The 144179-nt window shown below is 40.6% G+C and overlaps 2 protein-coding genes across 7 annotated transcripts; both read left to right on the forward strand.

Moving 5' to 3' along the window:
- The first annotated feature begins 18759 nt into the window (after positions 1 to 18759).
- carmil3 (capping protein regulator and myosin 1 linker 3) lies at positions 18760 to 119901 on the forward strand. Of its 6 annotated transcripts, none has more exons than XM_080292539.1 (40): positions 18762 to 19738; positions 23002 to 23096; positions 35017 to 35067; positions 37039 to 37098; positions 37180 to 37301; positions 40462 to 40556; positions 40983 to 41053; positions 41223 to 41296; positions 51920 to 51995; positions 55290 to 55378; positions 59760 to 59854; positions 63689 to 63775; positions 66107 to 66216; positions 67724 to 67801; positions 74107 to 74183; positions 78703 to 78807; positions 82982 to 83051; positions 83159 to 83240; positions 85267 to 85363; positions 85460 to 85514; positions 87745 to 87917; positions 88916 to 88984; positions 89372 to 89465; positions 94766 to 94864; positions 94955 to 95074; positions 101022 to 101135; positions 101748 to 101923; positions 102010 to 102103; positions 104257 to 104382; positions 107329 to 107395; positions 109353 to 109540; positions 110283 to 110362; positions 112795 to 112914; positions 113814 to 113979; positions 115164 to 115536; positions 116807 to 116913; positions 117013 to 117220; positions 117411 to 117482; positions 117806 to 117925; positions 119154 to 119901. In XM_080292539.1, exons 1-40 carry the CDS (start codon positions 19681 to 19683, stop codon positions 119192 to 119194), a joined length of 4254 nt encoding a protein of 1417 aa, XP_080148665.1. In that variant the 5' UTR covers positions 18762 to 19680; the 3' UTR covers positions 119195 to 119901. The 6 variants fall into 6 exon arrangements, with proteins under 6 accessions (XP_080148667.1, XP_080148665.1, XP_080148664.1 ...); XM_080292538.1 differs by having other exon boundaries at positions 18763 to 19738; positions 113811 to 113979; XM_026148433.2 differs by having other exon boundaries at positions 18765 to 19738; positions 102010 to 102097.
- Positions 119902 to 133375: 13474 nt separating this feature from the next.
- LOC145421919 (somatostatin receptor type 5) lies at positions 133376 to 137807 on the forward strand. Its single transcript, XM_080292911.1, is given in 4 exon segments — positions 133376 to 134623; positions 135049 to 135351; positions 135353 to 135376; positions 135439 to 137807. Coding segments are annotated over 4 exon segments (1116 nt in total). The 5' UTR covers positions 133376 to 134150; the 3' UTR covers positions 135755 to 137807.
- Positions 137808 to 144179: the final 6372 nt, after the last annotated feature.

The raw sequence follows: 144179 nt of genomic DNA on the forward strand, positions 1-144179 counted from the left end.
GGAAAATGATATTTCCCCAGCAGATGATTCTTAGTAACCTTTCATGTTTTAACACTATCAGGTGAAAAACTACCTCCACCCAAAGCTTTAGCCTGTAATGACATATGTCAACAGTTTCCCCCTCAAGAATGTTACACATTGATGCTCTAGGGAGTATCGTATTATACAATTGGATGGTCCCTAGAGGATAAACACATTTCTGTTTTAGACACCTCACGTTCATTCCTGCAGCCTTCAGGGCAACAAAATGCCACTTTATAAAAATGTCACTCAACACAGACAAAATTCTGGCATTTGCTGAAAAATAGTCATCGTGACTTCTGAGGGTCAAAAGCAAACACATTACAGCTGGAAGGAATCAGAAGCTGTATGACACTGTCAACCAGCTAGAGTCAATTCAAGGCATCTTGTTAGAAAACCTGCTGCAGACTCAGAATTTAATCTGTATTCTATATTTTTATTTTAAAAAGCAACAACTTTTTTTTACAATCATTTTCTTTACAAACTGCTGTGGTTATTTTTGGATTTTTGAGAAGTGTAACCATTTATTTAGGCTTTACCCTCCCTCAATAGATTCAGATGTTGTTAATAGAATCACATACTCTAATGCACTCTGTGTCCCCATTAGAAACAAATCTATTCCTCCATCCATCCATTCATTTTCTTCTGCTTATCTAATTCGGGGCTAGTGCCTACTCCAGCAAGATACACCCTGGAGAGGTCCCTAATCTATGACAGGGCTAACACAGAGAGACAGACAACAATTCACACTCACAATTATGGGCAATTTAGAGTCACCAGTTAAGCTAACCCCACTGACTGCAAGTCTCTGGGCTATGGAAAAAAGCCAGAGCACCCAGAGAGAACATGCAAACTCAAACACAGCAGATTGGGATTTGAACCCAGAACCTTCTTGCTGTGAGGTAACGCTGTGCTACCGTTCTACCTTCTGTAGGTCACTTTATGTTAAAAGGGAGTTGTTCCTTCCCACTGTCACCAAGTGCTTGTTTACAGGGGTCATCTGATTGTTGTTGTTTTTCTTTCTATTATTGCAGGGTCTTTACTTTACAATATGAGACTCCTTGAGGTGACTGTTGTTTTGACTTGGTGTCAATTCAATGGAACTATAATTCAAGGATGCAGGAATCCTATCATTTAATGATGAATTCTCTTTGCCACTCTTTCAGCTTCACCTTTTTCTTCTGCTGTCATATGCTATCTGTCATTTCTGAAATGTACTCCCTTTTGGTCTGACAATAAAGAAGACACGGTTCTGTTTTGATACCACTAGCAACACCTATAAGCGTTTTTGTATATTTGAGGACACTGACATAAATCATCCGATCTGGTACTCATCCATGCCCTCTAACTTGCAATTAGTACAGCATCCTATTTATGACTACAATTAAATAGAGGATTAGTCACAGGTACAGAGACACACAGATAACATATACAGATGCACACAATCCAGGAAGAATTAATTAGCTTATTTTTGTGTTTTTACATAAGTTCCAAGGTAAGAAGTAATTATCCTGATTCATTTCACAAAACCCTTGTGCTGAAAACATTTTGAATTAAGCTGAAATATGAACTCTTCCCTCAAAAGAGTGTCCTTGAGAAAGGCAATCTTTGAATAACTGAAAAAAAAAAAAGGTTATATAAAACTTTAGATAGATTTTGGTCTTTTGTTGTCATTGTTAAGACACTTCAGTGATTCTTTTTTTTCAAAATTCCTCTCTTTCTTCCCTCGCTTTCTAAAGTCAAAGACTTAAAATAAAAAGGAGAGGACATTTGTCACTTGCACAAAGCCTAAGAGAACAATTCCTCCTCTGTTTGTTGTGCTGCCCGCTGGTTATTGAAAAGTAATTTGACTTGGAGCCTGTGATCGATTAGTGACTCCACGTTCAACCCGTGCATTTACTACAAGATATCATAAGGTCCAGCTGTTTCGAACGACAAAACCCCACAAACAAACAAACAAACAAAAAAAGCTCAGGCAGAGTTTCGAGTACCCTGCTTATTTAAAAATAAAAAATATCCTGAAACAGGGGTGATATATTGTGTGCCAAACTACCAATCCTCTAACCTTTTGGCGTTCCTCAGAAAAGCTGGGAAGTGAGCTGCATATAAATCTTCACCTTCATAAATCATTAATCCTGATTAAAGCCTAAAACACCCCTGAGAAAAATGGTGAGAAAAATCCACTCTCAGTGTATACGAGCTTGTTCCGAGACCTTTATTTCCACTTGAGTGAAGTAATTTAGAAGTAGACAGTTGGGTCTTTGGTGCGATGAGCTCTGTTTGAACTTTTTTGTAAGCGAATGGCAGATTTCTGAACTCGTGAAAAGATTTGTAGACTAAAGTGATTTAAAATTCTGAAGAATGCACACAGCATACTTGCAGAATGGCAGCTCTGTTACACTGTTAGCCATTCTCTCTCAGCTTGGCCTGCAGAAAAAATAAGGGTTGCCACGACTTTGAACTTGTAAAGTGTTGCATGTTTCAGAAGCTAATTTTGTTAAATGGGCAAATGTGCTTCTATCATCTGTTCCACTGTGATGTACAAGGTTTCATTTTCATCAGCTTTTTTTTTCATAGCCAAAGATAAATAGCCTGTTTTAGCAGTAAAAGTGAAAAAACCACTGATTTTGTACATTTTAACATCTCCAGATGGCTCCCACAGCTGGCACTGCTATATGGATTTATTGTGTGTCATAGTTAGAGAAATCTACCGCCTGCAGATCTGAGGGGTGGAAAAAAAGGTTTGGTTCATTGTTTTCTATTATAAGTAAAACTCACACCTTACTGACCCCAGTAGGGACGTGGATATCCCCAAATATAGTGATAGCCATGATGGCGAGTATGTGCAAGCATTCCGTTTGTAACCTCCAGCTTTGTGGTGCACAGTGCTATTGTATCTGTAATGTTATTTCTTTTTGTTCCGGCTCATACAGGAATAGAGGACCGCAGGTTCATCTCTAATGGAGGATGAGGACCAAATTAGTGATGTGTCCAGCAGATTGCACCGAATACCATTTTCAAAAAAACATGTCACATTGGTATTATGGTGTAACCAGCGAGCCTGGCAAGGCTTCACTGAGCTTCTCTCTTAATAAAATGATCCAGTGCCATTCAGCTGACCTCAAAGATTTCTAATTCAAAAGCACCCCATCAACAAACCACACATATCTACAGGCTAGACATGAATATCCAGTTGAAGCATGCAGTGTATGTTGTTAATACTGATAATAAACTGCATATAGTGTGCTTGTAGAATAAAACTCAAAAATGATCACCAAAGTCTGCAGCTTTATCCCTCTGTTCTCTGTTTGTAGCACACTGATGCCATGATGTCTGCTTTGGATAACAGTGAAAATTCGTTTATTTTTTAGTTTCCTGTTTCATTTTGAACGTATTTCTTGGCGTGCATGTGATGTTCTGTGCCGTCTTTTGTATTGTCTTTGTCTACTCTGCTGCCTTTGAAGGTTTTGCATCTTCAGGGAATATTTCAGGGGTTTTTTTTTACTCTCAAACTACATAACATGAAAGTTTTTTCATCATCATTTTGATAGGTAAGTACAGCTCACATTCACCTATTGTTTTAATCATTACATTCATTTTAAGAGATTGCCTCTGCATCATCAATCAACAGGAATCATAACACAGCGTTTTTAAGAGCATTTTCCTAAAAGCATCTTTTCCAGGCATTTTAAGCGATCAGTATTTACCCATTTAAGACGACCAGAGTATTCAGAGTGGGGGCGAGGGTGTTTATGCACTAACCCACCTCTCAGATGAATCAGGTGCCCTTCATGTGTCACTTTGCTTTGGAGTAGTCCTGCCACCTAGTGGGCAAAAATCAGTGCATTTTAAAGACATGCACACTGTATTACAACGCCAGCAGACCATTCTTTTGTGACAAACTGTCCAGAGATATATTAGAGGCTGGACAGTCTAGACTACATGTTTAAGTAAAAAGGTAACTGAATCTCATTTGTTTTTATTGTTTGTTGTCTAATTTTTAAACCTTTAAACTCGAGTAATGACACAGAATGATCTTTTGCCACAACTTTATAATTGTAAGCATTTTACTTCACGTCTGTTTGTTCGTTTGTTTGCTCTTTTCAATTACTATCTTTAAAGATATTATTTGTAAAGGCACTCGCTGATTTAACCGAATTACTCAAACAGCAGTACAACAACAGTATTCAGCCGGTTTCTGTGCAGAAAGGCTACAGATGGCTACAGAGTACAGAAATATCACTCAGCATATTTTTGTGATACTCGTACTTGAGTATTTCCATTATAAAGGCGCATTATTCATAAAACTCTCCATGCTGTAAATGACAACATTTGCAAGTGTAAGCTGCCTTTGTGACAGCTGCTGTCTAGATCAAAAGTCTCACTGTGTCAAGAGACCCACTGCAGCTGCTCTGTTTAGTGAAATAGAGTAAATAGCTTTCATTTGGCATTTATACACCAAATTGAGTTTTCATCTCTGTGCTACTTAATTTCCATGCTCAGAATTCATCTCCAGATCCGCAGAGAGTCAAACTGCATTAACAAGGCTTCATTCATAATTTAATGTTTAGCCTGATGTGATAAGAATAATGTTTGTTCCCACAATCGAGTCAAAATGAACTGGCTGCTTTTTCTTAAGATTATTTTCTGCTAACAGGACTCTTTTCTGGTCATGCTTTCCTCCCAAGCTGGGGGAGATTCCAGCCCCCTCCCCACCAGCCCCAGAGAGGGAACAGATGGGCGAAGAAAATTAATGACTGAGTGAGTAAGGATCTGCAGGTATGCTTGACTAAGCTGCTCACTAGTAACCAGATTCTTAAGAATACTGGTTTTCTTTATGACTTTGTCTTTGATTAGATTCATTTCATTCAATCTCAGAATTTTTACAATTTAATAACTTCAAAATCTTCTATTCATTTGAGGTTGAAATTAGGGGTGGGTTTTTATAATCGATTCATCGATTAAAATCGATTCTGGCTTGGATAACGTAAAATCGATTCATTAAAATCCTGAATCGATTTTTTAATATAAATTTATTTTGTCCGAAATGCCAGAATCTCTGGTGACATCTCACAAAATTTCAAGAACCACCAAACAGTAAATGAGAGCAGGTACAGGGATTCTGCACATAGACTTAAACACACAGCGCGACCCGCGGATCAGAATCAGTTAGATGTCGCCTTTCTCACAGTCGGGGCTGAAAGCCGACAGCTCGCTGATCCGGGTCCGCGCTTTGTGTTCACGCCCTTTATGCGCTGATTCTAAAGCTGTTAGTTTGATCTCTCTCCAAACAATATTGACCGAACCAGCAGCAAAAGAAGATCCAAACGCTTCACATAAACATCGTCATGAATTCACTCTTTTACTGTTTTGCTTCCACTGCGATGCGCAGCTCTCTCTCTCCCTCTCTCCCCCCCCCTCTCTCTCGAACAGTTTCGCTTTCTTCATTATTCGCTTGCTTGTTACGCACAAGTCTACTGTTGTTTACAGGCTGTCGGCCGCTGTTTTTTTCCCTTTTACATTCTTCCGAAAAGAAAGCCTCATTTCTGCTGTTCAATACTGAACAAATTTAAACTTTTTAATATTATTCAAAATGCAAAATGCTTAGCCGTGTGTCTAATAAAACCGCTGTAACGTCAGAGGTAATGTTCATTAATTAATGGTTTTCTTTCGTTTTTGATGTACTGCAGAATATTTTTATAAAATCCCAGGCCAGGAAAATCACCTTCATGTTTTTCTGTGTTTTATCTTCAGCTACTTTGACACAAAGGCATCTGCTGTGATGCTCACACCTTGGATAAAGTCTTGCGAGTGTCAGCTTCCTTTTTATAGATACAAAAATATGTAAATGTTCTGATCTGAATTATACTTCTGACTGTCAAAATTTCCCAGATTTAAATCGAATCGAATCGAATTAAATCGAATCGTGGATCGAATCGATTTGGGACCTTGTGAATCGGAATAGAATCGATTCTAGAAATCAGTGACGATACCCAGACCTAGTTGAAATGTAGAGAGAATGATGTGCTCAGACTAATCATTTTAAATGTCTTTAGTATCAAATTTATTGGGTATGTCTTTGCCACATTAAAAAAAACAAGAATAATGTTGAATGTTTTAATTAGAAGTGGCTGTTCATTCATTTGTAATAATGAGGCTCATGCCAGTGGATATATGAGTATTCCTGGTCACTCACAGTGTCATTCACTGAAATATTTCATGCCTTATGCTATGCAGAGAATATTGATGATGGAACCAGCCAGCCTTTGCACTTCAGGTGTTAACAAATGTTATCCAAGAAAACAGAACTAACTAAATTTTTACTAATACTGCAAAAGTAGTAATCTCCCTTGTAAGGTAGAGGGCGATCATTAGAATGAGCAGCGAGTGCTGCGACGCCTCCTGCACACACAGCTATAGATTTAATGTGCAAACATTTGCCCACTCTTCCACTTCAGCTGTTTCAAAAGCATGCTGTTGAATCAAACAGACTGTGCTTGGGTTATGTAACCCTTAAGTTCTTAGCCTTAAACACGTGCATGCAGATCCTATGCTTTCGTCTCCCTGGCCATAAAGCTGATGCTTGAACACAGCCTGAATTGACTTTTTAAAACGATTACGGGCAGAGAGTACTTATTAACGTGTAACTTAAGTAGCTGAACCTGGATAAAGAGATGGTTGTCTTTTTATCCAGCCAGTTTGTGATGCTGGTGAAAATTGTATACATTTGTAATCTGCCATTGTGATTCAATTACAGGATTTTTGTTTTTTGTAGTGGAACTTTACAATATCTTTGTTAATGTAATTTATGTTGATAAATATTTTTCTCTCGTGTCCACAAATGTTTTTAATGATGATCTTAATCCGCACATTTTCATATATCCTGCTTTAATAATAACAGAATTTTATATGACTCTATTAGACACCATAGATGGTGTCTAATTAGACACATTGATTTTTTGTATGATGTAACTGCTGATGTAACTAATGTCTAATAGGTTTCACAGTTGGCCGTATGACTATGTTATCATACTAATATATTTAAGGGTACCCAGTGTGCAGCCTGGTGATGCTGACTCTGGGTGGGAGTGTGGATGTACACAACAGATTTCCTGCCAATGTGGCCGTTAACTTTCAGAATATGTTGATCTCCAAAAAAGACAACAAACACAGATGGAGAGAAGCGATGAAATGTCTCTGTAAGATAAATCATAAAGAAAAACCTTATTTTTGTATGGGCTGTATTTAATCTCAGATGGCAAGCTGTTTATCTGGTTTAACACCTGAATTATCCAATCAATAATAACAACTTCTATAAAAACAAGACTTTAACGTGTGACCATCTGCTGGCTCCTGAATACGGCCAATCGATCCACGGGACGGTAAATCTGCAGTCACTTGTGGTGTGGAGGCCGTTTCAGTCTGGCTGCTGTTTGGTCAAGTGAAAAAGCCTGCACTCCTTCTGTCGCTGAACTCAGCTGATATAAAACGCAAGGACTAGAGATTTACTCAGCAGTATTATTGAACCTCTTTGAGAGGATGCAGCTAATGTTTGCCCAAAAATCAATAGATTTGTCATTAGGTGGCTTTTTTGTGACATAAAGACTGAAAGGGGGCCTTGAGGGTTTGTGCATCCCATGACACTTTTTCTAATTTCGCAGTACTGCAGAGGTTTTCTGTGCCCTGCCTGTTGAATGTGTCACTTTGAACAATATATGTTATTAGCCTGTATGAAGACGTGTTACCTTGTTTTTCTGGGAGAGAACTTAATCGATTCAGTATTTCTTAACAAGAAAACCTTCATGAAAATACATTTGGACAATCATCAGCTCTGAAGGTGACCTATCATGTTCTCAGTGTATATCCATATACACGTGAAAGAAACGCTTTTAATCAGAGCACAGCATTAATCTGTTAAACTTGTGGGGCATTGAACTGGTCAGTTAAGTATCAGAGGGGGTTGTTTCAGTTTCAGCTGCTTTGGCGTTAATGGATTAACAACAGGTGCACCAGAGGGGCTGTTTTTCACTAGTTTTGCTTTTGGCTAGGGTCAGGGTGACCCCTGGTAGCATGAGGGGATACCTGAGCCCTACAGAGGTTGCACATGTAGTCCAACTCTTCCACGACGGCACATCAATACATTCCATCGCCAGAAGTTTTGCTGTGTCTCCTCCATCTCAATGGCATGGAAGAGATTTTAGAAGACAGGTAGTTACTCTAGGAGAACTTATCAGAACTGTAGAAGATCCTTAACCCATTAGCAGGACTGGTATCTGCTCCTTTGTGCAAGGAGGAACAGGATGAGCACTCCCAGTGCTACAAAATGACCTCCAGCAGGACACTAGTGTGAATGTCTCTGATCAAACAATCAGAAACAGACTTCATGACGGTGGCCCAAGGGCCCGACCTCCTCTAGTGGGCCCTGTGCTCACTCCTTAGCACTGTGGAGCCTGATTGGCATTTGCCATAGAATGCCAGAATTGTCAGGTCCACCACTGGTGCCCTGTGCTTTTCACAGATGTAAGCAGGTTCAGCCTGAGCACATGTGACAGACATGAAAGCGCCTGGAGAAGCCGTAGATAATATTATGCTGCCTGTAACATTGTTCAGCATGACTGGTTTGGTGGTGGGTCAGATATACCTCTACAGGCTAGGCAATGGCACCATTCCCACTATTAAGTATCGGGTTGAAACCCACTTTCAGATCCTACACTGGTGCAGTGGGTCCTGGTTACTGGCAATGCCCGGCCTTTGAGACAGGAACATGCAGGGAATTCCTGGAGGATGAAGGAAATGATACCAATGACTGGCCCCAAAGTTCATCTGACCTAAATCCAATAGAACACTTCTGGGACAATATGTTTTGTTCCATTCGACAACACCAGGTTTCATTTCAGACTTTCCAGGAGCTCAGTGATGCGCTGGTCCAGATCTAGGAGGAGCTCCCCTAGGAGACCATCTGTGGTCTCATTAGGAGCATGCCTGATGTATGTCAGGCATACAAGCAGATTACCATTTGGAGTTGCTCCAAGGAAATTTTGGAATAGTTTACTAGCCTGCTGCATCATCTTTTTCACTTTCATTTTCACTGTCTTTGAATTCAGCAAGCTGTTGGTTAATCATTTTAATTTCACTCAAATCATATGGCATCCTTTCATTTCTAACACACACAAAGTGAAAGAGCGGCTCCAGCAGATTCCAGGCACAGGTCTTTGTCCAGAAGAGTGCATGTAGGAACCTTCAAACACCCAGGCCTTCACGGTACCATTGTCTTCTTCAAGCTTTAGCTGTTGTGGCTGGACTGGACTGATAATCTGGTATGCCAGGCATTTGACAGTGACCCGATACACTTATGGGTAGATGTCACTTTTGTCAATGCATTTACATATCTGGGTTTATTGCAGTTTGACTGCCAAAATGTCTGCATTTATAGAGGTGGTCTCACTTGCTGATAACCAGTTAATCAACTGCACCTGACTTCTTAATGACTGACTTAATTCCTATGGAAAATTAAGAGTGTACTTTTTCACAGGACTAAATTCACATGACTGCATTTAATTAATACGGCCAGAAGAAGATGAAAAAGGGGACTGACCTAATAGCAAAGAGGCTAACAGATAAATAAATGGGGGCAGACAATAAGGATTAACAAAAATTAATAAAAAAATAAGGATTATTCGGTATGTTGAAAGCTAGCCTAAGAGAGATCTTCCCAAAAAATACCAAGTTGGAAATGAGCATAGCATGTCAACATTAAGTGACATAATGCTGGTCGAGTTGTAATCATTCAGAAAAAAAGGCAGCAGTTTAAGATTTGTGGATGAGCTTACAGCAAAAAACAAACAAACAGTAAATTTAAAAAAAAACAATAAAGTGCATTTTGTTTATTAAAATCACAATAAAAATAGTTGCTAATGTCAATATTTCCTTGTTATTTGCACTAAGAAAAAATACAATGTTACAAACGGGAAGGAACTAATCTTGCTGAGCACTTTGTGTACAGGCATATATGACCACAGCCTTCTGGTTAAAGTAATTTCCTCTGCACACACTCCTGGGCCATGCAGCTGTACCACCTGATACTCTCTTGTCCTGCATTAGCATTTAGATTCGTGTATGTATTTTTTCTAGGATGTATTTCCTCTGTCGATTCCTGTTCCTATGAATGCTTTGGGCTCAGCCCGAGGGGCTTTGAACTCAGAGAGGACCTTTTATAATTTGCTCCTGGAGAACATCAGGAGCAGAGCCAAAAAGAGTGATTGAGAGTGAGTTGCAATAAACGGTTAAACCCCAACGCGAGCATCCTGGCAGAAATTTATTCAAGTGAAGGTCTCACCTACCTCCTATTCTGGCATGGTGTCAAATCTTGGCTGTTTTAATACATCTAAGACCTCAAAGATGTCTGGAAAAAGGACGGTGGAGCCCTTTAGGCGTCCTGTCCAATCGATATTCTTTTCAGCTTTTTTGGCGTGTGACATTAACAGATCAGTAGAGCCATGAAACAGAAAGCCAAAGAGCTCAGCTCATGCTGTTATCCAATCTCTGGTCTTAAAAGTGATCCTCCATGTTCCTGCTAATAGTTCACTGGCTCACTGTCTATCCCCCCTTTTTTTGTTCCTCTTCAGGCGTAAACGCAAGAAAGACAGGAATCAGACAAAATGAAGTGTTGTAACAGCAGGAACCCTGACAAAGCAGAGTGTAGCCTCTGGTGGAATGACGCTGATGTTAAGCTGTCTCCATACAGCCAGCTGTTTAACACTCCCTCTCAATCTGTATGTGAGCCCATTTAGCAACTGGCTGCTGTGGAATCAGTTGTTTCAAGCAGAGTCATTGCTGTGAAGGTCAACTCAAATGTTTTCCTCTGGGAAACACTAAAAATAGATGAGAGTCAAACCGTAAAGTGCACTTGTAAAAACGCTGCGGTGATAGCAGGAGTGGACATAATCTAATTACTTAAATAGTGTCATTCAGGCAGTGTTTAGCTTATTTAAGTGACTACTTCTTCTCACCTACATTTCAGACAGGTAAGAAATCTTCTTACTTTAATGGAAGTTTGCTGCAGATCAACAAAATGCCAGACTTATTCACTCCTCTCTTCAAGCCTCTCCTCTTTCATCGTGTCTTCTTGTTCATGCCACTCACTGCATGTGCTCAGATCTTAGACCTCCTGTAATTTCTTCACCCTTTTTTGAAGAGGACTGCTAGCGAGAAGGTACTGTATGGATCCATTTACAGTACATGTAGCCATACTTTCAGTACTTGTCTAATATACACTTTATTGCCAAAAGTATTTGCTTGTCACATGTATATGAACTTGAGTTCCATCCCATTCTTAATCCATAGGTTTAAATATGATTAATATGAGCCTTTGCAGCTTTAACAGCTTGGACTTGTCTGGGAAGGCTTTCCACAAGGAGTGTTTCTGAAAATTTCTGACCATTCTTCCACTAGTACATGTTTGAGGTCAGACACTGAAGTTGGACAGAAGGCCTGGCTCATAGACCCCGCTCTAATTCATCTGAAAGGTGTTCTAACAGGATGAGGCTTCGACTCTGTGCAGGCCAGTCAAGTTGTTCCACACCAATAATACATGTTTTTATGGACCTAGCTTTGTGCACTGGTGTGCAGAACAGGAAGGGGCCATCCCCAAACTGTTCCCACAAAGTTGGGAGAATAAAATATCTTGGTATCGTAAACTAAGGAGCTGAGCCCAACTCCTGAAAAACAACCTTATTGCTCCATAATCCCCCCACCACCCAACTTTACACTTGGTGCAATGCAGTCAGACAAGTGCTGCTCTCCTGGCAACCACCAAACCGAGACCCTTCCAGATGGAGAAGTGTGATTAATCACTTTAGGAAACATCTGCATCGCTGTAGAGTCCGGTGGTGACTTGCTTTACATCACTGCATCTGAAGCTTTGCATTGCTCTTGATGATCTGAGAACTGAATGCAGCTGCTGGGATCGGTAACCCATCCCATAGCTCTCTACACACTGTTCTTCATCTAATCTGAAGGCCATATGAAGTTTGGAGGTCTGTAGCGATTGGCTCTGCAGAAAGTTGGTGACCTCTGTGCACTATGCATCTAGGCATACGCTGACCCCATGCCGTGATTTTACACAGCCTACAACTTTGCGGCAGAGCTGCTGTTGTTCCCAATCACTTGCACTTTGGTATACCACTAACAGTTGACTGTAGAATATTTAGCAGTGAGGAAATTTCACAACTAAACTTGTTGCACTAGAATTAACTGAGCCACCCATTCTTTCACAAATGTTTGTAGAAGCAGTCTGGATGCATAGGTGATTGATTTTATACACATGTGGCCATGGAAGTGATGGGAACACTTGAATTCAATCATTTGGATGACTGAGTGAATACTTGTGGATTGTGTCCCTGATCCACAGCTCTCCAGTGTACGTTTTATTTCATAAAAAATATTGGTGGATTTATTTATATTCAGAAATGTCTGCCCAGCCTTCTTTCCTTGTCTGGACGGTGAGCTGTTCGTGACATTTTATGTAACTGAGGCTTCACGAAAAGAAGGACAGATATCATTTTCTTTGAATAAGCTCCATTTTTCTTCCAGTTCCTCTATGGTTACGGTAATTACATTTACCACAAACCAGTATGAGTTTGTGTTTATATTTTGGAAGTAAAAAAAAAAAGACTTATTCCTATGAAGCAGTATTCATGATTTCCCCTGAAATCGACACCTACACTCACAGGCATCCTGCCATCTCATCTCCACAAATCAGAACTGGAACAGTACTAATGATTCACTTTGTCCTAATGTTGTTATCCAAAATCTGTACCAAAACACTCTAAATGAAATGGTGTCATGGCAAGTCTTTCCTATCTGAACCTCATGTGATTTTCAAATTCATATTTTATACAATAATACTACTTTAAAAACAAAAACAAAAAAAAAACGAGGGCCCTTTTGAGATGAGTTTTCCCTAACTGATATCTCCCAGTATGTTAAATTAAACATAAATTGACAGTTGCACCCTAGTCAGCGATTTTCTTCTCTTGAATAGTTTTAAGCACCCCCCCCCATCCTATGTTATTTACCAACCCAATTCCAAAAAGTGTAAAATGTAATTACTCATGTTTAAAGTCAGCCATTTTAATATTTTAAGAAAAGGTCATTTTGAATTTGATTCAAACAATGTGTCTCACAAAAGTTGGGACGAGGGCTACAAAAGGCAAGAAAAGTAAGTGTTACTGAAAAGAAACAGCTGCAGGCACATTTTGCAGATAATTAAGTTAACCTGTAACAGGTCGGCATCATGACTGGGTAAAAAAAGAGCGTCTTAGAGAGTCAAACCTCTTAGAAGTGAAAACAGGCGGAAGTTCACCAATCTTGAAAAGACTGCATTGAAACATTTTAACAATTTCAGAATAATGTTCCTCACCAAAGACTAAATAAATGTTCATCTAGGGCAGGGGTGCCCAATCCCGGTCCTCGAGAGCTACTATCCTGCAGCTTTTAGATGCATCCCTACTCCAACACAGCTGAATCAAATGGTTTGATCTCTTCAGCATGCCATCATGTTTGGCAAAGGCCTGATAACAAGCCATTCATTCGATTCAGGTGTGTGGGAACAAGGATGCATCTAAAAGCTGCAGGACGGTAGCTCTCGAGGACCGGGATTGGGCACCCCTGATCTAGGGTATAATGCGTGCAGAGAAATCTCTGTGTGCAAGGGACACGGCTCAGAATCAGTACTAGATGGCAAAGGGGAAAACTTCTGTGTTGTCCGACAAATCAAAATATGAAATTCCTTTTGGAAAACATGGACTGCACATCATTCACAGTGGGACCATCCAGCTTGTTATCAGGGCTCAGTTTAAAAGCCTGCATCTTTGATGGTCTGGCAGTACCTTAGTACATATGGAACTGGCAGCTTGCACATCTGGAAAGCCATCATCAATACTCAAAGAGAGCAACATATGCTCTCAGATAATAGCATTTTCAAGCAAGGTCTTGCATATTTCAGCAAGACGATGCCAATCTGCATACTGCAGCTACAAAGTGGAAGAGGCTGGGTGCTGAACTGACCCACTTGCGGTCCATACATTTCACCTACTGAACATTTGGCCCATCATAAAGCAAACAAATAAATTAATCATTTAAAATAAAAAATATATATATATACAACCAATAAGGCCCAGGACTGTTGAGTAGCTAGAATCTTATATCAGACAAACATTCCTCTCCCAAAAATCCAGAAAGTGGTCTCCTCAGTTCCCAGATGTTTAAGAAAAAACAGGAGAAGCTCCGCAGTGTAAACCAGGCCCTGTCCCAACTTTTCAGAGATGTGTTGTTCATTCAAAACGAGCTAATATTTTTCTGAAAAAGTTACATTTCCTCAATTTACTTTTGATACGTTTTATGTGTTCCATTGTGAGGAACGGGTTTATGAGATTTGCAAATCATTGCACTCTGTTTTTATTTACATGTTACAGATGTTTAGACAACCCGTTCTCACTCCCAAAGCGTAACATTTTACGCTAGGTGACAAATCGTCACCATATTACGTTTTCGGCTACCCACCACGTTCCTAAATGACGACCTCGGAAAAAGAGGAAATATGAGAACCGTCTGGACTGAACCTACACATGTTCGCTCTTTTTCTTCAAATCGCTTAGAAACACGCTATTTAACATCATTAAAGTCCTGGTTAAGGTCAGGAATAAGGTTATGGTCAGGGCTAGGGATAAGGTTAGGTTTAGGGCTGGAATACAGGGCTGGAACGTCTATTACCGCGGGAGCGTCATTGCACTGGATTCCAGCCATAACCCGCCGCGTACCATAAGAACGCCGAAGGTCTCCTTTCGCGTTTGTATTATGCGACCCAAGATAAGATCCCGATAGGCTGGGATATTACTGACAGATAAATGAAGAAGTGTTAGAATATTTTGAAAGTGACAGATTATCTTTGTCTTCTGTGTGTTTAACACCATCATTCTTGTCTGTTTGCTCTTTCTGTAAGGGTCACAGTGATACTGAACTCGACGTCACATGCTAAAATGTATACAGTGAACTATGGATTAGGGTCGGCTGATAGTGAAATGTCCTGGGTCAGAGGTACATATTTGGCTCTTTACGTTTGAGTATATTCAAATTTCAAAAACGAGTATCGGGTGTAATTTATTTATTTATCCTTTGTCCTTCAAGCCCTGATCTCAAACCACAGATAAGCGAAGCGTTTGTTTTTGTGTACGTGTGTGTGTCTTTAAGTGAGATTTAAAGGATTTGATTGAGATCCCTCTCCTAACCATAACTGACCCACATATTCTGTTTCATTTGGAAGCACAATGCAGAGAACGGTGATACTCCCATGCTTTCCTGTGACTTTAGAATTCCTTTTTGTTCACCTCCAGCAAAATTTCTCATCTGGCCTCGCTGCAGAATCCTATGACATGCTGCTGTTATGTGACCCTTTCAGTTAAGGATCTGTTCGATCCTTCCTCCGCTGTGATATAATATAAGTGTAAAGTTTATGACATGGCCTTGCAGTGGTAGAATATGCCAGTACGTGACACAGCAGTTTGCCCTCTGCTAACATGAAATGGAAATTCCCATTCATTGGGTGGGGAGGGGGTGGAGGGGTGGGCTAGGGCTGGATGTTTACTGCATCCAACCAGATGAGGGCAGTGTATCACAGCTCTGCTGCACAACCTCAGAGCTCTACCAGGGAATACTACACGCTGAGGACAACTCAGCCCGAGGTGGAGATTGGGAATGGATGGAAACCCTGCTTTAAAGCATCATTTTGACTCATCACTAACATGAGCAAAGACAGCAGGGACTACACTTTACATCTAGTCACTATTAGAGTGGATGCGGTTTCCAGTGTGTTACACACTTTCCTCCTCGCCTCGCTATTCCTCCAACTGCTGCTGTGATGTGTCTCACTTTTTCTCAGCACAGATGTTGTGCTGTATTCTGTTGTTATTCTCTGCCAAATGACAACCAAATGTCTGCATATAAACAGATGTCACTGAATGGGTGTCTTTTTTCCCCCTCACGACACTTGTCTGCTTGAAATACTCTGCTGCACCTTTGTAAAACCTTTTTTTTATTCCAGCATTGTTTTATGTCAGCAGATTCACGTACACACCGTACCTCGACAGACAAGTAATTGAGAGCATATTGAGCATCTCGACTTCTATCCACGAGATGCTGCATTGATGAATAAATAATGGATCGCCCTTTCAAGTGCATCTTTGAACAGTGCTGAAGTTTTTAACCCAATGAAACCTGGAGACAGCTACAGCCCCCAGATTTTAAACCTCTTATTCAAGCCCTACACACGCCACCTTTCTCCTTTAACGCCCCCACCAATTCCCTCTCTCCCTCTATTTCTCTCTCTCCAGCATAATGCCCCCCCATTGGGTCTTCTTTCATCAGAGAAGAGTATCCATGAGATGCAGACACAAAGGTCTCTCATACACAGCCCTGAATATACACCAAAGCATGTATGCATAAACCAGACTGCGCACTTTTGTTTTATGTCCCTGGAGGGCCAATTTTAGGAAATTCGGCGACAGCTGCACCCTCCACATCCCACTAATTTGTATCTTTATGAAACACATTTGTTATATTAAAAAGAGACAACGAGCTCAAAATTTGTGTCTAATTTAGGCTGCATCTAAGAAAAAAGCAGCCTAACTGCGTTGCATAAGCGATGACATTGACAAATAGCAGCCGTTCAGATGAGAGGGTGAATCATATGTCATTGTTACTTACAGCTTGAGCTGCAACCTGGCCTCACAATCCTCCTTCCCAAATCCTATCACAGCTGTGAGCGGTGGTCTCACAGCTCTGAGGAGAAAGCCACTGAATGAAACTGTTTGATATATGGCTCTATTCCCCCCGATGTCCTCACGTTGTTACAGACATATTGCCACGAAGACACATTTATCAGACGCATCATATCAGCTTTCTGCTCATGACATCACAAAACCGTTTCTTTTCTGAGAAGAGCTATAGTTTAAAAATTCTTCAAATAAATAATTACTTACTGTCGGACACAGGGGAATACAAGAGCCCATATGAATGGTTTGACACATGGAAGCCTTAAATCCTGCAGGAGGATTCAGGGTCCTCATGAGCAGGATCATCTACTAGAGCAGATGTTGTGACTTCCATTCAGTGATCACATTTAAACAAGTTTGAATGTGTTTCTTACTTTTTCATTTCTTATCTCATTTCAAACTCGTTTAGTTTATAATTTACAGTGCTATTGCTTCTGAGAGAAACAAAGGTTTTTCTTATCTGACTTTCATCTTAATGCTTTATTTCTTAAAAGGGATGTATAGTTTTAATCAGTTTTTTTAAATTAAATAGATGTTTATTGGAATCAAAAATACATACAATACAAATTGAGGGTATTAAACAGGGAGCAGCATATAAATACGTAATGTAAATATACTATAAAAATATTCAAATCCATATTGAAAAGTTTTCTAATTTGTATTTTCATAGCGACTATATGAAAGTTTTTTTCAAATATCACTTTTCATAACAATAGTAGAGTTTGCCTCACCTAACCAGTGGGCTTTCAAACTGCCAGAGAAATTAAATTAGCTAGGCTACTTGTAAGTAGCTAAGGAGCACATGAAGCAGCCAACCAAAGATCCTGGCACTCTTGAAAAGCACTGTGAGTTAAACTTGCATTAAGGTCAGACACAGATGCTCCAGACTTTTCCTCTATAGAGCTGTGTGTAACTAAATTATCCACCTAACATTAACTACTGATGCAGCTGAACATACCACCAGCTCTTAATTCAGTTCATACAAATGGTGTAACTAGCAGGCAACTTAGGAGCCTCATTAAGGAAAAGAAAAAAAAAAAGAGGTTGTTTTATTGTAGCTAAATGTGAATATAATGTACTTAGAGTATTAGCAACAGCAGCTAGCAAGGATGTTCAGAAATATATATATATAAAATTATTTTATTATTATTTATAGCTAAAGCTAGCTAGTTAATTTGATGAACATGCTAAGGAGCTTTTTGGAAACTATTGTATAGGCTAGTATTTATAGGCTTATATGAAAACAAAATCATGATTCATTAACAAGTGATTACCGTTTGCATGAATTAATAATCGGCAGATCAAAAATATATGAAACACTGTAGTTATTGCAGTGTAAAACATGTAAATTATTAGGCCAAAGTAGTGGCTAGGAAAAGTTCTGAATTATTATTTGTAGCTAAGGCTAGCTAGTTAATTTGGTGAGCATGCTAAGACGCTGATGAAAATTATGGCCGGAAACGTTTTGAAAAAGTTCAACTTTGAAAATATTTTTGATATATGTTAAAAAAAAAATGTTTTTAGTTTTTAGTAGAATGAAAACAAAGCTCCCTCCTCCCTCAACTACTGCCAATGGACTAGTTAATTTCACAGTAGCTTGCAGTTGCTAATATATGCTATTACCAATTACTGTAGACTGTTTTCTACAGTCATTGGCTATTACAAGAGCATATAGCTAGAAACGGTGGTTAAATGTATGCTAACATTTATTTAAGTACTTTACTGAAGTCAATTTTAAATGTACTTTGACTGTATTAGGCTACTTTCTTATGTATTCTTCTGAAGATTTTTATATTTACTTATATATTACACTGTATATAAATAACCAGTACTATAATTAAAATAATTTCCTGCTACAATATTTAACAGATAAGGTTTATACAATTCACAAATCCATACCTGACCCATTATTATAATACATATGATTCTGCACAATGAACACTTTAGCTTTAGATATTTTATGCATGATTTGATGCTAAAACAGGTTTTTTCTTTCACTATTAGGACTCCTCCTTATGTATAGAGTACATAGCAGTGCATACTTGTTTTGCCAAAACACATAGGAACTCCTGTACAGTGCCACTTTTCATGCGAGCTCAGGGTTGTATTTAAGCCTGAAAATCCACCCTGATTGTTTCCACACTTAGTTTTCTATATGGTATTTCTTTCCAATCAAATGATCAAATCTAAATTCCTGTTATAGTAATTTTGTCTAAATAGCACATCAAAGATTCTGTCGCTTAAAACAAGGTAAAACCGTCTCACTTTGTTTCCCAGCAAAGACATTTGAAGATTTGACTAGAAAGTGTTCTATTGTTATTGTTTTTAGCCAAAATCATGATTTATCAGCAAGTGATTACCTTTGAATGTAAGAATCAATCAATTAAAAATATATGAAAAGTGCAGTTATTACAGTTTAAAACATGTAAATTATTAGGACGCCTGGAAGCCTAGAATCTCTGCAATTTAACAATAGGACTCTTTCCTTTGTCTATTTTTTATGGTACATCTGCTATTTCAAACAAATGATGGTGACCTAAAGATGATGAAGAGTATCTCAAACCTCTCTCTCTCCCCCCTTTCTCTCTCTCTCTCTCTCTCTCTCTTGTCTGAGTGCTGAAGTCGGAGGCGCTCCTCGGGTTTGCCACTGCGCACCGCGGCATCGCTTCTCACCACACTGTGCGGACTGTTGCTGCGCCTGGAGCACCTGCAGGCGCTGAAAGAAGAAAAAGAAGAAGAAGGGGGGAAGAAGTGGACAGCGATTGCCTAAAGAGACATCTGAGAGAGGAGAGGAAGGAGAAGGGGGCCGGACAGGCGGGAGGAGCGCACCATGGCCTCAAAGGAGACTACAGCGGCGGGCTTTGCCAACGTCAACAGGGAAATCACAGGTGAGCTCCCGACCCGGGATGACTTTTTCGGGGAAAAGTGTGTTTTTAACACCGCTTCGAGCACTCCCGAGAACGCGAGAGGATGGATGAGAGCAGCTCTCGGGACGCGTACGGGTAGTTTTCTTTTACTCAGCTGCTCTTTAAACAACCTCTTTCCACTGCGTTTGATTTGAAAGGAGTTATCACCGCAGGGAAACGCAGGATATGCCTCCCCAAGGCAAAACCACAGTTAATGGCTGTTCGGGCTTGTGAGGACTGTAATCCTAGCGATCTCAGTGCAGGAGTCTTCACTTTGGGATTGATTTGTTATAAAGATCCGCGGTGAAATTTATCGTGCGCACGGGTCCAGTAGTGCTGTCAGAGTTATTTTCAAGTGCTGCGGTGCGTGTGAGCGCGTCATGGCTTTGTTGTGCATTCATTAGGAGTTTTTTTTTTTTTAATGGCTTTCTTTTCTCGCTGCACGTGTGTGCGTGGGAGTTATTGTGTGACTGCAAGCGCTTTTCGTGCAGCATGGGTACAGCTGGAAGCCTGAGCCTGTGTCTCCCGCTGAAGAGATCGGACAGCACAGGACACACGAACACACCATGTTTGGATGGTAGAGTGTTGATGAAGGGTGTCTCTCACCGCTAATTATCCTGATGGAGTTAAGTCCCGCTGTTTACCAGCTCAACCTGGTCAAGCACCTTCTGTGTGGCCTGGTTGTAAGAGGCAGGCGGTATTAGGCCATTAACACACCTGCTAGTGGAGGACCAGATGGGGAGGGGTGGGGGAGATGGGGTTCCTGAGGCTTGGGGAAGGTGAGTGAGCACATCCATCAAACTGCCAGAAAAGGCAGGGTGTATTAGAGGGAACTGACGGTGGAAAGGGGGACTGACCCATGCTGGTTTTTCATCTCCACCGCACCTTGCCCCTTTTTTAGGGAACAGATGCTGAGGTCACACCGGCAGGCCTTGGGGGGTTCTGGATAGTGCGTTAAAAGGTTTAAGCGATTGGGTCTTACCCAGCTTAATGTCAATAACTCTCTGGTTGTCTTCAGCTGATCCTTCTTTCGATCTACCTGAGTGTGCCCCCCCTCTCAATCCCATCCCTGTCTCATCCTGCTGGCATCTGCCGCTGCTCAGTCAAGCGTGAGAGCCAACTTCATGGTTGTTGCCGGATGGGGACTGTGAGAATTGTGTGTGCGTGTGTGTGTGTGTGGTTGATACAGTGGGAAAGTTGGGAGACTGTGAGTGGAGCGTCGTGACACAGCATGACTCGCTGTATCTCCATCTGCTGGGCTCCATGAGTGCATATTTAGCACGGATGGCCCCATTTGAGATGTGTGCTGTGAACATATCACAGCTTGTAGGCATATGTGCGTGGTTCCACACTGAGGCTATAGGCTGATGTTATTTTGATGTTGGTTGTTGTTTGGGGGGGGGGGATGTAATTGGCAGAGGCCTCTGGTGCGGTTCAGTGAGCTTCACAGGGTCGCCTGCCTGGCATGGTGGGGTAGAAGTCCCTAAAGACCGCAGCTCTGAATTGTGTGTTTGGTTCCGTTGAGAAGAGCCGGGCTGCTTTTTTCTTCTCTGAGGCTAAAAATAGTCCAGTTATGAGTCCTCTTCAGCTAGGAGTTGCATATGTGTCTGCCTGTCCTCATGTTGGCGTCTTTGAAGCTGTCTTCTTTTCTCTGTGACTGTTCGCCCCTGTGCGGCTGTCTTTTAAGGAATAATCCACCTCAGACACAAGACGTGATGGTCGTGGGGATTTAGCTGGGATGTGAACATATTTTTTGATTGATAACTACATCTTTAGAGCTTTTAAAAAGCTCTGAGACAGAAGAAGCACTGGGACTATTTCCAAAAATATGTCACCTGTTGGTGTCCTAAATCCAAAGTCTGTCATGTTCATCACCATACATCAAAATGATGACAAGAAAAACCCAAACAAGGTGTCATGTAAAGACTGCTTGTTTGTCTCATCAGTTGCTGAAAAATATCCAGTTTACCCTCTTCATAAATGCACAACTACTATGCACTTTACTTTTAGTTGTTGGACAAAATCACTTGAAGTGTTTTAGCTCTCACGTGATCTTCATCAGCCTCTTTTACTTATTTGCATAAAAACAAGACTTCAATCTTAACACGAGGCAAATGAGGCATTATCTGCTGATGATGACCACATATTTCAGCTGGTTTTTAGATTCTGAAACTTTTTATTTCAAGACTTGGCAAAGAAGAGAAACCTAAATACTTTAACCAACACATGAAAAAGGTTTTAACCCCCCACCACCTGATAGCTGGGGTGCTTGGACATCGAAGGGTTAATTAGGGATCAAGCTTTAATGTGCTGAATTGGCATCAGCACTGATACTGAACTTTATTAAGCGGGTTTAGCATGGAGCATGATTTAATCACATTCCAGCCAAGACCTCTGTAGTCAAAAGAAGATTATTGCCATCTGCAGTAATTTATATATGTATAGTGTGGCATGACTGTAGTTTGGGACCTCGCTGCTTTTCCATGTGCCTAAGAAAAGTAGGAGGCGGGAACAACAGCGGCAACACCTCTGCATAGAAGAGATTGAGTAATTGATTGACGCTGATCAAGACACATACAGCACAAAAAAAGGAGTTGGGCTTGTGGCGGGTTGCAAAGTGGCTCGCAGACTAAAGCAACTTAAATAACTGCTGGTTGATTATATACTTTAGTCTATATTTATTTTCTTCCAAAGATGTTCCTCAGTCTGATGCGCTGTATTAAGGAGGTGCTGTATTATCACAATTCACATTAAAAGTTGCCTTTGAGTCACTGCAGTTTAGTGATTCCACTTCCCTTCTGGGCTGGGTATGACAGCAGCCTCTTGTGCACAGTATTGTTTTATTTATCAGTTACTAGAAGTTAGTATTCACTCTAAACCTTTAGACAGCATTTTAACAGCTGAAGCCCTCTACTGACTTTTGTCACCCTCATGTTACTTTGATATGCAGGAGTGGCCCGATCAGTGCATTTCAGACAGTGAAGAACAAGAGCCCTTATATTGAATGGATACTCAGAATCAGTATTTGGAAAGAAAACTGGTGCATCTCATTCTTATTCCGTTTTTTTCTTTCCATTTTTCATCATGCTTTATGTTCTAATTTACCGATTTACCCTCTTGAAAGCCTTTCAAAGCATTTCTCAGAGCATCTCAGGACTGTAACCTTTTTTCTGTAATGTGTTTACATTATGTAATCAGTGCTCCTTTTTTTTATCCTTGTCTTTCCCTCTCTGCCTTCTTTCCAGAGAGCATCAGAAAGGTGCTGGACAAACAAGCCATTAAGTTTGTGCGAGCCGTCAAGCAGGACATGAGGAGCGGCAAGTCAGAGGACAGGATTCTGGTGAGAGACGCCGATACCCGCACTCCACCCCAGCACCTCCCCCCACTTCATTCTTGTGTTCACACCGGTGACCCGAGAGAGCTGCTAATAAAATGAAAGAATCTTTCCGTGCGAGGCTTTAAATGTGCGACAGAGTGACGCTGGCTCGTTAAAGTCAAAATGGAAATCAATAGAGCTTAATTGCAACAAATTGAAAGGGCCGTAAGAAGTCGCAGATTGTACTTCCTGAGCCACACAACAGACGCGTTGAAAATTAGGCTTAAGACAGATGCTGTCTAAGCAGAGCAAAGTGGACACCATGCCGTGTCCCACTGAATCCATCCTCAGAGTTTATTAGATGTGGCAGGATGGCCTTAATGCCGCAGGCGAGAGTGTGGTGTGTGCATGTGTGGAAGCCTGATGTTGTGTACATACAGGGTCCTGGTTTATTGCTTTGTTTTTGTTTTGTTTGTTATTGAAGGAGCCTCGTGTGTTTGTGTGGGACTGCATGCCAGAGGGAGTGTAGGTTGTCTGTGATGTGTTCAAGGAACCAAGGCCAGTGCTGTTATTGAGAGACTGTCAGTTAGTCAGGCACATTGGTGCCCGATCAGTTACTCATACTGTGTTGCCAAGAGCGAGCTTGTTTCCTCCTTTAAAGGCAACAAGAAAGGGATGAGCTGATGTGAGAATCCAAACTATTAACCAGGACTTCTCTCAGTTTTCCGTCCCTCCTATTATTTCTTTTCCCCCTGTCTCTGCCTTGCCTCCACCTATCTCCATCATTACCACACCCCCCTCTATTTTTGTCATCCTCTCTTTGTTTCCCATCCCTCCTCCCTCCCTCCTCCTTCCCTCCCTCCTTGTCTGTCCATCTTGATTATTCTCCTCCCTGTCATCACCCCCCCCCCCCCCCCCCACCGCCACGCTGATCGCCTCTCGCTTTCTCTCCATCTCTCCACTTTTATGCCCTTCCACTCGTCCCTCCATCTTTACTCAAACCTGTAAAAGGGTATTGAGCTTCTCTTTCCATCAGAAGCAATTCAATTAGGTCTTTGCCTTACGAGAGTTTTTTTTTTCTCTTACTATCCAAATGGGCTTTGGCTGCTGCTGCTGCCTCTGCAACTGCTCCAAATTCTTTCAAGGGAAAGGATGTTGGATGCAGCTATATATGTATTCGTTCTAGCTCGTTGTCAAGGTCTCCCCCCTTCCTAAAAGGCAATCTTTTCACTCTAATGGATACATTTGTTTGGATGTAAGAAGGGCGAATAGACAAGAGAGTTTGTAAATTGACTTTTTTCAGTCTCTCTGGGTATTATGCACATAATATTCATGCTTGAAAGTATCATACATGGAGGTCAGAAAGTGGCGCATTCTAGGATTGCTGTCAGATGCAGAGCTTGAATTTTGTCCTGGAGAAGAAAAGAAAACCACAGCTTCCATCTCGATTCCCCTGGTTTGTTCGGTTCACAGGAAGAGAGTTTAAAACATCAACTCTGTATTTACTTTTACATTCAAGTCTTTGTTCTACATTTGCTCTCTCTGTCTTTTTTTTTTCGTGCCCTTCTTTGCCTCCAGAGACTGCTGGTATCCAACTGTCTGTGTGTGTTGACTGTACCAGCCATCATGCTGTGACACACACTTACACACAGGCACACACAGGGTTGTCTCCCCCACCACCCATCTCAGACAGACACAGGCCCAGCGTGACATCTAAACAGCACCGAGGGCACTGCGTTGGGGAGCATCAACATGCACGATTCCATCATTGGCTATGCTCAGACACGCACATGCACATTTACCCATGTGTGTGCATTTTGCATACATGTGCAGGAGGTATTAATGCACACTCGCACTGCTCAGTGCATCCAAACTTGCTCGCATACACACACACACTCTTACAGCCATTATTAGATCACCCTATTTGAAGATTAGAGGCAACTCTGAAAACAAAGCATCTTCAAAGGCTGAGTGGGGGAGAGAGCGATATGGAAGGAGGGAAGGGAGGAGTGGGCGGGTGTTGCTGGAAGAGGAGGGGAGAGCATGCCAATGGAGCAAAGGGAATGAAGGAAGGAGAGAGGGGGGGAAGGAATCTCTGATGTGTTATGATGCCCCAGTTGCCGATTTGGTTCTTCCGCCACTTATTTACCCTGATCGGTCGCTCTGTTTTATCCTCTGTTGACTCTGCGGTTTCTTCACTCCCACCTAATAACGGGCCTATTACTGGCTGAAAGTGCCACTGTTTGACAGCCCTGAACACACTTGGGTGCTTATTCCCACTTAAGCTGCACGGTTGCGTGGAGGTCCCATTCATGGGGCTCTTGTAGAACTGAGGTTTGAGGTCAAGTTTAAGCTACTGCGTTTAATGATTCGATTGTGCCCGTGTGCTCTGTGGGTTTGCCGGTGTGGAGGATGTGCGCAGCAGGGCTGCTTGTGATGAAATTAGTAGAATATGTAATGATTTATGGTTAGCAATCACTTTCAAAGTAGCTTTATTGAACATAAATCATTCAGAACTGAAAATCATTTGCCCTTTAATGGACCCACACTGAACAAAGCAATTGCAAAAAAGCCCAAAAACCTAGCCACACGTGCCATTTCTTGCTCTTGGAGACTTCTAGTACCAAGTGAGTATTTATATTTATATTTCTAATTCTACTTTTTTGTTTTATTTATTTTATTTCTCTAACAAGCAGTAGAAATGCTAGTTTGCAGTAAAAGTGTACCTTCAGCAATATGGATGTAGCTGTGGTGCACAATATTTTTTTTTGGCATCATTGGGTGAAAATTCCATTTTAACCTTTCAGCATATTGTAGCTCAGGCAGTCTGTGAAGGCTTGTGCAAATCTTCTTGGCTTTGTTTTCAGTGCTTTTGATGATGTGATGGGTAAGGTTTGGCAAATCACGTCTTTTCATAGAGAGGGCAGTCTTACTTGTTTGTTTGTTAGATCGAACCCAAGCTGTGCGTAGCTAAAATTAGTTTTTTTTATTTATTGCACTTCATTCATGTTCTTATAGTGATGATGATGTGTTGTTTTGGGCAGCCCTTTCTTCAAGCGGTACAAAACTAAACTAAATTGACAGAGATGAAAAAAGTGAAAGACACAGTTCTTTAAAAAATTCTTGCAGTAATTCTTACAATATACAAACCCTATTCGTAGAACTATATAGAACTACAAACAGTTGCTGTTGGTCAGACAAATGGTTCATGTAATTTTCCTGTAATCAATAAGGTGTTTTGTGGTTGGGTGTGTAGGTGGATATGCCATTAAAAACAGAGGAAGAATTTAAACGTAGCTCGTGGGCTGTGGTGGTGCATTTGTGTCAGTTTTATCTTAATGCAGTGTATGAAACATGTGCACATACTCGGGTGCTTTGGGGGCTTTGACAGATTTGGTAAATTCTGTGTTTTCTATTTGTTCTAGATTTCTGCCTCCGTCACCTCTGAGAGTAGAGCCCATTCTTCTTCTTTTCCTGGACTACCAACAACATGCAAAAACTGAGAAATAACTAATCATGATTACCAAAACCGTGCCAGCATGGATTTTCCTGATTAGTTACTAATTACAAATTAGCAACTTGTAACTGATTAGTCATTTTTCAAAAAAAATTAATTAAAATGTCAAAAGATATAATTTTGATAAATGTACAACAGAAAATATTTGCCAAACTAGTGCATAACAATACTAATACATTGAAAAAAAATACATACATAATTATTTACAGTAGTAAATACTGATTATATTTATTTTAAAGAATTACAGACCTATTAATAATAACAGACATCTCCAGTAATTTGTAGATCCTGCTAAATCAGAGTAGTTGTTTGTGTTTGTGTGTGTGTGTGTGTGTGAGTGTGTGTGTGTATACTCCTTGAATAAGTAAACTTTACCACAAACTGGAGCCAAATACTGCGTCTACTGTATGGAACAGCAGCCAAGTAGTCGCTCTTCTGAAAGTGTTTGACTTTATATCCTATGATCAGTCCATGAAAATCTTTAAAGTAAAACCTTTAAGATAATCCTATAACAATAAGACAGCCAATGAAGCGTGATTGAAATTGGCATTGTGTTTATTGTTCTTGGTTTGGAGTCTAATAATTGATTTTTGATTTATACTGGTTTAGAGACCATCACAATAATCCAGCAGCGAGGGAAATAAAAGGATGAGTGATAGTTTGTGCCATCAAAAATCATTACTGAGCATATCTTGGCGACATTCCTCAGATGGTCGTAACATAACTGGATCATTAGCGTGTTTCTTGTAAGTGAAGCTAGCGTGACAGAGCATATCCAGCCTTCTGATATTTCCTTTTTAACAGTACTTTGTTAGGGACAAAGCAAAGACAGGATGCCATGATACAGCAGTTAAATTTTAAAAGAACTACTGGCGGCCATTTTTTAACCTCTGTTGGCTTTACGGGACGATACTGCTGCATGTCATTAGCAGTTGATTAAAATGGAAAGCAAGCCTCCCAGTCTGTTGTTGTATTTATTTTTTTCCTCCTTTAAGTTTTTATTTTTCGCATACTCCTATGGGTTTTTAACATCTTCATGAATAAGCGTTTTTGATAGTTTTGCTGTGTGCCTGTTAAATTATTAAATTTTATTACTTTGCAGTTGCACAATTGCTTCTGTTCCTCAGTGCCTAGACCGGTGAAGGCTCCATCATTGACTTGGGTTTTACTGACTTGTCCAGACCCATAAGGTAAATGAGGAGTTGCAAAACCAAGTCTGCATGTTTAGAATTCTTCTTGCGTCTTCTGTGGCTCCTTTAATGCCATTCAAGGTAATGTCATTGGGTCTTCTTACATTAAACAAAGACTTCATATTTTGCAAGCCTGCCTTACATTGACAGGAAGCATGAAAAATATGGGGATATCCAGAGATAGATTATCATATGGAGACAGACTGTTAGTAGCATTATAGTAAATGGAGGTGCTTTTTTTTTCTTAGTTTAATCCATTAGCCTAATATGCATTTATTCTGACAGCTTTTGTTCAGTGTGCCTTTTGTGAGTCCTGCCACGTTATGAGGCTGCAACATATTACAGGAGTATCCTTTTAAGGCTTTCATAGTGATTCCACTATGAAAGGTCAGCACACCTCTGTGAGGTCTCTTCTCAGGGTTGGGGACAAAATCTGTTGTTGTTGTTTTTTTCTTTAAGTAGCTGAACTTTTGTGCTTGCAGTGAGTATTTTGCTATACTGTGTTGAGATTAAATGGGTGCTCCTGGGCTGGGGATGTGTACCCATGACCTGGTTATATATGCTTCTGTAATCTTGAGACAGGTTATATGGATATGTAAGAGGAAGTGCTTTGACGTAGGGCTGGGCAATATGCCCTAAAATCCATATTGCGGTATAATTTGAAGCATGTGCGGTAACGATATATATTGTGATATATTCTTTTCTTCTGTACATATATATATAGATGTCAAAATGACTGAACAGTATAGAATGCCATTTTAATAACATTTATTGTGCAAAACTTTTCAAATAATTTTTAAGATGTAACAGATCTTTTTCCAAACAATGTAACACAAAATTCTTAAATAGCAAATAAAAATGAAGATAAGTCTGTAAACATTTTTGAATGAAAAAATGAAGTTGTTGAAGATAAAGTGCAAAATGTGCCTTTGGAAAAGATGAGTCTGCTAGTGTGTAGGGCCACCTTTTTTCTTTCCACTTGACTGACTGGGCGTTTGTGGAAGGCGCGTTCCTCATATTCAAAACGTGCTTCGTCTCTTCGCTATTACTGTCGCCCGGCATAATTTGCAGATGATATTTTCTGCTTAACATCTGAATGCTTAAACCCAAATCAGGTGCATATGACTAACGTCGCACCAGTGTTCTTTATGAGCACCTCCTCCTCCTCCTCTCCACGTGTAAGCTCCATGCTAGCTTGCAGCCGCTGCGATGATTTTGCGCAGCAACATGCGCTATTGCGGAAGAGCGGTATAGTCAAAATCTCTACCGTTGGCCAAATTCATATCGTTTATACCATATACCATTTATACCGCCCACCCCTGCTTTGACATGTTGCCTTTTTATTACTTGTGTACTAAAACCATTTTCACTGTCTTGTTTGAGTACCATTTTCTAGAACAGGGATGGGAAACTCCAGGCCTCAGGGATCGGTGTCCTGCAGGTTTTGGTTATCACCCTGGCTCAACACACCTGAATCAAATGATTAGTTCATTACCAGGCCTCTGGAGAACTTCAAGACATGTTGAGGAGGTCATTTAGCCATTTAAATAAGCTGTGTTGGATTAAACATCTAAAACCTGCAGGACACCGGCCCTTGAGCCCTGGAGTTCCCCGCCCCTGCTCTAGAATATCTTTGAAGGCCTTCCGAGAATGTGACTGTGGCATCTTTGACATGTAGGCGCAGAGAGTGAAAGTGCAGCAATCCAAGCAAAAAAATTAAAGAATCTCGTTTTTGGTATTTACAACTTCAAACCCGCTGTACGCTGAAAGCAGAACAAGGTCTCTTTTTATTTTTTAATTTCCCCCATTGTCTGTGGTTTGTGTTTTAGAGAAATGGAGCCCACAGGACGGTGTGTTTGTGGCCAGTGATGGTAAAACTGAGCCAATTCTGCAGCACTTGCTTTTGATGCTGCAAAAATTGCGTGCAGTGGTGAATAAAGTCAAAAGCGAGAGATGCTCAGCGAATTATGTAACTTGACGTGGTGAAACTGGGCCTGGAAGACGACTCTTTGTTGCACAGAAAATCTAACTGTGTGTTGGACTGTGAAAGAAAGCCGAGTACAAAGGAGGAAAAGAGACGGCCGGCGCTCGCAGCGTTGTTTCACTCTCGCCAACACACGATGTGCTTGTGTAATGGTAAACATTACCACTGCATCACCCGTCATTTTCCTTTCATGGCTTTTCCCCCTGTGAGATTGTCAGCGTGGAGTTTCTAGATTCGCCGTCTGACGGTGCGTGGCGAGCGCTCAGCTGTAATTAGGACTGAGTCTTCTTTCAATTATCATAAACACATGTTGGTACCCTGTGGCGGAGACGCTACGAAGTGTGACTGCTGACCTTCTCTCCTCCCACGAGAACGAGAGAAAGTGTGAATGAGTGTTTGCGCGCGCGTGAGTTATCAGGGCTGTAAGGGAACTCTGCCTCTATTTTTATCTCTCCGTTCTATTGAGTCGCTTTCTCTCTTTCGCTCCCTCGTTCTCATTGTCTCAGTCCTTACTGTACCCGCTGCTCCTCTCCTTTCCTCTCTTCTTTCCTCATCCATTTGGCCTTCCTTACCTGCGCTCATTTCTCGTCCCATCCGGCATCCCTGCATTTGCTTGCTTTAAGCTTTCACTATTTTCCCCTCCCTTTATTGCTTTTGACCCACTCGTCCAATCCCAGCCACTCTCCAGCCTCTATTTCTCCTCTCATCCTCTCATCTCCGTCACCCATCTACATTACAGTACTTCATCCCATTATCTGCCTCTTTTCCCCCAGTTTTTCTATCTCATTTTCAGAGTGCTATCTCTTTGATTTAGGACTCCATTTTTATCAGAGAATTTGGAACAAGATGTGTTTCGGAGCTCTGCATCTCTCCCTCCCTACCACTCTAAAGTTCACTTACGAAGCAGGACCTGGGGCATCTGTGCTTTCAGACCCTCCTCTCTCTCTCTCACACACACACATACGCACACACACATAAGCTGACAGATTGACTGATGGCAGGGTTGTGTTCTTATGATGCTGGGTTCACTTGAGTGATGGTGGCTGACTCTGTGTGACAGGATGGGAGAGAGAGAGAGGGGACGAGTGTAGTCCAAAGCCAGCTTAGCAAGCTATTGTGCATCATTATACGTGCGTGAGAGTCAAAAAGCAGTGTGTGCTGTAGGAGCACGCTGAACGTATGCAAATATTGGCGATAGAATGTTTCTGATTTTCACCCCGGTGTGTGTTTGTGTGCGAGTCTTTTGGTTTGTTTTTTTAATGCCCTTGTGGCCGAGCCAGAAATACCGCAGGCGGCCGAATCTGGCACTGATCCTCTTCTTGTTCCCTTCAGAGGCAATGCTGCAACACACACGCATACACATTTACACGTACAAGACCCAGAGACACACTTTGATTTGCGCCATCTCGTTTGAAGTGCAAGACCCAGAGCTTGACAGCTTATGATTAATATAAGCCCCCGCCCTCTGCCCTCTCTGCCTCGTGTGCACGCGAACACACAAAGCAGTGTAGAGATGCGTTTGTTGCTCTGTGCGTGTACTGTACACGCGGTCCTCCGCAGTGAGCTTCGGGGGCCAGCCTGCTGGCTAGATCTTTGAACTAGAGCTTTGACACCGTGCCATCACCGCAAGGGCACTTCTGGACTCCCCCAACCCCTCACCCCCCATCATCTTCGCCTTCTAGTCCTTCTCTCGCGTTACTTCCACATCACTTTTAGAGATTGTCGCCTGCTGTCTGCCTGGCTGACCAGATCAAAAAAAAAGAAAAAAGTTGACCATCTCATTTCAGAGGATTTCCTGGGTGGAAAACGAATCTTTCTGCAGCTTTTAGGATTTGTGATTGATCTGCGGAATAGAAGGTTTGCCAGAATGTCACCTTCTATTGTGGGAGGGGGTCAGGGCAAGGTGGGCAGGATTCTGCTTCTGGCTCATCATACTTGACATTAGCGTCACTGCTTGTGCCAGCTGATACTTATTATCTTTATGCTTCAGAAACTGCTTCAGAAACTATTGACTTTCTTTTTCTTTTTGGTTACTTAGGACAACCCATTTATTTATGTGATTGTCGAGGAAGAGGACGGACAGGACCAACAGTAATTTTCTCCATCCATGACTGACAGACGCTCATGTACGATGGTTGCAGTTGATGGATACATATATATATATATATAAAACATGTATTTTAAAGCCATGTTTTTATTTTGGGTGCTCAAATGCAACTGCATAATGATGAGATACAATTAATTCCCATTTTTGATTCATTTAAATTCACATACAGAGATCAAGCACAGCAGAGCAGCTTTTCTACCCAAAGCACAAAGTGCACCGCACCTGCTACTTAGCTAGAAACACATTCACTCATTCAAACTTCCTGAATCAATAACATTGTTCTTTACTTGCTTTGAGTTGTAAGACAAGTGCTCAGGGGCTGTCTGCGAAGTGAAACACTGAAAAAGATAATACACAAATATTGAATAATCTGACTTGCTGTAGAATACAGTGTCATCAGAAGCTGTTGAAGTATAACCTCCTGGCTTTGGTGCAATCAGCTGATAATTTCCTCGTTGCCTGTTATTTCCGGATAAGATGACATTCACGAGTGGCAGAGGTCGATATGTGTGCTGTGTCGGACTGTTTTAACAAATTTGAGCAAATTTAATGACTTTAGAAGGCTTTAAACATTATTTTTTGTATTATAAATGTCCCTTGTATACCAAGGAAGCAAACAAGACAAACAAGAAAGGAGAAACAACATTGGTATGGATATCTGTGCATCTCTACTTAACAGTGATTGATTTAAACAGCACCGTAACTCTATAAGATGGTCTCTTATTTGCTTCTATCTTCCACCAGTTATTTTCATTGTTAATCATTCTGCCACATTATCTTCTCCTTTCATTAGATCCCTCGCAGTACAATGAAAGCCCAAGGTGATTATCTTCCTTTTTATCCTTACCACCAAGCACAAACCCAGAGTTATCCACCTTACTACATAATATATTAAAAAAGGGGAAAAATTTGAATTTTCAGTTTCTACTTGACAATCAAAATATTTGCCTTTTCTCCCTTTTTTCTCCCACTGATTGACTTTTATTAATCGACAGCTGTTGCTACGGTACTGCTACACCACACAAATTACTAATATGTACACCTGTGAAAATGTCAGCCTCCCGCTAAGCCGTGTGTGACAATTACGGCAGAAGATATAAATTATCATTCAGATTGATATGGGTGACAGCTTTCGGGGCGGTGGGGAGACTGACAGGACTGGCTGCTGCTCAGCTCTGAACGTTGGGCCATTCTGATTAAGCTGTCTAAAATATTAAAGTGAAGCACTTTGAAGTATTACTCTGGAACTCTGACTATTGCTTACTACCGTCTACCACTCAGTTGCTATCTAGCTACAATATAGTGTGGGCTGTTAAATGATGCAGGAAGCTAACTGAAAGGCTTATTGAGACTGACAGGCTGTTGTCTCCGTTGCTTTTCGCAAACGGCAAAAAGACTTGAACCTCGCCGACTTTATAAACAATACAGCGTGCTTTTTGACTCTCTTTAAACGCAGTCGATGCGGCGCGCAGACAACAGCTCGTCCAAGTTACACAACACATAATTAGACGGCTCATAAAACCTCAAAACAACAGGGATTTTTTTTTTTTTTTTTGTAGAGGATTATTGGGTGCATTTTCCCTTCACTGCTGCACACGTCCCAGCCAAGTAAGCAAAAAATAACCAGAGTATTGATTTGTCTTTAATGATGCCTCGATAGCCTGTAAATGATATAACAAGAGAGGAGAAATCCTATGCAAGAGACTTGCTTCAGCATCGGGGGATCAAATCGGCGCCCATCAGTGAGCCTGCATTATTGATGCCTTTGTTTACATGATGAGACCTTCTGTCAGGTAGCAGGATTTTATAGTGGTGCATCTGTCGTCCACGTCTTCATTATATATACAGTATTTGCGTCTCAACTTTTGTCCTTTTTTCCCCCTCCTTCTGTGTGCTTTCCCTCTGGATTTATATGGGAAATTTGTGGAGGAGCTGTGATTGGACTCCTTCTACAAAGGCCTCTCATCAAGCTTAGTGCAGCCTCTCTTCTCTGTTGGAGCCTGTTATGGATGCCTATATATTTAAGACACAGGGTTGATCTGTGAGATGAGCTTTGCTGGGAGTTGGTGAAGTATGGTGGAGGAGAAGACTTAATTATTTGGAGGGAAAAGTGGTGTCTCTGCCCTTCTATCGCCTCCTCTATCTCTCCCCTCTCTCCCTGTATCTCTTTGTATGTTTCATTTTCTTTCTTCCTCTCACTGCCACTCAGCAGGGCGCCATTAGCCATTCAGCGCAGAGAGGCCTTGAGGAATTGAAAGTGACAGAGCAGAAAAAAGAATAGAAAAACTGAAACAGGAAAGGAGACAGGGGACTTGGGAGAAGGGGGGGGGGGGGGAGAGGGGTGAGGGCAAGAGGGGTTGGAGTGAGGTGTTAGGTGGGAGCAAACCAGGCAGGACACAGTGCCACATTGGGAGATGGGAGGGGGGGTTAGGGATTAAGCAAGAAAATGAACACATTTCCATGGAGATGAAGAGAGAAATCAGAGGAATGAAAGGATGCAAGGGAAGGAATTATGGACAAGACAATTTGAAAGCTGGCTGAAAAAGAGCATGGAGACAGTGGTCGAGAGTTAGAGACTCGGCTTGGAAGGGCTAGAGACGCGCAGTGCATGCATGCATGTATTGAGTATGCTAATTATGGAATTTCTGAATTATGAATGAGATTAATTGCATAGGCAGATGTGAATTTATTCACATTTTCTTTCTCTTAATTTACCCCAGACACTTTTAAATGGTAATGGCTTTTTTCTGACAAAAGCACAACTCTTTTTGCTTACTCTTCCTCTGTCTTTTTTTTGTCTTCTCCCTGTTATTTCACCAGTATTCTTGCCGGGGCGATGAGGCGTCTGTTGAATAAGTACTACTTAGTTCCATCACCACAACTTGGCACGATAAATTGGACTGTGAAATGACTTGCAGTCCCGCCATCATATGTCTTTGACACACATACGCACACGCACGCTCACGTGCTGTCGTCATTAGCTCACTAATGTCTAGGGTGCTTAGCATGACTTACGAGCCATTTGGATGAACTGCGGAGATGATTTGCTCTCTTTATGGGATGTTTGTGCTGTGCTATTTTTTGCTGCGATTTGCATTTTGCATTTCCTGCTGTCTGACAGAAATATAAATGTGTTCTCCCCTCAGGTCCTGGCAACATGGAGACTGTATCTCTTTGCTGTCAAAGTGCCCACCAAGGTAAATGTTCCCCCGCTCTCAGTGGAATTTTATGGCTTTCACTTGCCAGCCTTGATCTCATGGTAATTCGCAGAAAATGTGACAAAGAAAAAAAAATCAAAGGCTTTTCAGAGCAGGAGAAAAGAGATAACGATGATGACTGCAGTGATGATGTTATAGGATGATAGTAGTAATGATGACAATTACAATGTAGACGACGAGGGGCAGGTGGGATAAAACTAAAGCAGCAGTTTGAGGATGTAAATATAGTTTTTAGCTTGCAGCCAGTAGCTAAGATGCAGCTGGTCACCTTTGCTACTGGCTGTTTCAACAATACACTGTATATAAAAGATACAACAAACTTCTGGGTCACAAAAGTGAAGCCAGTAGTGCCTTAAACCTGTCTCCCTGAGGTGCCTCATTGGGTCAAAGTCTGTGGGGAAAACAGCCCCACTTCTCACTTTCTTAATGATCTCAGTAAACACTTTCCTTATGATTTCTTGATCTTTTAAGTGTCAATAGTCCCCACTGGAGTAAAGCGGAGAATAAAATGGAGTGTGCTTCAGGGTACACTCAACTTAACGCTTCAAGTTGGCACATTAATAACCAGTGGGTGATGTCCTGGTGGTGCTAATCATCTTTTATCTACAGTTTATGTTTTGAACACCTTGATTGGTTAAAGTAGGAGGACTGTAATGCCTTTTAATAGAGCCAGGTTAGCCATTTGTCCTTGCTTCCACTATTTGTGCAAAGCTAACCTAATGCATATTTTTTTCTTTTTGCTAATACACTTAAGGTGGATGCAGTCAAGATGGTGCCACCAATTAGTTCTAATTAAGCCCATAAATAGATTTTGATCAGCCATCTTTGTGGGTTTGAAAGTGGATGAATAAGAAATCGAGCTACATTACACAGCCATTCATCAGTGACTTATAGGAAACCCTAAAAGATAACCCAATTTATTATCTTTATTACTCTGAATGGGACCAAAATTTAATTTAAAATAAATGAGGTTGTGTTCAATAAGACTTGAAACTCATCTGGATAGTCTTTACTGATGTCATAAACTTAAAGAGAAATAGGGTTGTTTCTATACTATCATACTAATGTTTTGCCTCCTGGTGGTCATTATTAAGTAAAATAATTCAGTGGACTTATGGCTTCACTTTTTTACCCCAAAACGGCTTCCATCTTTAATATACAGTCTGTGATATCACTACAGACATAGGAGTAGTATCTCATCTAGCATGACTGCAAATACATTTCTTAAAATGTTTTTTTATTAGCCAGTACTAGTAGTGATCCCATTTCAAATTGTATTTGTTTGGCCATAATAATTTTCCATCATCACAGCACTGTGCTCACTAGAAATGATGAGCAGTGAATTGATCAGAAGGGTTGTAAGCAAGTCAGCAAATCATCAGGGCGATGATTCTCTCTCACATGCACAGCTGTAGTAAGAATCTGGGGCAGAGATTAGGCTGCTGACCAGCTGACTTGCAGCGGAAACACTTTTGTGCAGGACAAACATAACAGAAAATTCCAAAAGAAGGTATTTAGTCTGAATTTTAGAGTAGATCTATTGAATTGCCGCCAAAGTCGATCAAGATAACAGTTCAAGCTAGATTGGAAGGCATCCACTAGGTTGTCAATAATCCCTTTCTGCAAATTTGCACATCTAACCACTACTTATAGGTGGTGAGTGAGAGCAAACAGTTTCAGATGTAATTTTACTGGTCAGCCTGTGTTTTCTCTGAAGTTTAAGAAGCCTTGGTGTGTGTGTGTGTGTGTGTGTGTGTGTGTGTGTGTGTGTGTGTGTGTGTGTGTGTGTGTGTGCTTCCAGCTTCATTTGAGTTTTCCTTTTGAGCAAATTGGCATCATCAGAACTCGGAATCTTCTTTATTCTGTGCAATATTTTGTGAACAAAACAAGCTGAGATTAGGTAACATAAGGATTTTGTTTGAGCTTGTGATGCATCTCTGCTTCTCTCAGGTCGAGGTCACCTTCAATTTTTTGGAAATCAGAGCAATGAACACCTACCCAGAACACCAGGTGAGAGCGGCGCTTCCTGCCAACTGTACCGTCGTAGCAGCGTTGACTCTCATGGGATTAAAACTGTCATTGTCGATACAGGTAATCATCGATACAGACAAGACCACCTACTCGCTGAGGCTGCAGACCCAGGAACAGCTGGATCACATGGTCAGCCACATCAACTACGCCCTCTCCAGAGTCTTCAACAACTCAATTTATGCGTAAGCAATGTCAAGCGTCGCCATCCTCGAGCAAAGTGCCGAAGCTTTCTGTTTTTGTGCTTTATGTTGCTGAGCAGCAAAGGCAAGTTGTCCCACGTTAACAGACTTTGACAGTGTGTTGGCAAGTTGGCAGCTTCACTTTAGGATTGCTTTCCTCTTTAACAGCCAAAAATCATTCTTATCTTGCAGTAGTTTCCCTCCAACCCATTTCTGTGTCATTGTAGACTCTTACACCTAGCAATCACTGGGCTTAATTTGCCAGCTGACACTGAGTAGGCTGCTACCGCGAGGCACGGTTTCGTTTTCTTGCTGTTTACGTAGTACTTTCAGTCAGTAGATGCTGTCGCCTCAACCCTGAAGTCAAAAGAAACACATTCTTATGCCGATGAAAATCCTACAGCGGGCACTGAACGTCCTCTACGCTTTAATCTAAAGCGGTAAAGCGCAAAGGATGCACACAATGAAAAGCCCAGAAAGTTTTGTCCCGCAGTCATTAGAATGTATGAGGAGGAAAGGAAGGCACAGAGTTTGTTTCCCTCTCTCTTAGTTCTCATCTACAATTTCTGAGAGCACTGGGATTGACTGTGCTCCACTATTGACCTGCACAAGGCTATCTCTGCACTTTATCATCGTTCAGAATAGCTCTTTTCCATTAGGGCCGCGGCAGATGATTGCTTCCAGTGAGGACATTTAAAGAGAAATAAAGAAAGGGGAGAGAACACAGGGAGGAACCTTGTGTTGTGGATTTAATTGTGCGGCCCGGTAACTGATTGGTACACGATGCAGATAGTATCTAGAGAGCGTGCACGTATGCGGGCGGATGATGATGATTGCAGAGATAAGGCAGGGATTAAGGTCACGGATGTTGTTGGGTGTTGTGTGTGTGATTTTGTTGACAAATGCGATTAAGGATGGTGTGTGTTGAATTCCACAGTGTAACGGTGTAATCCTATCAAAAAGCCAAAGCAGGTACAGCCGCAGTACTATGTGTGAACACAGTATTTGCTTTCTGATCCATCCCTACACGCTCTGCTTACTTGTTGTTTCTTTCTGATGCAAATAAGGCAGAAAGGTAGAAAAGGTGGATGAGCTATGTTTTGCAGGAGTTCATTTGAGATCTCAATGTTTAAGTCAAATTTCCTTTTAATGTCCTAATTTCACTGGACGTTGTGTAAGGATGTATCATTATGATACCTACCAGGGTGTGAGCCTGCTGGGAATACGGGTTATACTCATTCATTCGAACCTTGGTGCATCCTTGTGTCTTTGTATAGTCTCTTGGGCACTACAGTACTCCGCTTAAGCCACTGGGAGTTCAATGTCTTGCTTAAGGACTCTTTAGCAACAGCACCAAAGGAAAGAAGTATAATATTTAGAATGTACTTTTCCCTAAACCTCTAACTGATACCAGAGGCCTTCTCATTACAAAAAATACTCATTAATAATCCAGCCGTGTGCCTCTCTCCATAAAATATAGATGACAAATATACTTATTAGGTATTGTTGCAGCAGGGTTCGTGGATTTATAGTGAACCATCTCAATGGGCCACATAGAGCCCACTTTGATCAAAGAAACTCTCATTTCACATCAGATTAAAAATAACTACTTAACTAACTATACTTTTAATGCTATAGGTGTTTAACTAAGAGGTTTACCTTAATTACTGTTGTGTAGTATGAATAGCAGGGAAGTTCTAAAACTTGTGAAAATACAGTTGAAAGTCTAAAACCTATGCCTGCCTTTAAATTTCCAAAGGTGTCAGGAGATTGGAGTCTTAGCTGGGCAGATACTGGCCCCTGGGCCTTATGTTTGACACCCTGCTCTAACTCTGTGGGAGGGTGGGGCTTATACCAGTTGACATGTTACCAGTCTATTACAGGAAGACAAATGATCATTCACGCTCACAATCACATTTATGGCCACTTAGCATCACCAATTAGCTAAATGTGCATGTCTCTGGACTGTGAGGGGAAGCCGGAGGACTGGGAGAGATGCATGCAAACAAACAGTACCCAGCCTGCTGATGGATTTAAACCCAACAATTCCACCACTGTTCTGCCCTATAATGAGGCAAATCTCATTTTTATCTGGGTGCCATTGTTGCTGGTTAATCTGACAGGGAGAAACCTGAACCAGCTCAATCTAATAAAAAGAAATCCTAGCTAAAATGAAAGGTTCGGCTATTTTCACTTTATGTGCGTTCTGCAGCAGGCGTCTTTATTTAGTCAGAGGTTGTTTGGTCGTAGTATTACACCACAGGATGCCTAACACATGGACTTATTGCCTTTAAGAGCTGAGTTTGTTGGCTGCACACTAGCTGAATGTCCTGTCCCTGCTCTTTCCACACATTTCCTGGCTTATCTCTACTGCATTATATGAATAAAGGCCAGACTAGACTATGGTTTAGAGCAGGGGTGTCAAACTCAAATACACAGTGGGCCAAAATTCAAAACTGGAACAAAGTCGCGGGCTAACGTTAATATTTATTGAAATATATTTATTCCTCCAGATATAAGAATGAATCTTTTCTTATGGACTCAAACACGTTTTGCTGAAAAACTGAATATGGAACAAGCAAAGCTTAATACTAAACAATATATATATTAGCTGTATAATACCAGTAGGCCAGCTCTAATAGTAATTTGGTATGGCTTCGCGGGCCAAATGTAAGTAGGCTGCGGGCCAAATTTGGCCCGCGGGCCAGAGTTTGACACCTATGGTTTAGAGGATTGCCATGAATGTAAGTATCCTGCTTAAATTATGATTCACATCAAATGAGCTTTTCAGTCAGATCAATTACAATTTTGTTTTAGTACAAATGTACAGTTGTTGATTGAATGCAGTACATACAATTACAATTATTAATTATTTAATAAGCATTTCACACATTAAGCTTCTTTTCTTATTGTCAGTTGAAATTGAAATTGTTTTTCACATCTTCCCCCACAAAGAGGATAGAATTTTAAATGCTGGATAACAGTTTAGTCAACTGCAATCAAAAATGTACATATTAAATGACTATAATTCCATTCAACTTCACATGTACCTTGTGTTTCATTCAAATCTGCACATGATGACCTGGGAAGCTCTAAGATGCACTTTGGCGTCATCATTGCCAGCACGAGCTAGCTCTGAATCTCCTTCCTCTCTTTGTTTCAGCCCTCCTATTTGTCGAGCAGAGGGAGAAATGCCCGATGGGAGTCACAAGTTTTCACCGAACTCTGAGTCATCATTAGATCCCCAGAAAACTTGTGGTGAGAGCCCTGCTACCTTTCTAACCACATCTCACACGCACATTCATACATGCAGCACTTCAGAGTCCATTCACACGCTGACTCAGTAGCTCACAGCAAACCATTTTGGAGACTTGTCCATAAGTGGGTCAGAAGACCAAAGTTACTGGATGCACTTGCTTTCTGCTAGTAATCCTATTAATCTACAAGAAGAGCTCCTTCATGGTTCTGTACTTTCATCTCACCTCAATATTTACAGCTAATCTCTCCCTCTCAGCTGACTATCTCTGTCTCACTCTTTTTGACTCCCTCTTTCATCTCTGGCCTGCACCCTCTCCCCTCTTCGTTTCTCCATGTCTTCTCCGCTACTTCATTCTGTCCTTGCCATTTCCGATCTGTCATGGTCTAGTTTGAATTGACTTGTTGTCCTCTCCTTCGTATTTTCAGGAGGTTTTTCTGAGACTTATGCAGCTCTCTGCGATTACAACGGTATTGGCTGCAAAGAAGAAGTGCAGTGGGTGAGGAAAGCATACTCGCAGAACAAATCCACTTGTGTTTGTTGTCTATATTACCTTTTGTAGATTGCTATTCTTTGTAGAGTGGAAAATATATTTTTCATGATACTGTCTCATATCTATCTCAAACTCTGTCTGTTATTGTTTGTTTCCCTCCTCCTCTCTGTTCCAGGATGTTGACACAATCTATCACTCTCAGGACAACAGGGAGTTCAACTTACTGGATTTCAGCCACCTCGACAGCAGGTGAGGTAGTTTACTGACATTGTGGCCATGCCTAGTCTTAGTACAGTGTGGGAGCTCGCACTGATTTGAACAGCTCAATTAACTAACAAAGTTAGTTGCAGAGAGCAAATGGACACATTAACACAAACTCATTGTATTTGATATTCATTAGTTCTGCTGGAGTTAGTCTTTGGCAGATGTATGTAACCCACAGACATCAGCCAGGCGTTTGGCACGCTCACTCGTGCTGCTTTGCCAGAATCGGTCTGCAGCCACCTTTCTTTTCCTACTGATTTAGTGGGTTTTTTCTTCCTTTCCAGTCTGATATGGAATACCCGTCAAGCTACATTTCTGCACAAGTCAAGGCCGTTCCACTGAACGGCTCAGTATAGGTGTAGTTCTACACCAAGTTTTGCGTATGAGTGTGCAAAATCATTTCATTTGAAAAGATTCTCACAGGGATCACTTAGTTCCCAGATGGTTCCCACATACATGTACTTCACGTGATCAAATTAGAGGCAAGTACAGAGAAACTTTTGCCAGTTCAACAGAGGAAGGCTTTCTAGGGTGAAAGTCAGCAAAATCAGTTTTCAAGTGAAGGGCAGCAGATTTTGAGCTATTTATGGCCTGCAATTTTACCCGCTAGCCATCCAATTCACAGGTCTACGGAAACCACATTGCTTTATGGGCACGGATCTTTTGAAATGAAATAAGATATAGACCTTTTTTTTCCTGCTCTCTTTTCTCTTCACCTAATCAGAGTTGAAGTGGGAGGTTTTACAGAATTATCCATTTGCTCCTGCTGGAGTTCAGGGTTACAGTTCTCTAATTGGTCTCTGGATGACAGCTTACAAAATCATCTCCTCGTGTAGAGAATGAAAAGTTTGTATCAGCTCAACCAAATTCTTCCCTGCTCTCGAGGCCCAGTTTGACCTTTTCATTCTGTCAACATAGAGAAGAGGGAAAAAAGAAGACATTATTACCAACATGCGTGAACTGATTTATGGCTCTGAACTGTAGAAGATAAGAAAACTGCATAAATTGATTATGGGTCCAGAATTACCATCTCACTGGGTTTAGGTGTGTTGTAAACAAATGTAATAAAGCGGTCGACGGAGAATTGAAAGTCAAAACTCAGCACTTAAAACTAATGGTGATTTTATATCCCAGTGCTCTGGAGTAAAGACCAAAAACAATAAAAACACATCTGTGTTCTTGGGCTTTATGAGTGCCTTGTAGTTTTGGAAGAGGTCTGCATTTTATTTTGCATCACGGTGGACTATTTTTTTTTTTTCTTCTTCTTCTTTTCCTGTGTGTCTCTTCAGCTGTCACTGTTCATCTTTCCTTACACGAGAGCGGCTATTTGTCTAACAAGACCCTCTGTGGTTAAAATTTTGAGTGCACTACTCTTCTGTTGACTCTCTGGCTCCCTTTCCCTCCTGTGCTTCTGTTGGGTTTTGTTAGAAGTTTGCTAAGATCTTAGATGATGTGGAATGAAACACCTTCAGAGGCAGAATCCACAACTTTAAGATGCCATGTGTGCTCTCCTCTACTTCCCTGCTGGTACCTTTTTTTTGTCTGTGTGTGCGTCTACTTTTTCAGACGTATAGTTTCGGAGCGCAGAACTTGCCCAACTGATACGATCATAAAAAGATTTGACAGCTGACATGCAAAAGCAGAATTCAGACGAGCTTATTTTTGTTTCAAGATTTATTTATTTATTTGTTTTGTCCTTAAAAAGCCCAGAAGTGTATGTATGGTTTCTACTTTCTTGTGTAGCAACAGCACTTCTGACTTAGAAAACATATTCACATTTAAAAACGTAGATCTCATCATAGGAGTGAAACCTTGCTATGGTGGTAAATCAAAAATCCATTCATAGAAACATGATTGCAGCAGAGGCTCATGAATATATTAATGTCTTTCGCATTGAGAGCCCAAATCGCTGCCTTTCTGTTGTTTTTGTTGTTGTTTGTTTGTTTTTTTGTACAATTTCTTCATATTCATTGTGATAAAGTGGGAGCTGCCTGCCCGTACTGTTTTTCAAGATCTTCCTTCAGCATATTGTTCCCATGAGCCCAGCCCGTATCAAATCACGGCTGATAAAGGAAGCGAAGAATATCACAAAAAAATAAATAAATAAATGCAGGAAATAATCAAAAAAGTCTGTAAAATGGCCACACAAACGATGTAAGAATGGGTTGTTCCGTGATCATGTGCCAGAGGCTATTTGTGGTGCATTACTCTTTCCCTCCCTTCCTTGTCCTTTCACATTTCTATTCCCTCCATCTCCCCCGATTGATCTCATCTACCGTTACCGCGAGCGACAGGGCGATGCTTTTTCTGCTGACTGCTGTCTGTCCAAACACAGACTGTGCTCACTCGTGTTGACTGAAAACGGACACCTTTTTTCAGGGCCCGTCTCGTCCTCGTCATCTTTGCTTCCTGTATTGGCTCCCCATTCGTTCTCCTCGGCTGAGTCGCTGTCACTCTGGGTTCTGTGTGTCTACTGCAAAGTCACAAATAGGTGGAGTGTGTGTGAATTTGGGTAGAGATTCTGTGGTTTCATACAGTTGCTTGTTTGGCGAATGAGAGAGACAGAGAGAGAAAAAACTGTTACGCCTTGCTGACTCAAGAACATGTAGAGGCACCTCTTGGATTGACAGTCCACCCTCTGCGTGCATACACACATGCTAATAAGCGCTTGTCTATGTAGAGTGTCCAGCTGCTTTCCAACTTTCTGACTGGTTTAATTTTTCCTGTTACTAAAGTTGGACTCCATAACAAGCCGGGCCATCTGCCCCACCTGTCACTATTACTGGATCTGAGTTGTGTTTAGAACGGAGTTAAACTGTAACTTTGATTCATTGCAATGCAGCACTTTCATATGCTTTGAATGGAGCTTTCTTCCTGCTTTCTTCCTGCTGGAGCGGCTGATAGGATTTGCTTTATTTTTGCAGCACTTAGAAGACTTTGAATTTTATTATGGTTCAAATAGTTACTGTCAAGATGTCAGTCAAGATGATGCTAACGCTATCAGACTGTTAGCCTAGATTAACCACTTAGACTCTGTTGAAAGGTTACTTAGCACCTGTAATGCTGATAAATGACCTTATAGAGTATTTTCATTAATATATTGTTTGGCAAGTAGTGGAGAGTCTAAGGAATTTTGATCGTCAGTTTGATGCCCAGCCAAGATTTGGTTATTTTAAAAATCCACATTCAAATAATAGATTTTCATAATTATTTATGTTCTGTTAGCTGCTGCTTGGTTGTTGTGTTTATGGTTTCCCAAACATGTATGTTGCCAACAAGGAAGATGCGGAGTGCCCTCTGATGGGCAAACTATGCGACATCAACTTCAATAAAATGGTTGAAGGGCATTTCTTGTATCTATTGTTTACATTACTTTTGAAATTTTCATGTATTTGACGTTGAAAATGCTTATACTGATAGATCGGTAAATTACCACCAATGTACGATAAATCTGATCGGTCGATCAAGAGTTTTCAATCTTGGTACTTTATTAGTCTTCCTTCATGATAGTGATCAAAGGAGCTTGGAAAGAAAAGCGTCTGGACTTCTTTAAGTTGCTTGAAGACGTTTCACCTCTCATCCGAGAAGCTTCTTCAGTTCTAAGGTCAAATGGTGGAGAGTCCCAGATATAAACCTAGTGGGAGTAACCCCCCACAGAGGGACAAAAGGACCCCCTGATGATCCTCTAATCGCCTGAGCCAAGGTGGGAAACTGGGCGTGGGTCCCAATCAGCCAGAGTTTCGGGTGTGTTCATTGTGAAACCTGGCCCCACCTTATCATGCGAATTCCTGAGGTCAGATGGCCCAGGATGTGAGTGGGCGTTAAGGCGTCTGGGAAGGGATCTCAAAACTGGATTATAGATGGCAGAGAGTTGGTGTCGTAAACCCCCGCCTCTGTTCAAAGATGGCCGCTCACAGTGGACATAGATGGCTTCTTTCACTCCTCTTTCAAACCATCTGTCCTCTCTGTCCAAAATGTGAACATTGGCATCCTCGAAAGAGTGTCCTTTATCCTTAAGATGCAGATGGACTGCTGAGTCTTGTCCTGTGGAGGTGGCTCTTCTGTGTTGTGCCATGCGCTTGTGAAGTGGCTGTTTGGTCTCTCCAATGTAGAGGTCTGAGCATTCCTCGCTGCACTGTACAGCATACACCACATTGTTAAGTTTGTGTTTTGGCGTTTTGTCTTTCGGGTGAACCAGTTTCTGTCTGAGCGTGTTGCTGGGTCTGAAATGTCATGCTTGGAGAAAACTCTCCTGAGTTTCTCTGATACACCGGCTACATAGGGGATGACAATGTTGTTGCGTCTGTCCTTCTTATCCTCCCTCGCTGGTGTCTGGTCTTCTTTTCTGTGCCTCTTTGCTGACTTTAAGAACGCCCATTTAGGATAGCCGCACGTTTTGAGTGCTTCCTTTACATGTGTGTGTTCCTTCTTTTTTCCTTCAGGCTTAGAGGGAACATGTTCTGCCCGGTGGTGTAGGGTCCTAATTACTCCAAGTTTGTGTTCCAAAGGGTGATGGGAGTCAAAGAGGAGGTACTGGTCCGTGTGTGTGGGCTTCCGGTAAACTTCGATGTTGAGTTTGCCGTTCTCTTCAATGTGCACGGCGCAGTCCAGGAAAGGCAAACAGTTGTCCTTTGTGTCTTCCCTGGTGAACTTGATGTTTTTATCCACAGCGTTAATGTGCGCAGTGAAGGATTCCACTTCTTGTGTCTTGATTTTGACCCAGGTGTCGTCCACATATCTGTACCAGTGGCTGGGTACTCTTCCTTTGAAAGAGCCAAGAGCCTTCCTTTCCACTTCCTCCATGTAAAGGTTGGCTACAATAGGTGACACGGGGGAGCCCATGGCACAGCCATGTTTTTGTCTGTAAAAGCCTTCGTTGTACTTGAAATATGTAGTGGTGAGGCAGAGGTCTAACAGTGTGCAGATCTGATCGGGTGTGAAGTTGGTCCTGTCCTCCAAGCTGTCTTCTTGCAAGAAAACAATTAAGCATACAGTACTTTGCAAAAGTCTTAAGCTATCCTCTTTTTCTTTATATTTTGCTAAGAATGGGAAATAGTGCAGGAGTTTATTGAAACCTGAACGGCATGAACTCTCTTAGGTAGCTTTCATGTAATTAGTAAGGAGTCTTCAGGAATAGTTCTCCGGGCTTCTTTGGAGGTTGTTTGCCTTTGTTTCTGTTCTCTGTCAAGATGCTTCACTGCTTCAATAATGTTGAGATTTGGGCTCTGGAGAGACCAATGATAAATGAAGCTGTTGCAGTCAGATTCATTGGTCAGTGTTAAGCAGCTTAACAAACAAAAAATAGTCTTCTGAAAATGGTCAGATTCAAGTGTCAGGTATAAGTGAAAATCTTACGTCTTAAGACAAACTTTTAATTAAACCAGGAAAACTATTTCTTAAGACCAATTTCATGAAATTTCACAAAAAACAAAACAAAACAGGAAATGAGGGGTGATCATGTTTAGAATGATTTACCCAATGCAGACTCAAGGCACAGAATTAAAGAACAGAAAACAAACATTTATTAAGGCCAGGCAGACAGTTCAAAGGCAGGTGAAAACCATAAATCCAAACTGGAGATCCATGAGGGAAAACAGAGGTGTGTAAACAGTAAGATGCAACAAAGCCCTTAGGGTAGACAAAGGCTATAAATACACTCTACATAACTAGGGTAATGGGAAACACTGGGGTACACAGCTGGAACTAATCGGGGAAAACAAGACAAGGGAAGCAAAACTAAATACAGCACACATGAAACAAGACACTATCAAAATAAAACAGGAAGTAACTGAAAATAGGAACATTAACACAGTGAAGGAGACGTAAGAAGACCCGGAGAGTATGGGGGAGGCAGGATAAACTGAAGGAAGAAATGCAATATTAACAAACTATAACCCTGAACAGAAACTAGACAGCAAAACTAATAGCACTCTGTGGCTATAAATAATACATTTATAGTTTAAATAATAAATAATGATACATAATAATATAGTGTAAATAACAAACCCCAACCAGCAAAAGGAATAACACAAAATCTCTGAATAATACATGAAAAGTAAACCAAGAACCAAGATAAAACGAACAACCAACAGAACTAGAAAGTGCAAAATTAAAAAACACTGGCTCTAAAACCCAGGACCATGACACAGCCTGACATGTCTTAAGAAAAATAAGGGCAATTTTCAACTGTGTCTAATTTTTTTCCACTTTCTGCCAATCTATTTTCATTATAAAGAAATGTGACTGTTGTAAATCAAGGAAATGTGCATACACAGCTTCTTAGCTTAATTACCTACTTTGTGTGGTATGCAGGTTGCGGGTACAAAAGAAGGCTGTAAAACTGACAAAAAATCAGACCTCTGCCTAGATAAAATTAATAGTTTTGGACAAGCAATTCTATGACATGATCCGTTCTTAACAGCCTGCAACACAATGCTTAATGGTCCAGAAATTATGGCTTCCTCCTCTGCAACCCACTGAGTCAAATTGGACCCTTTGGCCTGCTAGTTCTGGCCCACAGTCTGTATGTTTGACATCTATGTGCTCCAATTATATTCTCTAAAGTACACCCAGTAACAAGAACCTAATATTTTCCATCTATGCTTGTGGAAGAACTGTATACAGTTAATTCCACACATTTCTGGGCACTTTGTTTTTTGTAGTTATTTTAGCCATTTACCAGAACATGAAGCTATAGTTATGAGTTATTGAATATGAATATTTGCTTAAAGTGCACATGTTCTCTGTCTTTTAACAGAAATACTGCATGCAGCATTGAAGAGTTATAGACATTTTTCATTTCAGGCACTTAAATGTAATTGGACAAATTACCATAATCATAAATTAAACTGTTATTTTAATGCTTTATTGACAATTCCTTGCAGGTAATAGCTGCTTAAAGTCTGGGACCCGTTGACATCACCAAACTATGGATTTGCGATGCTTGATCAGGCCTTTACTTAAGCTGTCTTCAGTTGTTGTTTGTCCTTGCTTCCTTGTGTTTTTGTTTTTCCTTCATTGTAATCGATGCTTGATTGGGTTAAGATGAGTTGATTGACTGCCCTTTGCATAATTGCCCATCATGACCTTTAAAAACCCTTCTGGGTAGTTCTTGCAGTGTTTGTCTGTCTATACCGTGAATCGCTGTCCAGATAACTTTGCTGCACTTGGCTGAATCCAAGCAGAAGTTTTAACTCTCCTCCTCACAGTTTACTCATCTGTTAACATCATCAGTTAACACTAGTGACCCAGAGCCATGATAGACCACACGTGCCCACGTATCACACTTTCTTCATTGTGTTTTCTAGGGGTTGTACTATGCCTCCGTTCATGAGCTTTTCCAAGCCCTCTCCATGCTTTTCTCTTTCCTTCAGTCATTTTGCCACAGGCAATCTTTTCATCTGTGCAAAGGAGCCAGTTTCAGAGCTGGTCTGGCTTTTTTAGATGTTTTTTGTCAAACTCTTATCTGGCCTTTCTGTTCCGAAGGTTATTATATTCTGAATGGATTTTTCTTTGCCATGGAAAGGATCCTCCTGTCAAGCACCACTATTATCTTCAGTGGAGTTCAGCCTTTCCTGTGGACAAATACATGTTTATCAGTGAGTGTGTGTATATATGTAAACCTAATTATTATATATTATCCAGTCCTTAAAATCCTCTCTTGCCTTTACCCAAAACTGATTTCGCAGATAGAAGTGTGCAGTCGATAGGGCAGGACTATCTGTAAAAACAATCATCTGATCGAACTTGAACACTCTTTAATTTTGTTTTAATGTATCGAATTTGGCAACAGGACAATAAAAAACAACAACAAAAGTGACAGTAATTGTGATCAAAGCTAAGCAGTGGGAAGAGCAGTCATATTCCTTTAAAGAGACCAGCTCAGCCTTATTGATATTGTACAAGTTGCATAAAACAAATTTCAAGTTGCTGTATTTTCCAATTTACATATCCATATCAAAAATGATAAATAAATAAATAACATAAATAAATAAATCGTGAACAACAATAACTCTTAACCTGCGATGCCTTAAAAAAGCTTCATATAGAATCTGATATTTGAAAAGTCCAACTGTTTAACGTATTTGTGAAAAAGGTCCCACATCATGTTAAATTTCTGTCTGAAGGCCCTTAGCTGTTTCAAAGTAGAGCAGCAACACATACTAACAGCTTCTCTTATCCATTGAATATGTAGGGGAGCTATGGGAGATTTTCGCTTAAGTCGTGTTTTACATTTAGGCAGTAAAGTAGCAAAGGCAGTATAAAAAACACAATCCATCAGAGCATTAGGTTCCACTGGTTTTCCAGTGATATTTGATCAGGATCCAAAATTTCTTCACAGAAGTGCTGCAAAACCGTGCAAGATCAAAACATGAACGTGATTTTCCTGGGACTTGACAACACCTGTCACAAGTTAGGTTTGTCTTTATAAAATTGAGAAATGTTAAACTTCGTAATAAATGTAAGCGGTGCATGCTTTTAAATGGAGTTAATCCAAAAAGATGATTTATCTGCATTATGAAGGGCATGTTTTGAAAGATTTCAGGGAAACCAGATGAAAGGAGGGATTCTGAGAATAAATACAGTATATGAAATCATTCCTTTCTAGTTCAAGTATCGAAAACCTGGACACTAAGGGAATGTTTTGCTCATAAATCTACAGATTTGTAAATATCTAAAGAAATTATGTTTAGGTTATCCAACTTTATCAGACAACTGATGGAAAGGGGCAAACGTTTTATTAATATAGAGATATTTATATGAGGTTGGGCCAAGTTTGAAATGATTCATCTGTTAAATATGGACGAAAGACATGATTTACAGTTACAGGAGCAGATATTGAATATGTTTGGCTATGAAAATTGTGCTTGGATTGCCTCCAGATTCCCAGCCTTATTATACTAAAGACAATAATGTCTTTATTATACTCAGAAGAGGAACTTTTCATGGAGTGAGCTGAGGCTGACAGAGATACCAACTCACGAGAAGCAGCTTCCATTGTAAGCCAAACTGATGACAGCCAAAATGAGTCAGATTGCAATCAGAATTGAGTTATTCTTAAATTATTAGTCCAATAATAAAATTTAATATTTGGTAAACCCATAATTTTTGGTAATCCCAATTTTTTAAAACTGTTTGTAAAAATTGCTGTCTAACCTGTGGTGTGTTTTTATTTCAAATGGAGTCCTTGATAACAGATCACGAAATGCTCAAAATACAGTATTTATGTGCATTTATACTTTATTTTCCTTTTTGGTTAGTGAGGAAGAATAGTCCTGGCAGGCGTAAGACAGCTAAAGTAGAGGGGTTCCTTTGACACCTTTCTCTGTGATTGCTCCAACTGTATCTTGGTAATCCTGTTTTTCACACTTTATTTCCTCTTCACTGGTTAGAAAAGTAGTCTCTGAAATGTTATTGTTAAAGGAAAAAGCTTCGGGGGGTGTCTATTCCTGACCCGTATGCAGGAAAATCGGTCAAGTATCCATGTTGATATCGATGTGCATTTTCCCCAGAGCACTGTAAGAAATGACTGTTGACTGGCCACTCTGCTCTCTTGCCTCTAATTCCTTCTTGCTGCAGATGACTGAAGTTTGAAAGGGATAAAGTTTCATATCCCTGTCCTAAACCTAAAATGATCCAATTAAGGACATAAACTGCAGCAGATTGACCCACTGTGCCACCGCGTCCGCACGTACCAGTACAAATTGACACATAAACACCAACACGCTGCACGACTGAGCTGGATCATAGAGGTCAATTACATGTCCTGCTGTCAAAACATGAATCAGACAGTGCTGATGAATCTTGACGTGTGCATCATCTGCTCGCTTGCACAGACTTGGCCGTGTTTGTCAGAATGGACTGGCCTGACGGCTGTCATGCTAATGAAAAAAGAACACAGCCTGTAGCCATTTTATTCCTCTGAGATAAACTGTAATGTCCTGGTTACTGCAACAGAAACATCCTTGGTCCGATTACACTCTTTCCTCCTCCTTTCCCCCCTTTCACTCTGTGTTTTCCTCCGTATCATCCTTTCTTCCTCTTTCCCTGTGTGTATTCGCTTTCTCTGTGCATCCCTTCTCTCTGTGTTGCTGCTTGTTTGTCAGATGATGTATAGCAGGTGTAGCAGCAGTACGGCCATAGTTGGACCTTGGAGGATTCTAAATAACACCCTCTCTCGCTCTCTCTGTTCTCTCACTTTCTCCCTCCCAAACGCATACACAGGATCATCTGTGGGCTCTATGTCTGGGTGTACAGTAGTGGATGTAGCAGTGTTTGAGGTCTGTAGTTGGGATCAGAGTGTGGCTTTATTGAATAATCCACTGACCCGGCCATCGATCTTTACATCTCTCTCTCCTTTCCTTTTTTTCCATTTCACTCTGCTTCTTCTCCTCAGCAGGACTGCAGTATCAGTCATCTTTTAGAAAGCAGCCCTGCCCGTGCTGTTCTCCCTGTCACAATGATAAACTGCTTTTTACTAAATGCAGAGCATAGAATAAGTTTGGCCTGAGATAATGCAAATTTATAGATCAATGGGATCAAATGGTTTTGAGCAGATGGAGTTTGCTAATTTAAAGTTTTGAATTTTATCTGTCATCTTCTTTCCAGGGACTTGGCAGTGATTGTGGCATCCATTGCCTACAACACCTGGTTCACCAAGCTGTACTGCAAAGACATGCGCATAGTAAATATCTTTTTTTTTAAATCTCCCTCACTTAAGAATTGTCTCTCCAGATGTAGACAAACAATGTTTGTAAATGTAAACGTTTGCTCTCTTGTGTTGTCTATTGATTTATTATTTTATTAAATCAGCTTGTCTCTTTGGCGTTTTTAGAAAATTATCATTTCTTTGTGTTTCTCAAAACACTTAATAGTTACCATGCTAACACTAAATTGTCGGAGCATTACGGCTACCTTAGTCAGGAGCTTCCTGGAGTGATCTGAGTCCTAAACTCCATCTGCTTCAGGTCCCAAAGTCAAACGAACACTGTGGCGTCACTGAGAGTTAAAAACTGTCTTTCATCTTTAATAAAATGATCAGCGTTGCTGCTTTACCAGGTGTAACAATTAAGTTTAACATCCTGGCATCATGAAAACAGAATCTATTAAATTTAACAGAGTTAGAAGTTAGCAGGAAGTTAGCTCGCTAGTTTGCACCTAAACATGATATACCATGTTCTGACTGAGAGATTTCTGAAAAAATTAAAACGTACAGCTCTGCTATCACTTCCAACATAAATGAAGACAGGAAACTAAACAGTAGTGACATTTGTAGGGTTACTGAAGTTGGACTAGCTGGTATATAACATTGTGCTACGTGATCGCTAGCGACACAGCTACGTTAGCATAACATAAACACAGTGATGCTGGAGGATGAATGCTAATTTTTTCCACTCGATAAAAGTTAACGTGAAGGTTCCCGATGGTTAGGGACAAATACAATCGCGTGGCAGGATGCTGTAAACTATGGGGCGCCGTTTGTAAAGTTAAACATGCTGAAATTAACGGCAACATTTTTCCACATTTAGCTCAAAACCTTACAAAAACATGTTTTTTCGAGTAATTTTTTACAACATTTAGTAAAATATTTGTAACTTTTCATCAAATGTTAAATATTAAATCTAAATGTTAAATCTAAATGTTAAATGTTAAATCTAAATGTTAAATGTTAAATCTAAATATTATATTTAAATCTAAATGTTAAATGTTAAATCTAAATGTTAAAAGTTAAATCTAAATGTTAAATGTTAAATCTAAATGTTAAATGTTAAATCTAAATATTATATTTAAATCTAAATGTTAAATGTTAAATCTAAATGCTAAATGTTAAACCTAAATGTTTAGGCTAATATGCAAATGTATTGTACGGATCAACGGAAATACCAAAATAAAAGCTTCCCGAAAACCTCCGGTGCAAAATCGTGTCTGTTCTCTTCCTCGCTTCTCCCCGCCATGTGCTGCTTCACATCTTGCCTACGAGCATGTCCAGCGATTTTGCTGGACATGTGCTGCAGCGATTGTGAAGTGGAGACTGCAGCTGCTAAGAGTGCACTACTGCTAAACCTTTGGATGGCCGACAAAATGGATCTTCCGATGTTTTCAGCTAAATCGCCGGACGTGCTTTCTCATGGTCGGGTTATGGCTGAATTCCAGTGGAATGACGGTCCCGCCATAATAGACGTTCCAGCCATGTGTTCCAGCCCTAAACCTAACCTTATCTAACTATAACCTTATTCCTAACCTTTACTAGCAGTTAAATGACGTAAAATAGTGTTTTCCAAAGCGATTTTTAGAAAATGAACGAACGTGTAGATTGAGTCCAAACGGTTCTCATGTGCTCTCCTTTTTCTGTTGCCGTAATTTAGGAACGTGTTGGGTACCCGAAAGCATAAAATGTTGACAATTTGTCACCTAGCGAAAATTATTATGCTTTGGGAGTGAGAACGTGTCTGACCACTACCGGCACACTTTTGCACCGAAGGTTTTCGGAAAGCTTTTATTTTGGTATTTCCGCTGATCCGTGCAATAAATTTGCATGTTAGCCTAAACATTTAGATTTAACATTTAACATTTAGCATTTAGATTTAACATTTAGATTTAGATTTAAATATAATATTTAGATTTAACATTTAACATTTAGATTTAAATATAATATTTAGATTTAACATTTAGATTTAACATTTAAGGGTGATCGTGGCTCAAGAGTTGGGAGTTCGCCTTGTAATCGGAAGGTTGCCGGTTCGAGCCCCGGCTTGGACAGTCTCAGTCGTTGTGTCCTTGGGCAAGACACTTCACCCGTTGCCTACTGGTGGTGGTCAGAGGGCCCGGTGGCGCCAGTGTCCGGCAGCCTCGCCTCTGTCAGTGCGCCCCAGGGTGGCTGTGGCTACAATGTAGCTTGCCATCACCAGTGTGTGAATGTGTGTGTGAATGGGTGGATGACTGGATATGTAAAGCGCTTTGGGGTCCTTAGGGACTAGTAAAGCGCTATATAAATACAGGCCATTTAACCTTTAGATTGAATATTTAACATTTAGATTTAACATTCAAAATTCTGTTTTAAATATGAAAAGTTACAAATATTTTACTAAATGTTGTAAAAAATGACTTGTTTTGAGCTAAATGTGGAAAAATGTTGCCGTTAATTTCAGCATGTTTCACTTTACAAACGGCGCCCCATAGTAAACCGACCAAACGTCAGTTAGGAGAACAACTGAGATAATCCATCCACAATACGAGGTTAGTCATTAATATACTGCAACAACATGGGAATAGAGTGGCTGTGAGAGAATTAAACATTAATGAATCAATGGTAGGGAAGTGGAGGAAGTAAGAAGAATGAGCTAAGTAAAGTTTGACTTATCTGACTGTTTTGTTTCGCTTAATGCGCCTTATAATGCGATGTGTCTTATGGTCCAAAGAATATGGTAATTTATTGAAACTTTATCATAGAGTTAACTCTTATTTTTAGTCTCAACAAAAATGAAATGGTAATTATACTCATTATAATTAAGACACTGATTGATTTTGTGCCTATTCGAAGGCATTGTGTGTAAAACCAAAGATAAGATATGATTTGAAGTTCATTTAAAGATTTTTTTCTAACATCAGTCTATAGGCTTCCTCTTTAAAAGCAGATACAGGGCAGATACAGCACCTTATTTCCATTGTGCACTGGGTGGATTTACAGCTTGTTTTTTTTGTTTTTTTGAAAAAATAAATGAGTAGATCCTGGTTTTGGATCATTAGACAAAAAGTAATTTGTAGAATAGAGCATCAAGGGTTTTAGGAAACTATCATGGGCTTTTTTTTCTATTTATGTACTTAATCTTTTATAGGCACAACAATAAAATAGATGCAAAAAATAAATAAATAAGTTGTAGATTATTTTGTTACAGCCCTGCTTGTAGTTCACTTTTTCTGGCCTCCACTGCGGCTCGACACCACCACGTTCCACATGTGCTGTGTGTTTTTTCTGCAGGGGTCAGAGGTGGTGGACCAGGTTCTACACACAATCAGCAAGTCCAACAGTCTGGAGGAGCTCACTCTGGAGAATGCGGGACTCAAATCGTAGGTTTCCTATTTCCTGACATCATCATCAGCCCTACCCTCGCCTCTCTTAATCTAATTTCCTCTCCTTTTCTTCTCCTTGCCCCTTCACCTCTTCTCTTTTATCCTTTTGCACTCTCCAATCTTTTCTCACTCTTTCTCCTCCTTTGTCTCCTCTCTTTTCACTTACACAAGTCTTGTCTCACCTCTCCACCTAAGCTCACCTCACCTCTCCACTTCTCCTCCCCTCCCCTGCTGTCTCTCGCCTCTCTTAACCTCCACTCTTTCATCCAATAAAGCTCAAATAAAGCCTCCCCACCTATCTGCTTGTAGCAGGTGTATTGTTTCTCCATTGAAATAGATGTGAAATTTTGGGCTTCATCTGGCAAGACATTCCACCTTCTATGTATGGCTTGTATCATTTAGCAGAGCAGTTTTCTTATTTAGTATTAATTGAGATGAATTGGCTGCCCGAGGGCACGATGATTTACTGCAGCATATTGATGGAGTTTTTATACTTCCCCTGTGTTAAATCACTTCCAATAGAAAGGGTCATTTTTGTTGGAGGTGCTCTACAAGCACTATGCCAAAAGCTCTTACCTTCAACAAGAGAATAATAGACTTCAATACAATACAATATGTTAAGATACTCAAATAGTATATGATTTAAGGCGCCTATACTGACAAATATAGTTTCTGATGTGGAATTTCAACACAGATTTCCGGCACAAATATAAAATGTCACTTTTCACTTGATTGTTTACTTCAAACATTAAAGGAGATCGAGTAATCCTGACTACATGAATGCTTGGAGATTTGCCTTGAAATAAATAGCAATTCTGCCCAAATAAAACTTTGGGAACAACATTGAATGTAAATGTTTTTTGTCTATTTTACCTTTTAGATCTTTGGGAACTCTACCTGTGAGATATATGTTTTGGTAACTGGTAAATCTTCTGGTGAAATTGTTGTGTCTACAATCAGAAATTAAGAGATGTACCTGCGAGCGGGATTTATAACAATACAGCTAATTTGGGACCCAGTCAAACTCCAGAAGTCAAACTAACTTGGAAACTTGCCTTGCTTTCAGGGCTGTAGGAGACATGTTGTTCCAAGTGGTTAAACTTCCACTAATGAATATGTGTATATATATATATATATATATATATTAGGATGTTCCTCATTGTGTACATATTGTTCTGTGGATGAGCAATATGTGCAGAAGTGTTGGGAAGCAGTGGACATTGATAAACATTAGCTTTCATTCTGAGTGGTGTTTGTAGCCGACAGACAAAAGTAAGTCAATTATTTACAGTCCTTGTTTCTCTCCAGAGGGAAATGTTTGACTCTTTACAAGTTAGATGGAGCAAGTTTACTAGCTAACTTTGCTTGGCTGTAATCTGTTCATCAGAGTTTTGTTCAAACTAGCCTTGGTCAGCTGAGAATAAGCTACCAATTGGCTAAAAGACAGAATAAGTTGTACTAGTGCATCTCAAAAATAGAAAATCTTGAAATTTTCTTGAAATTTTCTGTTTTTTTAAAAGATCAACTTATATAAATTCCATAATCTTTAGATGTAAACTGACTATTACACTGAACAAAAATATAAACGCAACACCTTTGTTACTGCTCCCATTCCCCATGGGATGGACGTAGAGACCTAAAATTCATTCCAGATACACAATATAACCATCCCTCCCAAACAGTGGTCACAAATCAGTCCAAATGTGTGGTAGTGGGCACATCTGCTATATTGAGATAATCCATCCCACCTCACAGGTGTGCCACATCAGGATGCTGATCTGACATCATGAGTAGTGCACAGGTGTACCTCAGACTGCCCACAACAAAAGGCCACCCTGGAATGTGCAGTTTTTTGCGCTATTGGGGGTCTGGGGACCCAGAACCGGTCAGTATCTGGTGTGACCACCATTTGCCTCATGCAGTGCAACACATCGTCGCATGGAGTCTATCAGATTGTCAATTGTGGCCTGTGGAATGTTGGTCCACTCCACTTCAATGGCTGTGCGAGGTTGTTGGATATTCGTGGGAACTGGTACACGCTGTCGTATACGCCGGTCAAGCACATCCCGAACATGCTCAATGGGTGACATGTCCGGTGAGTATGCTGGCCATGCAAGAACTGGGACATTCTCAGCTGCCATCTGCCCTGAACAATGTGAACCATGATTCATCCGTGAAGCGCACACCTCTCCAACGTGCCAGACGCCATCGAATGTGAGCATTTGCCCACACAAGTCTGTTACGGCGACGAGCTGGAGTCAGGTCAAGACCCCGATGAGGACGACGGGCATGCAGTTGAGCGTCCCTGAGACGGTTTCTGACAGTTTGTGCAGAAATTGTTTGGTTGTGCAAACCAATTGTTCCAGCAGCTGTCTGGGTGGCTGGTCTCAGGCGATCTTGGAGGTGAACCTGCTGGATGTGGAGGTCCTGGGCTGGTGTGGTTACACGAGGTCTGCGGTTGTGAGGCCGGTTGGATGTGCTGCCATATTCTCTGAAACGCCTGTGGAGACGGCTTATGGTTGAGAAATGAACATTCAATGCACGGGCGACAGATCTGGTTGACATTCCTGCTGTCAGCATGCCAATTGCACGCTCCCTCATTGCTTGTGGCATCTGTGGCATTTTGCTGTGAGACAAAACTGCACATTCCAGGGTGGCCTTTTGTTGTGGGCAGTCTGAGGTACACCTGTGCACTACTCATGATGTCAGATCAGCATCCTGATGTGGCACACCTGTGAGGTGGGATGGATTATCTCAATATAGCAGATGTGCCCACTACCACACATTTGGACTGATTTGTGACCACTGTTTGGGAGGGATGGTTATATTGTGTATCTGGAATGAATTTTAGGTCTCTACGTCCATCCCATGGGGAATGGGAGCAAAAACAAAAGTGTTGCGTTTATATTTTTGTTCAGTGTACAAGCATTTTTGTTTTAATTTTGAGCTCAATATTTATGAAAATCAGAAATCCAGTATCACATATTATAACAATATTTGTTATAAAAGATGATTTAAATATAGAAATGTCCAGCTTGATGTGTGATTGGGGCTCTTTTACCAGCAATTACTGTATCAGTTCTGTGCGACATGGAGGCCATCAGCTTGTGCCACTGCTGAGGCGTTATTGAAGACCAGCTTGCTTTGATAGCCGGTGCTTCTCATCTTCTTCTTAATAATACCCCAATAGATTCCCTGTGGGATTTAGGTCAGGAGGGTTGTCTGGCCAATCGAGCACAGCAGTATCACAGTCAGCAAATCATTTGGTAGTAGTTATGGCACTGTGGTCAGGCAGGTACTGTCCAGTCCTGCTGGAAAAGGAAATCAGCATCTCCATAAAGCTGATGGAGATGCTGGATGGAAGCATAAAGTGTCCTGAAGGCTTTTGGTAGACCAGTGAACCAATCTTCAGCAACTCCAGCAGATGACGTGGCACTCCATATTGTCAGACTTTACAAACTTGTGGCTCTCCACTCTTCCTCTTTCTCAAAACTCTAGAAAATTAATTTTCAATAGAAATGAAACCTTTTTTTCATCTGAAGAGAAGACTTTGGACCACTGAGCACGAGCCCAGTTTTTCTCCTTATCCCAGGTAAGATGCTTCTGACATTGCCTCTGGTTCAGGAGTGAAACGATATGAGGACTACGACAGATTTGTAGCTCCTTTCTTAAAGACGTCTGTGGGCGGTGACTTTTGATGCTCTGACAGCAGCCGCAGTTCACTTGCAGCACGGCTCTCCTGTGTTCTCGCCTTTTCTTGACAGTTCTCTCAAGACTGTTTGTGCACTTTTTCCTGCCACACTTTTCCCTCCCAGTCAACTTTCCATGCATACTGTTCGACACAGACCTCTGCACACAGACAGCCTTTTCAGCATTGAGCTTTCATGGCCTACTCTCCTGAAGGATGTTGATGATCTGGAAAACTATCAAGTCAGCAGTCTTCCCCATGATTGCAGCTAAGTGTGCTGAGCTAAACCAAAAGATGCATGTTTATATGTTTTGAACCATTTTTTATTTAAGCTTGAAATGACATATTCTAATAATTTGAGATGCTGGACTTCTGAATTTGATTAACTATGAGACCCAATTGTCAAAATGAAAACAAAAATGGCCTGAAATGCGATGAATTTGAAATATTAGAAAGTTTACCTGATTTAATTACATTACATTTTTTGAAGCATGTGCAAAAGCAATGCTAGCTTAATTTAAAAAAATCTAAAGTACCTTTATCAATTAATTGGTACGTTTAAGCAAAACACTGGAATTATTGTAAAGTGCTTTGAGGTAAGACAGGAGATTTGTTTCGTCAGTATCTGAGATCGGTATTGAATTTTCAATTTTGCAGAAATAAAACTTTTCTTTTTAATGTTGTCCACAGGGATTTTCCACAGAAGATGGCATCTGCGTTATCAGAGAACCCAGCCTCTGTGATTCACTCTCTCAACCTGGCTCATAACACACTAGACAACCAAGGTACCAATCTGGACTCTTATGAACTCTTCTTCCCTCCTCCCGCTGTCTCTCTCAGGGCAACTTTGATTGTTTTTTGGGGGGTGGGGGGTTTCTGCCCCATGTTATTACTTCACAGCTTTTGTTTGCTTTCAAAGAATTCAGAATCAATCCCTGTCCTCACAGAACCTTTTATTTTCTTTTATGTCTGTTTTTTCTCATTTTTTTCTTTCATATATTTCAAGCTGTAGGTTTTGATTGGTCTTTCACTGTGGAGAAATCCTTTATTTTTCTGGTCTCACCGCTCACCACACAATCCGAACCTCTTAGACCTTTCTGCACACACACACACACACACACACACACAGACACACACACTTTGCCACTTTGTGATCTGTCTCTGCAAGTGAAAAATAAACACGCACAATTCTATGGCGTTATTTTGGTGCCACTATTCTGAGCACACATAAAAAAATTGCAGGTGCAAGTGTTGCATTTTGAGGAGAAATTTATTTTGAGCAAAAAAAAGCCAAATTTGAGTGAACAAAATTTATTGCTGCGTGCAAAAAATGTATTTCAGTGTTTGCTATTATCCACACACACACACACACAATAGCAGCCCCTCTCGCTCAGTTTTTGCACTTGCGCTCGCTCGCATTGTGTTGCTCGCGCTCTCAACATTTCTGCCCGTGCGCGCTCAACTCTTTCTGTACACCGTTATATTTGTGCCACAAAACCATCCAATCACAGACTTGGATGCAAAAAAAATCTGATTGGCTGTTTTGGTCTTGGAGACCAGCCAATAAATTCTAACAACAGCTTATCAAGCTTGAATGTGCTGCTGTTGTTTAGCGCGACACCTGCTGATTTCCTCTTTCTGGCGCAAAGTGGGCGATAAACAAACAAGAGAGACGATCAGCTGATCATTGATCAGTTTCATGATTGAAGTAGCAACAGGAGAGGGAGGGGAGAGGTTGAGAGAAGAAGGGGCAGCTTGTGTCTTTTTCATTGTACCTGAAGTCCGGGATTCCTTTTCCCCTCAATACGGATGTATTGTAATTGGTCCAGCCCAGAGTTGATCATGACCAACTGGCTAATCCACCACCTTTCATTGTTTATACTGTTACAAAGACAAACAAAGACAAACAAACAAACATAAAAAGGAAAAATCACCATCGGCCCACCGGGCAAATGCGGTCAGCTGGTGGGTAACAGGCATCTCCGAAAACGTTAGAACACTTATGCAAATATGTGATGTCTTGATGAATCAAGCAGATATTTGAAGGTTACACGGCACCATTTTCACATGAAAATATCTTAAAAGTTTATCTTGTGACCCAGAAAGAGTAATATTTTAAACTCCGCCACTCTGTGTTCCTCCGCCACTGCCTCGTTTGAGTTTTGGACGAAATGGATTCTGGGATATTGCATTTCGTCATTTCGAGCTGATTGGAGACCAAAACAGCCAATCAGATTTTTTTGCATCCAAGTCTGTGATTGGCTGGTTTTGTGGCACAAATATAACGGTGTACAGAAAGAGTTGAGCGCGCACGGGCAGAAATGTTGAAAGCGCAAGCAACACATTGCGAGCGAGCGCAAGTGCAAAAACTGAGCGAGAGGGGCTGCTATTGTGTGTGTGTGTGTGTGTGTGTGTGTGTGTGTGTGTGTGTGTGTGGATAATAGCAAACACTGAAATACATTTTTTTGAACGCAAAATTCATTTGCACGCAGCAATGAATTTTGTTCATTTGAGCAAAGAAATTTGGCTTTTCTTTGCTCAAAATAAATTTCTCCTCAAAATGCAACACTTGCGCCTGCAATTTTTTTTATGTGCGCACAGAATAGTGGCACAAAAATAACACCATACAATTCAGGCAGCCTGAAGTGTGTGTGCAGAGTCAGACCTTATATGCATGCAAACGCCACTTATTAGCTCATTTCTGTCCTCACGTCTGACACTTGTCACTTCTACTCACCTCACAAGTGACAAGTGTCGGGGGGGCGGGCCACATACTTACTTTATTGTGATTGGAGCTGTAAAATGACTGCAACCTTATCACAATAATGCACATCTTTACAGCAAAGGATGACCTTCAGTCTGTGTGTGCGGTTGCCTAAAGTAAAACTACTCTAAATACAAATAAACAAAAAAAAAAAAAGGATGCGAGGGAGACACGAACTAGGAGACAACTTTTGGCATTTCAATGAATTCCATTTTTAATAAAAGCAAAGCCTTTCATATTATCTCCATGGCTGCAGTATATTTAATGAAACTGCTGAGCTGAAACTCTTTTGTACAAGGTGCTCATGTGGATTAGTCACTGCAATATGTTTAAAAATTAAGGCTGTAAATTATGTCAGTTGGGTTTTTATTTATTATTTATTTTTAGAATTACAAGGACATGGTTTGGAGAGTACATACATAAGGGAGTCTAATGTTACATGGCCAAACTATATATAAGCTCTGTGAGGGCATATAGATGCAGGGATGTACTGTAAGCAAGCCTTTTAAGATTTATGCCCCTACTGAAAAAATGATTCAAAGAAAGCATGAAATACCAACACTGAGATTGAAACTGTGGAGAGGAATGTGAAGAATGTGCTCCTTTTGAAATCGATGCCAGCGACAGTGAAATCTTTACCAATGTGATGTACTTTTTGTAAAATAGGACTGTGTGAGCATTATTGAAAGTCTGACCTGAGCAGAATGCAGTGGTGCTGAAATGAGTAAGAATGTTCCCGGTCCACATGACCATCTTGATGTGTCACTTTCTCTGGGTTCAAACATTGTTGGAAACATTTGTGATTTGCAGTAGAAGCAGGAGTTTTGCAGACATGCGACTGATATTTTATTTACATCTTCTCATGCAAATGGAAAATATGATGATGAATGGTTTAGCCGATTTTGAAGCTTAAATATGCAAAAAAAAAACAAAACTCAACTTTAGTGTTAATCTCCAGGTACGTACCTTTCTTTCTCTCATTTTAAGAGCAATTTCCTGTTAATATACCCAAAATTTGTGATGGTGTTCTCTCATTTTCCCAATATGAATATTTGAAATACTAATATTCATCTAAAGCAGCCAGCATTGTTAATAACTTGTAATATTTCTCAATTTTGCTGGTTTTAAGTTAAAGGGTCTAAATTAAATAATGCATATTTTGCAAATTGTAGATTTAGGCCTGCAAATCTGCTGTCAGAGACTGGACATTCAGATATTTGAGTGACTTCAAGGATTCATTCTTCTCAGTCCATAGTTACAGAGTCATAGCACCAGATATTTACCATAACAATAACCCATCTCAAGTAGTTTTCTATGTAATTTCCTTCTAACACGGCCTCTAAACAAGTTATACTAAAAGATATGTGAAAACACCCCTACCTTCATTCATTGAAATATTTTTTTCCAGGTGGTCAGTGTGCAGGTGATCACATGCCACATGGCCAGTGTGCAGCAGCCCAGTTTGAATCCCACTTGCAGCCCTTCACTGCTCCACTATCATATCCAATCTAAACCGGTCACATGTGAGACATTTGGTGAACTGACATGGAATGACCAAAATGTTATTTAATATAGGCTAACATTTCAGATCAATTGCTTTGTATTTTCTCATTTAACCTGCAAAAAATATGTATCAGTTCTCCATCACCATTTTCCAGAGCCCAACATAGTATCTACAAGTTGCTTAACCATTTCATAATTCACTGTTAATGAGCAAGTCTGTTGGCATTTTTGTGATTTGTCACTGAACTGCTCATTTAATGTCTTTGGTGTAGATAGATCAATATATGTTCTCTTATGTTTAAGTGATGACTTGACTTTCCTCTCTGTCTTCCCCCACCCCTCCTCCTACCAGGAGTTTCCAACCTTATTCAACAGGTGTGTCGCCTTAACAAGGGCCTGCGTCTCCTCAACCTCTCCAAGACTTCACTTTCCTCAAAGGGTAAGTGTGCAGCGATTAGACACAGCAGCCCCTAGTGGCTGACTGTGTGACAAACACAGATTTTTATCATTGTGAGTTCATATTACATTACACAAAGCAGTACAAAACACTGTGTCTTGCTCAAAGACAGCTTGGAAATTGTCTGTAAAAGCTAGCTGTAAGCCAGGTTCACAATGGTGGCCTGCTGCTCTAAATGCAGTTGCATTTGAACGGACAATTGCTCAAACAGAAATGCAGACCAGTAAATGTCCCACGTGAATCAATCCAACAAATAATAATCAGGTCAAAACTGAAAGTGGTCGATTATTTATATAAAAAAAGTATTCTCCATGAAATCCTGTGTATTAGCAGAGTGTCCCAGTTTTAATGCTTTTATCCCAAACAATATATTAAACAGTATTAAAGCAGATTCAAAAGGATAATGTTAATACAGATGTAATTCCATATGCTTTTAGCTTATTCTTTGATGATTATTGCAAATTACAAGTAATTCCTGATCTTAAATGGCATTATGGGTAATGATTATCTGATTTAGCTGATATAATGGGCGTTTCTGTCATTACAGAGAGCAGTATTATTATACTACTTGAAAAACACACAATGTTGTAACAACAATAAAATTTTAAAAAATGAATTAAATTAATAAAAACCAAAAGTACTACAAAAAAGCTAATGGCCAAACAGGCTAATCTTTACAAGCTAATGTGACGTCAGGGTTAAAGCTAGCTGGTGAGATACAGCTACAGCTTTCCTGAGGGATTAAACTAACCCGACCCATTTCAATGAAAAAGATCTATCTTGTTGATCCAAGATTCAATTTGTTATCAAGTAGTGAAATGCCAGGAAAGCAAGGAAATCAAACTCTGGCTAAAGCTAACTAGCTAACTAGCATAGTTGGGATGTAACAGTCATTTGAGATCGATTAATGAGACTTGTTATCTTGGTTTTGCCTGTAAGTCTTATTTTTAAATGTGCTAAATGATTAATATGTTTATTGTAGTCACTGTACTTGCTTGACAATACAAGTATACTCATATAAATATATTTTCTGTTCTTTAGCTTGCAAGTTCTCCCCCCTCTCAAATCTTCTGCTTGTGCATTTACTGCTCTGCTCATTTTCAATGCAGAATAGGCAAGGAGATCCCTAATTTAATGGTATAGCTAAATGCAAACTTCATGCTACAGACAGTGACCTTGACTGCTTTTGTATGTTATGAATGGGAAGACCACACTAGGTGCCGTTTTAAAAGCCACTGGGTTGAAACAGTGATTTGGGAGAATGAAACGATCATGCTGACCTTGAATGTTGGGTGTTGGTAGGTGGGTTTGACTTTGCAGGGGCTGAGCACTTTTTGTTGAATATTTATAGATCTCTCTCGCTCCCCCTCCTTCCTTCTGTCTCTAAAACACCTATGCCAAGCAAAGCCCGTATGCACACTTATGCTATAAACACATGCTTACGTCACCTCTCAGATGTTAATCAGACATGCAAATAAGCTGATGCATCCCAGGAACTCTCACACCATTACTTCTATAGACACTTGACAATGTCACACAGACTAGTTGGCCTCTAAAAGTCTGTGCTTGCAGCAGAATCAAGCAGCTGATAGATGGATTGAGGCAGAGTGTGGGGTGGATTAGACACTCTGCCCCCTCTTCCCCTCATTTCCCTCCTAATCGCTACAAATTAGGGATGAACAGCTTACTGCCTTGCCAGCTTCAGATAGGCACATGCAATGGCTGTCTTGTTCCACTCTCCTCTCTAGTGCTAAAAACACTTCCTGTTGGTTGTTATCAGTGATATATTTTAGATTCAATACAGCACAGAGAAATGGTAGTTGTAGGCTTTGCATTTGTTTGGCTCTCATAGATGTTTCACCAGTGCTGTTGCTGTGTCTGTATTTAAGCTGTAACCTGACATGGGGTGCTGTGTGCTGCAGAATGAGGATTTTAATGAGGGCTTCCATCAGGCCTGTGGCTGTAATTGTGTAGTGATCTGATTTATACATACTTTTGTTTGGCTTTCAGGGCGCACTTGGAAACTGGGATAGTGGGTAAAAGGTGGCTGGCTTCCTCTGAAAGCTCTTTTCGTACAAGCCTGCCATGCACTGACAAGTCTCTGCTCAATTAGTTTTTATTTTTTTGCCACAGATTGTTTTGTTTTTCTTCACCTCTTCAGCTTTTTTATTCCTCAGTTGATGATATGTCATGTCCAGAGCATTAAATTGGCCCCCTGAAAAAAAAAAGATTATAAGTGATTAAATTAAACTACTGTATCCCTTCTCTTTTAATCCTTTATCAACACCCCCCCCCCCCCCCCCCCCCCCCCAGGTGTGGTTTCATTGTCCCAGGCACTGTGCTCAGCTGACGACTATTCCAATTCTCTGCTGCATCTGGACCTTAGCAAGAACCCTGGGGTCTTATCTGGAGAGGACGCTACAGTAAGGCACAAAAATTGTTGCATTGTGTGTTCCCATTCAAATATATTAATGCACGCTTACTGTAATAAATCTTGAGTGGAGGAGGGGGGGGGGAGGAATCTTGTAATATTATAATAAAGATTTTTTACACTTGCCCATCAGGAAAGAGTCAATGTATCATTGCATGGAAAATTCTCAGGCCTCTGTTACTTACACTGTTTACAATATCTTAATTCTGATAAACTGGAAAATCATCATTTTTTTAGTGCTGCTGTTATGCCACCTTAGGATGGAAATGTAAAAAAAAAAACATGTGTACATAAATATTGATTCTGACTTTCTTTGACGGAGTTGACCAGGTTCAGTCAGTTTGCGCAGTGAAAAAACATTTTTCAGCCAAGCTGCAGATTCTGAAGGCCTTATGGTCTCTTATCAGACCACAGGGGCTTCTTCCAGCCTACTTCAGAGTCTCCCATGTGCCTCCTGGCAAACTGTAGCTGAGATGCCTGCGCTTTTTAAAGAATGATCATTTTCTTTTCCACTTCCCCATAAAACTGTGGAAGATGAAGCGCCTAGCAAGTTGCTACTGCCTCCACAATCTCTTCAGGCTTTCAGGCTGAGCCTCTGAAGCTCAGCACTCCTTCGTTGTTGCCTTAGCTGCTTAGTCAGTCTTTTCTTTTTTTAAATCCATACCCTGACTTGTGTGTTTAGGTCACAGTTTAGCTGAGTTGCTTAGAGGGTTTTTCCAGGTATTGCAGATGCAAATCTCAGATTTTACAAATATTAATAGTAGTATTTATACTAATACACATAAACAAGTGAAACATGCTTATATATAATTAAGACATTTTATGTCTATAATATAATATGTAATATAGGTTTATACTCAAGTTTAGATCACTTTACTGATTAATTTTGACATTGTGATCTAGTGAAAATCAGTCATTTTCTCTATATCCAATCAGTTCAATTCAGCTTTATTTATACAGTGCCAAATCACAAGGCGCTTTATATTGTAAGGTAGCTCCTACAATAATACATACAGAGAAAAAAACAACAATCGTATATCCCCCTATGAGGCAAGCACTTTGGCGACAGCGGAAAGGAAAAACTTCCTTTTAACAGGAAGAAACCTCAGACAGAGCCAGGCTCAGGGAGGGTCGGCTATCTGCCGCGATCGATTGGGATGAGAGATCGGTGTCAAAATGCAGGATACTGTTCAGAACAGGACTGATTTATCAATATATCAGCAGCTGTTTGTACTGGCATTTATAACAGTTGATAAATGAAAATCTAAAAAGAAAAGGATATCAGAATATCAGACTTAAATCACTAAACATCAGCATTGGTCTTGGTCTTAAAAATCCTACATTGACTGGGTTCTAATGATGTTAACTAATTCCCATGTGAGAGTGTATCAATTAATCCAATAACCACTGCCCTTGACTGTGCAGATGTTTACTTGTGTACATCCTTAACTCAGAAATATTAACACTATCTTAAAGTCTCTCTCCTTCTTCCCATGCAGAACCTGTACCTCTTCCTGGCCCAGCCTAACTGCCTGGTCCACTTGGACCTGTCTGGGACAGACTGCACTGTGGACTCGGTTTGTACTCGCTGTCTTTGTTACAGTCGATATCCACCCATCACTATCTGATCTCATCACTAGAATGGGATTCAAGCCAAGAAACCGAAAGGCCTAGCGGTCTGAATATGAAACGCCTACCACACAAAACCTCACTTTATTCCATATCTCATAGAGATTCTCTCTGCATAATGCTTTAGGTGAAAGTGGGAGCTCTTAGAAGGGCCAATAATGAAGACGTATAACCTTTGTGATTTATACAAATTATGTCTTTTACGGAAAGCACACAGAAGCATTTGTTGCAAGCTTTTGTTCGCATCTTTGTTGTTGTGAGTATGTCTAAATTTAGCATGTCTGTGAGCCAGTGTGACAAATGGCATCTTGCTGTGGTAGCAGATATGCTAACAGTGGAAAGGATGACGGAGCTTTCTCTCAGGGAGAGAGTTCATTGGCCACACTTGAACATGTCTGTCCCTGCAGATTACTGCTGCGATGGCAGTTGGTTTGCTGCAAATATGCGATACTGTGTGGTTAAAAATGCTGAAAGTTACAACTGTACTCACGTTTTTAACGTCTGTGTCTCCTTAGAAGATGTAGGGGTTTGTGAAAAGGTCACATTTTATTGTTCATTCTCAGTCATTGCTGCTTTGTCAGTGCTGTGTTGCTGCTGATGCCACAGAACGCCATAGGGACAGGCAAGGTTGGGTAGAACAGACATAAATATTCTTTTTTTATCGTTTCCACCACGGCAGTGAGGTTAAAGGTCAGAGTCGGCTACAGATCTAAGATCTAAGCACTGCCATTGTTCAGCGGTTCAGAAGGACAAGATCTACAGTAAATGCTCCATTTTCTGTACTGACTACTACAAATACAGTACACCAGAACTTTCAGCTACTTTATACTTGTATCCACCATAACAGGCAACAGAATTTTATCCTTATTACCAAACTACTTCATCTTAAACTCAGTTTAGTTTAGCATAGTTTGGAGATTGTTTTTCATATAAAAATTATGATCAACCTGCTGTTCAGTGAAAAAAATATATTTAAATTTTTTTTTGATTTAAATGTTTTGAAATATTTTCATAACTTGATTTGATCTGGGCTGAATCCCGTAGAGCTTTACCACGGCAGGTGGAGTTGCATTTAAAGCTGCATTTAAATGTGTTTCTGCACTGCTAACCATCACGAGTGAAACCCAGCGGATTGTTTTGGACTTGGAGTAGATAAATATTGAACAACATGCTGTTTTGCACGCTGTGTGTAGACTCCTGCCGTTTTGAAGGCTTCAGTGAAAGTAAACAGGTCTATGTTAGCGAAGCACTGGCTTTTGCATTAGCATTGCATGCCAGCTAGTTACAGTTACGGCATTTGACATTTTGTTTCACTGAGGCATTAATCTCGTGCTAATATATCCTAAACTATTATAATATATAATATACTGCATTTACATGGTTTTGCTACCAAGCAGATCCATCACAGCTGGTGCAGTAGCATGAATTCTAAGGTGTAGGTTACAATGTACAGCTGCACCTTAGACTTTATGTAGTACTGTAAGTCAAGCTTAGTGTAGGAACCTTTCTTACTTTGTGTTGTTTAAAGAAACAGACACATTTTTTTGAGTAGAATGACAAATAAAAGAATAACCAATGGTTACTGTTTACGAACACCACATGACAGGTGCTGCAGTTTTACATTAAAAAAATACATTCTTAAGCTTTCGTGGGAAGGTGAAAGTATAGAGTTAGTGCTGAAAACAACAGGATGTAAATACTTTGAAAGTCTGCTAGTAATGGCAGACCAAACTGTACTTTATAAAAATGATGTAATGTGTAGATATATTAATATAATGGGTCATTCTGTGCAATACTTCTGCTTCTTGAAGAAATGCAAAAAAATTGTACTTTTTCTTTCTCCAGTTCATTTGTATCACAATAAATTAAATTAAAAAAAGAAAGAAGAAGAAATCAAATGAAAAACTAAAGCTACAGTTTAGAGAACATCTACCTCTGATTTAAAAATGACAAAATAAAAAACTCAACTTAAAGGAAGTACATATTTAACCTTTGAAAGAAGAAAGAGAAAGAAATATCACAGATGTAGATTCTAGCTATAGATAAATTCTCTTTATCTAAAGCTTTTTGACACTAAATATTTATCACAATACAGAATAATTATGTTAGTTCTTTACAATTGTTTAAACAAGTTTTAGTGTGGAACTAAATCAGAGCACAGACACTGGCTAACCTTGGGTTTCTCAAAAATATAATTTCCTCTTGATTTGTACTTATTATTATGTTTTTTGGGGGGAAATGGGGAAAAAAAGAAAAAGGCAAACAGTTTCTGGACTTTTCTTGCCGCTGTGATACGTTTACTTTCCTCCCTCGCCGCTCTTCACTTGAGCAATTTTAACACCTAAAAGCAGCGAGCTTGTCAGCCAGGAATCTGTTTCGCAGAGGACTAGCCCACCCGTCCTGTTAATGTGGGCAATGAATTTTATATTGAATTATGTGCATGGATGGAAGTCATTGCTTCTCTTCTGCTTTATTTCCAAGTTGAACTTGCTCACCTTCAGAGGGTGACAGAAAGAGTTCTCTGTGAGACCTGCTTTAATGTCCTTTTTTTTGTGCTAATTGTCATTTATCCTTTAGAGAGGAACTATCTCAGGGAAAATTAGTCTTTTTTAGTGTTAGCTTGTTGGATTGAATTATTAATACGTTTCTGTTTTTAATCTACGCTTGACACACAGACAACGGTCGATTAATCAATTTGCGTGATGGATCACACTGCCAGCGAAAAAATGGATTTGTCCGATAGTTTAACCTCTCACAAGTGATGGGATGCTGCTTAAAGTATTCCAGGGAATCTGGGTTTGGTTTAATGCCAATCAAATTTGCGTCCTCCTGCCTAACAAACACATATTTATCATCTTTATTTTAACATTGGGCGGATCACAGGTCCCTGCACATTCACTTTAGTACTCTCTAAAGCTCTTTATTTTGAAAGTCAGCCATATCATCACAAGGCATGGCTTGATTGATAATGGCCTCTGATGAATGATACATGGCGCTGTGCAGCATAATGCAGCATGGATCATATAGGCAGAGAACTGCGTGCGACACAGCATACTTGGTTTCCTGCACGAATCCTGTACAGCTTCTTTTTTTTTTTTGAGGCATTAAACATTTGATAGATATCCAGTGCAACAAATTGAAGAATAGTAATTCGTTTTTCCTGGTATGGGCTCAGCTTGACTTTGATTCAGTACAATACAATTACACTTCTTATTGCCCATTTGGTCCTGCTATCGGGAATTAGTAGACTTCTCTGACAGATGAGCACTTTCCGTACACTCTTTCAAAGATTGGCAGAAACACTACTGGCTGTTTTTCATTTGACTGCTGGAACTCGGGGCCGTTAACCCTTAAATATACACGGGAAAAGTAGCCAAACAAGACTCCGTTTTGTATAAAAATATCACTTTTATTTTTCAGTCTACATTATTGTCGCTCATTTAGGGTGTAGATTTGAGTAAGTGGTGACGTGCAGCAGCTTCCAAATATTCTGAAACAAATATTAATGATTCAAACCTTCATTCAAACATTTCTTTAAGGTAGAGAGAAAATGTTCTCTGTCAGTCTTTCACAGACAATAAAATTAATTCAGTGTTTTAACTAAAGTTCAGCTAAAGTTCTTTTCCTGGCTGAATGCCGTACTGAGAAACCTCGTTATTTCTATAGGCCTAGTTTATACAAGGATAGTTTCAATTCTGAGTACAGGAACAATGTTACTTAGCATTTAAACTCCAAAGAGATGAATTCAACAAATACCAAATTTAACAGAGTACAACTCTCCTTCACAAGTGGAATTCTTAAAAAACTAAATCTTACTTATTCTTTCAGATAGTGGCCTTGGTGACTATTATTTGACATGATTAGATTGCTAATAGTGTTGCATCTGTGTGGAAGTAGCAATTTACCCTTTATAAAACTTTAAATATAGTTTAGTATAGGGCTGCTCAATTAATCGAATTTTAATCACGATTACGATCTGGGCTTTCAACGATCATTAAAAATGACTGAGCCGATTATTAGCCCCTCCCTCATTTATCCGCGACACCTTAAAGGCCGGTCCGTGAAAATATTGTCGGGCATAAACCGGTCCGTGGCGCAAAAAAGGTTGGAGACCGCTGATTAAGAGGACCCGAGGGAAGCTCGGAAAGCTAAGCAGAAGTTATTTGGAGAGGAGAGTGACTGCCGTTGGTTGAAAAGAGAGTTTAAAAAAAAAAACTTCAGTGGTGTTGCACACTATTTTATATTATTTTTTAAAGTCATTGTTAACCCTTTAAAGCCGGTCAGAGCAGCACGCTCCGTTTTGCGTAACTATTGTTAAATCCCTGTAGAACCTGAACCGTGTAAGCTAGCGCAATAATTTGTTTTGCATATGAAACCGGAGGAGTTGTACTTACATCTTATGCCATCAGCTTGTCCTCGGTCACGGTTTCGTTCCACATATAGCTTTGCAAAAATTGCATAAAAAGCGCTTGCAGGAACAAAAACATAATATTCCAGAAACACGCTTTGCCGTTCCTATCAGCTGTTCGTAACACTTCCCACAGTGAAATGATGCACATGCTGTTTTCTTTGCAAATTTGCATCATAGGATTGTTTGTTTTTCCTGCAGTATATAAAAATTGCTGTATCTCCAAAATAAAACTATGAAGACACTCAAAATAAATTTCCTGTGGTGGGAAACTATTTTTTGCAACTTTATTGTATTTAAAGTTTTGAGGGATAAACCTCTTAAATTTCTCCAAGTAGAAATATATGTAAACAAAACAAAAGCGATTTTCAATTTTTTTTGTAGTTTATTGCACTTTTTTGCAATTTATGTAATTACTATGGACTTAATGCATACATATTATTAAAATATGGGCTATAACAGTTGTATTGATGTATAGCAACTTGAAATGCTCCCACAAATGGCACTACAGCATGTAAAAAAATAATATAAGCTCTGGTGGACTTGGTTCTATAGTAGGTCTTAAAGGGTTAAATAAATATCGTCAAATAATCATGATCTCAATTTCAGTGAAAATAATCGTGATTATCATTTTTGCCATAATCGAGCAGCCCTAGTTTAGTAATTAGTCCACTGGTTCAGGGAGATGGGCATCGTCACAGTGAATGGTATTTGGACTGATGTTTATATACCAATAAACTACTCTTAGTGAATACTCAGTGTTTTGAGCAAAATACAAAATAGATTTACCAAAGTAGGAAAGAAAACAAAAGCCTGTCACAGGATTACAGTTTATATGCTTTTCTTTGTTTTTGTCCTGTGGATGCAAACAGAGATTGAATCACAAAACACCTTGTTTTTAGACTCTAAATGCAGTGAGGGGTTGCACTAGATAAACTGTGAATCATGCAGAATTTGTCATGAAAAATATATGGTTGTTCTATTTAAGGTCACAAGGCCCAAACATTAGTGTGCTTGTTGACAGTCAGAATGAGAAGTTTAGTAAAAGGTTTTGTGCACTGGAGTAAAAATATAGAATTGACTTTAAGTGAAACCAGATGTTGATATGGGGAAAATGACTATGCAGTGGAACTGTTAACAATTGAACCATTTTTTATAAGCTCACCATGTTTTATGTAGAATATTTATGTAATGTATTTCAAATGTATTGAAAAGACAAGTACAAAAGCTCAAGTAACTACCTTTTATACTCAGATGCAGGGATTTAGAGTAAGTATTGTCCAATGCTAAGTGGAATGAATGAATGACGCAGGACTGTGAGCATCTTTTATCATGTACTCCTCTCAGCCTCAGAGTTTCACTTTGTTTAGTTTTCACCCTGTAGAGGAGAATTCCCAGCACTGATTTCTGACGATGTCATATTTCTTGGAAAATCACATGCAGCAGATGCTAAATGCGCCTGTTTGCAGTTGTAGAAAGTTAATGACAAACACTGCATTATTCTGTGGAAAGTCAAGCCATATGGCACAGAAAAGATCAAATAAATCCCGAAACGAGACTGCTTTTTGTCCTGATTTGACCGCCTGTCGTATCTCGTTGTACTTGTCCTTTTTTACAACATGCAGAGCTTCTGCTAAATTCTATTTTTCAATTTCAAGCAAGGCTGTCTTTATACTTCAAACTATATATTTACTCAAGAGTCTTCACATTGCTTTTGTGTCAGCTTTAATTTGTGCTATAACTGTTTTTTCAATACTCAAGAGCCAAAATAACTGTTATACAACACAATCGTGTTCACCATAGTGAACATGACACCTCCCATTTATCTCTCTGTTTCTCTGCCAGTTGTTTGGGGCCTTGCTGCGAGGCTGCTGCGCTGACCTCTCCTACCTGAATCTCTCCAAGAACTCCTTCTCTCACAGGTGGGCATTCACCTCAAGTGTAAATCCCAGTTTAGGCTATTTTTATTTGAATATAAATATATAAATATATATATCAGTTTGCTTAATATGACTCAGCCAAACAGCTCTGGAAATTTTCCAGTCAGGAGGCACAGAGGAGAGCGAGCATCATCATTTATTTCCCGTAGATTAGCGTTTAGCCCTGGACCTCGCTGATAGAATTAGCATACAAGCTCACATCGCATCCCTCATTTATTCTGCCTCGCTGCATCTGTGTGTGCCGAATGTTTCCAGCTTCCTTTAATGTACACATGTCTCTGTTTGCTAACAGGTTTTCTGTCTGTCAAGCACTTGTATGCATGCCCAACAGTGCTTGGGTTGTTGTTGTTGTTGGCGTGCGTGTTGTGTGCGGTTGAACCCTGTGTGTGTTTGTTATCTTCACTAGCAGGCAGAAGCCGTTCCGGCTCTCATCATGTCATGTCCCACAGGAGCCTGGGAGCTTCCCTGCTCAGCATATTACATTACAGAATTACAGAGAAAGAAGTTGGTGAAAAATGAGACTAATTTTAGACGGGAATTATTGTTCCAATCCCCAGGCTCCCATGCCTCCTTCTTTTCCCCTATCCGTGTCTACTTTTATCTACTCTATCTCTCTATCCATCTTTTTTTTTTGCACCTGTCTAGCAGCACCTCTATTTCTCCCCTTCCTTTTACTTATGGCATCTATTCTCCATCAGTCTTTTCTTTCTGCTTTTTATCGTTCCCTTTTTCATAACTCTTCTTCCCTCATTTATACCTCTCTCCTTTCCTTCCTCATCATTCTCAACTTATACGCCCCACTCTTCCTTCCCTGTATCCTTATCGCTCTACCTCCTTCTACACATTTTATCATCTTTACCTTTGCTCTTTCTCATCACATTCTTCCTGTGTTTGTAGTTCCTAGTTGCAGTCCTCCTGCTGCTCTTGTGGTATTAAATGCACGCTGGCTCGGTGCTGCCGGTCGGATGGCTGCTGTGTTGCCGTAACGACACGAAGGCACGAAACTGAACCGACTTGATAAGAACCGACCACCTGACTGCTGCTCATGAATATGGAGCGGGCTGCCTCAGACCACTCCTTTACCCTTTGCACACATACAGATGTGGTCACTTTTGACTAACAATGAGGAGTCTAGGAAGATGCTGCCACACAGACGTGCAGGCACGGTTACAAGTTGCTGATAGAGCTCTCTGGAGAGTGTTTCATGAGAGAGACAGTGACACCGTATCTGCTTATGTGACAGAAGCCATTCTGTATCCGTGCAGCTTTGACGGGCTATATGCTAATCGTTACAAATGGGTCAAAGGAGAGCTGCTGTTACACACACTGGGAGGTTATCTGAAAAGGAGCGACTTGTGATTGTAGTGCAGCTGACGGGGTTTCTCTCACTACTGTCTTCCTCAATGTCTTTATCTTCTTTTTTCTTTTTTCTTTTTCCTTGTGACCTTTTCCTCTTTTTTTTAATCCCTCACAACTTCATTTTCTCCCACTTTTTCCCCCTCTTTATCTCACATTTTCCCTTTCTCATTTCCTCTCTCGCCATGCAGTTTAATCTTATAGCCAAGCTAACATGGTTTTGTCTGCATGGGGCGAATGTTCTAAAACAGGTTACTGTACTCTGTCAACCATGCATTTGCCTAATGGGAATTCAGACGCCACAGTTCGGCACGTTTACTTCCGCCCGTGTGCGTACGCCACTTTTAAAATGAGAGCCCGTTAAAAGTTAAATGTGTCCCGGTCAAATTTCTCAAGGCCAGCGTGGCAAGTTGCTAAATTATATTCTAATAGACAGTCATAACAGTCAGTGTGAAGCACTGGGTCGTGTGCACAAGGACAATAAGGGCTCGGGCTCACGCTGCAATATGCACACAGGAATTTGTTGAAGTGGAACAGAAATTGGAAGGGTGTAGTGATTATTCATTATATTCCCAGCCAGTCAAATTACTGCGCTCATATCTGTGAAGCAGCTGTGCCAAACACATGACAAAATTGTCTCAGCAATCAGAGGAGAGGAGAGTGCAGAGCAGCTTTCCCTTTTAGGCTATTTTGGGGTGCTGGTGCAGCATTACAGGGTGTATTACTAAAGACAGGTGATGTCTCTCTTTAGTTCTGGCGTGTTTGTGCAGTTTTCATAACTGTGGCTAAGTTTGCACTTGCTGTTGGAGATGCTTTGAGGGGACTTCCACAAAACGCTTCCTTCCCCAGCTATCCAGACAATTTTTTTAACATGAATCTTTTAACGCCCTGCTCTCTGAGACTGACGTAGCAGCTGCCTAGGCCTGACATATTTTCAAGCTGAAGTGTCAGTGGAAGAGGAAACACTAAAAGTAATTTGTGTGTTTCTGGATGTTGGAAAGTAAGGTTGACAAAGTGTTGATGAAGTTTGAAGGACTTGTTTGAAAGTGTGACTGTGTTTCTGAAATGGCTTAATTCAGATAACGGAGTCAAAGTGTTGATCGAGCTTAAGGAAGCCATTACAATAAGGTGCTAAAGCATCATTGGAAAAGACGAACCTTAAATGATTATGATATGTATGATTAAACTGTTAAAGTAAGGAATAAGCCTTTTATTGTAGTTTGCTGTCATATTAAACCAACAATAATTTGGTGAATCATCAATTGTGCAGTCAGGATAGATCAGGGACTCTGAACATATGGTATATATAACTCCACCATCACCCCTGGGTGGTAGTTTGTCTGTTCTTCTCAAGCTGGGGTGCTCTAACAGAGTCCTTGGAGTTTGGGGGTTCTGCTAATTAGGACTATGCTCTTCTGGATGGAGATCTCTGATGTTATAGTTCATACTGCTCTTGTTACCAGTGGGACCTGTTTGGATTTTACTTTTCAAATCTGCTCCAGTTGTTTCTTTAGCTCCTTGTACTCCTAGTACTCTATTTTCTCATGCTTCTTCTTCCTGATGTTGCTATCTGCTGGGATTGCCACATCTGTCACAACTTTTTTCTAATCTTCCGTGTCAACCACCTCTATGTCTGGTTGGTTGGCTGCTTGTCTGTATGGAACTGGAACTCCCACAGGACCTCAGCCCTGTTGTTCTCAACCACCTTTGGTGGGATTTCACATCGGGACTTGGGGACTTCTAGTCCATATGCGGCGCAGATGTTCCTGTAGCCTATCACAGTCACTAGGTTGTGCTTCCAAATGTATGCGTTTCCAGCTTGAATCTTACATCCTGCTACTATGTGTTGGATAGTCTCCATGGCATTTCTACACAGTCTGTAGAGACGGCTGAGCACTTCTAACTGTGGATCTGTTGCTCAGGGCCTATTCTAGTGGACAAGGACATATCGATGTTCAAAGCTGGTCAAAGAAAAAAAAATCATGCTGAGATAAAACTTTGGTTTTAAACTGTGGTACTGGGAGTGGGTATGACATTGATTTTGGTTAAAAAAAAATGTTCTTCACCCTCAGCATTTCAAAATGCAACATGCATGCCTGTGCCTATGTGCTTCATAAAATACACTGGGTTTCAGGTGGGAGGGACTGAATATAGTTCAAATCCCTGGTGGCTGCTTTCATAGAATTGTTAATGAAATCAGCCACAGTTGTGCTTTTCATGTCAAGTATAAAAGATTGTCTATCTCTCTATATATAGGGGTTTTTTTTTTGACTAGTGAACTATGAGGTAAATTTTACTTCTCATGAGTTTGCTTTCAAAGTGCCTCATCAGTGACAGCAATACTCATTTATCAGGTAGAAGCTAAAAAAAAGAGTTTTGTGCTGCACAAGTAAACAACATATCAGCCGCCTGAAAAGCAATAGCAGGTAATCTTTCCAAGAAAAACAAACTTCATCTTTCTGCAAGATGAATTCATCCTTCCCCTCACTCTCTCCTCCTCCTCCTCCTCGCCACTCATGACTTTATCGTTCCTCCTCTAGCCTCCCTTCCTCATCCTCCCCTGTGGTGAATTATGTGTACAGCGCGGGGGCTGGAACGGCAGATTGACAGCTTTGACAAGTGCTAAACAGATCGGAAACAGTACACTATATTCATTCCATGAATGCCGAGTACAGTGCCTGCTCTGACTCAGAGGAATGTTGTTCATACATGGAGACTTATTCTCTATGCTTCCTATGATGACGGGCTAATGTGCTGTATATGTCAGGCAGATGGTTAGATAATAGGTCCATGTTACCTTTTAAGTGATGGCAGTAATTAATGCCGACTTCACCTTTTCATGCTGTCGGGTTGATATAATACTGACCCAAATGTCGCAGCGAGCATCTTTTTTGCTTCAGCCTTCTTCTGGCTCTCTTCCCTCCCTTGTTCCCCCCCTGTCATTGCTCTGCTTGTCTACTGCAAATTCTCTGTCACTCTTTATGAGCGTATCAAGTCCTCCTGTCATCCTCGCTCTTGTTATAGATCAGTGTCATCCTATTTTTCGGTCTGCCTGATTAAGATTTAACTTAAATGCTCTCCTCGGTGCTCCTCTCCCCCTCTGTTTTAAAATCTTCCTGTTTTTTCTGTACTGTCCTTTTTCCAGAAAAGCCAGAGATTCTCTGCCAACTTTCCGTCAGTTCTTCAGCTCAGCATTCAGCCTCACACATGTCAGCCTGGCCTCTATGAAGGTCCCCCCTGATTCGATGAGGTGAGTCGCTGTGAAACGCATGGATTTTCAGGGAAAATCAAACTGGAAATTGGAAGTGCTGTGCAAAAGTCTTGAGCCACCCATCATTTATGTATATGAGGAAAATGGGAAAGAAGTACAACAATTTAATTTAAACATGTGGAGGCGTACATGGACATAAGTATATAAGGCAAAAACAGTTTGTACAATTCTAACAAGCCTGAAAGTCAATATTTGGTATAACCACCTTTATTCCTTAACTCAGTTGCTTTAAACAGTCTCTAGGCTTCTTGAAGGACATTCAATACTCTTCTTTGGATGTTGGCTGCCTTTTGTTCTCATCTCTGTCAAGATGATCCCACACTGCTTCAATAATGTTGAGGTCCAGACTCTTTGGAGGCCAATCCAAGACTGATGGTGTTTTTCTATCCATGTATGTTTTTACTGCGTTGGCTGTTTAGGATCATTGTCATGCTGAAAACTGAAGCTGTCGCCAGTCAGACATGTTCCAGATGTTGCTGCATGGTGTATCAAAATCTGATGGTACTTTTTTGTGTTTGTTATTCAGTAAATTTTAACAAGGTCGCTGACACCACTGGCCAAAATGCAGTGCAAAACTGTGACAGAGCCTCCACTGTGTTTTACAGACGGCTGTAGACATCCACTGTTGTAACCTTCACCTGAACCCCTCCATATATTGACAAGGATTTGAACCATATTTGCGTTAATGACTTTATAAGACTGGTTGCCAGTGATTTTCAGTCCAGGTCTTGTGCAATTTGGGATACCTCAGCCTTTTCTCCTCATTTCCTTTCCTTGGCTTCTTGACAGCCACCCTTCCACTGACACAGTTTCTGATCATGATTCATACGTCAGCGTTAAGTTGCTTAAGAAATAAAAAAAACCCCAAAAAAATAAAACCCATTCCTCTGTAAATGGCGAGGATTGAAAATGACTTAAAATCAAGCAACGTCCGGCGGGAGGAAAAAAACCCTGTTGCTTTTGCACAGTACTTCAGGATCTTTTGTATGTATTGTTATGTGTTACTGGACCTTGGCTCATTACATTGTATTTCCATATGACACAAAAGACTAAAGTTTATTTGATGGTGGAAAAAACAAGATATAATCCCCAAGAGTCACAAACCTGTATCCAGATATAGATAAAGGAGAAAAATGCCAAATAAACAAGTCAGTCAGAAAAATGCATCAAAACAACCTTTCAAAAGCTGCTCTGTGAAGATGCTCATAGTTCTGACAGAAGAAGTGACCTGTGAAGAGAGAGGTCTCTTTTCTCTTATGACACATAGATCAAAGTCAGCGCTGGGCACAGTTGCCATAAAGGTACCAAAGCACTATATATTACTAACTGGCATGTTAAGTCTACATATAAAGAGGGTCAAAGAATATGCTCAAGCTCAGTGTCTGGCAGTAAACTGGTAATTGTATGCTGTCATCAGGACCAACCCATGATAATTAGGGGTGCATATGTCTGATAAGCCAAATTAGAATCTGTCTTTATGATGTGACATTATGACAAAACCAGTCACAAGAAATTGACTTTTTTGTCATCAGTCTTCAGGTTTAATTACAGTTTCATTCAGGGAGTCATACAAAGGAGTATTGTTATGAAATTAGCGCACACCCTAAATGGAGTTCTAAACAAAATTGGGTTGGGCTTTGCTTTAGCTCATAAGACTGTCAGTCGAACTCTGCTGCCATCCTGTTAGAGCTCATATAGGTTGTGCTACTCAAAATGCTCTAGCCTGCCCACAGTTGCTGTGGAGGTGCAAGCAGCTTGGCAACCCACCATTCCTGCTTTGCCTTTCATGCTGTGTCTAACTTGATCAGTCTCATACTTGCTGTCATTGGTGTCTGCTCTGTAATGTGCTAGGTTTGCTGCTGCTATCCCACAAAAGACCCCACACTGTCAAATATAAATTACTGCAGATAGAAATATCAATCATCTTTAGACTCTTGTGGTCCCGACCTAACTACTGTTAGTTTTGTATTCTAATTATGTATTGATACACTGGGTCTTCTTGATGTGGCTACAGTATAAATATTCTGCTGACTATATGTTTAGCTTTGACCTGTATATCATCATTTGTGACAGCCAACTGGCATCTGATTCTCTTCCACTTCATTTGGGAAATCTCTAGACGTGATGCATATACTGACTTGGCAAAATATCCTGTAATAAATGCCAAGATGCCAACAGGATGCGCTAATATAGACATCAAGCAGCTACTGAAATATTATGCTAGTATTATTAGAGGAAAAAAAGCTATAAATTACCTGCTAAGGAGACGCTGGAGAAAGTGTGTTCCTGTGCCTCCTACATACTTTATGACTGAAATTTGGAGAAGCCACTTACTCCTACAAGATAAGTTTAAAGTCCTTTTTGAAAATAGAAATATTACAGTAGGCTTGGAATTATGAATTAAGCGAATCTGTTGCTTTAAAAAACCTCACTTTAATAATTTTTTGGATGATGTCTCCCAGCATTTCTACTACAAATTTCATGCACAGTAGGAGTAATGAAATCTGCAAAATAATCCAATTACGGGATGAAACGCCTTAAGTGAGCAAACGCGGACTTGAGGGAGACACGTTTCTTTCGTTATGATATTGGACGCAGCATTTCCCCCTCAGACTACCTGCCGAGCAGCTGTGCGATCAGGTACATTTTTTACTTTTGCGGGAGAATAGTGATGAATGGAAACTTTGCGGGTACAGCCAGAACTCATACTCTGTTTAGCTTCAGTGGAGGTTGATGATATATGTGGGTTATAAGACAAACTCACGCATCTTGTTATTTTTAACTCCTAACCTTGTTCAGGGTGTCACTGGCAGTTTTGACTGCGAGTGCTGAAGAATGAATTCCCACTGGGGCCACTCCAGCTAAAAATGTATCCAGTCATGATGCTGTAAGCTGCTTTAGTTTCAAAACACTGTATAAACCGAACTCAAGGAGGAAGACCGCTGAAGGCTTTTTGGTTTTCCATCCAAAAGGAGACTCGTAGAAATGGGAGAGCCCCCCCCCCCCAATGCATTATTTCTGCATTCCTATTCCTGTACTCTAACTTTAATGCATGCAGAGGCCTTGATAGGAGGAGGATAGTACCCTAACCTGTCCTAATTTAAAGCAAAAACCGCCCAGCAAACAAGGTTGCCATTTTTCGGTCATCATTGTTTCAGTACAAAAATAGCTTATGCCATATGGAGTGTGGTTTGCATCCAAACCACCAGTGAGAGTTAATCATCAAGGTGCACATTAGGCTTCAAATGCTTTTCCTTGACAGTGGAGCCAGTTCACTGTTCCGTTAGTTGACTGGCCTTCAATCAGTTGACACAGACTGAAGCCCCCGTGTTGGCCAGCTTCCACTGTGCTGACGTGTCTTTGTGGAGGACTCTATGCCCACCAGCTTCAGGAGATCTGTAGCTAAACCAGCTCACAAAGCAGCCAAGCAACAAAAAAAAAGGAGTTTCCCAACGGGGATAAATGGAGTTTTGCAATATTACAGTTTCTCTGCTAGGCGTATAGCCTGCTGAACACAATCAATAGCAGAGAAAACAAAGCAAAATGCCAGCAATTGGGATGATTGCGCGCTGCGTGATGGATCCCTGCCAAAATGGTTGGAGCAGACTCCCCACTTAGCACTTTTCCTCATTACCTCCTCATGGTGCATAACTCTTAAATGTGTATTCATTGCACAAGAACAACCTCCAGCGGAGCCTTGATGTGCAAATGTATTTTTCCCCCACATCCAGCTGGGCTTGTGTAAATGTACAGTCGCTACAATCGGCCACTTCTGAATAAAACTTGAAGGTTTTTGAGGTAATTTCTGTTGCCAACTTAGTGAGCTATGAATCTTATATTTAAGCTACTTTTCTCTAAATCCTTTAAGATGGTTCTTAAACTTTTAGGTGTGCAGAGGAGAATGTGGGGCAGGAGGGGGGGTTGTTAGAGGGAGAAAGGCGATTGGATTTAAGTGGAACTGATTTTTATTTATTTTTCTTTTCCAATGTGGTTTTTGCTCATCCTTGTGCCTCAATTGACCTCTGTTTCTCAACATTTCCTCTTATCTAACTATCATTTTCGTACCCCTTTTTCTATATCTGCTTCACGATTAATCTGTATTTCCTCTCTCTCGCTCTCTTTCCCATCCCATCCTACCTCTGTTTTCCTTCAGGGCGCTGTTCCTCGGTTTGTCCAATAACCCTCATATCACTGATTTACACCTGGACATCAGCAGCTGTGAGGTACGCTCTGTCGGCCTGTACTCAGGGTGTATTCACTCATCATCTTCATATATCACCTCCTGTGGCTATCCCATCATGCTCTGCTCCTCTCTGTCTGCCTTCCACAGTTGAGGTCAGCAGGTGCCGGGGTGATTCAGGAGCTGTTTCCTCGAGTTTCATGCGTGGGGACTTTAGATATCTCTGATAATGGTAAGAACCCACAAGGGATGCACTTACAGGGGTTGTTGTATGTGTGTTGGGTAGCTGTAAATCGTATAGACTACGCCATTATTGTTTTGACTCCATCAGCTTTTAAATTGAATGGCTTTCTTTTAAACTAAACTAGTGAACCAGTCTCAGTCCCTAGAGCCTGGCTGATTTATCGGTGGGCCAGTACTGTTGGTTGATATTGGTTATTTCCTGATCTATCTGTCTGCATTTTATAACAACCAGTAAATGAAAATGTAAGTAGAGCTGGGAGAAGCACCCTTCAGCTGTGAGTGTTGACATCGGATAGTTTGAGGTGAATCTGCAGCTTCACTGTTGGCAGCACTTGTACTTGAAATGCCACAAACACAACAACCAGAGGCCTGCACTATGAAGAGAGTTCATCATACCCAGGGTGTCTTACTGTTATCTGGACTCACTTACCCTCCCTGTGGCGATCAGTGGTCACACGGAGCTGGTTATCGGCTCGCTAACTAAACCCCTGCATGTTCACAGGCTGGCGTTGGCATCTTCTGACCCATCCTAGTGATGGAAAAGTGTTCTGGCAACAAAGTAGCTGTTTTTACAAAGAAAAATGAAACTATGGGAAAATATGAAAAGGTTAAATGTATAAAAGAGACACGGCAGTGCACACCCACATGAATGCGATTAGAATTTACTAGTCTACTAGCATGACTGATAAAATGAGAATGATATTTTGAAGCATGAATAAAGAAGCTGATTCCAGTCCCCTTATCTGTGTGAGTTTAGTGGCTGAACTAATGTATTTCTTCATAGTTCAACAATGATGTAATCATTCATGGCGACACCAGATTTTTGTCTTTACATTCAAGACCTGATTACCAGCTGAGCATAGTGAATAAAGACCTGCTGCATCATACCACTGATGATGCAAATGTATGTGTGAATTTGAATCACTGTGTTAACATACCAACAAAGGCATGTTTTGATTCATGCCTAATCTTAGTCCTGTTTGTCGGAGTTATCGAAATCTCTTTTAAAGACCATTATTTATGCAGTCCAATTAAATTGTCTTTAAATAAATACCATAAACTACTTGATGCCTAAAAATCTGCTATTGATTGTGTTGACTAGAACTACTGCAAAGTGTAGTTCTGTTCATGATGCATGTCCATATTTAGTTTGATATATTTTCAAATTTTACAGGACTGTTCTTCACCTTGAAGTTTCAGTAAAAAATCTGACACTTAACCAATGAATCCTGTGATGTTGTAATGGGTAAAAACTAGAACTAAAAATATATATTGGACTGTTTTTACCACCTACCCTGCTGACCGCTGACCAGCTCGTTTCCCAAACAGCCAGTAATCTAGTTATAGTATTATAACAGAGACGCTAATAATACCTGAAACATTAGCTGCAAGCAGCTTCCGTCACCCACCCTCCTTGAATGTGTCACAGCAAGCTTTCGTAAAATGAATGCACTTCACTGTGAGCGCTGGAGTTTATTTAACCCGCAGATATTTTTGATCCCTGAATGAGGCATTTTACTCTGAAATATCTTGCCATGGTAACCGCTTCCATTTAGCAGCATCCTCTATCCTTGAGCTTTTGAAAAGGTGAGTGGGTGTGAGAAGGAGGAGGTTTAATTGGGAGTATTTTGGAATTTCAGTGGGCAGTGAGATTTTGTTCCAAAATGGACTATGAGAGAGAGAGAGGGAAAAATGGAGCTTTGAGGGCCAGAAATGTTAGCACCTGGCTCAGCAAATCATGAGTCACTGGTATAACGGCCCAGTAATACTCAATTTTATGTAATAAAATACGACTTGTTCGGTCCTTTATACCAGTTAATGGATTGCCTATTTATGGTCCAGAATAACTTGAAGTTTCAGGCATGTTTCTACTTTTTTATTGGCACGTACTAGGATGTAATTAAAGGTCTACTTTGAATGAGTTTTCACATAAGCTCCACTGAGCGTACCACTGCTGGCGTTGCGCTCGTACTCCAATGATGTGTGTTGACTTCTGTTTGTGTGTGTGTGTGTAGGTTTGGATGCTGACTTGCTGGCTGTCATCCCAGCGTTCTCCCGGCATCCCTCCCTCAAACACCTGATGCTGGGGAAGAACTTCAACATCAAGGGCAGGTATGGACTGCGCGGGGGGGGAAGCAGCTGTGTGCAGATGGTTTGTGGAGATGATGCAGATGATGAATGCTTTCCCTCTTGTTTCTGCCTCCTCAGGGTGCTGGATGAAATTCTGCAGAAACTAGTTCATTTGGTGCAAGAAGAAGAGTGTGTGAGTTTGATTATGTAACATATTGTGCGTGCACAAATTCTCTGTGGTGTCATGCTCAGATGCACGCCCACGCGGACCTCCAAGATTTGTCACTGTGCGCACAAACCCTCGCTTGTCACAGTTTAATTCTTGTATCCTCATTCGTGCAGTCTTAAGCTCCATCTCCCACCTGCCACACGCGCAAGGTATAAACATGTACACGAGCCACGCTGTCTACGAGCCAGACGAATGATTCATTTGGTCTCAGTTTGTACGCGGGGCTCCCGAGGCTCTCTCTGCTGCGCAAATTCAGCATGACAAGTAGCTTACTCAATTATTTACCACTGTTGATGGTGATAGTTCACAACGATGCTCCAGAAGCGAACATGGACTGATGCTTGTATGAAAGCGCACCAACACTGGCCCAGGCGGTTGTAAATGTGCACATTTAAAGGAATTACACAGGCACTTTATCAGAGGTCAGCCATAGTCAGCTCACACATTAAGTGTTGAAAACACAAGCATCAAAACAATCTGTGAGTGTCCCCTGCAGACTGTTGGCATTAGTGTTAGTACCATGTTAACGCTCTAGTATGAGTCATAAAAGGCTTCTAGCCTCAAACGTGAGAAAAAAGAAAACTCTCAACAGACTAAATGAAATGAAGATGATTCTGAATGCATAAGACTGCTATCAGTAGGGATAAGGAAACAGTTTGTTTCATAGTCTGTACACCAGGAGTGTGGATTTTAAAGGAATCGGTCAACATGTGATTGAAGTGCAGATTTTCAGCTTTAATTCAAGGGGTTTAACAAAAGTGTAGCATAAACTGTTTTGGAACTGCAGCAATTTTTATACACAGTCCTCCATTTTTGCTCAAACCTAACTGGACAATTGCCCAACATCAAGTCAGGAACAGTCCCACAGAGGTAGGAGTGTCACTGTCAAGGTCTGCCATCAAGAATGGAGATGCAGAGGGTTTACAAAAAGTGCAAACCACTGGTTACGCTCAAGAGCACGAAGACCCCACTAGACTCTGCCAGAAACCATCTAAGAGCGCCTGCACACTACTGGAAAAAAGTATTTGCATAGATGAAATTAAGATCAACCTGAACTTAAAAGATTGCAAGAGAAAAATATGAAGAAGGACCAAAAAAAACTTGATTTGTAGCATACGATATTGTCTGTCAAACATGGTGGAGGCAGTGTTATGGTATGGGCATAAAGTGGAACTGGGTCACAGGTGAATTCTCAAATGTACAGGGCTAAACTCTCTGTTCAAAAAACTCAAATGCTGCAAAACTTGGACAGTAATTCGTACTGCAAAAGTACGATACTGGCACAAAAGCACACTGCAAAACCAAACCAAACTCAAAGCAAGGAAATATTCATCTTGATTGTTCGATCTAAAATCCACTGTGCTGGTGTGCAGAGGCAATATTACAAGTTCTACAAAAACGTATAAAACTAACTGGAACCTCATTCTTGTTTGTTTTAAGCTGTAAAAATGTAATCCATTTTCTCCTGTATTGAATTCTTTTTTAACCCCCCCAAAAAACTGCTTGTTCCAGGTTTATGTTTACCATAGAGACATGAGAAAAGCATCAACCTTCACATCTAACTCTTTCCTAGAAAACGAATGAGTATTCTTCAAAATATTGTAGATGGCTCTTACAATCCTAGCCAGGTCCAGGAGAGTTAACCACAGGAGACTGTGCATGGCTGGAAATCTTTGTGTGCATAAGGAATATTCAAAAATGTGTTCACAGAGTCGTTTAAGCAGAGACAGGCAAAAACCTTCAGTAGAGCCCTTTTCAAACCTTTTTTTAACAGAAAATATGTCCAATTTGTACATCAGCAACATCATTTAAAGGAGTGTTAACAATCAAATTAGTTCAGCGTGCATTTCAAAGTCCTAACGAGTAAAACAGCAAAACAACAATTAATAATGAATGAGGGTTTGAAATGAAATCTGATCTGATTTTCAACCATGTTCTTTCATTATTGATTTTTTTCCTAATTAAATTTCAACAGAAATTGTAATAATTAATGAACCTGATAAATACACAGATTTCTTTTAGAGTATGGACGAAATTGGAAGTAATAACTTCTTGCTTTAGGTGGATGTTTCTTTTATCATTTAAACATAGGTGGTGCTTCTCACATATAATTGCCCTCTATAAAAAAAAAAAAAATCTGATTTTCAAATATGCTTCCGTATTGGTTACTCCCTGCTCCCCTGGCATCCTCCAGGCCCTGCAGTCCCTCTCGCTGGCTGACTCGAGGCTTCGGCAACGGGGCACAGTGCTCGTCAACGCCCTGGGCTCCAACGCTTGTTTACGGAAGGTGGACCTGAGCGGCAACCTCCTGGAGGACTCTGGGGCCAAGATGCTCAGCAAAGCTCTGCAGATTAACACAACACTTAGGTGGGTGTGTGCGTTACAGCAGTAATAGACGATTAAGATGAAGAAAAGAGGGGATTTCAGTGCAGATCAGAAACCCTCATACGTCGAGGGGCATGTCTGGAGAAGATGCTATAGACAGCAGATTAAAGAAAGAAAATTAATATGTTAGGTTTAGGAAGGGGATACAGTGAAGTTTCTATGAACAGTGAGTTGAAGGTGGCGCTTCAAAGATGGGAGGGGGTGGAGTGGCATGTAGGAGATAAGAAGGGTGGGGGGTATTAGGACCGGACCTAATACTGAGTAGCCTGAGGGATGTTACAAACTGGAGAGATGAATTAGTGGGAGGGGGCCTTTCAGACATAGCTTTTACAGCACCACCCTTAACAACACAGCGAATAACACTTCATGTTCGGAGGTATGTTTGACTTTAGAGTTGTAACAGGAGTCAATAAAATATTGAGAAAGGGCAAAGGAGGCCAGAAACCTCCTTGAATACTGGGGTTGTGGGGTGGGGGTGGAGTAGTACTGTGTGTGTGTTGGGAAAGGTTGGATGTGAAAGTTACGAAGAGATCGGAGAGGGAGACCACCTAAAGAGATAGATCTGGGTTTTTGCTGATTGAATTTCTAGGGCAAACCAAGTCGGGGGGGGGATTGAGGAGGAGGATGGATGAAAGGAAAGATGAGCTGAAAATGAGTGATGTATTAAAAACAGGAGCTCGTCGGTGTCGGGTGTAGGTGGAAATTCTGCTCTGCGAAATAACAGAAGCTCATTAGCGGCACGGCAGTTGTTCATGCATCTCTAATGTTGGGATACCATACACCTAGCTAAAAGAAAGCTCTGACGAATATCTTAATATTTATGTCTGTCCTGCGTGGTCAAAGAAGTACTGTCACTTTGATGTATCTGTGTGAGATTTTAATGTGGATTAGGCACTTTAGAAAGCAACCGATCCTCTTCTCCTTTTCCCTCCTCTCGGTGCTGGTCTTACCCCATTTCCCGCTGCTTTAATCCCTCTCAGGAGTGTGACGTGGGATCGCAACAACACCACGGCGACAGGCTTCCAAGATGTGGCGAGAGCGTTGGAGCAGTAAGACGAACGCAACGCAGCACACCAACATCCTTTTGAAGAGGGCGGACGCACACACACATGAAACGCATCACTCACACACCCATATGAAAGGCAGATAACCATCTCTGCGTGATGTTAGCGATTACAGAATGTTTCATCATTCTCCTGACGTGTGTGCCAGTCAAATAAGTGTGGGCGTGAAGTTTGTACCCGCGCATCTCTGTCTGTGTGTACAAGGGTGTGTGGGTGTATTTGCGTATTAGGGAATTGCAGACAGCTGTTATAAGTGCCCCGGGCATTTCCTGTTTGTTCTTGTTAACATCAGTTTCTCCAGTTTATTATTGCCAGGGTAATGTTGTCTTTCTATCTGCCCCTCTTTGTCTTCCTTCGCTCTGCAACAAACAGCAACTTTACCTTGCAATACATGCCCCTGCCCCTCAGCGATGTCACTCAAGCGCACCGCAGCGCCCCAGAGAAGACCGACCAAGCCCTGACCAAGGTGAGGAGGACTTCTTTTCTTTAGCCTGTGGTTTGCTAAATTTGCTGCACCATGTTGCAAGACACAGATGGTTAATAAGAGCCTGGTAATAAGAGTCACACTTAGGCGTGGGTCTGATGAATGGCTTTCATTTACTCGTGCGTTAGAAGTGATGATTAAATGTGAATGTTCCCAGAGATGATTATGTTGATGTCTGTATGATATGTTGTGACATGAGAATGACTTTTCTAATACTGCCAGAGTCCTTCTGAGAGTTAGGTTTGCAATCTGTGATAGAGATTCCAGATGTCTGTAACTGCTAACGTAGTTCTGTCTGTGTCATATTCATATTGCATCCATGTATTACAGGTTCAGTTTAAAGGATTTAAAGACTTAATTCAATTCACTTTTATTTATATAGTTCCCCAAAAAGGTGATATTACAGTGCTTTATATTGTGAGGTAATATAGCGTGAGATCACAAAAGATCTGGCAATTCCTTACAGCATGCACTTGGCGACTTGAGGGAGAAAGAACTCCCTTTTGATAAGAACAGACTTCCAATAGGCCAGACTCAGGGAGAGGCAGGCATCTGCTGCCACTTGTTTTCCTTTGGGGGGGGACAAAATGCAACCTAATTGATAGTGGAGACAGTTTTTAACATAATAAGTAAGTAAGGTTTATTTATTAAGCGCTTTTCACAGACAATCGGTCACACAGCGCTGTACAAAAATGGCAATAGTGGCACAGAAACACACAGGGAAAGAAAAAAAAGGGAGTGACCAATGCTTGGTTTGTCATGGGAAGTCCTCCAGCAGTCTGCCTGGTAGCGGCATAATTAAGAAAAAAAAGGTTCATGGTCACCTGATTTAACTTTGGCTATAAGCTATGTCAAAAAAGCTCAAAAGTAGGGAAGGTGTATCTTTCCCGAATGCAAACTGGGAGTTCTAGCTCCAAAGGAGAGGAGCTTGATAGCTGAAAGCTCTGTCTACCGCTTCTACTTTTAGAAACCCTGGGACCTAAAAGTAAGCCTGCAGTCTGTGAGTGGGGTGTTCTGTTTGGGTAATAGGGTGCTATGAGGGTTTGCTCTCATGCTCTCAAATTAAAATCAGACTTGTCTTGGAATGCAACACCTTGTCTGTTTAGATGAAAATTAGTATTATCATGATAAAAACATATACAGTCTGTGGTTTAACTAAAATATAAAGAAAGCAGTAGTCACATCCATTCATTTGGAGGCAACGCCAAGTGCCTGCTTGAGGAAGTGCAGTCTTTGGAACTTGTGTTTGCTTCATTTTTCAGCCCTGGAGGTTCCTCCAGGAGGTCTTTAGGCAGAAACAACGCAAGAAAAAGCCCAGGCGGGCATCTTTGCTGCAGGGTGTAATGGTCACATTAAAAAATTCCAACAACATTATTCAGTTAATTGTTAATTTATGCAATTTATTATACTGCTCTACGCTGGTCATTGCCAGCAACATTCAGAAGTGTTCTTTGAGTTTGAACTTGCTCTGTCACTCATGCCATATGCCGAAATGTCAAGATTTTTTAACACTCTTCTGATGATTTATTTTCTTCCTCTCTCTGATTCTGAGTATCTGCTCTGCAGCATTTCTCTAAGTCTCTTGGCACTTCCTGTTACTTTGAAAAAGAGAAAAAAAAAGCCAAAAAGTGACAGATCTCTTTTCGCAGACGTACAGTTTCTGGGCAGTGAGTTGCATGGTTGTCTTTGCAATTATGATGTGGTTGCTTCAAGTAAAGGCCACTTGAATTGTAGTTGAGGTTTTTCTTGCCAGGGAACAAAGACATATTTAAAGTCCACCTGTGTTCCATGTTACGAAGAAAATCAACACCCATTCAGAGTTTTCACTTTTTGATCAGCCGAGCATCAGTTGTCAGTTTGCATTGACTGCTGTCTGTCAATCCGGCACGTCGAGGCATACGTGTCAAGATTCTTATTTTGATTGTAGACTCAGTTTCTTGTATTTGTAATCGGAGAACTTTTTCAAGTTGCCAATCAAAGAATGAAACTAACTGACAGCAACACAAAAAAAAATGACAGGCAGTGTACATACAGCAAATGTGGCCTTTCTTAGCAGCTGTGTCTTTTTGTGTGGATGCTCATCCTAATAAAATCCATTAAACAAATCCTCATAAAGTGTGGCTGCTAATGGTGCTAAGCAGGAGAGTTGGCCGTAATTAAACATTAATCATTGTAGCTGCTGAAATGGTTACTTAGTATCACTGCTAAATAAAATGCTACTCATCAGCTAGCTTGTAAGCTAGTGTACATTGCATGTCAAACACTATTTCCGTGACAGCTCAGTTTTCAGTCAATAGCAAATCCGTCTTCCCCAGAGGCTTGTGACTGAAGGTACATTTCTGATACGGCTCGACAAAGCTAACACATAGGGTTGCCAACTCCCTGAAAAATAAATAAGGGACACCTCGTGGCCAGGGCCGGGCAACCCAGTTGTCTTCACCCTTCCCACTGTTGTGAATTTTCTAGCTCTTTTTTTGTGTGTGAAATTATTTTTTTTAACCATTTGACTTGAAGTTGATTTAAGTAGATGCATATTCTATTCTTTGTGATATGAACACATGTGAAACAAATGATCATTTAGCCATTTATTTTTAGCTCAAAATGACAACATTAACACAGTAAAACAGGTCTCTTTCTTAAACAGAAGCCTGTCATGCTTAACTTTTGAGAATATAAGTAAATCTTTCTTTAAAAGAACTCTGTCCCGCTTAACTTAAAATAATAGAAAATAATAGAAAGAAAAACATTCTTGTAACAGTGCACATTTAGTGCATTTAGTACAATTGGCTTCAGTTGAGGTATTATTTCAGCTTTTCTAATGCTAATCAGCTGCTCCTGTTTGTAAACCCGCTTGTTGCCATGATTACGCACCTTAATTCATCATCATTATTCATCTATGTATTACTTTTATGTATTAGTCATCTATTTGTTGTAATCATCTATCCTTGCAGTTGTTTATTACACAAAATAAGTTATATTATCACACTTCTGGCCACATAGCGCTGATATTCACTGCACATATTAACTTTTTCCAGCCAGGTGTTTTCCTTTTCCCATTCTTACCCTTTCTCTGAGCGAACAAACATTGCTGCTCTAATGCTGGGCTTATGCTGGGCTTACACTGTGCGATTTTTTCAGTCGCATTATTCAGCTCCTGCTCAAACTGCACGATTGACTCGCAGGGGTTAGAAGTTCGTAGGTCACGATGCAGGGTCTCACACTATAGCTTGCCTCCACCAGTGTGTGAATGTGAGAGTGAATGAATAGTGGCATTGTAAAGCGCTTTGGGTGCCTTGAAAAGCGCTATATAAATCCAATCCATTATTATTATTATTATTATTATACGGCCCGATGCTCTGATGCGACCTGAGTGCTCACACTGTGCGTCCATAAAAATGAAGGTTATAACAGAAATTCTGTCGCTCGCTCTCTCTGTCTTTCACTCACACAGACACACCACCACCATCAACTTTGCTAAATTGCTAATGAAAAACATTGATCAGGCAGCTGTGATTGAGCAGCAGTGTAAATCCAACTATTTTCACGGTTGTTGTGGTCGTGATAATTTTGTGAGGCCACATCGAAAAGGCTCGGATGAGCTTTCCAAAGTTCTACAAGTTGTGCCTCCATCGCTTGTGTCCAGATCACACGCTGCACTGCCGTGCTGCTCCGTCTTTTTCGCTGACATTTGTGTTTGCGCAGTGTGACAAACTGCGGTGACACCCTCACGACAGGTTTGAAATCCTCGCGACCAAGCGATTGATGATCGGGAGCTCGTCGTGAGGTGTTAATCGCGTCTCGTTACCCCACATATACTACACGATGCACGACGCACGATGAAGGCCAAAATCGGGCCGATCGCCAAAACGGTCGCACGACTCAAAAATCGGCTCAAAATGGGCCAAAAATCGCACAGTGTAAGCCTCACGACGAGCTCCCGATCATCAATCGCTTGGTCGCGAGGATTTCAAACCTCACCGCAGTTTGTCACACTGCGCAAACACAAATGTCAGCGAAAAAGATGGAGCAGCACGGCAGTGCAGCGTGTGATCTGGACACAAGCGATGGAGGCACAACTTGTAGAACTTTGGAAAGCTCATCCGAGCCTTTTCGATGTGGCCTCACAAAATTATCACGATCACAACAACCGTGAAAATAGTTGGGTTTACACTGCTGCTCAATCACAGCTGCCTGATCATGTTTTTCATTAGCAATTTAGCAAAGTTGATGGTGGTGGTGTGTCTGTGTGAGTGAAAGACAGAGAGAGCGAGCGACAGATTTTCTGTTATAACTTTAATTTTATGGACGCACAGGGTGAGCTCTCAGGTCGCATCAGAGCATCGGGCCGTATAGTGTGAGACCTGCATCGTGACCTACCAACTTCTAACCCCTGCGAGTCAATCGTGCAGTTTGAGCAGGAGCTGAATAACGTGACTGAAAAAAATCGCACAGTGTCTGCCCAGCTTTAGGTGTACTGTCGTCCGAGACTTGCACCGCAGTGTCGGGGTTTGTTTCCCTGTTGGCCATGCTTGTTGTTGTGGTCATCTGTTGTCTTCCGGTATTTTCTCCGCAAGCGACCTTTCCTCGACCAATGAGATGAGCGGTAATCTGAATTGTCATACTCGAATTGTCATAAGTGTGCTGTCAGCTCATTGGTCACAAAGCAGGAGAGGGGCTGGGAATTATGTTTTCAAACAAAGCATTAATTCCATTAAAAGTTATAGACTACTTTTGATTCTCACTGTATTACGGGACAAAGTGCGTCCCTTATTAGCTCAATACGGGACGTGTACTTTTGTTTCTAAATACGGGACGATTCCGTATTTTAAGGGACGGTTGGCAACCCTACTAACACATTACTATGTGTATATATCTGTAGGATTTCTGACTGTTAAGTTGCCTGCAGACTTTCTGGTTCTAATCAAACACGGTTCCCTAAGGAGAGCTTTTAATTTAATTTGAGGCTTTATTACCTTGGACAATGCGTGTGAGCCTTCAGAGTCCCTGTGCAATTCTTTATTCAATCTTTCTTTACATATGCTAAGATGATGATGCAGTCAACGCATCCACCTGCTGAGTCAAGAAAACAGATTAAAGGCGTCCCGTATTTTTTTTTTCTAGGGATCAAACCTCTCTCTCTAGTCTCCTTATTACCATGCAAATGGGTTCGTCTCCTGTCTCCCGCACACCGCACTTTGTAAACACCTGTCATCACCACTCCTCTTCCTCCCTGTTTGTTTTCTGTGTGTGTGTGTGCGTGTGCGTGTGTGTGTGTGTGACAGATCCAGCGTGCCCTGCTAAGGAACAACCAGACTCAGCGTTTCTCTCAGAAACAGGCTCTCAGGCTGCACCAAGGCCTCGTCACCAGCACTGCTGAACAGGTGTGTGGCTGTGCTCATGCTGAGGAATAAGTCACTTCTGTTTTGGGTCTAATTGTATGCCTCCACTTTTGCACATGTGTATGTGTGCAGGTGATGGAGCGTCTGTGTGTACGGGTGCAGCAGCAGGTTTGTGTCCTGAAAGGCTGCGAGGAAGGAGAGGAGGTCCAGACGGCTAGACAGATCCTCAAAGAAGCAAGGAACTCGAGAGCTGTGAGTGGGTTATAAGTGTGTGTGTGTGTGTGCGTGTGTGTGTGGCTACGTATTTTAATCTTTGACTCTTCCACATGTACTTTAGAGTCTTGAACCAGCATTCATTTCTTTATAGTTGGTGAAGCCACTTAACACTCACCTGTAAATCACTCAAGCATAAAAAAGACATCTATCTCAAGGGATGAGCCATCGTTCTGTCTATACTTAACACACAACTTAGCAAAAAACATGTTTTAAACTATATCTTCAGACATTTTGTTGCTAAAAGCCTTTCACAAGAACACATCATTTATTCCCATTTCTTTAGTAAAGTCTGTGAAAAATGCCAAATATGACACATTTAATATTTTTTGCACCAACAAGGTGATTCCCTAAAGAAGTACCGTATTCGTCCAAAACGTAGCATATCCCAGCATGGTGTGCATGTTCTTAGAAAAAGTAAAAGACGTAAAGAATGATCTACAACAGATGAATGCCATCTGAAAGTCACGTCTTAAAGTAACAGGGATAAAATCCAGCAAAGATCTGACAAAACGTAAGCGATGCATCTGGTCCTTCAGCTGATCCTTCTGCTGTAGTCGAAATCTCAGGAAGGATAACTGGGAGAAAAAGGCTGACTTAAGGCAAATTATACAAGAACTGGACTGATAATTTCTGTCAACAGTTCTTATGGAGAGATGAATCCAAAGAATGTCAGAAGAGAGCTCCAACAGTGAGTGTCTACAGCCATTTGTAAAACAGGGTGGAGGCTCAGTCATGGTTTAGGGCTGCATTTCAGCCAGTGGTGTTGCAGATCTTGTCAAAATTGATGGAATTATAAATGTAGAAATGTATTGTCAGGTTATGGTCCACCACACAATACCATCTGCCAATCCAGTAAAAGCATACCTGGATGGAAAAACACTGGATTGTTCCCCAGAGCCCAGACCTCAACTCTACTGAAGTGTGGTATTGTATTGACAGAGAACAGAACAGAAGGCAGCTAACATCCAAAGAAGAGCTTTGAATGTCCTTCAATAAGCCTGGAGAACTATTTCTGAGGACTAGAAATTACAAAAACAGCTGCCTTGGAGAGTTCAGGGTTTGTTGAAGATTAAAGGTCGCCACTTCATTATCGACTTTAAAGCTCGTTAGAATTGTACAAAGTCTGTTTTTACCTTATATGATGTATTTCCATAAGTAACAAAATGTTAAAAATGAGAGTTGATTAAAAACTTTCACATAGTGCTGCAGCATTGTATGATTCAGAGTTCTGGGTATTGGTGGACCTCCCAGGTCATCCACACTTTTGCTCAGCCGTCTCCCACTGCAACAGCTTACTTTTAACTGGCTGCCCCTCTCAAACACAAGATTTGAACACCAGGTGAAAAATGGAGGCAGGACAAGCGGTAGCTGGAAATTTCATGGTGAGCTGTGACCATATTAGGGATATTACCCCCTTACATCATAAAAATCCCACAATGGTAAGAACTGTTCAAAGCCAAGCATCTAGTTAATGAATGTGTGCCAGTTCAGTTTATTGCAGTGGGAAATATTGTACTTTGTCCTTCACTACATTTACCTAACTGCTGTAGTGACCAATTAGTTTGCAGTTTAGGATTATCCACTTCTAAGAAGGCATTCCCTTTTCCCTGGAGAAACTTTACAGAGCCTAACTGCATCACAGTGCACTGATGCAAAGACATATTTAGCAGCCTCCTTATAGTCATTCGTGCATTAAAATACAAGAGCTGAAGCTCATGGTCGGAACAGGAAAACACCAATAAAAGTAAAACGAAAGGGCTGCAAAAACCAGTAAAACTGGAATTATGCAAATGTTTATTACACAGTATTACCCGGAGCACGATGTCAGACCCAACTGTAAGATGTTCTGTGACCATATAAACGTGCATTAATGCAGCTGTAAATGCAGCTATTTAAAACCTTTTTTTAGGGTTCACTCAGTATTTTATAACCCAAGCCTGCACAGCAAAATACAGCCTGGCCAAACAAACACATAGAGAATAAAGATTATGAGGGTTGTTTTTTTTTACCCAGACCGACGCTAGGCTGGTGCAGCCATTTTGAATCGATAACGGCTTCTGTAGTGTGGGAGATTATAATCCAGCATCCATAAATCCGTACAATGCTTTAGCCACATGAGCTCTCAACAGCCACAACTGCAAGCACTGCAGTGTAACTTGACTAAACTGAATGCTAGAATCCAAATGAGAAGTCTGTTTGTGCTGAACGCCAATCAAGTATTAATAACCTGATTTTCAATACACATATCCTGCTGCAGCAGCAAATAAACATAGCATGTTCTGCATTGAGCTTAATGTATGTGCCCTGCAAACAGAGCAAGAACAAGATGAAAAACACAGCTTTGCAGCACAGTTTGTTTCGTGCTGCTCACTTCTTCAAATACACAAATATCCTTCACCGATCACCAGTTGTAGACCTGCACTCTTCAACACCTACACCAACACATACACTGGAGACACGCGGGGGGAGCAGTGCTTTCTATTTTCTTCTAAAGAAAAGGCGTGAACAGGATTGTAAGTGATAAATGGATTGTTGCATTCCAAATACAATTTAACAGGAAGGAAGAAGATGTAAATAAGCACGTTCTCCCTGCTTTTTACTCTAAAGCAGTACGCAAACATTTAATAAATGGTTCTGGACACTGTCGAGCATAATGTACATTCTTCATGCTTATTTATACACAACACTTGTCAACAGTTTTACAATTTATATGGAGCTGTATTTCATAGTGTTTGTTAGGGATGCACTTAAAATTCTACACCCAGAGCTGCTCAGAGGTTGCATGAATGCAGGCATAAGAAGAAAGAGATGGCACTCAAAGAAAGGTATATTGAGATCCTTCTCTAAAACCTTATTATGTCTTAACCTTCCTGCTATGTTGGTTTCCAGGAACACCAATTATGCTCCTGGGTTAATTTGGCCCGGGGCAAATTTACTCATCCAAAAGTGTCAGAAACACTGGCATTGATTATTTTACAATTTTCTTTTATAATTTAGATTTTTTTTTTTGTTTTCTGTAGTGATGCAGATGACATGTGACATCTCTTCTGTTCTGGGTCAATCTGACCTGCAGCATAACAGGAGGGTTAAAGCAAGCAGACCCGTTTTATTTTTCTGTCAGATGTGACTGACAAGTTTATAAGTGCAGCTTTTATGTCCTAGTGACGTGAACTAAAAAGTCATTTATGCTTCAGACTAATCAAACGGCTGATAAAGATGGTTGTCGAGTCACAAATCGTGCATCTAGAAAGATGATGCATCATTCATGTTGTTGTTTTTTTAAACCAATATTTTTAATTATTTTGTTTTGGTTATTGTTTATTTCCTGATTTTGTTACAGAGAGGCAAAGAGACACAGTGAGTTCTTTTGGGGTTTTTTTGTCTGTCCTGTCCGGCAGTGTAGGAATCAGAGTTTTTGTCTGAAGGCTAAACAACATGCCCAACATATTGATTTTCCAAAGTGGACCTTTATGGCTTTTGTTATACTGGTTTACTTCATAGTTATACTTTAGGATTTTTTTGATCTTAAGTCATTACAATCAGAACGGTGTAGACCAGGGGATAGAAAAAAGAAAGAAAGAGAAGTTGTGGAGAAAGTTAGCAGAAGGTGAGGGAGAGAAAAGAAGAAGATGGACAGAGAGAGATGGAGAGAGAGAAGAAACCCTGAGAATCTGCTTGATCATCTGCTGAAAAAAAACCAGGAAAACGAAAACAACAGCGTGCATTTGTGAGTACCTGTTTGGACACTTGTGTGTGAGAAGACGCTTGCGTTCATAAGGTTTATCCATTTAAGTATCTAAGAATTATTATTATATTATAATAATTATTATGGTAAATGAACTGATTCTTATATAGAGCTTTTCTACTCTATCTGAGCACTCAAAGCAGTCATTATAGGATCTGCCTTACAATATAAAGCACCTTCAGGCGACTGATGTTGTGATTTGGCGCTGTATAAATAAAATTGAATTGAACAGAATTAATAGTGGGTGTGGAAGCCACAGCCCTGCGCCCAAAGACATGAAGCAGGCGTGGAGGAGACCTGGGCCCCAGACATCTAGAGGCTCCCCCCCAGAGCACGAGAGCCCCAGGAGGACCACCGCAGGGACAATGACGGCACCCATCTAGAAAAGAGGTGAGGAGGGCCTCAGATGGCGGTCACTCAGCAGCCATAGTGTAGAAACCACAGGGGGCTGCAGCGACAAGGCTCCACCAGCAGCCAGCTGTGCCAGAGCAGACCAAGCCCAAGGGCCCAAAAACCAGAGAGTCCCCCGCCCCCAGCAGTGGCCTGAGAAGCCAGGCCCCCCGGCAGCTGCCCTGAGTGAGCCAGTACACACCCGAGCACCCAGCCCCAGTCACAGAGAACCACCAACACATCGGCGGGTGGGGACACCAGCCACCAGCAGGGAATGTGATGGGGGAAAATAGGCCGCCACAACTGGGTTGGCCTGAGATGCTCTGGGAGAGGTGGAGTCTGAGACCTGACCTGACACACAGACATAAGACAAACAGACACACACAGACACAAGCATCCATTCCCACCCTCATGCACACATATACAAATACTCCGCACTCGCCCAACATGGAGACACAGAAATGAACGCTGTACACACTCTCACACTCCCCATACACCCTCTATACTCCCAGGTCCAGGCACCAACACACCCAGACCCAGGAGGTGGTTCCCTTTACTCTGCGGTGGAGACAAGCAGACCGCATTGACCTGCAGCAGCAGGGAAGCCCACCAGTCCAGAGCCTGACCAGGCGGCCAGCTCCTCCTCCTGGCCCATTGACAGCAAACAGAGAATGGGGATGTGAAAAGACCCCATACCTCACTCCGCTTGCAGTGTTGATGCGTGCTGATCTAAAGTGCACTTAAATAGGGGAGGGGCATGGCACCAACAACCCTCTGAAAGATAACAGCTGGTGACAGCTCGGCCCCTCCCAAGACCCTCAATGTCTACATGCAATTTAAAATTGAGAGGTGGGCACCAGCACCACAGATGAGGCTGAATAAACAGACTGTTCTCTGGATGCTGTAGTGAGGAGTTGAAGTGAAGGGTTGCCTGATAATGCTTCACTCACAGAAAAAAGGAAAACAGTGGATGGAGACTGCGGCACAAACAAAATTATTGCCACTGTGTGCAGTGAACGTACCATCTCACTGCCTTTGAAATAGTCAGTTGCCATCTTCAAAACAACTTCATTGCGTTGAGACTGGAACAGCAATAAGATAAAGTCAGTCTGCTATCAATTTGTGATCAAAGGGTTAAGTTGGGAATTAAATCTGTTGCCATTTGTGGCAAATCTGTTACCGTCCACAGAAACTGACATTAAACGATGGTAACTCACAGAACGAGGTGCACGCTCAGTCTCTGAGCAACAAGTCGGTCACCACAACTACGTGCATTCAGTAGCAAGAAAATTCTGTTCAGTCACTGGGCAACCAGAGATTTTTTTACCCTTGTTGCAAGAGGATGCTTTTTTCATCTGACGTGACTGAACCATCTCAAAACTAAGGCAAATAAAACAGTTTGTGAAAAGCTCACGGCAAGACAGTTCACAAATATATCACCAACTGAAGTAAAGATTGCAGATTTTTCTTTGTTGTAATCATCAGTAGAAAAATTGAGGCCACTGTTTCTTCCGTTATTTGAGCTGCAGAATTGACTTTTATATCAAAATAATGTGCAAGTAAACCAAAACTCATTCTGGATTAAGCCAACTCCCAATACAAATGCTTTGTTTTGCATCATGTTCATTAACATTAAAAAGCCAATGTGACAAAGCAAATCTTTTCATTCCATGTGTTATTTTTCTTTAGTATTTGCTTTTCCTTTAACCAGTTTTTAATGTAGGTGGATGTTTTTTCATTGTATTATTGCTACTTTCACTGAACGTGTGTGTGTTGTGTGTTCATCAGCTGTATCCATCTCTGTGTGAGCTGGCCCACGTGTTGTCAGTGGATGGACCTGTTAAACAGCGCCTGGACACTCTGGCAGGAGAGCTGGCCAAGGCTGCAGACAAAGAACTGCAGGTAGGCTGGGGGTGGGTTTGAACCGTGGCCTTGGTTGTAATCGCTGAAACATTCCTTCGCTGATGCATTGGTATTTTAAACAGTAGTGGAGCGCTGTACTAGTTGCATTTAAATTGCCCATTAATGCCGTGTGAATGTGTGTGCAGTGCAGGTATGCTGACTTCAAAAGAAATTCTCAGGCAGGGAACACTCGGACATTTTTTTTGTTCCATTTTGGTCTCATTGGGATTCAGTAGCACAGCATAGGCAAATGATAAAAAGCAGCACGCACCCCGAGGAGGAATATGGCATGCTTTGTATTGAATTTCAACTTACTTGAGCATAATTTACATCCCTGTTTATGCTGCCTAATTTTGTTATTATGCTAGACGCTGCATTTGTAATTTGCATTTGTTAAGATCAATTTAAAAAAACAACAAAAGAGCCAAAAATGCAGGTTTAGATAGTTGAGGTGTGTTTTTGCCCAAATGTCTGATAAACATAACATCTTGAAGAGACAAATGGATTATATGAATTATTAATACAAGTTTTGGGCATATAAATATGTTTTTATAGCTAATCCATCAGCTGTAGGCGACATATGATACATGTCTTGGGACACTTCTACTCTAGGTGGTTGTGGACTCCATGGTGTCCCTTTGCCGTGAGTTGTGCCCCATGTCCTGCTCAGCAGCTGAGAGACTGAGTCCACCTTTGTCGTCCATCTCTGAACAAGTTTCTATCCCTCGCTCCGCCATCCGCAACGCCCTGATGGAGAGGGCGGCAGAGGACATCAACAGAGCTCTGGAGTAAGAAAGAGAGTAGTTTAAAAAGTCCTAGAGAGGCAAAGAACTTCGAGATACTGATTGAACTGTTATTACTTTCTCTATCCCAGAGAAGTGAAGCTGTCTGTGGTCTCCTATCTGACCAACTCCATAGTTGATCAGATTCTACAAGAGCTCTACACCACCCATAAAACCCTGGTACTGGTAATATCACTTTACTGCATGCTTTCTTGTAGATTCTAGAAAAATATGTTATTTGAATGTAAAGCTGGAATTCTGTTTTGTTCTAAGATATAGTTAAATTTATAATATGACTATATGAAAAAAAACCAACCAAAATGATCCGCGTTTGTCTGAACTGTGCAAATAACAGGAAAAGCTCACCTCAGTTTCTTTTTTTTTTTTTTTTTACCACACATGCATAAAACATTACAGATTTCACTTTAGGTTTGTGTTATTTGAAGTTATATTCATAAAGAAAATTGTTTGCTGTGTTGGGAATGCAGTCTATTAAATATGTCACTGAAGGAAGGAGATGGTTATCTTGTAGAATTAGCATAAAAATTGAAAACAGGGCGAAACTGCCAACTTGGCTCTATTCAAGTAAAATAACAGTCAGGACACGTCATGTGCTGGACTATTAAGCCTTTTTGTCTCCATCAAGCCTTAAGCAATAACATCCACTTATATTATATCCCCAAATATCCATTTGTTTTTTCTCTTTAATCAAAAAATTAAAGATAAAATGAATCTAATTTGTTACCCCAAAATGATTTTTTATGACTTGTGTACACTCTACACTTTATTAGCTACACCTGTTTAACTTCACCTTAATGCAAATGTCTAATCAACCAGTCAGCAGCAGTTCAGTGCGTTTATGTACTTAGATATGGTCGTGATAACCCACTAAAGTTCAAACCAAGCTTCAGAATCAGAGAGGGACTTTGAACTTGTCCCATTTGTTGGTGTTTTAGAAACTGTGGATCTACTGGGATTTTCCCCCTCATCACCATCTCTAGGGTTTATGGAGAATAGTCCAAAAAAGAGAAAATACCCAGTGAGCAGCAGCTCTCTAAGCAAAAATGCCTGTTTGATAAGAGTTCAGAGGAAAATGGCCAGAGTGCTTTGAGCTGATGTGATGGCAACCGTACCTCGAATAACCCCTTGTTATAACCAAGTTATGCATAAGAGCACTTTTGTAGTATCATCCAGTAGATTATGAGTAATTGAGCAGAGGGTCTACAATACTTGTGTCACCACTTTGCAATATGTTTATCAATGCAAAGCAATTATAAAGCTCCTGTGCACCTCCAGTGAACAACAGTGAAATGTTCTCTATCGTGTGTTCCCATAGCAGCCCATTTAAAATAAATTTATAATAACAAATAAATACACCCTGGAAAAGTACCCATTATGTGCATATATACATAATGATGTCTAACCGAATTAAGAAAGTCCTCCTACGCTGTGGACATTCATTCATTATATTCCATATGATGCTTTCAAACATTAATATTGTTATGGATGTTGTCTTTCAGTGCTGCTATAACTCTGGTATATTTATTGCACATCGCACACATGGTTGATAAAATAATAATCCTACCTCCAGCCGTACCAGTGTACAAGCACAGGATAGGAAATTTCTCAAGATCATATTGAAATATCAGCGAAGTTAAAATTGAAACTGAAAACATTTAGTTCAGACATGTTAATAAAAACTCTGAACTGTACAAGCATAGTTTGGATAAATTCTTCTTCGTTATTCCAGGTGAACAGTAGCATACTAATGCGTGCAGTTATCTGAAGAAGACACCCTGGTTCGCATGTCATTAACATATACAATGAAGATATATAGGTATAGAGCTTTGTTCTTTAAAGAGAATATTGAGCTCAGAGGCCAGATAACAACTTTATTTAAGCTGGTTAAGGACATGATGAGACCCTCCGGGCTCTCCTCTCCATAAAATTAAATTGTTTAAAATGAAACCAGCGGAAAAGCAGGGAAAAAAATCGACTCTTAGTAATAACACGGCCTCCCCTGCTCTGCTTGGCATTCAGTTCACCACGTCTGCTGTTACATCTCATTCTCCTTTCTCTCTTTTGGTGCAATGCCGGTTTGTCCTCTATCTTGCCTTACTCTGCTTTGATAATCAAGATATTGTATTTAATTCATATTCTTCATGGGCTTTACGAACGGTGGTAAAGTACTTTGTTTGTGAGCTTCTCAGGTACAAGGGCAGACATGCCTCTCCTCCCAGATAGCATTTAAGGATATATTTCCAGATGTCATCACTGCGCGAGTGTGAGCGTTTGTGTCTATGCAATGATACGTGCCTTTGATGTGTGTGTTGCATCAGCTGCGGCAGGTGTCCCAGGCAAAGCGTTGGGACGATGTCGGGACGGGCAGACGCACTGTCAGACAGTCCAGAATAGTCGAGTCTCTGGAATTCCCCGATGAGGACTTTGGTGTCAACCTGGGAATAGTAAGTGTGAGAGACACACGCTGACCTCATGTGCACACTTAACAAGAATGAGCTTCTTCATTTAAAAAGAAGCATGTCTGATTTCAAGGCATGGATATAATACTTAACTGACTGCACCTAAAATAAGTGTTAAGAACAAAACCAGTTTTCAGAGACAAAAGACAGAGGAAGAAAAGTTACATTTGATTTGATGGTTTAGAAGAGCCAAAGCAAACAATGGAAAGATGTCCACCTTTGACCTGTATTTTAAAAGATTAATAAAGCATTCATTCTTCCAGATGTGCTACTGTTTTCCACAACCCCAAAAATTGGGTTCATACCACATAAAAATCAACCAAATCTGGTGAAAGGTTCTCATCCATCTCTGACTCCCTCAAATTGGGGGAGTCTGCATAAATGTAAGGTGTGATTTTTTTTTTTTAATTCACCCTCATAATTTCATGACTCCCGGAAAAAAAGTGGGAGAAATATTTATTAGATCCTCTGCTGAATTTGTACATTTGCTCAATGGTAGTTTGTAGTTTCATTAAAACACAAAAAAGTTCTAAATAAATTTTTAATGTCATTGAGAAAAATAATGATTTGAACGCAAAACATGGCTTAGTACTTGGGTAGAAACCCTTGTTGTCAAACATAGCGTTAAGGTGCTTCTTGTAGTTGGTCACCAGGCTTGCACATATCTCAGAGGGATTTTATCCCACTACTCTTAACAGAAACTCTAAATCCTGTAGGTTTCTTGGCTGCTGCCTGGCAACTCGACACTTCAGCTCCCTCAACAGTTTTTCTAAAGGGATGCGATCTGAGAATGGCCTTAATGGGCTTCTTCTTTAACCACTCTTTTGTTGGCTTGGTGGTATGCTTTGGTTCATTGTCATGCTGGAAGATGCGTCACTAACCCATCTTCGGTGTTCTGTCTGAGGAAGGGAGGTTCTTGTCCAATACTTTACAGCACATGGTCCTGTCCATTTGTTCGTCACTGCTGTGAAAAGTCCTATACCATTAGCGAATAAACAGCCCCAAACCATGTTTCCGCCACCGTGCTTGACTGTGGTGACGGTGTTCTTTAGATCATACCCTGCATTTCTCTGACTATGCGGGTTGAGTTGATTTCAAAGAGTTTGGTTTCATCTGACTGCAGCACTTTCTCCCAAGTCTTCTCTGCCAGTGAACATCTAAATGTTGGAGACATAAGATGGGCCTGTGCATGCGCCTACTTGAGCAGGGGGGCCTTGTGGGCACTGCAAGATTTCAACTCATTACAGCGTAGTGTGTTACCACTGGTGTTCCTGGTGACTGTGGTCCCAACTGCCTTCATATCATTAAAAAGCTCCTCCTGTGTAGTTTTGGGCCGATACATTCGACAAGATCTTACGTTGAGCTCCAGAATGAGGTTCATTTTATATTTCTTACATTTCCAAATATTCACACCAACAGTCGTCAATCAAACTTCTTGTTGATGGTCTTGTTGCTCACTGCAGACTTGTGCAGGTCTACAAGCTTGTCCTTAATGTCCATTGACAGCTCTTTGGTCTTGGTGATGGAAGGGTTGGAATGGAAGAAACTGTTCCTGTGGACAGGTGTGCTTTATACACATAACAAGTCGAGATCAGGAGTGGCTGTAATTGATTTAATCAATTGTAATCTGTGTTTTGCATGGGCACGCAGCCAGTCTATGGGAGCCAGAATTCTGGGTGGGATCTTGGGAATAAAAGTTCACTCAGTGACATGCAAATCATTACTTTTATGCAGTGTAAATTGTTTTTGTCTGGATTTTTGGTATTCTGTTTCTCTCCATGAAACTACCATAAAAATTTGAGACTTTTAATTTCTTTGTGTTCAGCAGGGGATCGAATAATTATTTCACCCACTGTATCCACATTAAATTTTCAAATGGATGCTCTCCTTGCAGTTTGTTGCTTTGTTGCCTGTTCGGTTTGTCACTGTCTAATTTGAAACTAAACTTCTCACTAAAATTGCTGTGAAACCTGTGTTCAGTACAGTGTCCTCATCACCTGGCTTTTTAAGTGAGCATCCTTTGTTCCAGAATCCCTCTGTGATCCAGGCCCTTCTGCGTGCTCAGATTGCAGGGATATTGAAGAACTTCTACTGAATCTAAAGTTGTTTGAGATATATATATATATATATATATATATATATATATATATATATATATATATATATATATATATATATATATATATATATATATATATATATATATATATATATATATATATATATATATATATATATATATAGATAGCACTAAAGGTGGTTCAAACATTAAAAAGTGCTATTTTAAAAATATATTATAACATTTTGGGCACAGAATGAGAAATTTAAAAAATCCCAACTAAGAAGAAGGAAGCCTTTCATATGGGATAACATGATTTGACCAGATACACACGGCACATGGAGATATTAGCCTTAAAAATGTAAGTTTTCTCTAGTAAATATTGGAAAGCAGGTAAAACATCAGTGTCCCAATGCTTGATTCACTTCTGTTTACTGGTGCAGTTTTGCTGTTGAAACTCTGATCCGTTCCACCATACTGACGCTCAGAGCTGGTTACAAACAAATCGTGTTGAACAAGAATTAAATTTTTTCAACTTCAGATCTTTTCTCCCCTTCAACACGAGTATTTTTATTGTGACTCTTCTCAAAATCAAGACAAATCCCACACTTCCTGTACCCTCCAACATGCTGTTGTTCTGAGCTTCACACTTAGATTTTGTAAACAGTTTCTGCATCTTTTCATTGCCTTTGCTTTACTCCAGTTGGATTTTCTGTGAAATACTGTACGTGTATGTCATTGATCTACTTTATTTCATTCATTTATTTTAGCGAGGATGGGATACTTTTGTCCATTTAACTTTTTTGTGCGTTGTAATTGTGTTATAAATGTAGTGAAGGCATTTGTGTATGTACAATGATCTCTTACAAAAGGACACCATGGCCATTAAGAAGCGGAGCTCCAGAACTAGAAGAATTCGACCCGTCTCCACCAGACTGAGTGAGTGTTCAGTCTGTAGTCGCAAATTATTGCTGTCACGTGCTAAAGTATCGTGAAATACAATACTGTGCAAAAGTCTGAAGTCACCACTCATTCCTTTATATTTTGTTTCAGAATTTGTTGTAAAAGCTTTTGTGTACTAGTTCTCCTTCTGCTTTCAGAAGGCCTTTCAGAGTTTTTCTTTGGACATGTTTTATTCACTCATTTTCAGTCCAGTCCTTGTATCTAAGCATTTTCAGAGAATTGATTTAATTTCATTTATTTATTTATTGTGAAGCCACTTATCACTGACCTATCAATCATGCAAGCAAAAGAAGACACCTCATTCGAGGGATGAACCAGTGTTGTGTCTACACATGACAGACGACTTAGCAAAGAACCCAGTTTTAATTGCGTCTATGGCACTGTGTTACAGTCCCCCAAAGAACTGCCTAATTGTTTCCCCTTTTTTTGTTAGATCTACAAAAAAATATTGATTGACATGCAAAAAATAATATGTTTGCACCAACAAGTTGATTCTCAAAGAGCTATTAGACCACAAGTTGTCATATCTCAGCGTGGTGTACTGTGTGTCCTGAGGAACCTTGACAAGGAAAAGACAAAAACACAAAAGTGATAGGCCTAAAAAACAATTTACAGCAGATGAAAGGTATCTAATAATCATGTCTTTAAGAAATAGAGACGTTGGGAGACCTGATACAGGACTTGACATGCATCCATCCTCCAATGCAGTAAAAGAATACCTGGATAGAAAAACACACAATGGAACATTATTAGTCATGGATTGGCCTCCAGAGCTCAGACCTAAGCATTATTAACTCATTCACTGCCATTGACGTCTATAGACGTCAATTACGTTTTTCAATGGGAGGGGCCAGAATACAACCTCGGGCAGCTTGTCAGTGAATTTTATTTTTTCATATATTTGTAAATAAATTGTTTTGATAAAACATAACCTTTCTCAGTGTTATTTCTGTTTTATAGAAGTGAAAAACTATTTTATATGTTAGAGGTGTCACAGGCACTTTTCTGCTTGAAATATATTTTTCACAAAAAGCTCGTTTTCTCCCTTTTTTTGGTCAAAACAGGCATTTTTGGTGGAACCCACCTCTCTTCTACAGCTGATTACTAAAGAATGGAAAATGGTAGAAACAAGCTTTTTTTTTTTTTGGATGAAAGAAGAGAGTCTGTTCTTCATTTTGGTAGGTTCAGCGTTTATATGATCATAACACACAGTTTTCTGTGGCTCTTCAAAAATGAGTAAAAATGCTCAAAAACCCTGGCAGTGGGGAGTTACCTGATTTGAAAATGGCTGGCAGTGAATGAGTTAAAGCAGTGTGGGATCATCTTGATAGAGAACAGAACGAAAGACTTTGACTGTCCTTGAAGAAGCCTGGAGAACTGTTCCTGAAGACCATGTAAAGAGGTTTAGAGACAGAGTTCAGGCTGTGTTGAAGAATAAAGGTGGACAAACTTCCATTTCACAGTAAAATATGGAGTCATGAAGTATGGCTTGAGACTTTTGCACATTACTGTTTTATATAGATAGCCAATACCAGGGCAAGAGTCACTTGATCTTTCATTTTTTTAGTCAGTTAAGTAGTTTTTCGTCTACAGTAATGAATGTCCAACATGGCAGAATGACATAAGAGATAATGTTGTTTCATTTGGGCTGTAATCAGTATAGTAATATTTCTGTAGATAGAATGAAGCATTATTATGAAATAACATTGTTTTCTGACACCAACCCAACCATGGGTGAGCCTTTTCCCCACTAGTGGGATTTGTCTTCTAACAGGAAGCATTTTTTCTCACTTCAAAAGCAATAAAAATGTGAAATTCACAAGCTGATTGCAAATTTAGTCTAATCATACATTTAATTCCAATCAAAGAGGATTTTATCAGTGGTATTGCATAAATGAAGTTCTGTCACAATCCATTTCCCTTCCTGTCATAGGTTTAGGCGAGGAGCCCAGTTCCTCTCCGACACCTTCAGCTCCACCTCACTCTGCCCCTCTTACCCACTCGGCATCATGGGAGTGTCTGTCCACTCTCCCCACCAATGGATCCCCCTTACGCCACGTGACCCACGCCAGGCCACGCCCGCCACGGCGACACAGAGCAGGACACCTACCTCCTGAATCCGTGAGTTTGTGACTTTGCAGTGACATTTGACCATGTTATGAGCTTCAGTGGGCAGGGATCAGTGTCCCCTCCAGACTAGCAGCTGCTTCCACAGGATGTATACTGACCAGTTTCACTTTTAAGTGAGTTTTTATTGCGCCTGTAGCACCACTGTATGTGTTTAACTGGCCTATTTTGATCTGATACTACAGCATGAACTTCAGTCCATGTGTTTCCACAAAAGTGCACAGAGGGAGGCAAACGAGAGAAAGTAAACCAAACATGGCTTTTCTGAGGTGTTTTTTTCTTTTTTAAATCTCTTGGCTGCTGCATGTGAACTTTTGTTATTCATCTTGTTTTCATTGCCAGCGGCACCTTCCAAAAATAAGCTCTCTTTAAAATAGGAAGCTGTCGCACGTGTCTCTGTGATTCAAATGGTAATCATGCGCAGCCATCTCCCCTGGGCCACAGGGCAGCCGCTAACTTAGCAGCTTGTTTGTTTCGAGACTTTGTAAAGCTTTTCCCCCCTAAATCAGTACAAACTGAGTTAGGGCAGCATGATGAAGAGCTGTTTTACAAACAGATTTCTGTTGGCAGCAGATTCAGGTTTATCAGCCAGCCATTAGAAATGATAATAACTTTTGTCAGCCTTTCATCCCCTTTGTCGGCATGGCAAGACTGATCATTGTCATACTGTGTGTGTGTGTGTGTGTGTGTGTGTGTGTGTGTGTGTGTGTGTGTGTGTGTGTGTGTGTGTGTGCAGCATTGCTCTGAGAATGGAGGAGTCAACATGCTGGAGGACGGACTGCCTGATTTCTACAGCAAACGAGTTTTACCTGACAGGTAGACGCCAGAATCGTCTCTGTGCAGTCATTAAGTATGTGATAAATTCTTTACTACACTGAGCCTCGAGGACAACACACAAGACGAGACATTGAGGGAACTGTGTCTTACATCTGGTGTATCAGTAAAACCTGTTTTCTATTGTTTGTCATTTAAACAGTAAAATGAAAAACAAACACACAAAAAACAACATGCAAATAAAGTACAATGTACCATTTTCCATTGTAGTTTCTTTTCCCTGCATTTCTTAACCACACGTTTAATTTTACCTTGTACTTTTTGTTGAAACGCATGCTTTTGGACACATTTGCATCACCTTAGGTCTTGGTGCAGTCCTCAAGTCATCCTTTGTTTGAAACAAACTGTTGTATCTTCCTTCCTCCTCCCTTTAAGTCAGCTTTCTGGTGACTTTTTTTTACCTCACTGACAAAAGATTTAACAGACGGTGTGAGAGCCGGTCAAGTCACTGATATCATACAGCACTAAAAGTAAAAAAAAAATTCTGAAAGTGAGCATTTAGATATATGTTCACTCATATTTCAGCATTTACAACTTTGTTTAATATCGGCATCTACGATTGTAGCATTGTACACAGTATGACGGAGAAGAAGGAAGGGCAATTTCTGAATGTTAAGAAGAGAACAGTAGCTGTGTCTAAAGAATGCAAATGGTGCATTTTAATTTGCTGTTTAAATCTTTGCAAGAACTCTGCAGTTGTGAACCCGTGATACGTTTTAAGGAGTAAAAACACAAAGCTGGAGACTTGCTGCTGGACATAGTGGAGCATTTAGCAGCTAAGAAACCACATATTTTGTTGATAGAGACCGAGTGCAGTGCTTAAAGGAGAGTAATTACCAGAGTTACCAACTGTCACTGCAGAACAATCCTAATGATATTCAGTATGTGCTCAATGTGTCAGTGAGTAACTGTTTGCTAAGTCTTTCACCATGTCAGTAGATGAGGTGATTAAAATTCCAATGTTACTCCCCACAAAAGTGGGAATAAAATCAGTTATGCACATTTAAGTCAATTACAGTATGCTATTCACTGGAAAAATTCCCATGTTCCCATTTTTTCTGGGCAGTGTTGGTATATTGGTGGTGCCATGTGGATAAGTGACTGAAGCTGCATCCTCAAAGACTCAAACCCAGAAGGAAATGTTGGCAAAGAAGATGGAACTAAGTGAAAATAATAAATAATGAATGAACTTAAGGATAGCTGATTGACTCTGCAGTCCCTCTAACCTCTGCACAGAATGAACATATTTAATTTTATTTTTTTAATTTTACAGGATTTCAGCTGTTTTTTTGGGGTACTTAGGAATTTGTAACTAAAAACTACATGTTCCTACACTACTAACTACCTTGAAATAAATAGTCTATATAGCCACTTGCATACCAGTGGACTATTTAGCAGCTGAACTATTTTCTTTAAATCTGAGTAATCTCTGGACACCAAAAACAAAGTTTAAAGTGGTGTAAGTATTGAATTTAAATTGATCAGGCAAGCACAACACAGCTGCAGATGGATGCCAGAATTGTCCCAAATTTGAAGATAAATAGATGCTGAGTTGCTGACATGTTAGCCCTATCAATAAATAAGGCCAATTTATTATTTTATTATATTTCACAGCCTTGTTTACAAGTCACAATCAATTTTCCATAATCTAGTTAATGTTGTATAAGAAATTAAAACCATTTTTTTTTACTTTATGAATATACTGTATGTGTAAAATAAAGTGTGAATTATTACATAACTTTATTCGTGCTACTATCCCAAATAACCAAAGTATTCTAGTATTAGGCCAGTGCTGAAAAGCTACACAAGCTATTTTTAAACATATTTAACACAAAACTGCTTTTTTTAATTAGTAATTATATGTGTTTTAAATTATTTCCAAAGTTTGGGTTAAGGTTTTGGTGTAGTGTAAGATTTTTTATATTTATGCAAAGTGAAGCTCATTTTAAGCATTATTCCTTTAGATGTCGTAACATTAACTGTTTGGTAAAATCGGCATGATTTTGCATCTCAAAGCTGGACAGCACTATGTAAATGATGGTTAACCCTGCAAGTGTTTTAAAGTTACATGCCAGTGTAAGCTTCATGCTCAGCAGCAGTGTGCTTAGGCAGCAGAAACACTGCTTCTGTCCAGAGTATTAAACCATGTGTTCAGGACTCGGCATACTAATTATGTTTCCTGTTCTTGTCAAACGGTTCATTCAAATAATGTAGTCGGATGTTAATTCTGGGTTTAGCCTGCCACTTATGACTTTCACAGAATACTGATAAATACTGGCTGCTGGCTGATTGCATTAACAAAACAAAACAGTCCAAATGATGCAATCTAGCTTTAATCTCACTGTGTGTGCCTACCCTCTTACCCAATGCTTTAGTTTACTCATTCTGTTTTTTTCTCTACTTTTCACTTTCAGTCAGTTGTCGTCCCTGCATCAGGCCCAGTCTCTGAGGAGGAAGAAAAGACGAAGTGTGTTGTCCATTTTCTCAGGATTCCGCAAGAACCGCAACTCCACCATCTCTAATCAGGACTCAGAGTGAGTATGCAGCACAGGAGCCGAGTGGAAGAAGTGGAGGAAAGTAACATTTAAGAGCACATGCCCAGAGAATGAGATGGTGGTTAAATTAATCCAGCGCTGGGCATTAACGCCACTTCAAAACTTCATGAATATTTGAATAGGAGAAAATATTTCCCCATCCCCAGCTGTTTTCCTTTGCTTTGAATTTATGGCGCTGGATGCATTTGAGCTGCTGTTACATAATGGCGCTGGAGTTAGAAAGTGTTGGTGGAAAAAGTTTGCAAACTTTTTAAAAAAAAAAGAAAAATCATTTGCACAGATTAACAGCTGAGTGGGGAGAATAGCACTTAATAGGCGCACTTTGTTCACTTAAACTACACAGCTGCACGAAACGGACGAAAGGGTTTCTCAGCGAGAGCCGCAGTTTGTTTTTCAGCTCAGAGGTGTGCTTTAAAAAAAACGGTGATGCCTTTGCCTCTGCTGGTTAACAGCCTTGCTGCGGTGCAGGAATTTCACACATATGCTGTAGGCCGAGTCTACAGGAGTCTGAAAGAGAAGCATAAAAGCAAAGATGACTCATCTGAGGGGAAGTCATAGATGGAAATAGTTTCTTAAATACAGTATGCTGCGTTTTGTAAGCTTTCACCTGCAGAATGTTGCTAAGCAATCAAAGAGATTGTTTGTTGCTGCGTTCACTTGGCTTGCTCTCTACGTTCATTTCTTTTGTTTTTTAACAGCAGCACATTGTGTAGGAAGTAAGCTGTTGCGCTTCAGAAAAACTGCAGTGTTTCAAACTGATGGTGTTACTGTAAATTCATAAGCATAATAATATTGTATCCAAAATGTAGTGTATGGTTTATGATTGAAGTCAATTAGAGGGACCAGTGCTGAAAAGTCTGCCTTTTTCTGTCCAGCAGCGCCTCAGAGAATGTCTACTCCATGATTCAGCATCCTAAAGATGCCGTGAGGCCGGAGAGCGTTGTCCCAGGAGCAAATGGGAGCATGCCTTCACCTCACCCAACTCAGGGCATGCCGGTGCATGGGATGAGAACTGCCAGCCCCCCCTGCCTCATCCAAAGACAGGTACCGTGCTGTGAAAAGTTGGCTGTTTGAGCTTTTGTAGATTCACTTATGTCTCTAACTAACAGGGGCAACAATGACACATCCCCCAAGTCAAGGAATGTTTTTACAGGTGGAGGACACTGACATTTTTCCCTCCTCATCTTTTCTGGCTGTTTTTCACTAGTCTTGCATTTAGCTAGGCTAGGGTCAGTGTCACAACTGGTAACATGAGGTGATACCTGGACCCTACAGATGTTGCACAGGTAGTCCAACTCTTCCAAGATGGCACATCAGTCCAGCTATTTCCACAAAGTTTGCTGTGTCTCCTCCATCTCAGGAGGCAGGCAGTTGCTCTAGCAGAGCTGAACAAGGCTGTAGAAGGTCCCTAACCCATCAGCAGGACAGGTATCTGCTGCTTTGTGCAAGGAAGAAAAGGATGAGCACTGTCAGAGCTACAAGTAGGACACTGGTGTGAATGTCTCTAACCAAACAATCAGATACAGACTTTATTAGGGTGGCCTGAGGACCCTACGCTGGTGCAGTGGGTCCTGGGTTCCTCCTGGTGCACAACAATGTTGCAGCTACATCTATATCCTTTTCTCACCATTGCAATCTGATGTGTTTTCAAAGTGTTCATTTAATTTTTTTGAAATTGCATTCCTCAGGGCTTTGCCAAACACAGTGACTTGATAAAAGTGTTTAATAGTTAAAGAATATTTTAAAGTTTCAATTAAATGCTAATGCATTTCTATTTCCATTTTTTTTTTCAAGTCTGCTTCCAGTTTAATTCATGAGTGAGCAGCTGCTACTTCTTTCTATAGTTCTACATGACATGTAACAGTGCATGGCCGTGTGCTGTCCGAGCCACCTGCTGTTCCCAGCCTTTTTATGTGTCTTATTGTAGTAGCTTGCCTAAGGTGTGGAGGGCTATTTAAACTCTGTGCTGAGGGACGGCTTGGATTACTCCAATTCTCTCTTAAGTAGAGCCCGTGGATCCTTAGTGATCATTAAGGGGATTTGAGGACATCCACTGCAAAAAAATGAACGATAATTTAATTTTGTTATAATTGAATTCAACAGAATACATTTTAATTAAGGCCTTCGCTTTCTCTATTGTTAGCACCAGATTATGAGTTATGCTATTCATTAAATCATCAGCGATTTGACTCGTTCTAACTGTGTCCATGACTTCTGTCCTCATCCAGTCCACAGACCTGGTCAGCATGGTGTACAGCTGCATCGGGGCAGAAATCGAAGACTCCGATGGCAGCAGCAACTGTGACATCAAAGGGATAGACCAGGATGCTGACAGATCAGTCACCATCTCAGATGCCCCGACAGATACTCGAACTAACGGCCACGTGGTGTCCTCCAAACAACAGACGGACAGACAGATGGAGACAGCCAGGCAGGAGAGGATTGTGCCCCTGACAGACTCGCGGACTGAGATAGAAGATGATGTGCAGAGCAGCGGAGGTGGAATCGTGGCCCCCGGTGGGCCAAGGCCAGAGCCGCCTCCACAGAGTGCTAAGCCCAGTTTGGCTGTCATGAGGCGGAGACACCTGCAGGAGAGTTTAGGTATTGCAATTTAAACAACAACTGAAGTTCTGTTAAAGTATAATATTGTAAAATGTCCCTATTGGATGAATAAGTATCCAACATGATAATAATCACATGGTATGAATATGATGATAAAATAATAAATGATGAAGACTCAGGTGTGACTCTTATTAGAATGACTGATAATAATGATAATTCTAAAAATAGACTCACTGTACACTGTACACGTGGCATGTGGTTGACCGTGATATATTTTTAGATCACTGTCTTGTTGGATAAAAGTTCAAAGGGAAAACAATCAGAAGATGCCATGTTTTTAAAGAAGAAAAAAAGCAGAAAACTCACAAAAGCTGCAAAAACCGTGTAGACAAGTATGTCAAAGTGTGTTTAATGAGAGATGCAGTACGAGAGCAGACGATGACATGATTGGCTATAGCTATAGAGGCCTTTTGTGGCGAAAGAGCCATTGTTAAGTCTCAAGTCTAGACTTCTTAATGAGTAAAACCTCCGAGTATTGTAGACTGCAGTCTGACTCAAAGGGAATTAAGAGATCACTGTAACAGAAGTGGTCATGGCATAAAATCAATGTTAAAGCCAGCAGTTTGGCGTTAAAACGGAGAAAGGGTGCAGGGATGTGCATCTTTATCGTCCGATTGAAATCCTTAATGCAAGCTGTGGACAGCAGCACATATAAATAGTTGTCTCTTAAAAGCTGGAGCAAGCTCTTAACACAGAAATGGAAAAGCAATCCAGGTTGGTTGGTTTTAATTTGCACAGTTTGTGCTTTCAGCCCCTTCAGCCAAAGGCTCCCATTCCCAGGTTCGTGTGAAATGTGTGCTGCTTGCCAATATTCCAGCTTCAGGTCTTATTCTGCTTTTCTTATCTTACGTCATGTATAGTGTATATGTACTGTTATAGTGGGGTATGCTCATATTAGACAAGTTTCAGATAATGAGTTTAGTCTATGAATAAATAAACACCGTGAGCCAAAAACCTCTTCAGGCTTCAGAAAGACGGGCTGTCTTTTTTTTCTTTGTAGGTTACTTTTTGCTCTGTGTGACATCAAAGAATGGATGTAGTTGTTTCAGGAGAACTAGCAGCAGCACCACCCACATTAGTGAGGGGCAGCCAATCAGAAGGAAACTGGCCTAAAGTCAGAGTGAAAAGAGGAAGTGGATGAACTGAAGACAGCTAAGAATAACTTTGACCTGTGAATCGTGCAAGGCTACTATAGAAATCCCGAAATAAATTGAGCTTTGTTTGTGTCGGCTGCTTTTTGTTTTCCCAGAAGAAGCAGGAAGGCTGGAGGCAGAGGGAGACCAGAGTGAAAGAAAGCGCGAGGAGAAACAGAGAGGGCGAGGGCCAGAGGGAGAGCGTCCTCTCATTCCCAATAAGGTAACTATATGCTGTATGCGCTGTACGTACTATAAGAGAAAGCACATCTTGTTGTCATATTTTTCTGTTGCATAGTCAAATTTTGTGCTCCTCCATCAGCCCAGCTTGGATGTTTCTAGAGACAAGACCTCTCCAGATAAGGCCAAGACCTCCCCCGTCACCCCAGCAGAAGAACAAATCAATGATCAGAGGTGTTTACCTCCTGGTCAACCCATCGCTGAAGGTGAGGGAAGCACCGAGAGGATGAGCCCACCGGCGTCTGTCAAGCCTGGGATGGAAGCAGCAGATCCTGCTGTAATCAGTCACGGTAACCATGTCATTTTATATCTATGCACAGTCATAGCAGTCACAGGAACCGTAAACACCCCCAAAAGTAAAAGGCCAGATCTCTAGCAGGCAGTGTGTTCTTAATGATGTGGATAGAAAGGGCAGATTGGCATAATAAGATGCAAATAATTGCTGTGATCTTCCCAATTAACAATAACCAACAAACACAGATGAGGAGGGAGGCCATAATGGATTTCCAGCAGCATCACATCAGACCAGGAAGTCCAGCTCGTTTGACATAGGTACTGTGTGTCTGGTGCTGTGTTTGTTTCTGCAGCCCCGCTGTTGTGCATGCATTTTGTAGTACTGCGCACTAGTACGTAAAGATACAAATGCACGTCTTGTTTTTTTTTTGTTGTTGTTGTTCATAATTCATAACAATGGCGCAACGCCTTTGTTATTTTTTATCAAACAAACTCAGCGTGACTCTCCTATTTGATGTGCTTCCAACCCTGTTGAGCGTGCTGGCTGCGCATCAACTTGTTGCTTTATCCTGCATCCTTTATTCTGAGTTCCTGTACCCCACTATGTGTGTGTGTGTCTGTCTCATGCCATTTATTCCCAGGCATGGAATGGGATGTGCCCTACGATCTGGAGAGGTCTTCAGATCGCAGATTCCTTGTGAAAAAACCCTATTTCCCTCAGTGCAGAAACAGGTCTCTGGACTACCCTGCTGGGACCGGGTGTATGTATCCGTCTCTCTTTCCTGCAGATATGTGCGGTATGACAAGCAGCATGAAGTGCATGCGTGTTGAGATTTTTGCACAATGTATTTTTTTTCTTTTGCTCCCCATCTTGTTTTTATAACAATAAAATCTTTCATTCATATTCCAAAATCTTCAGTAATTTGTTTTTAGCATTTGCGGAAGCCTAAACGTGTACACGCTTAACAGAGATGAGTCATACCCTACATATTGAATGCAAGCCTCCTTTGCCTCAATTGGATTGCCAAAGAAAGAGATCATAAAACATAATTTAAAGATGGAATTTGGCTGTTTTCCAGATATGTCTCATTGCAGCTGGCAGCCGGATCTGACACTGCTTGGGATTAGTGTGCTGTTAGATGAGACCTTCTCCCTTTTTCAAACGAGGACCTTTTATCTCCCCTCCTTTAATTGGAGCAGATTCTTTCCTTGATATCATGTTCCATTATTGTGCTAATTGGCAGTACGGTTTAGCTGATTCATCATCTCTTCCTGCTTTGAGCAGATTGACGCCGAATGTGAAAACCCCGGGGCAGTGGAATTCAGCTCTAATGACATTCCAAAAACTACTGCCAATTATCCCAGTAATACAGAACTATATATCAGCAAGTTGCTGCAGGGGACTCAATTATCATCACTGTGAGAATGATAAAAGGCTCCACGTGTCACAAGCATAAAAGCCGGTCATAAAGAGCGTGCGGGATCCTCTGTGACCTGTCGGGATGAGTTTAGGTGTATTGGAAGTTTAAGCGCCGCATTGTCACGTTTGTGTTTCTTGTCCACACCGAGAGGTTCTTTTTGCATGCGGCAGATAATATCTGAGCCTAGCTCCAGGTTTTTTTAAGCTCAAAGCTTTTTTTTGTCTCCACCCACTCATGCAAGCTTAAAAAGTTACGTTTGAAATATCACCTTCTAAAACTAATGCAGAAGACGGCCATCTGTTTCCATAGAAGTGCAGCTTTCAGTTTTATTTTATTTTTTGGCCACTTGGGGGCAGCAGAAACAAGCTGTGAACCACTGACTGTTGAAGAGTCATTGCTGTGAACACAACACTGACATTTTATCGCCCTACATATTTCCGGATTGAGCTAAGCAGCAACATTAGCATTCATTCAGAGTGGTGTTCCAGTCTAACTGTGGAATTAAGTGTAATGTAGCTGTCTAGCATTTTTTTTATTCCCACCACTCACAGTACATTTGCTTCTGTAGGTTATGAAAGCCCCCAGCTTGGTAACAGAGATGCATTATGACATTACCTGTGGACCAGGAGACGTTTGCTGGGAAGAAAGGACTTGGACGCGGAAGACTGGAGAGAGACAAGCTTTTAAAACTGTGGACTCGGCTGACAAAGATTCAACAGGATGTCTTTTTTTTAAAAATATATTTTTATTTTTAATCCCTGCAAACATTTGTTGCTGAAAATGCATGTACTGTATGCCGGTTTTGACTGCTTGCACTTGCTATTTTACTCTCAGGCATAAACAAAGCTCTACTTTTCATACAAACACAGTGGATCAGTGTGTCTCCAGTATGCTCACAAACAGCTGTTTTATGCATTTGTGCAAAAATCATTTAATATTGAAAGCGTGTCTTTTCATGCCCTATCTGTATTTAACTGACAATCTGTGACTTCTGAAAGTGAGTTTTGTAGTGTATTTATTCTAATTGGATGTATATACTGAATATATAACTGCACTAACCATTGTGGTAACTCTGCCAGTTAACAATCATGATTTTATTTGTGATAACATATCATTTGATAACCGTGTTTGTAAGTATGCTTTTGATGTATGCTGCCGGTGATGACTGAGAAACGTGTTACCATGCACTCCTGTCTCTCCAAGAGTATTTAAACTAGACAGTAGATCATTTTAATCAGATTTTGCGGGCCTGAAAATGAGTATTTTTTCTAAAAATGCTTCTATGAATCCGAATAAATAAAAGTGACTTTCCAGAAGGAAGTGGACTGCTGAAAGTTACTTTCACAATACATTACGCTAAATGTAAATATGTGTCAGAGTGGCATCCTAAAACGGGAACAGTTTAGCTGTTGTCACCATTTAGGCTGTGTTGTTGCTGAAGTAACACAGTGCTGTGCTTGTGTTGAGCCACCCGTCATTTCTTTATATTTTGCTGGGAAAATGGGAAATGGGTGATTTATCAAAGCAAACATCCACAGAAATGCATCAGGAAAAAACAGAGGCTGTCATTTCTAATGAGCTTGAAAGTTACTATTTGTTACCGACTTTATTCTTTAACACAGCCTGAACTCTCTCAGGCAGATTTCTTGTAATTTCTTTAAGTAGTCTTCAGGAATAGTTCTCCAGCTTCTTGAAGGACATTCAAAGCTCATCTTTAGATGCTCCTACCTTATCTTCTGTTCTCTGTTAATACGACACCACACTGCTTCAGTAATGTTGATGTCCGGGCTCTGAGGAGGCCAATCCATGACAGATAGTGTTTTTCTATCCAGGTATGTTTTTATTGGATTGGCAGATGGTATTGTGTGGTGGACCATAATCTGATGATACATTTCTACATTTATAATTCCATCAATTTTGACAAGATCTGCAACACCACTGGCTGAAATGCAGCCCTAAACCATGACTGAGCCTACACCCTGTTTTACAAATGGCAGCTCACTGTTGGAGCTCTCTTCTGACATTCTTCAGATTCATCTCTCCATAAGAACTGTTGCCACAAATTATCCACAGTTCTTGTATGATTTGCCATAACTCTTTTTCTCCCAGTTATCTTTGCTGAGGTTTAGAAAACAGCAGATGTAGTCAAGATGATCCCTCATTGCTTCACTAATGTTGAGGTGCGGGCTCTGGGGAGGCCAATCCATGATTCAATCAGGTACATTTTTACTGCAGTGGTAATACGTTTAGGATCATTGTCGTACTGAAAAACAAAGATGTTGCCAGTCAGATGTTATTTCATGGTGAATCAAAATCTAATGGTTCTTTTGTTGTTTACAATTTCATCAAATTCTCAACACAGATGAAATGCAGCACTGAACCTAACAGAACCTCCACTGTGTCTTTATACAGATTTCGAATTTTGTATTCATCACTCTGCAAGACCTGTTGTCACCGATTTTCTGTCCAGTTCTTGTGTAATTTTAAATTTTAAGAACAGCTCCTTCACAGCCACTCTTCCACTACGAGCATTTCTGATGAGACTTCAGCGAACAGCAGATCAGGTCCTGCTTGAGGTCTTTGCTGAATGTTTTTCTATTTCTTAAGAACATGACACCATTCATCTGCTGTCAACTTTTTTTTGATGGATACAAAAGTGGCATCAGTCCTCTCTTCTAACTCTCTGCAATGAAGAAAAAGTGCATATCTACCAAACTATCTGACCATTGGAAATCTGATATCTTTACTATTAAAACCGAGTGCTTTAAACTGAGACACTTTCACACTCTGGTTTTAACTATCGTTGTCGCTTGTGAGTGCTCCAGTTTTGTAGAGAGCCACATTAGTGGTGCCAAACTCTGCTTTTGTAAAATATGTGAAAATTATGACGCAAAATTTTATATCTCTATGCATTTTCAGTGCTTTGTCTAATAATAGGCTCAGAATCAGGAGTGGCATGAAGGATGCTTTATGATATTTATCATCTATGCTCACAGTACAAAGCTGACTCCAGATGCCCTTTTAGCATTACTGCTTCTCAGCACCAGATGGCAGCAGAGACTGAGCACATCTGCGGCTTCTGAGTGCCAGTGACAAGTCGCTGCCAACTCGTGATGCACTGTCATTACCATAATCATGGATCCTAGCAGCATCCAGTTACTGTAATGAATGCAGAATATGCACGATCATATAGTTATGACGCTGATGGTTGCTGATGAGATCGTTTGGAGCTCTGGAGGAGACTTGCCACAGAGCAAGATCAGCATTTAATTGACACTATTAACATGCTCTATTAAATGCTCCCATCTCTGGCATGTAAATCGCAGATTAGACCTCAGACTCTCTCTCTCTCTCTGTGAGCCGAGGCTTAGACGGTTCGTCAGCGTTTATTCCAGACAATGACGAGACGCCTGTTTATCTTGTGACAGTGAGAAGCTTTTAATTCCCTCCATGCAGTCACCTGATCTCCCACACTGCCAGGACAGATCACAGCCAGGGGTGTTCACATTCACGGGGTCACCAGATAAGCTCAGCTAATTCTCTCGCCGGCTTCCCTTCCAGACACAGTCCCACGCACCATATGCCTAGCTGAATGTTTTATCACTGTATATTGTGTTCACAAACCCAGTGTTACATTAACAAAACGGTGTGATTTTCTTAGGGCACTCCAGGTCATTCATCATCATCATTTGAATATCAGCTGGTGTGAGGGTTGTGCTCTTTTATCTGCGTGTTTTTAACCTTTACCGTTTCTGTGTCTTCGGTGACTGTGGAGAAGTGCGTGTCTCAAGTGTTAGGCACCAGCAGATGGGTCAGCAGCGGGCCATTTGATTCACCGCATCAACAGTGGAAGCCCCGCAATGAGTGTACGCATATGAGCCAGTGTGCTACCGACAGAGCAAAACAAAAACAGGTGTGTAAGAAGAGACTTTGGGCTTGGTGGGCTTATGTGTAAAGTAATATAAAACGTGGCAAAAAAATAAGTATTTCAGCTTAGTGTCAAGGCCCATATGTTGCCTTTGGAGTGGGATACTTTCTACGTAAATATAGAGCATTATGCTGATTTTCTCCTCACAAACTCTAAGCCCTTGTTTATCTCCTTGCAGCCAGGCGGTGCTTTAAATTTGTATTGCTAATGACAGAAAATGTAAACAAATTAAGCATCCTGTTCTTTATAGACCCCGGCACCATCCATATTTAGTTCCCTGAGTTAGTTGTGGACATTCGAATAAAACAACCGAGACTGTTAGTGTGATGCTCGGTGAGGATAACTTGAACTCACTTAGAACTCACCAAGTCTGCAAAATTGAGCCTTTCTTTGAAGATTAACATGCCATCATGCCACGGGGTCTGTGGTCATTGCATGCATATGCAGTCTCACCAACCATCACTGAGCCCCCTGCCTCAGCAGCACAACACTGTGTGGAAGAAGTAGCATTTTAATAAAAATGCTAACTAGAGGAGTTCAGCCAAAGGTTAAAAGACCCAAAAGTTTCCTCAGCAGGCTTAGAAATATGGCAGAATAAGCATTGGCGACAGCAAGGGATCTCTGGCCTCTAGGTGCAACAGGATGATCTGGCAGTCCCTAAAGACAAGAGATGACAAGGCTTGGGATCAAGGGGAGTACCCTAATCCAGGAAGAACAAAGGAGAAGGACAGTGTGCAGCCAATGCCACAACTAGGAATATGGATAAAGATGGTGAAAACTGCAGCACAAGATCTGATGTAACACCTGCCAGCCAGAACTTCCTCTGAGTTTAAGATATCCACGATGTCTTACCAGCCCCAACAAACGTCTCCATCTGAGGGAAGACAGTAACTCCTTTCTGTCATCTGCACCTTTGGAGATTATCCCCGAAAAATTAATTCAACAGCTTCCTGAAGTCAAATGTAATACCAGTGTTGACATGAACAAGTCGTAAGGTTGTTGCTTGAAATGTTGCTGTAAGCCAGAATCCATTTTCTTGTTGGAATAAAACCCGATCAAGCTGACAACCAAAGCCATCCAGCACATCCACATATGCACACTGGCAGTTAAAAATAGACCTTTTGAGATAATTGAGATTTCCTGACCATGTGACATCAACAATTTGCTGGCCTGTCACGATCATTTGTTTTGATTCCACTAAGCAGGTGATCATGTTAAAGCTCACAGAGGCGTGGGCAGAGCTTGTGTGGAGGATGCTAATCAAAGAAAGTGCCAGGGATACTATATCTTTGAGGCTGTGAACTAAAGTGGGATATAGAGGAAAACTCTAATATGAGCGAACAGCTCAATGAGATTGCTCTGGGTCAAAATGCCTGACTCACGGGGGTGCTGCTCAGATGAAAGTTGAAGTCTGATTATCCTGAGTTGGGTCACTTGGGTGTTGGGATATGGAAAAACCTGAAATTCAGGTGACAGGAACACCAATGATGATGCATACCAGCTCAACTAAGAGTTGAATTTTGCACTTTTTCTTGCAGCAGTGGATGCTGAAATCTGAAAGTGAGTAGAGCAGGCTGCTGCTTGAACTGGAGAAGAGAAAGATGGGACTCGAGAATTAAATATTTTTCAATGTTTGCCAGGTGCAGTGCAGTCCAGCGGACAAAACAACAGCTGACATCTCAGATGACACTATCACAGTCCAGGGCTGGTCAGGGTTTTCTCTCTCGCGCTCTCTCCCTTTCCAATCCACTCCTTTTTCTCTAAAGTATAGTTTTGGTTGCCCCTCCTTGAGCTCCCCCTGCCAGCAGAATCAGCCTTTTTACTGTTCTTTGGCTGACATACCTGTTTGTGTTACCTCTCTCTATACAAGGACAAGCTCAAGTCTGCACTCCTCGTCAGGTTGTTGTTATATAATAACCTGACACATCACGGTAAATGGGAATCAGACTCTCTGATGCACTTTGAAGCTCCCAGGGAGATTTTCTTGCTAATGTTGCCTTCGCTACGCCTCTTAGAAAACCACCTTGTCCTTGGTCAGCTGAAGCTTCTTTCCCAGAAGGATTACTCACCTGGAATCATGAGCCTGCCAGACACACACCTGAGTATCTCCCAGCTCCAAACTCTCTCTCTGTTGATCTTTGTGCCTAAAATAAAACTATTGAGAAGTGAACACTGTGGTCTGGGTCTCGCTTCAGTATCCTTCAAGGCTAAACTAATTGGCTATGGCTGATATAACTTCTGGAGCTTTTGACCATATTTCAAATATATCATAACTACACTGGCTCATTGACTTTAATCATTTTTAAAGTCTCAATGAGATCATTTTGTCTGAAACTAGAACTGTGCTAATTTATAAAGTTTATTTATTTAAATATCTGCCAAAGGTTTGCAGTGGCACACTTTTCACAATTCCTAAAATGTCAAAAGTATGTAAAACATAAGAACTGAAACTATAAACTATAAACACTATAAATTATACACTATGTAGTGTCGTAGTGACACTACAGTTTAGTGGCAATAGACAGTTTCCAGAAAGCAAAAAATTCCTGGTTCAGTCCTAAGAGATGTACAAATTTCTTTGGAGTCGTGTCAGGATGTCATCTCATGTGGAAAATCTGCCAAATCAAACACTTGGAACTTCCCACTATTGCAACCCCTTGTGAATAAGGGAGCAGCTGAAAGCAGCACGTTTTCAGAAGGTTAAAAAAGTAAGTGTGCCCAAACTTTATCTGGTCCCGTATTTCTGTACATTACTATGGAGTCTGTCACAAAGCCTACAATGACTGATTCAAGACTTGGCAGACAAGGTTCTGGCAAAACAATCAAAATCAGACTTTGTCCAAAGCAGTGATGGAAGATCTGCTCAGGTCCTTTCCATAAGTACAATAATCACCACAGGCACATTACAAGACCTGCCATGAATATGCTGGCCTTGTAATGTGACCAAAAATGCTGCTTAAGTTAAAAGAATTTATCTGATCACGAGCAGGACTGTTAACTGTTCTGTTGCTAAACATTATCGCTTTTCTATTTTTCAATTAAAATTTTTATCTAATATACATTTTTCATTATACACACTAATGAAACACCAGCTAACAGCAGCTAACGATTTCACCAACAGTAGCTATCAGTAGCAAAAAAAAAAGCCGCACTTATTGAGAAAACAGTTCAGGATGTCCTCAACAAGTGTCAGCATCACTCTCATCAGACAGAAGACAGCTTCCCCGACTTACCAAGGGTATATCAGGGTAGTTTTACAGCTTCCTGTGAAACTTTGTGCAGTGGACATCCGGCATATTGACAACTGAGGAAAGCAGCATACTGACAGTCTAAACTTACCACGGATGAATGCAAGACAGGGTTGTTTGTCCCACAGTTGCCACCCTAGCTATGATTGTGCACTTGAAATGTAAGAAAAACACATTCAGCTGACTGCTTTCCGCAATCTACTGCCATCTAGTGGTGAGATTTTATACACTCTATCTTTACACCAGTATTCAACTTAAACTGGTTTCCAGTTATTCCAAACTAGGAAATAGTCTTTGGGACAAGGAACTCTTTAGACAGAGAGCTGGTTGAGACCTAAATTGTAGCTGTAAAAAAAAAAAAAACATGACTAAACATCATTTTGATCCTAACTACAAGTAATTTAAATAGTAAATCTATTCTGTCTGCTATAATTTTCCTGTATCGTTTCAGCAGTTTAGATACAGGCAACATGGCAACATACCTTTTGTACTAAAAGGAAGCGATGCCTGTGATATCACCGCTACAGCCAAATTTACATCAGATTCCTTAAGGTTTTCTTAAGATTTGATACTTTAAAAATACTTTAATAGTTAATGATCAGCACTCAATTTAACTTAGTATTCTGTGTTAAACTATAACTATAAACTGATTCACTGTTATGTTTTTGCATTTCATTGCTGAAGACATCAACACTCACTCACTCGTTCATTCAGAAATAGTCTGTAGCTTGTTTGTACTAGCCTTCGTTCTGTTGTGTTTTTTTTTCATATTTCCAAAACTTTATAAGAAACAGTATAATAAGAACATTTATGATAAAAGCAAACAAAGTGTAAAATGAGGTAAAACGAGTTGAGGTTTCAATCTGACTATACTGAAAATCAGCTGCAAACCCTGCTGCTTCTGCAGTTCCTCAGGTTAAAACCTTTATTCTTCCTTACAAAGAATAAACATGACGCAACTGAGCGCCACACACTTAACAGATTCCTCTGGCTCCATCCTGAACTCGAAATGACTCAAACATCTCCCACCGACGCAGCTGTCGCTGTGTTTTTCCTCTCAGGTTCATAAAAGGCTTCTATTCACGTTGCCTCCATCTTTACGATCTGAGGAGGCGTGCTTGACACTTTCAACACTTTCTTGGTGGAGGCAGTCATTCATACTCCCTCCCTTCTTCTTAATGCCTGCGTCTGCCTTGCTCTCAGTGCTCTCTTCCTCCCACCTGCTCCCTCGCTCTATACCTGTTTGTTTTCCCTTAAAGCATAATAATACCCACCGCCAGCAATTAGCGGAGATTAAAGCTGTGTGTGCGTGCTTCAGTGTGCTTGCACTTGCGGGGGTGTTTGTACCCTCTTCTGTTTCACTGTGTGTGTGTCTGCGTGTGAGAGAGCAAAGTGATAGTGAGGTCAGAGCTGAAGAAGATGAGGCGGTGTTACCTTTAGTGGGAGTGAGATATTTTGTAGACAACAAATACATGTAGCTAGAGGCAGCGTGGCCGGCTGAGGTCACCAAGCCAAGGGAGGAAGAGAATTCTGACACTGAAGGCCGCAGAGTGAAGATGGACTGCACAGCCACATTCAAATAACAAACCATATGGGATTTTTATGTGTGCTGCTTTAGTTTGCAGATGTCAGTCTCCTTGTTTTGTTAATCTGTATCTTTGAATTGCTCTAACCCCTCCACCAGTCAAGCATTGGAATATGCAGGCACTTCATACAAGCTATAAAGTCAATTTATTTGTGACTTTAAATTTGAATTAAAACAGGTGTCAAACCATGTTCTCACAGGTGAAAGCCCAGTTCTGTTAAAGACCAGTTTCATTAGTTTTCATATTACCTGACAGATGATCAGGTCTGAATGGCCCCAGAATCAGCTAAAGTCACAGGCTGATTTATTTATTTATTTTAAAGTCTGAAAATAGACCAAGGGGGTGGTGCCGAGACCTGGTATCCTCTCAGACCACTTCAATATCAACATAGTATAAACATCCACCGAGGCTGAAACTCCCTGCACAGCATTTATGAAATGAGTCACTGGATTTAGGAAGGACATCCAGATTAGTCTCAGACATGTTGGTTTTTTTTTTTGAGATATTACCACAAAATCTCCCATTTTTCTTGTTTCAATTTATTATGCTTTTTTGAAAAACATGATGCAAAATGTTCATTCTTGTCCTATGGGTGAACCCAGGCAAGGATACCCGTAGAAGTTGATCACTTCTTACCTGGAACAGTGAGAAAAACATTATTTGCAGCGGAAAATTTCATTCATTCATCATAACAAATGATATAAAACTGATCAGTTGGTTGCTCAACATAGAAATTAACTGTTTGTGTGATTTAATTCCAGTGTAAAGTCTATAGCAGTGCCTTACGATGTGGAAGAAAAGAAGCTAGCTTCCATAATATATTAGGCCTGTGGATAATGCACTGTGATATAAAGCAATCTGCTCGTAAAAGCTATGTTTACTATCACATTTAATTGAATGAGTGACAATCCAATTACAAAGAAAACGTCATTGGGCACCATTAAAATGACATAGTGGTGTTTTGCTGCAACCTTCCGACACTGATTTTTCAGCTAGTGGAGCATCAGTAGAGCTCAGCGCTGATGCTGGACATGATTGGCTTTCCAGTCACTCCCAAATGTGCCAGATGGTGTTGATGTCAGGCTTGTGCAACACAGACAGTCCCTAAACTGTGGAGAGCACAGTAGTATTTACAACCTCGCTGCAGGAAGAAGCACCAGAAGACTTTTCTAACTGCCATTAAAACTGTCTTAAACATTGAACAGAATTGATTCTGCTTGTTTGAAAGTTTCCTTTTTTCCAGCTTGTACACTTTTACCTGAAAAAATGACAAGAGTCTCCTTTAAGCTCAAGTTGTGTGTTTGTATTTGTGTATGCGTGTGTCTGTGTGTGCATAGCCAATGGGCAACGTGGGAAGTTAGAAAGACGAGTGGATAGAGGAGTAACACAGGTGCGTGCCTGCTCGTTCTCCTCTTCATACTGCACATCAGCTGATGGTAAGGGAAGGGCTTTTTCCCGGGAGCAGGTCACTGTTCACAGTAAGCGAGTCGCACACATGTACCATCCTTTTTGTATTTCCCTTTGGCTCTGCCCCGCATTTCATTCCTCTGGATTTCCTTTTAAACTCCAACTTCAATCCACACCTGGGTCTGTTTGCACTAAATTCTTGGCTTCTATTTTTCCTCCACTTGGGATTCGACTTTGTTGTGTCACTCTGAAGTATTTCCATTTCAGTTCATCCTCTTGTGACTCGTGAAGAATGCATGTAAGTCTGGATGTCCCTGTTCTCTACCCTCCACAAATGCTGCTCTAACCATACATCAAAGTATTTGATGTGTAAGCGCCATAGAACAGTTCTAGATCAGTAATGGATCAAATATGGTGCTAGTGAAGACTTCCAAAGACGAGCATGGTTAGGTTCATTGGCGACTGTAAACTGACTGTATGTGAATGTGAGTCCTGCAACAGACCGATGACTTCTCCGGGGTATACCCTGCCTCTGGCCCTATGACAGCTCATGGCCAGAGGCTTTCTTTTGGAAACAGAATACAATTATGCTTTAACACTGCTTTTAGCTTCCTGTCTAATGTTACTGTTATTTTGAAGAAGGTATTGATAGAAGGTAATAGCTTTGTAGTTTAGTCGCTACTGAAACTGAATAGCTATAGCTAATTATTTGCGAATCCTCTGTCCATGTCATTTAAAACCTTCTACTGAGTGAATTTCTTCACGTGTACCAGCTGCCTCACCCAGAGCTAAAACAGCCTCAGAGATGCTGAGTGAGGAAGAGGCAGTGTTGGACTTGGACATCTTCAAAGAAAGGCTGGAAGGCTGCCTACAACGTTCAACCCAGCTCATTTCAGGTGGTTTTATGGAATGAAAAGGAAGCCAGATCATTCCACATATAGTTCAAGTGATCAAAAGGCAATCAGCTCAAATGTACATTTGCAGCAAGTTTTGCTTTCCTATAAAATCCAGCCTTACGTGAGCCTGAAATGATTGATTTTCATGCTACAGTTGTAATTAAATTTATCCTGCCACTGAAGAGTTAAAGTGGTTGAACCGAAAATAGCCGGGAGCCAGTCACAACTTCTACATCAGTAAATCAGCTCAACTTGAGGTCAGTGTGTCTAAAATTAAACGCAATTAGTTTAGCCCTGTGCTGTGCATTTCATGTCTCTTCACTTCCCATCACGTTTCTGTTCTTCTCCTCATCTGTCATGTTACATCTTTCCTTCTTATCCCCTTTACTCTATTTCGGCTCGTCATTCCTCATCCGGTTGCTGTTGAACTAATAAAACTGGAGAGTTAGAAAAAAAGATAAACAATACTAGAATGTGTGGAGTAAATTTTAGTATGACTGGAAGCAGGTTGCTAATTTGTTGCCCCCAACCATCACTTTTATTTAAGGCCTGTATGCAACAAAACAGTTTCACTAGCTATGCTGCCTCACTGACCCCTGGTTTATGTGTAAAGCGCGCAGCGTCAGCCACCCCCAAAGATGGAATTTGGACAGGTTTGTTAAGCTTTTCATCAGATACTGCATAAAAAGGACAGATGGGGTAAAGAATGAACAAATGTTCGTACAGTTGATCATCCATCTGTCCTTCACACACGATGTTGTGGACGCCGTTGATTTTGACAAAAGTGGGAGTAATGATGCATCCCACCACCGCACACTGGCATTTTCAAATTCCATTGATAATGTCACAGTTAATGGTTAAAGAGCATATCTCTGGAGATGTTGACAAAATGACACATAGTCATCATAAAAAACAAATAAACTACAACTGTACTTTGAGTCATGCCTGCTTTTTTTTTTTACCGTGTTATTGTTCTCGAAATGTGTGACGAGAAAAAAACTAAACCTATGTGGGCAGCATTTGATTAGATATGGGTAAGTGTGAGGCTTGAAATTCTAATATTTAAAGTTTGTTGAATATTTGGTAACACTTTATGTTGAAATTTGCATATTTATTACATTTAATGTGGAAAGCGATTTTCAGATTTTCAGCCATATCTCTGTGTTGTCGCTATCATAAAGAATTTGTGGGTATCCACTTCCTTATAAGCTTGGGTACTAGTTTCACATTGATAATAAAGCACTTCTTAATAAACATACTTTGCACTAGCAGATAATCTACAAGTGTCCCCTAATAACATCCTAATTTTTTCTTTTTGAAAGTAAGTTCCCCATCCTGAAGGGAGGGCAGGAGCACACCATTCATCTACTAGTAAGTCAATATTCTCTATTGTGAAGTTACCTTCTCTTCACACACAGTAAAACTACTGAACAAAAACTGCAATATTTATTGAAAGCTAAGAACCAAACCACACTGTTTATTTCTATTTTATCATCTCAGGAGCTTTTATCGGTGTTTTGCAGAGATCAATATTTCCCCCTCACACTGAATTCAAATTGCCTAGCAAACACAAGAGGGGAAATTTGTAGAATTGTGGGTAACTGTCCACACCTCACTGTTAACGGTTTACTTTCTTTACACTAGGTTGTAAATTAGTTTTGATGCTATGCAGCCCCATTCTGCCACTGCTCTATTTGTAGCACTTACCTGGTAAAACACAGGTAAGCGTTTACTGTGAAACCTTTTCAGTATAAGATTTAAGTTTCTGCTTTCTTCTAGAGAATGAAATATGAAGATCAGTTTTACATCTACCCATTTGGTCCTAAGGAGTGGTTCAGTTAATGGGCTAATAATGCCATAAAGACTGAAAGGCATTGTAAACAAATAGCCTATAAAGAAGATCCATTAACACAAAGTGCCTTAAACATGCATTATTTTAATCACTAAGAGGGAACAAAAAATGTATTGGAAAATTATCCGACCGCTAACTTGTAGGACCTTTGTGAACACTTTCCTGATGAACTTACTGATACTGTTCCATCAATCCCTCACCCCTGCTGTCTGCTTTAAAATATACCAAGATAGTGACGTACAAGCCTGAGGACTCGAAGACCACGAACCAGTGAGTGAGGTCACTTGTCCATTTCTCTTCATGCAAATCATCCAGTAGAGAAATCTAAACACATGATGGGAAAAGATTGAGTGAATTACATTTATTGTTTTTAATTTGAAATTGAAGTTTAAGAAAAGGGGGAAAAAAGACAGATTGGTATTAAAACTACCAACAACTATACACACCGGCCTAACTTCACTATACCAAAAGCTATAGTGAAGCAATGTCTTCACAAAAAGGGAAATTCAGACATTTCACAAAGGGAACCTGTTCTTTTATTGATTTGTAGCCTTTGCCACACAATATTAATTAGCTACGGTCATATATAATAATCAGAAGTACAGCCCGTCACTTTTTAAGGTTATTTAATAAAATAGACAGACATTGATTAGTGTGTAATTACATCTTCCAGCAAAGTGATGCATTCTCATAAACTTAATCCATTATAAATACATAGGAGTGGGCATTTGTGGAAGCTGTTGTGTTGACCCGCCATCTTGACTACAGTGGTTGAGATGTAAGTTGCCTAATAGTGTTTTATGTGGCTAGAGACGTTGTACGCCATAAGCCAAAGAGAAGTTGTATTGTAGGGGCTGATTTCAAATTGTGTCTGCACTTTCAGACTCAAGATGTGAAGGATCATACACATGTTTTATCATCTGAGAAGAGGTCCTCTTCACCAAAAAAGCAAAGATGTGAAAAAAGACAAGGCAACTGGCATCTTGGAAAAAAAGCATCATGCTCTTCCTCCTCACCTCAATCCTCATTTCCTGAACTAAAGATATTTATGCACATAATCTGCATAAATATGCTTATTTATTCCCTATATTGTCAAAATTACTAGGTGTCAGCAGATTAGACATGCGATCCTCCTGTCTCTGGACAGCTGACGAGCCAGCTAAACAACAACAACAGCTGCTTATAAGCTAACATTATGCCGGCCAAGGTTAGGCTTGCGTGTCCTAAAAATCACACTCCCACACGCTAAGTGTCACAGTCCAACAGTGTTAGATCGACTTCAAAATAGGTCTATTTAATTCTGGCTAACAGCAGCTAACCTTGGCTAACAGCAGCTAACATCGGCTAACAGCAGCTATCAACCACTATCACCGGCTAACAGCAGCAAAACAGGAGCACTTCTCAACAGATTAGTCCAGGATATCCTCAACAACTCACCTCACTATTGCTGTCATCAGACAGAAGTGAGTTTCACTGACTTATCGAGTCATATCAGCCTCCTTTCATAAAGTTTTACAGCTTCCTCCAAAGTACATAGATGTGGACACCTGGCTATTGACAATGAGATGAACAGCAGCCGTTGTAGATAGGATTTTAACCTAGTTAAAGCTTAGTTACATGCAAATTGCAATCTACTGATATCTAGCAGTGGAATTTTACTCACTTTAACTTTAATGAAGCTTAAAAAATTGGGTCAAAGTAACTCAACAATTGATATGAGTGACTCAATTTAAATTATGTAATTTAAGTTAATTGACTCACATCCAGACAACTCCTGGCATATTTTGAGGAGCCTTTATTTGGATCCCTCTTTAAAGTGTGGTTTTCTTCAAGATGTTCCAGTGGGATACACTGGAGAGCAGCTGAATCAATCCATGAAGCCATTAGTAATGCTAATGACATTTAGTGGTGCATTCCTGTTGATGCATTTGGTAAAGTATCTGGGCAATGCTGAAGTTTCTGCTTAAACACTTATGTAGAATCAAGTATTCAGAAAACATCCCCTAACATCAGTGCGCATGCAGCCAAGTCCTCTCTTTAAACATCAAGTGAGTGTCTTGTTTACTTGTGGGGATAAGTGGTTTGTTTACATTCGGGGCTCCACTCTGGTTAAATCTTTCTCTTCACCAAAGTCTGCACGTTGTTTTTCCTTCTTAACGACTAGTTTGTGTGTGTTGTCTATCCCTCTGGGAACAATCCTCCTTCGTCTGTCTGCTAGTGCCCGCCGAGGTGAGTTGTCTCGTTTGTGTCACGATGCAGTGGACTTGCTGATGTCACTCTGATTGTTTGTTACTTAAATCACTTGAGAGACAGATCATCTAGTCTGAATCATCAGGCTTGTCAGTCTGAGGAAGGGCCCGGTGAGCTCCGAATTGCAAGTGATTTGGAAGAAGCAAGTCCTATTAGGAATATGAATAATACATTGGTGGCTATTAATAACTACAATTAGGTCTCAAAGTCATCATGTGTCTCTCTAAATTCCTGATTTGGAATGCTGTGCTCTCACAGTTGTTGGCATTTTTTCATCTTTTTCTTCATATTTGTAATTGTAGACATTTGCTGAGCCTTTTCGACCTCACGTACAATAGCTTTTTGTCCAACCACCCCAGCCTGGCCGTCATGCTCCCCTTTATTTTCCTTTATTTCCTATGCCTGACTATCCTCCATCTGTCTTTATTTCACAGCAGCATCTTTTTGCTGTCAGATTTGTCAGAGCCATGCCTGCTATCGTAAACCTCCTCTTTAATGTGGTTTCCACCAACACCACCATCTCCTTCGGTGTGGTGCTGCCAGTGGTCAGCCTTGTCTCTCTTCTGATGGGTGTTGGTCATCTTCTGCTCTGGCTGGTGCTGTTGAGGAACCCCCGCAGTCGTTCCAAGCCAAGCTCCATCATGCTCCTCAATCTCAGCCTGGCAGATCTTGGCGCTCTGCTCACCCTGCCCTGTGCGCTCCTGACTGCCAGTTTCTATAACTGGCAGCTTGGCGGTGGGACCTGTGTCCTCCTGGGATTCACAACTTCAGTCACAGTGAGAGTGGAGATCTTCAGCCTGGCAGCATTGTCTGTGCTGAGGTATCGTATCGTTGCACCATGGATGAGACCGCCTGCTAGTCTGACAAAAGTGTGAGTGTGAAGCGGAGGTGGGTTTGTAAAAATCATTTGAGGCAGTGTTTGTACAGTTGTTTGACTGTATAATGTTTACAATGATTCCTTTAACATGTTGTTCACACCTGTAAAATATTACCTTTAAAAAGCTGCATAAATCTTTATTAAAGGTATTTAAATGTATTTCAGTACAATGGAGCAACTGACTGCTAAAGGATATCACATGTATCCCCTCTCGAGTTGGAGGAGACCAAAACAGAGCTTCAAGGAGAGCGACCAGATAAATAACTTCAAATGAATGCTACTTTTTCTCTGAAGACATCTTTTTCTTCTAATTACATATGGGAACTTAGCCGTGTACGTCCTCCACTGGAAGTTAGGCAGGTGTGCTGTATATACAGTAGCAAACAAATATACTTATCCCTTGTTTCCTTGTTCCACAGGTCATGCGCTGTGGTAGCCATTTGGCTGGTCTCGTTGACCATGGCATTACCGAAGGTCACCTACATTGACTTCAGTGGTGGTTGCACGTGGTCCGTTGGCCAAAACAAGTGGCTCTACTTCCTGGTTCCTGCCTTTCTGGTTTACTATGTGGCCCCTCTCTTCTGCATCACCGTTAACTGCGGCCTTATCATCTCTCACCTCCATAGCTGCAGGGGCTCGCTGGCCGCCGACAGACGCAACAAGAAAGCTACTGCGCTGCTCATTGGTTCCACTCTGGTTTTTGCAGTTAGCTGGTTGCCATATTGAGTTTGTCAATGTGTTGTCCCCTCATGTTATTTAGCTGCTTTTCCCATTAGCCGACTTGGGGCTAAACTATCTTCAACTTTGGTTCATCTGTCAGCCGCCACACCTGGGCCAACGCAGGAAGCGCAGAGCGTGTCCCTGCTGTGGGAAGTGGCGTCACTGACGGCCATTTTTTTGGTGTGCCTGGTGCCTTGCTGGAACCCGCCACTGTACTTCCTGCTGTCCCGTCCTGCCGTACGTCAGCTCCGTGCCCTTTTGCCATCTTTTCTTCATGTTCAACGAGGAAAACCACCTGCACAACGCTGGCGTATCGCTCCTGCTCCTCCTCCCCCACGTTTGCCAATAGCTCAGCATTCTGCACACTCTCTCACTCATCAAACCCAGACACACGGGGTGACTTAATAAAGTTTACACAGCTGTGCTCACTCACATACCCTCGTGGGGCAATAGTCATATTAGATGTTATATCAACCGCTGTAAATCAAAATTCATGATTCATGCACTTTGTACAGAACATGCGTTTGTTTAGATCCTTTTGTGGTCAGTCTCATTCTGCTTGCTTTTGTAACACCTCTAAAAAGGCCCTTGGCAACAGTGTGTGTGAAGCTCTCAAATAGATGACAGTGTCTCATAAACAGAATGCATTAGGTGCCATAAAAACACAAGGTTTATATTTCTCAGCACAATACCAGTGTCACTCGGCAACTTCCTGTCCTAACAGTGGCAATTTTCCATAAACACAAAGCTGGAAATCTGAAATGATTTAAAAACAGGTTTTGAAGACATTTCTCTTCATATACCAGAGCTCACATCACAGTTTCCAAATCCAGGTCACTGACCTTAAAACAACCTCTTTAGAGCTCCCACACGGGACCTGAACCTGTGACCTTAACAGCTTTTTTTGAAGGACGTCTGCTGACTGACATTAAACCAACCAAGCAAATGGAAATCAAACTACCAGTGGAACTTTTAAACAAACATCTCTGAACTTAAAGGAAAAAAATCTGATCATTATGTCATATAGCAGGTGTATAGTATGAAAAGAGGTTTGCTATGTTTCAGAAACCTGCCATAGGATGTCATTACATTCCATCTAGTAGATTACATCCAGCAATGTAACCTCACAGCCCCTTTACTTCACATTGTGACTGAGTAAAAGCACAGGAGACACAGTCAGCTATGCCTGCTTCCCCGAAAAGCGCCCTGTACAGCTTAGTAGCAACATTGTCTAAATTCAATGTCATTTGATAACCTTATGAAAAGAAGCCTCCTTGACTTATGGGAAGTATTACTAAAAAGATGACTTGTTTTGTTCTGAACTGTAATGCGTAGAAGTGCTTATTAAATCGGGATTTGACACAATAATTCACATCAGAAGATGACTGCATGGGAAAATGACTTCTTAACAAGTGGAGCCTATCTACATCCACGCTGATTTAATATCACAATGTAAAGGGCATGTCATGTATTTGCGCGGGTATGGGGGCTTTGTTTGACAAATTGGCAGAGGGCGGGTAATTGGATTTTTTTGTTGTTAGCCTATTCATTTCAAGATTTCTAGTAAGCAGCTGAGTTGCAATCACTTGCCCTGAAATATTGCATAATGGGTTTGTTTTTCAGCTGAAGTGAAGATTGCTTAAATTTTTATCACTAATATTTGCTTGATGCAGGGGTTCACTTTGGGTACATGCCTACTTGCTTTCTTGCTGAGAGTTAGATAAGAAGATTCTCTCAAATGTGTCTGCTTGATGTAAAGCACCAGGAAGGTTAGCATACAGAGTAGGTGCTGCAAAGGGTCAACTTTGCTCTGTCTAATACACGTTTAAACTCACACCTCTTTTAATTTAGCATTAAATGTATTATCTATATTGGACATAACAACCTGAGGTCTGGTTTTTTAAGTTCTGTATTTCTGGTGATGGATAGAGACAAGCTAGCAGCTTCCCTGTTTCATATATTTACATATGCTATGCTAAGCTAGCAGATGGCTAACTGAAGCTTTATATTTAGCAAACACATACATTTACTGAAAGTATCAGCATGAAAGCACTTATTTACTGCAAGCATATATTGTTAATCTGTTATTGTTAATCTTTTGGGGCATTTGGGGACACGAGGAATTAGTCGCCTATTTGTACATCCAGCAACCACAAAGCCGCAATCCTTGTGTGGTGTTTCTAACCAGGGTCACTCCTGTCCCACAATCTTTTAAAGGTGTAATATTCCCATTGAAATATTATTAACCACTTCAGCAAATGATCTGAAATGATCAGGCAAACATGAAACTTATTGGAAGAATATGTTTGTTTGTTTTTCTCTCCTAAAATGAATCTTGAATCTTTTTGGTTTGTTTGCCATCTGTTTGTATGTGAGAGGACAGTTTTAAATCTTTGCATTATTGTCCACTTGTTCTGTTTCTGTATCATTAATCAATATAAAAAATTCAGCTCCTGGTCCCAGCCTTTCATGTATTTAATTTTTTAAATATAAATCCAGTGCCACTGGCGACTTGTGTAAAATGTTCTCTCTGTTTTAGGTCTTCTACTCTTCTCGCTAACTAGTTAAACATGTGGTTCCTCAGCAGCTAAATGTTCACATGAGCATAATGAATTCTTAAATAAAATCCAAAGTGATAGTCATTCATTTCCTTGGATGGGTAAAAGTAATACAGTTCCACCCGTTTTGTTATCTAGATCTGTGGCTAGATGCACAGGACCATGACGAATAAATGAATGAAATGAATACAGTGATCCCTAACCTTGTGGGGGCCTTCTCATTGACAGCCACAAATCCTGCCTTAGTTACCTCTTGACCTCCTGACTCAGAGTGCACAGCTGGATATTCAAATGACAGACTGCAGTGTTTCCATTAGCAGGGAGCAGGCGGGGTTTTTTTGTCAATGCTATCTTGGTGGCTAATGAGAGCACTTATCTCTGTCATCTGTCTGTGCTGTGATCCTCTCATGCGGTGCAAGGCACTCACAAGCTCTGATGTCCTGATGAGACTTAATTAAGTCTCTAGATTAGAGAAAGCTTAAAATATAAGTCACGCTCAGCAGGCCCATTGAGAGAATCCTTCCCATTTCCATTCTCTGTATTGACTGAAGCCCCAGCATGTCTAGGGACCTGCTGTATTACTGAAAATGCTGCAAGTTCAGACACTGAGCAGAATGGGCTGCAAAGTGAAGCTGACAAAATATTAATATCCAAGGGATTCAGGAGACAGTTGATACAAAGGAAGGCCCTTTTATCTCACTTCTGCTTGGACATTTAGGCGAAGTATGATTGTGTTCAGGACTGGACACTTACCACTTAATAGCCTTAAAATTATGTTAGGTCATTCACTCTCACTGAGCACTGTTTAAATCCCACAGAGAGGATGTGTTTAATGAGACTAAAATGATACCCTGTACACACACACACACACACAACTGTCTGAATGATCTTTTCCGAAAACGTTGTGACACTGTAAAATAAGAATATTTCATAAAAACACGAGAAAAACAATCTAATAAACCCACATTTTATTCACAAAAGAACATAGAAAACATCACAAAAAGACATTCCACTGTTTCATGAAAAATATTAGCTCATTGTGAATCTGGAACAGGGAGAACAAAAGGCTGGAAAAGTAAGTCGCACTAAAAAGAAAAAGCTGCAGCAACATTTTGGGACTAACTAGATTAACTGGTAACATGACCGGGTATAAAAAGATCATCATGAAAATGCAGAGGTTCACCAGTCTGCAAGTATTGTATGTATTTGTGGTAGAATTTTGGAATAGTGTTTCTTCTAATGACTGAATATCTCATCATCTACAGTACAAAATATCATCAAAAGGTTTTGAGAATCTGGGCACTAGACTGAAAATGAATAGTGGATGTCCCTGTTCTTTAGGCCCTCGGGTGGTACTGCATTAAATACAGGAATGATTCTCTTAAGGAAATCATTGCACAGGCTCAGGAACACTTTCAGACACCAATCTCTGTCAACATATTTCACCATGCATTCATAATGCAGGTCAAAGCTTTGTCATGCAAAAGAGAAACCATATGTGAACGTGATCCAGAAATGCTGTTGCCTTCTCTCGGTCAAAGCTCATTTAAAATGGACTGAGGCCAAGTTAAAAACTGCTCTGGGGTCAGACGACCTGAAATTATTTTGGGAAAACATGGACCCTGCTAAAGAGGTGAAGGACCATAGCACTCATTTCAAAAGCCTGTATCTCTGATGGTATGTAGGTACATCAGTGGCTTGCACATCTGGAATGATGATATACAGATTTTAGAGCCACAAATGTTCCCATTCAGACATTTTTTTTAAAAAATTTTCAGGGAAGACCTTTCACATTTCAGCAAGACAATGCCAAACTGCATACTGCAGGTATTTGTAGTAGGAGAGTCTCTGTGCTAAACTGGTCTGCCTGCAGTCCAGACTTTTTCAGAAACTGAAAACATTTGGCCCATCATAAAATCAAAAATATGAAAACAAATATGACCCAGAACTATTGACAAGCTAGAATCGCGTGTCAGACAAGAATGGGAAAAATGTTCTTGAGTCCAGCAGCTGCTCTCCTCAGCTCCCAGATGTTTACTGACTGCTGTTTAAAGAAGAGGGGATGTCACACAGTGATAAACACGGGCCTTTCCCAATTCTTTTGCTGCTATCAAATTCAAAATGAATATTTTCTCACTTAAAAACAGTTCATGTGTTTTCCATGTTCTATTATGTATAAAATATGGTTTGATGACATTTGCAAATCATTACTTTCTGTTTTTTCAGAGTTATATTTGTAAGTACATGGAATATGTTTAATCTTTCATTACACACAAAAATCATTCTCACTTTAAATTATATTCAAAGTGAGATAATTTGATGATTTGTATGTGCTTACCTGTGCATTGCATCATAATGTTACCTTGAAGTCTGTCTATTTTAAATCCTTGGTTTTTGAAATGACTCACGTAGGACTTTCTCTAAAGCTGAGACATGAATGATGGAGCTTCAGTTTTGCTTGACAAATTTATGTTTGGAGCAGTGCAATAAGCATGCAGTTTTTGTCTTTAAAACTCATAAACTAATCAGCCAAAACATTAAAACCACCTGCCTAAAATTGTTTATGCATGTCTGGCTTGTGGCTCTCAAGTGCTGATCATTCAGGTCATGTGAGGAGTGGGGTGGGACCTCCATACAGCAGGCATTGGGCATGACAGATGCTCAAATAGATTTGGGGCATGGGGAGTTTAGAGGCTGGCTCAGCATCACACCTACGTGTTTTTTATTGTGTTTTGAGCTTACTGAGCCTTTTTTGCGATGTTTACGTGGGTAGAAAGTGCCAGAATAACGACCACATGAACCCAGGACCAAGGTTTCCCTGTAGAACATTGCAGTGGAACAAGATGATCAGTCTTATTTACCTCACGCTGTTGATTAGCACTTTAAAAGTTATGTTAGTTGGAAGTTACAGATGCACATTTCCAGAGGGTACAGAGCAACTTAACCTTTTATTCTGTGTGTCTGGTGAATGTAAGTCTAATTTTCACTGCTTTTAGTTTTGCTTTAGTTCCTCACAGCATAACCAGTCAAGATAATCGGCCACCCTCACTGAGCCAAGCCGTGTCCGACCACTTGATAAAAGCAAATCATTTGGTAATGCCTTGAATAATTAAGCGTGACTGATGTAATAGTCACGGTGGCACGGTGGTTAGCACTGTTGCCGCACAGCAAGAAGGTCCTGAGTTCAATTCCACCATCAGGCCGGGGTCTTTCTTGTGTGGAGTTTGCATGTTCTACCCGTGTTTGCGTGGGTTCCCTCCGGGTACTCCAGCTTCCTCCCACCGTCCAAAGACATGCAGTTTGTGGGGATAGGTTAATTGGAAAATCCAAATTGCCATTAGGTGTGAATGTGCGAGTGAATGTGAGTGCAAATGGTTGTCTGTCCCTGTGTGTTGGCCCTGCGACAGACTGGCGACCTGTCCAGGGTGTACCCCGCCTCTCGCCCTATGACAGCTGGGATAGGCTCCAGCGCCCCCCGCGACCCTGAAAAGGATAAGCGGAAGCGAATGGATGGATGATGTAATATGATGCAAGAACTTGAAAATACAGTTAACTTTGACATTTTAGTTGTTTAATGCTGCTGGGCTCAGAAGCTAGCCAGACCAGTCTCGAGACCACTTTTAAGTGGTCTTGGTCTTGTCTTGGTCTCGATACCCTCTGGTCTTGGTCTTGTGTTGGTCTTGGTTTAGGCGATCTTGACTACAAGTCTACTAGCCACTGCATTTGTGTTTGTTTGACAACTAGCTTAACACATGTTTAACAGAGTTTTGCTCTGTCCTTTGGTCAATGTGATGTAGTAATTAATTTGCATATTAATTAGCATAGCTCTAAATCCTACAAGGTTTAGAAGATTGCATCTTGCTGAAGCAAGAGCTGAGTTTGAGGTGTTTAAATGATAATAATTAGATCACACAGTTTAGACATATTGATCAGTGCCTTTGCCTCTTTTTATCAGTAGGATTATGACAAAAGTACCAAGCCAAAACTGAAAAGGATGCTCCGATAACCGACGTTTGCAGTGTGTCCTTAAAAAAGTTAAGGAAACTGGACAGGTGGAAGACAAAAGAAGAAGTGGCAGGCCTAAAACACTACAGCAGGTGAATAGTATCTGAATGTCTCAAAGAAACAGGAAAAATCATGGGCTGCCAAATTACACAAAAACTAGTCTACAAATCAGTGGCAGCAGGTCTCATGGAGTGATGAATCTAATTGTGAAATTGTTGGTTTAAGTCAATATGGATGGAGGAGGTCACAAAAGATGTACAACACTGTAAAACAGTGGAAGCTCTGTGATGGTTTAAAGCTGCATTTCAGTCATGCACTTTCCATGCAGTGCCATCTGGAAAGTGTTTTATTTGCATGACAATGATCCCAAACACACTGCCAATGCAGTAAAAACATACATGGATAGAAAAATACACAATGAAACACTATCAGTCATGGATTGGCCTGCTCAGATCCCACATGTCAACATTACTGAAGCAGTGTTGGATCATGGTGACAGAGAACAAAAGGAGCCAACATCCAAAGAAGAGCTTTGAATGTCCTTCAAGAAGCCCAGAGAACTATTTCTGAAGACTAGTTATAGAAATTACAAGAAATCGGCCTGAGAGAGTTCAGGTTGTGTTGAAGAATAAATGTTGTCATACCAAATACTGACTTTCAAGCTCATTAGAAATAACAAAGTCTGTTTTTTTTTATTTCCATTGCTTGAACGTGTTTCAATAAATCTGAATTGCTCAACTTATTAATTAATGAGCATGGGCACTGCCCATGGACAAGATTTATGGCATTAAGTTATGACATTGTAACTCTTTGAAAGCTTTGAGGGGGAAAAAGATCAAGAGAAAATGACATCTTAACATTACCGCCAAGTTGCCTTTCACTGGCTTTACCTGGCTTGTAAGTTTGATCTCTAATCTTTCTCTGTCTGCACGGAGGAAGAAGCAGAGTACATTTGCAAGGCTTGATTCCTTTTATATTAAAGACGGTAGATATGAGTCAGGTGCACTTTCAGAAGGAACCAAAATGGAATAAAAATCTCTGTACCTGCAATAGTAGAAGTCTGAGCCATAAAAGGATTTTCAGTGCGGACTGCAAGAACGAAGATACCAATTGATGACAGGTTTAAAAGAGTGGTATAAAAATGAAAATGAAAAACCAGGAAAAACTGGGTTTGCATGGATCAACAGAAGGCATTAAAATGTCTCATGTTTAATAGTAGTGGAGGGAAAATTCTGACATGGATACTAACAGCATACAATTTACCAACCTCTGCCACAAGATCTCCAACAAAAAAAAGCAACAGTAACAAGCATCCCTGTTAGTGCTGTAGTCATTGTTGCTTTATTTAAAAACAGACAAACCAAAAAAACCAGACTAACTGTTTTAGTCTGTGAAATAAAATTCTTATATAACTCCACAGTGAGAGAGCTGTTTCCCCAAACTTAAAGCTTGCCTTGCAGCTCGTTCCAGTCACTGTTAGCAGCAAAGTGCACTGAATTGTAAAATAGTCTGAACTCAGGGACAGACTGTGGCGAGGAGAAACGCAGCATTATGGGAAGCTGATTTTTAGTGTGAATGCTGATTAAGCACTCGCAGTATTGAGATGCTATTTTTATTCTGTATGTCTTTCACAGGTTATCTCCTCCAACACCTCCAAACCATTCTAGACCATTAGATTCCTCTTCTTTTAGATGTGTGTGCTTCTATTTTATTTCATTTCTAACGTTTATGTTTTTTTAAATAAACAACTTTATTCAAAAAAAACTTATAATGTATTTCAGTGGAGAGAATGTGCAAAGAGGATTCAACCTACTCCTCTTTCAACTCTATCTACTTCCACATACGTTGACCTACACACATCATTCAAACTTTAAAACAAAGCCAAGACATTGAACTATTTATCTTTCCACTGTCTTTTATAGTTTTTCTTCAGTTCCAGTTTAGGTTTAATGCTTTTTTCATGTGTTTCAGAGTTTATAATGGGTGTCTATGGGACAGAGTGTTGGCGGTTTCACTGAGAAGACCAACTGCCACAGTGGCAGAAACCAAAAGATTCATTTTTAAAATGTATCTCTCAATTGCTGCTGTGTCCACAGTTTTCGCTCTACAGCCATCATTTTACCCTCAAAACGTTGCCACCGTGGTCCACTTTCCAACTATGTGTCTCTCAAAGCTAAGAGATGTAAACTTTTTGAACTGTGTGGATGCAAGTGAATGGAGTACCTTGTAACCGACACATAGAGATTCATTGTATTTTCAGTGAGGAG

Source organism: Astatotilapia calliptera, chromosome 18 (genome assembly GCF_964374335.1).
Source record: "Astatotilapia calliptera chromosome 18, fAstCal68.1, whole genome shotgun sequence".
Classification (NCBI taxonomy): Eukaryota; Metazoa; Chordata; class Actinopteri; order Cichliformes; family Cichlidae; genus Astatotilapia; species Astatotilapia calliptera.

What these genes read in the sequence shown, in the direction of transcription:
- carmil3 (XM_080292538.1), top strand. Translation starts at nt 19,681, where the DNA reads ATGGCCTCAAAGGAGACTACAGCGGCGGGCTTTGCCAACGTCAACAGG. An exon ending in GTCCCCCCTGATTCGATGAG is followed by an intron (nt 78,808 to 82,981) that starts GTGAGTCGCTGT and finishes GTTTTCCTTCAG; the next exon opens with GGCGCTGTTCCTCGGTTTGT. An exon ending in TGGTGCAAGAAGAAGAGTGT is followed by an intron (nt 85,515 to 87,744) that starts GTGAGTTTGATT and finishes GGCATCCTCCAG; the next exon opens with GCCCTGCAGTCCCTCTCGCT.